The 144179-nt window shown below is 39.4% G+C and overlaps 1 protein-coding gene across 4 annotated transcripts; it reads left to right on the plus strand.

The window, feature by feature from the left end:
- Positions 1-9416: 9416 nt before the first annotated feature.
- On the plus strand, positions 9417-107296 carry DAG1 (dystroglycan 1). 4 transcript variants are annotated; one of them, XM_043971956.1, is made up of 4 exons: positions 9552-9712; positions 10521-10679; positions 69096-69496; positions 102303-107296. In XM_043971956.1, exons 3-4 carry the CDS (start codon positions 69212-69214, stop codon positions 104703-104705), a joined length of 2688 nt encoding a protein of 895 aa, XP_043827891.1. In that variant the 5' UTR covers positions 9552-9712; positions 10521-10679; positions 69096-69211; the 3' UTR covers positions 104706-107296. The 4 variants fall into 4 exon arrangements, with proteins under 4 accessions (XP_043827909.1, XP_043827891.1, XP_043827882.1 ...); XM_043971974.1 differs by lacking the exons at positions 9552-9712; positions 10521-10679 and adding an exon at positions 9417-9536; XM_043971947.1 differs by lacking the exon at positions 10521-10679.
- The last annotated feature ends 36883 nt before the right edge of the window (positions 107297-144179 follow it).

Consider the following 144179-nt stretch of genomic DNA (forward strand, 5'->3'; position numbering starts at 1 on the left):
TTTTGGCAGGCCCTAAGAAGCTGGAAACATAAAATGTAAGCAGAGATGACTTGTTTTCTCTTTGTATCCCCATTAGCCTAGCATAGCACCTTGAACATAGTAGGAACTTAAAAAATGCTTGTTGGCTTGAATTGGAATAAAGGCTTAGATCACCCCTGAATTCCTAACTCTATCATCCTAAAGCTTGAGAGATGGACTGCATGTGTGTTATCTGAAGACTGGGCTGCCTGGTGGGATAAGATTAAGGGTCAGCCTCTCAGAGTCCAGAAACGCTGGGTTCAAGTTCTACCTGGAACACATATTCTTTTTACCACATTATTTGGGCATGAGTGGATGGTTTATCTGGAGCTTGTGGGAGTCACCTCTTGTCCACCATCTTGGCTCTGCCTCCCAGGGACACATATTCTGACCCTGGACAGGTCACTTAAACTCTCAGTGCTCCAGGCCACTCCCTAAAACTGCTTTAGAGTAGTTGTGAAATCTGCATTGGTAGAGGAAGTTTCCTCATTAGTATTCCCTATACCAGCAAAATCTCAGGTCTGAACTATTTCATCAGCAGAAAGTTGTCCATTAGGTCATGTTGTTGTTGTTGTTGTTGTTGAGCAAATCATAAAACAACCCATTAATGTATGATAGGGTTCAAACTGGATGAGGACAGGGAGCATTTTGATGAATTAATAAATTGCTGAAGTATTGACTTATAAATAGAAATATATGTGTATATATATGTGTGTGTATACACACACATATACATATATATGCATGCATACAAATACAAATAAAGGGATAAGGGGACTTGTCAGATGATTGATCTCTAAGAACAGCTCTGATGTCTTATAATTCACAGGATTTTAAAGCTGGGAGGGACCTTAAAGGTTGTCTTGTCTAATCTTTCATTTTGAAGAGGAGGAAATCCAGTCCCACAGAAGAAAAGTGATTTGCCCAGGGTCTCAATGGAAGTAAGTGGCAGTGCTAGGATTCAAATCCACCTTTTCCGAGTCCAGATATAGCTCTTTCACTCTTTTCTTCCCTTCCACCCTCCTCTCTCTCTTTTTCAGTATATTTTTATTTTATTAAATATTTCTCAATTACATGTAAAATTTTTAACATTCATTTAAAAAAAATTTTTGAGTTTCAAATTCTCTTCTTCCCTTCCTTCCCTCCCCCCTCCTTGAGAAGGCAAACAATTTGATATAGATTGTGCATGTTAGGGGCAGCTAGGTGGCATAGTGGATAGAGCACTGGCCCTGGAGTCAGGAGGACCTGAGTTCAAATACAGCCTCAGACACTTAACACTTACCAGCTGTGTGACCCTGGGCAAGTCACTTAACCCCAACTGCCTCACTTAAAAAAAAAAAGATTATGCATGTTAAATTGTGCAAAACATATTTCCATTTTAGCCATGTTGCAAAAGAAGACACAGGCTGAGAAAATACCCCAAGAAAAATAAAGAAAAATTTTAAAGTATGCTTTAATCTGCAGACTCTATCAATTCTTTTTCTGGATATGGATAGCATTTTTCATTATAAGTCTTTTGGAATTGTCTTTGATCATTATATTGATCAGAGTTGATCATCATACACTATTGCTGTTACTATGTACAACGATCTCCTGGTTCTGCTCACTTCACTTTGCATCACTTCATATAAGTCTTCCCAGGTTTTTTTTGAAACCATCCTACTCATAATTTTTTTTTGTAGCACAATAGTATTCTATCACAATCATATACCAATGGCTCGTTTAGCCATTTCCCAACTGATGGGCATTCCCTCAATTTCCAATTCTTTGCCACCACAAAAAGAGCTGCTATAAATATATTTGTACATATAGGTTCTTTTCCTTTTTCTTTGATCTCTTTTGGATACAGACCTAGTAGTGGTAATGCTGGGTCAAAGGGTATGCACAGTTTTATAGCCTTTGGGCACAGTTCCAAATTGCTCTCTAAAGTGGCTGAATCAATTCATAGCTTCACCAATAGTGCATTAGTGTCCCAGTGTTTTCACATCCCCTCCAACATTTGTCACTTTGATTTTCTGTCATATTAGCCAATCTTTTAGGTGTGAGCTAGTACTTCCAAGTTGTTTTAATTTGGATTCTCTAATCAATAGTGATTTACAAAATTTTTTATGAGTATAGATAGCTTTGATTTCTTTTTCTGAAAGCTGCTTGTTCAAATCCTTTGACCATATATCAATTGGGGAATAACTCATATTCTTATACATTTGGCTCAGTTATGTATATATTTGAGAAATGAAGCCTTATCAGAGAAACTTGCTGTAACTCTCCCCCTCCCCCAGTTTTCTGCTTTCCTTCTGATCTTGGCAGGATTGGTTTTGTTTATGCAAAACCTTTTTAATTTAATGTAATCAAAATTATTCATTTCACATTCCTTAATGCTCTCTATCTCTTGTTTGGGCATACATTCTTTCCTTATCCATAGATCTGACAGGCAAAATTTTCCATGCTCCCCAAATCGTCTTATGATATCATCCTTTATGTCTAAATCATGTATACATTTTGATCTTATCTTGGTATATGGTGTGAAACGTTGGTGTATATTTAGTTTTTGCCTAACTGCTTTCCAGTTTTCCCAGCAGTTTTTGTCAAATGGTTATTTCTTGTTCCAAAAGCTTGATCTTTGGGTTTATCAAAGACAGGATTACTATGGTTATTATTTATTACTTTATATTGTATACCTAATCTATTCCACTGATCCACCACTCTATTTCTTAGCTTGTACCAGATTGTTGTTTTTTTAATGTATAAGGTATTTTATTTTTTCTGTTACATGTAAAGATAGTTCTCAACTTTTGTTTATACAAGCTTTACAATTTCAGATTTTTCTCCCTCCCTCCCCTCCCTCCCCCCTCCCCTAGACAGCAGGTAATCTGATATAGGTTATATCTATATATCTCTATACATATAGATATAGATATAAATATATACACACACATATATATATACACATAATAACATTAATCCTATTTACCAGATTGTTTTGATAATTACTGATTTATAATACAGTTCTGGTACTGCTAGGCTTCCCTCTCTCTCATGGAATCAATCAATAATACTTATTAAACTCCTACTATGTGCCAGGAGCTATGCTAAGTGCTGGGGATACAAAAAGAGGCAAAAAGACAGTTCCTTGCCTTTGAGGACCTTATAATCTAATGGAGTCACAGAACATGAGAGCCTATGTGGAAAAGGAAAGAAGGGGGCCAATACAAGTTATTTGGGCAAAACATCTTTTGTGCTATATGACTAGGATTCTAGGCCAAGAACATGTCCAAGAAGGGGACTGTCTTTGGAAGGGAATGAAATCTGATACTCCTTCCTAGTCTGGGGATGCTGAAGTCAGTGGATAGATAGTCAGTCCTGTCATGTTAAACTTTTAAAATGAGTGATGAAAAACTCAGCTCTGTTAATGGCAGATTAATTCAACTGCAGCAGCTGATAAATTGCAGGATCCTGCAAAAACTATAGCCAGAGGAATGGAAATGAATACTTATTTCATCAGGGAAAGTTTCAGAAATAATTTTGGTACTAAAAACACCTTAAGAACAAATATAGCTCCAACTCCTTTTTTTCCTTCTCCCTTTCCTCCCTCCCTGCCTTCCTCCCAGAATTCCAATATCCTTCACCCACAGGCACTGAACTGCTAAAGAGTTTATACTATGACCTGGCACTCAAACAGGGCAGTGCTATTCTGGGGTAGCTTCAAAGAGGCATCAAGTTCCCCTATTCCCGGACAGGCCTGGGAGGGAGTGAAAAAGGGAGAGGACGCGTCAGCCCCCAGAGACTATGCTTAATGTCAGTCCTGCTGACTTTCCCCTTCCCTAAGAGCCCAGATTACTCACCCCATCTAAGGCAGTCTCTTTAGGACAGATTAGAAAAGTAGCTAGCAGGCTGGATAGAACTCTGTGCCTGGAGCAGGTGGAGGGAAGAGAGCACAGTCCAGAGCTTTCAGGAGGAACCTGTTTGGGTCAAGCAGGGTGTGCTAAGAATCTCAGTTCCATAATTTTGGAGCTAGAAGGGATCTCAAAGGTCATCAAGTTTAACTCAGTAGGAGAAAAAAAAATCTCATCTAATCCTAACCTCCGATTGTTTCCATCCCTGTTTGACTCCGACTATTTCAATTCTCATCTGACTCCTTCTGACCCCACTTAGGGTTTTCTTGGCAAAGATACGGGAGTGGTTTGTCATTTTTTTCTCCAGCTCCTTTTACAGAAGAGGAAACTGAGGCAAACAGAATTATGTGACTTGCCCAGGGTCACATAGCAAAATAAGTGTCTGAGGCCAGATTTGAAGTCAGGTCTTCCTGACTCCAGGCCCAGCTCTCTCTCTATTGCACCATCCAGCTAACCTAGTTCTTCAACAAGCTTTTATTGTTAGAAAGGTTTCTTACAATGAACCTCAATCTGCTTTCTATCCCTTCTATCCATTGTTCCTCCTGGTGCCTCAGAGAAGGAATTTAATCCTCTTTCCATGTGATTTTCCACCCTTTAAGATATTTGAAGATGGGGCGGCTAGGTGGTGCAGTGGATAGAGCACCGGCCCTGGAGTCAGGAGTACCTGAGTTCAAATCCAGCCTCAGACACTTAATACTTATTAGCTGTGTGACCTTGGGCAAGTCACTTAACCCCAATTGCCTCTCACACACACACAAAAAAGATATTTGAAGACTGTGATATTTCTCTACTAAGTATTCTTACTAAGTACATCCCCAACATAACATCTGTCTGCAGTTTAATGAGTTGTGTGACTGGCTGTGGTCGTTCTTGCCCCCTCATCCCAGCTGAGGCTGGCAAAGCTTTGAATTCTGAGCATTGGTGACCTATTCCTTTTCTCCCTTTCAGGCATATGACACTTCACACCCCTCTATACCTACTCTACAATTCAGTTACATGGGTCTGTTCCTTATATCTACTTGACAGTCCATTTCTTGGTTTTTTGTTTTGTTTTGTTTTTTTTGTGGGTCAATGAGAGTTAAATGACTTGCCCAGGGTCACACAGCTAGTAAGTGTCAAGTGTCTGAGGCTGCATTTGAACTCAGGTCGTCCTGAATCCAGGGCTGGTGCTTTATCCATTGTGCCACCTAGCTGCCCCAACAATCCATTTCTTGACTGTGAGCCTTTGAACAGGACATCCTCTCATGCCTGGAATGCTCTCCCTCCCCTTTCCTCTGAGAGTACTTCTCACTTACACTGTATCTATCTACACGAACCTAGATATTTGCATGTTGTTTTCTCCCTATTAGAAAATGATGTCCCTTGGGGCAGCTAGGTGGTGAAGTGGATAAAGCACTGGCCCTGGATTCAGGAGTACCTGAGTTCAAATCTGGCCTCAGACACTTAACATTTACTAGCTGTGTGACCCTGGGCAAGTCACTTAACCCCCATTGCCCCGTAAAAACCCCCCAAAATAAAAAGAAAATTATGTCCCTTCAGCAAGGCAGTTACAAAGGACTCATGATGGGAAATGCTCTCCAAATCCAGAAAAAAAAAACGACCCTGTGGAATCTGAATGCAGATTGAACCACACTATTTCTACTTTTTGTTTTTTGAGGTTTTCCCCTTTTCTGATTCTTCTTTCACAACATGACTTATGCAAAAATATGTTTAATGTGATTGTACACATATAGCCTATATCAAATTGCTTTCTGTCTTGGGAAGGGGGCATGGATGGGAGGAAGGGAGAAAAACTTGGAACTTAAAATCTTGTAAAAACAAATGTTAAAAACTATCTTTACATGTAACTGGAAAATAAAAAAATACTTTTATGATTAAAAAAGAAAAAAAAGAAAATAGGGTCCTAAGTTGGTAGGCACATAATAAGTGCTTAATAAATATTTATTGACTAACCAGAAAGCTTCATGGAGTAAATAGGTGGTACCGTGGTTGGACTTTAAAGGAAGGGAGGGATTTCAATAGGTAATATGTCTCTGTGTATTTATGACAGTGCATTCTGGGTATGGGGGGGAATCTTTTCAAGAGATTTTCCAAGAAAAATGTTTCATTGCTGGTATTCCTCTTGAATCACAGAAGCCTGATACATTCCTCTTACTTCACTAAAATAAACGTTTCCGTTCCAGCAAATGTTTTGGATATTTGGATGGAACAAATCGAAGTGGACATTTCCTGATTTCCCATTCTTTGGAGCTTATTTTGTTGGATGGTTGGGAAGCAAAGTGGGGATCATCCCAGACCACCCCAAAGGCTCCCATATACAGAGAAATGTTCTCTTGAGGGCAGATATAAAGTTTGCCACAGACAGGGAGGGTCCCTGCCCCTCTTTTTTTTCCTACACTATTCCTCTCTGTGACCTCATTGACTCCTGTGGGTTCGACTCTCACCTAGATGTAGTTGACTCTATGATCCAACCTTAATCTCTCTCCTGAGCTCCATTTGGCGATCTCCAATTGCCTGCTGAAGATCTTACCTAGATTTCCCATAGGCATATCAAACTAAACATATTCAAAACAACTCACTATCTGTCCTCCTAAACTCACCCTTTCTTCTAAGGTCCCTAGTTCTGCCAAGGCTACCATTATTCTTCTAGTTGCTGGACATCCTTGGCTCTTTGCCCTCACTCACATCCCTCCCAAGCCCAGCCCTTGCCTTCAATTAGTTGTCAAATCTCGTTGATTCTATCTCTATAACATACCTCATCATCCATTCTCTTCTCTCCACTCATGCACCAGCTTGGTTCAGCCCTTATTACCTGTACCCTAGACAACTGAAACAACCTCCTAACTGATCTCCTTGAATTAAGCCTCTTTTCTTTTCTTTCTTTTTTTTTACTTTCATTTATTTATTATTGTTATTATTATTATTTTTTTGCAGGGTAATGAAGGTTAAGTGACTTGCCCACGGTCACACAGCTAGTCGGTGGCAAGTGTCTGAGGCTGGATTTGAACTCAGGTACTCCTGAATCCAGGGCCAGTGCTTTATCCACTGTGCCACCTAGCTGCCCCCAGACGCTTTACTTTTCTTTTTTTTTTTTTAATGGTTAGTGAGGCAATTGGGGTTAAGTGACTTGTCCAGGGTCACACAGCTAGTAAGTGTTAAGTGTCTGAGGCTGGTGCTCTATCCACTGCGCCACCTAGCTGCCCCCTCTTTACTTTTCAATCCATCTTCACAGCTGCCAAACTGAAATCTTGAAAGCACTACTCTGACCCTGTTACTGCCCTGATTAAGAAGTTTTAATGGCTCCCTATTGCCCTAAGGATAAAATGCACATTCCTCTTTTTGGCATTTAAAGCCCTTTACAATCTGGCTCCAGCCAATCTTTCTAGGCTGGTTACACATTACTCCCCCTCACATTCTCTGTGTTCCAGCTAAACCGGCCTGCTTGTTGTTCTTCACAAATTACATTCCATTTCCTGTGTCTCTGTCTTTGCATGGAATATTCTCCCATGCCTGGATTGTTCTCCCTCTTTACCTCCACCAGTTGGAATCCTTAGGTGCTTGAAAGATTCAGTTCAAGGAATGTCTTCTATAAGGGGCTTTTCCTCAAATTATTATCCCCTTCCCCTCTCTAAAACTAGCTGGTATTTATTTTGTATAAATCTCGTAATTACTTATCAACATAAGAATTGTCTGTCTGTTGTCTCTCCCCTCTTCCCCCCTCCTCCCCAGGGCAATGTCTTTGAGGGCAGGGACTGTTTTGTTTTTGCATTCCCAGTAATTAGCAAAGTGATGGTATTTAATACTTTTTGACTTGAATTGAAACAGTATACATGGGCATCTAGGTGGCAAAATGGATAGAGTGCTAGGCCTGGATTCGGGGAAGACCTGAGTTCAAATTTGACCTCAGACACTGATTAGCTGTGTGACCTTGGGCAAGTCACTTAAACCTGTTTGCCTTAGTTTCCTCATCTCTAAAATGAGCTGGAGAAGGAAATGGCAAACCCCTCCGGTATCTTTGTCAAGAAAACCCCAAATGGGATTATAAAGAGTTGAATACATTGAACAAATGTCCACTTTCAAATTCCACCAGTCACCAAGTCTGTAGGCATTCTACTGTGACAACTTCTCTCACAGTCTTCCTTTTCTTCTTTACTTCCATTACAACTATCCTGGTCCGGGGTCTCATTATCACCCACATGGCTACTGTTAACCTCTTTACAGGTTTTCCCTCCCCTACTCCTGCTCTTCTCCAATCTCCCAGCATAAATCTTCTTAGCCATAGATCTATCTACTCCAGTCACTGCTCTGCTCAAACATCTCCAGGGTTTTCCTATTTCCTACTGTGTAAAGTTTAAATTCTTGAATGTTTGCCATTCTGATTCCTCCACAATCTGGCACCACCCAACTTTTTTAGCTTTATTCCTATGTACTCTATGCTTCAGCCAAACCGGACAATTCTTTGTTTTCCTGAACATCTCTCTCTCGTTTTTCTCTTCCTTTGTTGACACTGTTTCTTATGCCTGAAACGTCCCTTCTTTGTCCACTGAATTCTTACCTTTCTCTTATTTTATTTTTTTGTGGGGCAATGAGGGTTAAGTGACTTGCCCAGGGTCACACAGCTAGTTAGTTAAGTGACAAGTGTCTGAGGCCGGATTTGAACTCAGGTACTCCTGAATCCAAGGCCAGTGTTTTATCCACTGCACCACCTAGCTATTCTCTTACCTAACTCTTATAAAGTAAGCCTGGGTTCTAGCTCAGTTCGGACTGACCTCCGGCATGAGGCTTTCCTAATGCCCCCAGCTATCAGTGCCTCCCCTCCTCTCATTTCCTTGTATTTTATTTTGCATCTATATATATATGGGTGAATACTGACTCCTCCAATTTGTTTTCATTTCTCTCTCCTAGCTCAATACCTGGCACATAGTAGGTGATGAATATACTTGTCGATTGATTTTCTATTGCACTGAAGGAGAGTCACAGTCCAATATGGGATGTAATGCAAACAGATAACATAAGTACTTTTGGAAGGTGCAGGACTAGGTTATGTGATATTGGAGAGTTAAGGTCATTGTCGACAGATTTCAGAGAAGGCTTCCTGGAGGAGGTGGCATTTGATTTGGCAGACTCCACGGTGGGGGACAAAAACCAAGATTCAGGTTGACCCGTTTGAGGTTTGAAGCAGGGTGGTCGGTACGGTGAGCACGTGCCCAGGCCAACGCCAGAATGTACCCAGGGGTCCCAGAGGGCACGTGCAGAGCGGGGCGTGTCGGAGGTGTAGCTAAATCGGAGACAGGGCGTGTCCCCGATCCATGTGTAGAAAGGGGCGTGTCTCGGGCGGGTAAGGCAGGGGAGGGGGAGGAGCTCAGATTGACTGGGCGGGACCGCCCGGGGACAGAGGGGGCGTGCCGGACCAATGAGTGCGGCGGCGCGGGGCGGTGGGCGGGACTTGCAGGGAGGGTTCGGGCCGGCTGCGGGCTGAGAGATGCAGGCAGAAGCGTCGGGGTTCCGCGGAGGGATCGTGCGGGCGCCGCCGCGGGTACCGCTCGGCCGCGGGGATTGGCTGCGGTGCTCGCGTGTCACCCGGGGTTGCTAGGCTCCGGGCCGCCCCGCCCCCGCCTTCCCCCGGTACGTGCTCGCGCGGAGGCTGCGGCGCGGCTCTCGCGCTTCTCGGGCTCGGGCTGCGCGCGCGGCGGCGGCGGCGGCATAGCGCCGGGGCCCCGGGGAGCGGCGGCGTCCTGCGGCCCGGCGTCCTGGCTGAGCGGGGAGTGTCGGCACCTGCCGCTGCCCGGCGGCGCTTGGGGGTGAGTCACGCCCTCCCCCTACGGCCGCCTAGCGGCTCCCGGGCCCTGGGCCCGCCCGGCCCGCGCCCCTCCCCCTCCCCTGGCGGCCCCGTCCCCCTCCTCTCTCCTCCCCGCCTAACACCTGCTGCTGCGCCCGCTCGGGGCCCTCGGTCCGGGGTGCGAGCGAGGCCTGCGCCCGCCAGCCCGGGCCCACCCGTGTCCTTGCCCTGCACTGGCGGGCGGGCGGGTCCGGCCCGGCGGCTGCGGGGGGAGGTGGTTCTTGGGCGGCGCTGCCTTTACCTCACGCCGCCGCCTGCATCTCCTCCCGGCTCGGGGGTCGAGGCCTGGGGGGAAGAGGCGGCGGTATCGAGTGTGGGCGTGCAGGGCCGAGGGGGGCCCGGGCCCGGCGGCTGCTTAGAGCTCCTTTTGTTGCCGGGCCCGGGGCTGGCACAGAAGCAGGCCGCGGGCCGAGGTCGGCCCGGGTGCGGGGCCGGGGCCTTCCCCGTCCGGGAGCCGCCGGGGCCTCTGGGCGTGCTGGACGCCGCCGGTCGGCCCCATGGATAGAGGGAGCGCCGGGCCTGCTCGGGGGGCCCCCCAGCCCTGTTCGGAGGGGGGGCGAGTTTGCAGCTGGGTGAGGGAAGGGGAAGCGCGCAAAAACCTGCGTGTGGTTTTTGTGGATGCAGAGTCTGTGAGAAGCTGTTCAAGGAGCAGGCGGGGTTGAGCCTCTCGTTAAGCCCTTCCCTTGGGGAGGAGGTCGGGTCTCCCCACGTCCCACTCCCCGTGCGGGAGGTTTCTTTTGGAGCTCCAGTACCTGTTCATCCTTTCACAGGAGTTTTGAGAGAGCAGCTCCAAAGTTGGGAGGGTTCCTCAGAGGACAGCCTGCTTTTCTGGTCGGGGAAACCTCCCTTAATTCATAACGACTGATCTTCAAATTAATGGCAAAGCTGGTGATTTAAAAAGAATGAGTCTTATACGTACATTTTGACAGGTAGGTAACCTTTAGATTCTTAAAGGTTTAGTATGGATTCTAGGCTGGAATTAAGTTTCTTGCCTTTTGTCAGTTTCAGAATTCAACAGACCATTTATACCTGCCATTTTATTTTCAGAAAGTCACCCCAGTGTAGAGAAGTTTTGGTTGTTTGTGATCACTTAGTTGGGAACATAGTTTTTAAACTTGCAGCTTTTTTTTGGGGGGGGGGGAGAATCTGATTTAGTACTGTATTGAGAGTTCTGTCTCAGAAGCACAGCCTGCTCTTGCTTTCTCTTTTTCTGAATAAGTGAGTAGAAATTACTGGCAGAGGTTCTTCTCTGTTTGCCTTTATTTCTTTTCCTCTCACTCTCCTCCCTTTTCACTCTGCCCCTTTCTCTCAGACTCCTCTTCCTTTTCTCCTTACTCTCCCTTCTTTCTGTTTGAGACAAAAATGGTGCATATAACCAATTAACAACTTTTTTCCAGGTGTATTTTGGGTGTCTGGGGTAGGTATATTATGATTTTATTAGTACCCTAAAGCTCTTTCAGGGTATTATTGTTTTTAAAAGGATCAATATTTTGACATGTTAAAAGTGCATTATTACGTTTTGGAGAACTTGGATGGGACCAAATTAATTTGGTTTAGGAATGAGAAAGTAGACTTTTGATGCAAGATACTTATGATTTTGGCCCCAAACAAATAAGGACAGACTTCTTTTCTGCTAGGAAATCAAAAGGGAGGGAAGTATTTTATTAAATGGAAGTTGGGGGATATTCCAGGCATGCAGATGAATGTAGGTAGGAGTAGAAAACAATATTTACACAATAAACATTTAATAGGAATTGTGAAACACTCACGTTGATAGTCTTTCAGTCAAAAAACTTGAAGAAGCAGGCAGGTCTACACTATGAAAATTCAGCAGCTTGCTGACAGTGGAGTTGAAACTTGACAAAGTGTCTACCACCTCTTCCGATTTAAGAGATAGATGCCAGGTCATCTAAAGTAGTTTCTTCCTTTCTGGGATTATTTCTAAATTACCCCAGATAGCATAGAATACATTCCCAAGAAAAAGAGATTCTATAGTTTCCCTTGGCAACTCAGTTGCACTGAAAGTGAAGAATCATACTTATATCCAACCTAAAACCCTCAGCCCATTGTATTCTATCATGCAGGCTTTGAAAAATTGTGGACAATTTTCTTGGTCATGGCTTCAGGTAGTTTGATAATTCTTAAATTATCTCTCTTCAATCTCTTTTCCAGGTGAGTTATTTCTGCTTTGGTGTACCTTACATTTTCTTCTATTTTTCTTCATTTGGACATTTTTCTTAATCTCAGGATAGATTACTATTTTTATCCTTGTTAAAGCAAAATTAAATACAATGCCTCTGCTTTTTCCTGTTTGATACTAGTGCACTGAAACTTGGTTTCCAACTTTTGCCCTTAACTTTCAGCCAATGATATGGTATCTTATTAATATTGGATTTTCTGAAGGAAGTACTAGGGGTGTAGAGGAGAAAGTGGGAAGATTAAGGACTTTCTACCCATCTCTCCAGGCTCATATTACCCACAAGTAGAAAGTAAGTTCCTTGAGGCCTTGGGACTGTTTGTTTTTGCATTTACAATGCCTTGTAATAGTGATTAGTTTCTTAGGAGGCATATGAGTAGTAGGTGGTTGGATGGTGGGAGGGGGGAGTAGAATTTGGAATCATTTTAAGTTTATAGGGCCACAACCAGTAATAGAGCCGGATCTTATCCATAGATTTTAAAGTTTGATTTTCCCCTTCCCTTCTCAGCAACAGCCCCACCCCTTCTGTGATATCAATGCTTTGGGGAAACATAATGTGGTTTCTCATTCCCCTAAAGATAGGGGACACTACTTTTAACGACCTGCCTTCTGGCATAAGCTTGCATATTTCCCCCAGATTAAAAATCCACAGGTGCTGTAGGATACAAAGTATTATGTGAATTGCTCCTTTCTTCAAGTAGTTGGTATTCTAGTTGGGGAGAGAATGATAACATAAAATGCATAAATTGTTTAGAATTAGGCTTCGTTGTCACCTAGGACCAGCAAAGAAGTAGGGCTTAAATTGAATTTTTATTGGGTAAAATTTACAAAACCAATGGGGAGGGAGGAGGGGATGGCATTCCAGGGGAGAACTTAAACAAAGGTGAAGAGGTGGGATATGCATGGCATGTCTAGGGAACCAGTTTGACTGGAATAGAGGGTTCCTGTAGCAGAGTAGTGGCAGATAAATTTGGAGATGCAGTTTGGAGCTTTGGAAACAACTTTTAGACCCATGCTGTGTTTTTGTTTTCCCTTCGTAATAGAGAATTTTTAATTGTTCACTGTCATTATAATGCCTAGAACTCTGAAGCTAGCCTTAATAGCTAGGATCCAGTATGTGGTTTGGGATACACTAGTGGTCATATTGGCAGATTGAGCCTTTATAAGATACCTATAGTCAGTCAAACTTTTTAAGCTTCTGGGATATTAGAATTGTGGTATGGAAACAAGCTCACAATATATTGAATTTGTGAAGCCAGATTTGTTTCACCAGTTACTTATTGAATGAAATTTATGTGACTTAAATCCTACTAGATGCCTGAATTAAATACAAATTAATTTTCAAAAGATGATGATTTTCCCTGAATATATTAGTCCTGCCTGGAAAGAAGTTAAGTTGATAAGAGTGTATGACTACCTTTCTGAGGGAGTGGCAACAAAGACAGGTGTTCGGGTTTTATTTTGAAGTTTCACCAGTAATTTAAAAAAAAATCTAGTATGTTGAATATGTTTTGAATTACTTTTATATCTCTGAAGTTTTTCACCCTGATTCTTGGTCTTGGTTTGTCTGTTTAGTCTTCAGTATAAAACATATCTTCTCTCTCAGTAGTGACCTTTGATAATTTGGTGGAAGAGTTTGACTCACTTGTGTGGGCAGGGGATTAAATGGCATTCTTTATTTCTTTTTGGAAGGGGCATGGAAGAGTTCTAGCCTGACAATAGGCATTCACCATTATCATTCTTCACCCTTCCCAGTGGGTTCTAGTTTCCATTTTAGCTAAGTGTTTTTGAGGTAGGATTGTATTAGAAAATGCAAGGAATACCTTCCAGTATACTTTTTTATTTTTCTGCTTTGTATAGAGTACAAGTATATTCTGATTTAAGAAGTTTGTAATTATGAAAATTGATTTACACTAAATAATATTGAGGTATATATACATATTTCTTCACAAAAACATTTATTGTGAGATTTCTTTAAATATAAAATTCTCCAGCGTGTCTGCAATTTCAAATGTGATTTGTTTTACACAGTTTTTCAAAGAAAAGTGTAATGGCTGACATTTATCATAAGATGAGGCATACCTCTATCATTTTTTAAACAAGATTCCTTTCATAGGCTTTCCACTTTTTCCCTCTTTTAGGAGTGCTTAGATTCTTAGTTTATAATATTTAAATACATCTTCATGTCCCCTGCCATTCTGCGCATATGAAACCACTGATTCATTTTTGTTACTGCTAGTCATTGCACTATTGCATCCTAAATATAGGGTAGTGTGCCAGTTGGGAAACAGCCCAGTAGTAAGTGGAAGCATTTGGAATGCTGCATATTATTCAGAGAAATAATCAGCCAATGCTTAGCTTGTGTTGGTAATTGTACTTGGTACAATGTATTGGAATTTGCCCTTAGATTCCTGTAGGTGTTGGAATTTCTTCCCATATACAGTATGAAGGACTGTAAGAGAGCAATGATCTGTTTGAAAACTACCTCCTTCTAATAATTGGTGTAAAAATGTTTATTAGAAATCTAAGTAATAGTTCAAAGCTGGAGAAAGCTGTTCTTAAACATTTTATTTCTCCAAGTGGTCTGTTTCATCTAATTTGACTGTACAATATGCAGAATTGATTTTTCTACCAATGTAAGGAAAGTTATATTTAATTCTCTACAGACATCTGCTTGCATTTTTGAAAGTACTTCTCAACTTAGTAGAAAGCATGTCATTTTCTACATTGTTCAGTGTTTAATTGGTTCAATTATTCTTCTTAAAATATATCCAATATTGATAAATTTTGTTTCAGTATATTTTACATATTGTTTACAAGAACCTAATCTCCTGAATATCCCACAGGGTATAATCTCTGAAAACAGTTAAACAAAACATTTTCTCTCTCCCCCCTTTTTTTCTTCTTTGTGCGAGCGAGCGAGCGTGTGTGTGTGTGTGTGTGTGTGTGTGTGTGTGTGTGAGAGAGAGAGAGAGAGAGAGAGAGAGAGAGAGAGAGCGCGCGCGAAGCAATTGGGGTTAAGTGACTTGCCCAGGGTCACACAGCTAGTAAGTGTTAAGTGTCTGAGGCTAGATTTGAACTCAGGTCTTCCTGAATCCAGGGCCAGTGCTCTATCCACTGCGCCACCTAGCTGCCTCAACAAAACATTTTAAGAGTTGTTGTGATGGATAGTGCTTGCAACTCTACACATAGTTTTCAGTTTGTTAAAAGAAAACTAGAAGCAAGGAGGTCCTTTCTTTCTTTTTTTTTCTTTTTTTTTAGTGAGGCAATTGGGGTTAAGTGACTTGCCCAGGGTCACACAGCTAGTAAGTATTAAGTGTCTGAGGCCGGATTTGAACTCAGGTACTCCTGACTCCAGGGCCCGTGCTCTATCCACTGCGCCACCTAGCTGCCCCAAGGAGGTCCTTTCTTAATTCAGTAAAATATTAGAAATGCTAACTACAGTGTTAACGGTAAGATAAAAGTTAGGGGACTATGCATTATCAGAAAGGAGGCAAAATTATCTTTACATCTATGATATACTTGGAAAACCTTAGAGAATCAACAAAAATTAAAATAACTGCTTTGGAAAAGTAGTGACATGCAAAACAAGTCCGAAATCATTAGCATTTCTATGTCACTAACAAAAACCAGGAAGGGGGAGAGAAATTTGTTTTTAAAGTAACTATCTTGGAGTGAATCTACCAAGACCACATAGGTTTTGTATAAATGCAGTTACATAATAATCAGAAATAAAGGAAGACAAATGAAATGATGCATGTTCATTGATAGTCCATGCTGATACAATAAGAAATAACAATACTACTCACATAAAAATCATTTTAATTCTGCATCAATCAAATTACCTAAGGGATACTTTATGGAATTAGAAGAAATAATAAAATTCGTGTGGAAATATCAAGACTATATGGGGAAATAAATGTATGAAGTAGAAATGAAGTGGATTTGATATGACCAGATTTCAAATTATATGATGAAGCAGTAATTTTTCATTACTATTTGGGATTACATAAAATAGTAAAAAAGCAGACCAGTAATGAGTAGAGCAGTTCAGTTTTTGATAAACCTAATAACATGAAATTCTTTGGTTTTTTTTTTTTTTTTGGGTCAAGCAGTTGGGGTTAAGTGACTTGCCCAGGGTCACACAGCTAGTAAGGGCTAAGTGTCTGAGGCCAGATTTGAACTCGGGTCCTCCTGAATCCAGGGCCAGTGCTCTATCCACTGCACCACCTAGCTGCCCCATAACATGAAATTCTAAGGAAATAATTCTTTAAAAAGGAAATAATTTATTGTAATTTTAATAATTAACTTAAATCCAACTAATTACACTTGCCTTGTAAACCATTGCTATTCAGATGAATTGATTTCAACATATAAATGACTTTTCTGTCATATTTTCTAATCCTACATAAGTTTCCTTGATCTATTCTCATTTCTTATGTAATTAGTATGTATCATGTTGCAGTTATGGCATTGTTTCATAAAGGTCTTTCCATATTTTATTCTTCACACTTGTTCTTAATTGCCTTATAGTATTCTGTTATGTTAATGTGCCACAATTTACTTAACCAGTTCATTTTAACCAGCTCTTAACTAGAGCTTACTCCAACTCTGTGCCAGGTGCTATGATAGGTACTAGGCGATACAAAGACAAAATGTGGTTTTTTGCTTTTCCTTCTATCCCTAGCAGTTAGCATTACCTGGCACTTAATAAGTTATTATTGATTGACTGAAATGGTTCAAAATAAATAAAATACCTTACAAAGTAATTTTGGGGATGGGGAAGAGTATTAAGAGGCATGTGTGTTGTGGGGTGAAGAGAATGAGGAAAGACTTCTTGTAGAAGGTGACACTTGAGCTGAGCCTTGAAGGAAAGTGGATGTGAAGAGGGGAGCATTCCAGGGAGAGGGGACAATTTGTACAAAGGTGCAGTGGCGGGAGATGGATGGTCATTTTGAGAGAACAACAGATTTCTAGTTTGATTGAACTCTCGAGTACTCCAAAAGAAGTAGTATGGGGGGCAGGGTGCAGCTAGGTGGCGCAGTGGATAGAGCACTGGCCCTGGATTCAGGAGAACCTGAGTTCAAATCTGGCCTCAGACACTTAACACTTACTAGCTGTGTGACCCTGGGCAAGTCACTTAACCCCAATTGCCTCACACCTCCACTCCAAAAAAAGAAATAATTACTTTGAGCTGTATTGCCCTGCAGCAAATAAATAAATGATGAATATGAAGAATGTAGAGAGACAAGGAAAGACTTATATGAACTGATACAAAGTAAGCATTACTAGGAAATCATTGTACACAGTGACATCAACAATGTAAATGGGAAGAATAAAAACAACAAATTGAAAGTAAATGCTATGTAATTATAATGACCGACTTTAGCTACAAAGAAGAGAGATGAGGAATGAACCTCCTCTTTTTGTAGAAGTAAGGGAATATATATGTATGCAGAATATTGCATAGATTGTTGAACTTGATGGCTGGATTAGCTTTTTATTTTTAACTGCCTATTGTTTTTATATCTTTTTTGGGGGGGGATGGTGGGGCAATGAGGGTTAAGTGAATTGCCTGGGGTCACACAACTAGTGAACTGCCTATTGTTGACAACTTCTTTTTTATTCTTTCTTATAAAGGATGGTTCTCTGGGAGGGTTGAAGGAAGGAAGAATATTTAATATGAGGAAGATGTAAAAAACAAGATATAAATAACAAATTAATAAAATTTTCAAATCACTTTGGCAAACAGATGGAGGATAGATTGGAGAGGGGAAATACTAGAGAAGCAGGGAGGCTAATGCAAGTCTAGGGAGGAAGTGATGAGGACCGAGCTGGGTTAGTGGCCATATTTTCTGAGTGAAAGGAACAGATGTATATGATAGAATATTGGGGGGTGGGGTTGTGAATAAAAGTAAGAGTTGAGAATGTCATAGATTGTAAACCTATGTTTATATAGATAGAATCATTAACATTTGGAATGTGTGTGTGTGTGTGTGTGTGTGTGTGTGTGTGTGTATATATATATATATATAGATAGAATCATTAACATTTGGAATGTGTGTGTATATATATATATAGATAGATAGATAGATAGATAGATAGATAGATGAGTTCCATTTTGAACATGCTGAACTTGGCATGTGTATGGGGCATCTAAATGGAGACATTCAGTAGCCAGTTAGTGATGTAGACCTGGGGTTCAATTATTAGACATTTAATTTGTTTCTAGTTTTTTTGCAGCACTGTGTACCCCTAATACTATGTATCCCTAATTTTTTTTACAAGTTTGTAGTTCCATCAGTAATGAAAAAAATACCTGCTTTTCTTTTTTTAATTAAAATAATTAAAAAATCAAATTAAAATTGTAAAGTATCTTTTCCTCCCTCCCACCTCCCTGCTCCCCTCCCCCTTCAGGGAAAAAATAATATTTTCCTAATAACAAACATAAAGCAAAATAGATTCCTATATTGGCCACATCCAAGAAGTGTGTCTTGTTCTCCATATTATGTGCATCAGTTCTCTGTCAGTAATGAGTAGCATTCTTCATTATCATTATCAGTGCCCTATAATCAGGGGCAGCTAGGTGGTACAGTGGATAGAGTGTTGAGCCTAGAGTCAAGAAGACTCATCTTCCTGAGTTCAAATCTGGCCTCAGACACTTACTAGCTGTGTAATCCTGGGTAGGTTATTTAACCCTGTTGCCTCAGTTTCTTCATCTGTAAAATGAACTGGAGAAGGAAATGTCAAACCACTTAAGTATCTTTGCCAAGAAAACTCCAAATAGAGTCATGAAGAGTCAGACATGACTGAAAATGACTGAACAACAATAAACCCTAGAATCATGGTTGGTTATTTGAGTTGATCAAAGTTATTAAGCCCTTTAAAATTCTTTTTTATAGTGTTCATGTTATATTTCAAATTACTCTCCTGGTTCTGCTCACTTTACTCTGCATCAGTTCAGATAAATCTTCCCAGGCTTTTCTGAAACCATCTCTTTCATCATTTCTTACAACACAGTGGTGTCTTATTACAGTTTTGAGGATTTGTTTTTTTACAGCCCTTTAACAGTCTTGAGTTTTATTGCTCAGGTTTTTTTTTTTGCCAATTTGATAGATGTAATTCCAAGTTATTTCAAATTGCATCTCTTTGAAGATAAGTGAGATTGAACATGTTTCATGTGACTATTAACAATTTGCATTTCTTATGAACATTGGCTCTTCCTATCTTTTGATGGCTTATCTATAATGCACTTGGAATTAACTTTGTAAGTTGTAACAGATGTCAAGTTTTTAATTTGTCTTATTTGCTGTATTTTTTTCAGTCTTATTTTCTTTTAAATTATATTATTTTTGTTTAGAAATTTACTTTAATGTAATCAAACACATCTTCACATTTGAGAGAGAAATACATGATTTTATTTTCTTCCACTTAAAATTATGTGGTTTTATGCCATTATAATGGAACCCTAACCCTAGTTATGGTGTGAGGTATGGCTATAAATCCTTTTCCTGCAAAACCGCCCACCAGTTTTCCCAAGTACAATTGTTAAACAAAGAGTCCTAGGAAAATAACTTTTATTTAACAAGAATTGTTGGAAAAGTAGATAGCAGTTTTGCACAAAATAGGTTAGGACATGTATCTCACAAACATATGACATTACAGATGGATAAGTGAGTTAAATAGACATTATTGCATCATTAAAAAGTTGGAGAGTAGAAGTTGATTCTCTCTCACAACTTTAGATAAGATATGAGTTTGTACCCAGCCATATATATATATATATATATATATACACACACACACACACACACATGTATATATATAAACATACACACACTATATATGTATGTGTGTGCATGTGTATATATAATAGATGACTGTATAATCATGTATTGATATGTAGATTAATTTCATTGTGTAAAAATTAATTTTTTCCCAAGAATGACATTAGAAGATACAGATAATTCCATTACTGCTTATCATTTTTTGTCCAAGAAAAATAATTCAGCAATATATTATACTCTCATATCATATATAATATCACAATCTTTGAGTTGTAATGGACCTTAGAGAGAGCACCTAGTTCAACCTCCTCATTGGTAGCAGAGCTGGTATTTGATATGAGGTCCTCTGACTTGAAATCCAGAAATGTTTTCATGACACTGGTTAGCAGTAAATGAAGTTTAGGTTAAGAAGATGGATGATGTCCAAATGCTGTTTAAGTGAAAGCTGTAAAAGTTAATCTGTAATCAACTATGGTATGTCTACATAAAATCTTCTGAGTGCTAAGCAACCTTCTTTGCATTTGAATCTTTGATCAATTATTGGGCCTTGCGCACCTGTTTTTTACTCTTGAATAGACCCTCCCTTTAGAGGCAGGTAGTATGCTGTGGGTAGTGAATAGAGTGCTGAATTTAGGGGAAGACCTAGGTTCAAACCTCATCTCTGACACTTAATAAACCTCACTTGAGCCTTCTGGCACCTCTCCCAGACTATAAGTTATAGAGGGATTTAGGGGGTTTTCACTTAGATAGCTTAATACTAGATAGGTGATCCTAGGGAAATGACAGCTGTCCACTGGACAGGGGAAATTTGGAAAATGGTCTTTGAAGCAGGCCAGCTCCTAGTACTGGCACAACTGAAGAATGGTCCTTCTGCTTATGCAGACTTGCAGCAGTGCTGAGATAGTTTAATTGCCTGAGGAAAAATTTTCTGGGAGGTGACTAGGAGAAAGTTCCATATTAAAGAGCTAAAAATAGATTCACTAAACTTAGACACTGAAGTTGGGTTGTTGATCTCTGTAACTATTCCAGTGCGTTTGTACAGCAAAATCTGTTACTTTTGTTACTTAAAAAACTTTATTACTGTTTCGTCAAAAGGGTCACAAGCGGGAAGGAATCTGAATTTAACAAGTACCAAAAAATATACATTTTCCTATATAACAAAGTAGAACAGAAAGATTATATATGAAACTACACATTTCTATTATGTACAGCTTGCTTTATATATGTATATAATAAATTCAGCATATTACTTTTAAAGTTGTCCTTAGTGTTTTCTCTGAACTTCTGTTCTTTTTGTGTGTATTTAAAAAAATGCTTTATGGACTGTGTGTGTGTGTGTGTGTGTGTGTGTGTGTGTGTGTGTGTTTTGGATTTTTTTTGTGCGGGGTAATGGGGGTTAAGTGACTTGCCCAGGGTCACACAGCTAGTAAGTGTTAAGTGTCTGAGGCCAGATTTGAATTCGGGTATTCCTGAATCCAGGGCCAGTGTTTTATCCATTATGCCACCTTGCTGCCCCCTCTCACACTCTGGAAGTACTATTGCTAGTTTCCTTTTTCATGAAATGAAAAAAAAAATACAATCTCTGTAACAAATCAGTCAGTCAAAACAAGTACCTAGGCTTACTGTATGCTGGGCACAGGTACTGTGGCTATGAGTACAAAGGATGTAATAATCCCTGTCCAAAAAGAGTTTACATTCTAGTGGGGGAGACAAATACATATATAAATATATACAGCAATAACAGAACATGGATAAATGTGAATATGTGTGTGTGTGTGTGTGTGTGTGTGTGTATACACACATATACACTAGTTAAATACAAAGTAGTTTGGGAGAGGACTAGCATTGGGGTGATTAGGAAAGACTTGATGCAGCAGATGATGCTTGATTTTCCTCTTGATGGAAGAGAGGGCTATTTTATGAGGTCAGGAGGTAAGAAGGAGGGCATCCAGGCATATGGGTAATAGTGCAGAGGCATGGAGACAGGAGATGGAGTGTAGGGTATAGGTCATATTAGAAGCTAAAAAAGAGGAGTTAATATTTATTCCTAGAAGCAGTAGGAAGCCACTTTGGAATTGATGAAGTCACATGGTTGATCAGTATATAAGGAAAATTATTTTGACAGCAGTTTGTAGGATGGATTAGGAGGAAGGAGAGACTTGAGGCATGGAGACCAATTACATAATTGTTTTGATAATGAGGGTCTCTGCCTAGATGTTAGTTATATGGGTGGAGAGAAAGGATACAGTGTGAGAAATATTGTTTGGGTGAAAATGGCACTGCTTGGTCAGAGACAGATGAGTGGTCAAACAGGTAAAAGGAGAATCAGGAGAGAGTTGTGTCTCAAAAGCCGAGAGGAGAGATAGTATTTAGGAATAAAGAATGTGGTCAAGAGTGTCAGATACCATCAATAGATTGAGAAGTCTAAAGACTGAGAAAAGGACTGAGAGAATTATCAAGAAATCACTGGTGTCAGGTGTGTTGGTACACGCCTGTAATCCTGCCTACTAGGGAGGCAGAGAATAGTCAATCATTTGGGAATTCTGAGTTGCAGTAAGGCAAAAATTGAACTGATGACCACAATAAATTTAGCACCAGTATGCTGAGTCCCTGGGAGTTGGACCACCAGGCTGTCTAAGTAGGGTCAAAACAGTCCAGGTCTGAAACAGAGTAGGGCAAAACTTCCATGCTGCTCAGTAGGGGAATTGTTTCAGTTTGGGCAAGTTATGGGAGACCTAGATCCCTCCCCCTCTCTAAAAAATCACTCGTAACTTTGGACACAGAGCAGTTTCAATTGAGGAATGAATTCAGAAGTCCAATTGTAAAGGGTTGAGAAATGAGAGGAGAGGAAATAGAGGTGGGAAAATTTTCAAGGAGATATGGCTTCAGGGGATGGCAGGGTCCTGTAAAGATTTTTTTAAAGATGGGGGTGGCCTGGTCATGTTTGAAGTCAGGGAAGGAACCAGTAGATAGGGAGAAGTTGTTGAGTAGAGAAAGGGAAGATGATTGAGGATGCAACTGCTGAAAGAGATGGCAGGGGATGGGATCAAGTGCCGATGTAGAAGAGTTATGTTGGCAAAGAGTTTGAGGGAAAGGAAGAGAGAATGGGAGATGAGATCAAGGGGTTGACTAGCTAGTCAACTAGAGAAGATGAGAAGAAGGACCTTATGTCGAATGGTCTCAGGTTTCTCAAAATAAAAGGAAAGATCCTCAGCTAAAAGGGAGGGGAAGAATGAAAGGAAGAGAGCTTCTGTGGGGATTGGTAACAGGCTATCAATTAGGGAGGAAGAAAAATACTCCTTTGCTATAGTGAGGGCCCAGTGGATGTTGGATAACGTGTATTTGAGTTGTGAGACTGTTCAGCTACATTCAGGGGCTTTTTAGGAGTGGAGGAGTATGGTAAGAGTAATCTAGGGCAGAGGTGTGGCAAGAGAGCAGTGACAGAACAAGGGGCCATGGGATTTGAGAGCAGGAGACAATGTAGAGTTGAAATAGCTAACTGTTGAGTTGTTTGGAGAGTAGGAGAGTGAAGTCAGATTAGGGGTAATGTCCTAAGAAATAGGGAAGTACTGAGACATGGAAAGATTGGAGGTCTCCATGAGAGGTTTAGGTGGCATGAGGTATGAGGGGAAAAGGGGAATAGGAGGTTATGTTAGATAGAAAAACGTTTTAAAGTTTGGTGGTTGTTTTTTTTTAAAGGAATTGAACACTTGTAGGTAATGGCGAGATCTAGTCATCCTTGTGTATGGCTAATGTAGACTGAGTGGATCTTAGGAACTTTAAAGGGAGTACCTATGTGGATATTCAAACTGTACCTTTCCTCCCCTTCTCTTCCCTTCCCCTGTATGAGGGGAGTCCTGGAGGGCTTGTTGGGGAATTTTGGGGAACAATGTATATAGAGGAATTACGGTAGTACTGATAGTACAATATTAATACTATAAAAACAAGAAACCTTTACACTTGCCAGGGAAATTATCTAAGTATGAAGGTGGCTAATGGGAATTCTAGTGAATTTTAAGCCCATTTTGAGTCAGCTTGGTAATATAGAAGCCAAAGGAATTAATGTGATCTTAGAGTATCTTAATAGAAATGTGGTGTACACAGCAAGAAAAGTGATAGCTTTGCTTGTATAACATACCCTCTCCTGATAAGACTGCATCTAGAGTTCTGTTATCTCATTCTGGTGGCCACATATTAGAAGGGGCACTAACAAGCTGAAGGACATTCAGGAAGTTGAAAGTGACCGTGTTGATATGGGACTTAAAAGACCTGAAGATGTTTAGCTTGGAAAATCGAAAGACTTTGAGAGGGCTAGGAGAAATGGTGACTGGGGACATGTCATGGGGTAGAGGGATTGTAGGTCTCTTTAGAGTGATTGAGACGTTTAGAAGGGTGATGGATAGGGAGAGAGGTGGAAGTTATGGTCAGATAGAAGAATATCTTTTACTATTTATTCATCACGTATTTATTTATTTAAACTTTTTTATTGAGGAAGTGGAACCCTTTTTGGTAATGATGAGATTTAATATGTGATCATGCCTATGTGTGGTTGAGATGGAGTAAAGAAGTAGAACTTGGGATATTAGAGAGTTTGTAGGAGTATCTTCATAGAAATTAGTCTCCCATTATAAAGATAGGAGTTGAGGAGATGAAAATGCTGAGCCAGGTGCTGAACTCCTTGAAAAAGGAGGATTTCCTGGAGGTTTGTAAAGCCAAGCTCTTGTAATCTGGGTTGGGTAGAACATTTTGGTTGAGTGGAATTTAAAGGAGAAGAGATTGCTGAATGATAGAGGTAAAGGGACAGTCCGGAAGGGAAAATGGGGAGCCAGAATTATTTTGATTCCCCTCTTCAGGTCCATTGGACTCCGATGACTCTGGAGGAGGGAGTGAAGTTGGTGTCTATGTGCAGCTCTGCCTCACTTAAATCCAATTCAGTTGCAAATCAAGACATCTTCCTGATGTCATTAGTCCTCTTGGAGAATGAAAGATGAACAACAACAGCAACTATGGACAGTTTAGAGGTATGAGAAAAGGTACGGTCAGTGTTGTTTATGTGTTGGACTTTTGTCTGGAAAGGTTTTCTACTTTTTAAATGATGCCTAAGAAGTGACTGGATTCCTAAGTGCTAGAAAAATACAAGGTTGATCAGGTACATATTTAACATGATATTAACTAGAAGGAGATTTTTCATTGTGTATGGCTCACCAAGGGGGAGAAAAATGTGATCTGAAAAAGAGGTGTGTGGTTTGGTCATGTGAAAAGGGTAAGAAATAACAGATGGAGGCAACATTGTCACAGAATCATGGATTTAGAGCTAGAAGTGGTTATTGAGCCCACCCCCATCATTTAAAGAAACACTTAAATAGCCAGATTTTTTTTAACCCCCCCCTCCATTTTGGTAACCCCATTGCTGATTCCTCCCTTCTACCCCCCCCCAACTGAAAGAAAGAAAAACAAAACCCTTATATTAAGTGTACATAGTCAAGCAAAACAAATCCCCACATTAGCTGTGTTAAATAAATAGCATTCTACACTTTGAGTTCATCACCTCTTTTAAGAGGTAAGTGACATGCTTTTTATCATTGATCTTCTGGAGTCTTGGCAGGTCATTGCATTGATCAGAGTTCTTAAGTCTTTCATAGTTTGTCATTACAGTGTTGTTAGGGTTAGAGTTGTCTAAATCATCATTTCATACAAGTCTTCCCAGGTTTCTTTCTCTAAAACTCAATTTGTCATTTTTTAAGGTTAAATAATTTTTCATTACAGAGAATATAATTTGTTCTCTTAGTTTCTAGCCTTTTGACACTGAAAAGAAAGAGCCACTATAAATGTTTTTGTACATATGTGTCTTTTTCTCTTTGTTGATGTCTTTGGGGAGTATTGTTGGGTAACACATAGGACATGAACATACCATGACTTGGGTGGTTTTAAATTGTTCTCCAGAATGGCTGTACTAATTTACAGCTCCACCAACTATGTCTTAAAATGCCTGTTTTCCATAGTTCCTCCAACAATCGTTGTTTTCATTCTTTCTGAGCAGAATAGTCTTGAGAGATGAACATTGATTTTAGCTTCTTAGATGACAAAGATATCACCATCATTTGGTAGGGTGGAGGGAAGTTACTAGAATATTTGGTTTATGTAATAGTGGCATCTTGAACAGCCATAGTCTTCCTGGTTTCAGAAGTGTTTCATAGAATCTTAGAGCTAGAAGGGACCACAGAGATCAAGTCTAACCCTGTCATTTTGCCGATGAAGAAACTGAGACCCAAATTCAGGAAGCAGTTTTTCTGAGATCACACAAGTAAGTCAAAGAGGTGATATTTGAATCCATATCCTTTGAATTTAAACCCAGTTAGACACTTATATTTATTAAGCATTTACTATGTACTGGGCACTAAGTATACAAAAATAAAAATGAAATAGTCACTCCCTTGAGCTTGTATCCTAATATGTTGGATATATATATAAGTGAATATACAATAAATACAAAGTGAATACAAGATAGTTTCAAGGAAGGGAGGGCAAGTGGTGGTGGTGGTGGGTGGGGATTAGGAAATCACAGAAGGGGAAAAATCATCTCTATTTTGATTTTGATCTGCTACATCTAATTTGCATGAGGAACAGACAGGTCACATAACCAAGAAAAAGGCATCTGGAGGTTGATTTGAATCCTCTTTCCCCTCTGCCATATATTTATTGTACTTCTTTTAGTATGATATGTAGTGTAGCCCAGGTGGCCAGTTAGACTCACTGTGTACACATGTCCTGATTGTTGGTGAATTTTTTCTAAGCAACCAGTTTTGGAAATTATCCAACCTGGAAATGTTTTTGGATTTTTGCCACACATCTCTTGAAAAGCCTCTAAGGGGGGGTAGCTCGGTGGCGCAGTGGATAAAGCACTGGCCTTGGATTCAGGAGTACCTGAGTTCAAATCCAGCCTCAGACACTTGACACTTAACTAGCTGTGTGACCCTGGGCAAGTCACTTAAACCTCAGTGCCCTGCCAAAAAAAAAAAGCCTCTAAGGTACTTTGCAAAAAGGGGAAGCTGGTCAATTTTGGTCCCTTTGACCTAGGAGATGGTAGAGAGCATGTAGAAATACTTGAAAGATTATTTAGCTATACTAACTACTCAATACCTTTGCCATTTTGACTGTATTTCCTAGTGAAAATACCCCACTGCAGGGGAAATATTTATATGGTTCAAATGGACTTAAAGTAGCTGCTTGCTGAAGTAAATGTTTTATTTGGAAAACACTTGTCAGCATATCTATAGTTTAATTCAAGAAAGCAAGCCTCTAAGGAAAGGGAATAGTTACTCAATCACAAGTATTTTATGAGAATTCACTTTGGAAGAAGTTTTTGTGTTTTTAAAAGTGAAGTCTATGTATAATCTTTGCAAAGCAAAGACCATAATTGAAGTTTGGGCTTAACTTCACTGACTTTCTTACAGTAGGATGGGTATTGATTAGGTATTTTAAGTTTATCCCTCAAAACTTGCTTTCTTTGCACATAGTAGTTCAGTAAACATTTATTTAATTTCTTTGACAGAGGTCCTTTTGAAGCGACTACATTAGTAGATGGTGAATTCTCTCCATTGTAACCTGGCAAAGGTGACCATACTCCTCCTTTTACTCTTCCCCTGACTCTAAGCCTATGTTCTTTCTGATCTAGCTTTGGAGTTAGGGGGGTTTAGGTCAGTTTGACTAGATGAGTGAGAAGAGAAAGCAAGAGACAGAAATGAAGAAAGACTACTTAAATGTTTAACTTTTTGGCTTAAAGATTGTTGGAGAATGTCTCATCTGTATAGCCATGTGCAAATTGATTATGATACACTGAACTACCGTTTTTATCAGATTTGGCTTGGATAAAAGTTGAATGCAACTTATCATTGGTGTTACCTTTCAGTATATATCTATATAATTTTCCTTTAAAAGATATTTTATTTTAAAGGGGCAACACTACCAGGATCGATATGGCATTTTATTCACTTGAATTTGCATGTATAGCTCTTCATAGAGTCTACTTGGTTGCTGATAAATGGCTAATTGTAACTTGTGTTATGGTTTGTTTTCCGCCATTGATTAATGGTATTTCTTTGGGGAACAGCTTTCAGAAATCTTGTATTGGATAGTTCAGTCTAAGTGATAGTAATAGTCCCTGGCTGAGGGAGAAAGGTCTGGGAGTGGTCGTTTTTAGGGCATCCTGTAGGTGCAGAGTACACCAAGGCTGGTTAGTATTTTTTCCTTCTTGTTCAGTAAAATGTACTGTCCTGTACATTTTATGGTAATCATGTTGGAAAGTGATTACAACTTAAGTTCCTGTATTATAATGGTCTCTTTCTAATGCCCAAAGCTGACACTGGACAGTTTCATTTTCTTCATTTTCTGTAAGGGGGCCCTGAGCCACAAGGGAACAGATGTTTGCGGTTTGTCTACATCATACAAGTTAGTTTGGTCTGGGGAAGAAAGGAAGGAAAGAAAGAAGGAAACAAGCATTTATTAAGTATCTGCTATGTGCCAGACACTGTGTTAGGTGCTTTACAAATGTTTTCTCATTTGATCCTAACAGGAACAATCTAAGTGCTATTATTATCCCTATTTTACAGGTGAGGAAACTGAGGGTTAAATGACTTGCCCAGGGTCACAGAGCTAGTAAGTATCTAAGCTGGATTTGAACTCAGGACTTCTTGACTCCAGACCAAGTGTTCTATATATACTATGCCATCTAACTGTCGAGGACAGAAGAAAAATCTTAGTAATAGTAGTTGGCATGCATATAGGAGTTTAAGGCTTACAAAATGCTTTACATTATATCTCTTTTGTACTCTAGAAAACCCAGCAGCTCTTTGAGGTGAAGGTGCTATAGATATTTTCTCCATTTTCTGGATGAGGAAACTGAGGCTCATAAATGTTAAGTGACTTGTCCGTGGTCACTCAAGGAGTTAGTGACATTGCCAATAGTAAAGCCTGGGCATTCTGGCTTGGAGTTTAATCCTTAGACCACATACAAGACATTTGTTTAATAGCTTCAAGTCTAGTAGCCCTGCCTGTATAGTACACTGCCTCTCAAACAAAAACAGATTGAAGCCTTGGAGATTCTTCAAGTTTCTAACTCCTAGTTCTCTGGAGCAAAATGTATGTATGATTCTGGTCAAACCAGTCAGTCCTCCAGGAAACCTAAGTTGTAACACGTTTTAACTTTTAACTTCAAGAAAATTGTAGAGGTGGGAAATGGCTGCTTTGATTGGGCCTACATAGAAAAGAAATGAAAATCTTCATTGAAAGTAGTGTTCACAGGTCAGTGTTAAGCAGTTGACCTAACTTTGGTAACATATGGTTTTCCTTGACATCTGTCTTCCATTTCCTCTTACTTTGCAACTTAATCTTTTTTTTATTCTGTTCATTCATTTTGTCTGATTTCCCCCATTATTTTTTTATATCCCTAAAGTGTTTCTTCTACTTTCCCTGTTTTTTTCTATTCCTTATCTTTCTCCATTCCTTTCCTTTATAGTAGGACTTAGAGTCAGAAAGATCATTATTTTTCCTTTTTTTGTTTTTCTAACTTCTCTCCTTTTATTAAGAACACTGTGGGAGAAGTGGACAGATCATTGGAAGATTTGAGTTTGAATGTGGCCTCAGACACTTATCAGTGTGACCTTGGACAAGTCATTTAACCTCTGTTTCAGTTTCCTCATCTGTGAAATGGGGATAATAATAACTTCCATGGGTTGTTGTGAAGATAAAATGAGATATTGTCTATAAAGTGCTGATCACAGTGCCTAGCACATAGTAAGAATTATATAAATAACTAGCTATAATAACCATAATAATAATTTGTAATTTTCACCCTATGTAAAATGAGAATTGTATTTAGATGACCCTTAAGGCTCTTTTTAGCTGTAATAATCCTTGATTTTGATTATTGTTTCTTGCCTCATTTTTCTCCAACAGGTTTGTGAGAAACCTTTCCTATTTTCCTCTCTTGGGCACTGATTGAGCTGTCCAGAAGCAGGAAGAAGTCAAGAGGACTTTTGCAGGACTTGCACCTTCTCTGTCTTTGAAAAGTGTTATTAGCTTCCGTTTAGCTTTGACTGAGTGGAGTGAGGGAACAATAGAATGGGTAGGACTTTTGCAGAAAGGCTTTCTGTTTTATAGCCTTTAATCGAGAGAAATAAAAAGTAAATTGTGGTTTCCTTTTCATAGAGAAATCTTGTATTTTCAGATTGGCTCCTAAAATCATAGAATCTAAGCTTGGAGGGACCAGAGATACCTCACTTAACCGCTTTCACTTTATAGCGGAACAAACTGGCTTAGGTCTAGTGTGTATGTATGTATACTTGCCACCGGCATAGATGCTTACCACCTCTCTAAGCCCGTTGGTGACATTTCAACATTCCATTGTAGTTTATTACATTGGCATGTTGAGGCTGAAGATGTTATAATGATTGTACATGTATAACCTTTATCAGATTGTTTGCTGTCTTGGGGAGGAGAGGGAGGGTGGGAGAAAAAAATTGGAACTCAAAGTCTTATAAAAACGAATGTTAAAAACTATCTTTACATGTAATTGGAAAAAATAAAATACTAATAATAATTGGGGAAAAGATGGCATGTTATCTCTTATGTAGCACATGATAATGCTCAGTTCTCCAAGCCCTTCTTGTGGATGTATGCACATGTGTGCCTCACAGCAGATCATTATTCACAGACAGCATACCACTGTGAGATTGGCACTAGACTTTGATGATGCTCTGTGGTAAACTGGATCAGGTGCAAGAACTTGTTGCTCATGTTTAAGACAGAATTGTAGCATGGCACAGTCTCACAGTTTCACTCTAAATATAAACAAGCTTGTTTAAGCTCACCATTATGATGAGTTATGACTGAAGCCAAATTAGTTCATATTTTTTACTTTTCCATCATTATTGTCCAGATCTGTGGGAATATCAGAGATGCAGTGTTATATAGTAGAGTCAGGAAAACCTAGGTTTAAGTCCTGTCTTTCTCACCTACTGTGATTGCATGGTTTTGGCAAGCCAGTTATCCCATGGCATCTCTTTAAGACTATGTGTTGTAGTGCAGATGCTTGTCTGCATTTGTAGGAGTTCTCATTTTCATTGGGAGCTCTCATACAGATGAAATAATAAATCTGGTTAAAAAAAGAAATAATATGCTTGGGTCCTTCCCCCCCCCCCCCCCAGTTTTTTCTTATTTGAGTGAGCCTAAGCTTCTGCTGAACTTTAGTGAAGGGAATGTAAAAAATTCCCAAGTCAGGGAGACTTGACCTTTTCAGATAAATATGCTGGGGCAAGCACTGCTGGGTACTGCTCAGTAAGCCCATAAAAGTGTGTAAACTTTTATGTTGTATCTAGAGTAAGGAAATGAAATCTTACTAGTAAGAATTTGCTGTATATCTTGTCCCAATGTTTAAATTATATATAGCATATGTATGTTTTATATATTCTCTTTATCTCTCTATATACATATACATTTACACACACATATGTGTGTATATATATGTATATGTTTTCTTGTGGATAAGGAATTTATAGTTATGAGGTATGAAGAGAGTTGAAGAGGTGTTTGATCCTCTTCACTGTAGTAAAATAAGCCTGTATCTAAATCATCTTAGGAGTAGGTAGTTTTTGCTATTGTTAAAAATTTTCAGGGAAGTATTTTCTGCAGGACCTTTATAGCAAGTAATATTTTATTAATCTAATTATTTCTCATAGCAATTTAAGTCCATTTTTGTCAGGGAGCATAAAGGAAACAACTGATCTTTGCTTTGCCTTTGTGTACTGGAAAAAGAAATTTCCTTACTATTCCCTTCTTAAGCTAAACTCATGGAATGTTATGGCTGGAAGGGACCTGAGTTTGACTCTCCTTAGTTTACAGAGGAGAAAACGAAGAACTTGTCCAGAGGATCTTTTAAAAACCTTTCCACACAAACTTTTGTTTTTCTTTGCTTGGCTTTGAGGAGCTTAGCATTTTCACACCTATTCTAAAATGTGAACCCCTTACTTAGCCCCTGGATAAGTTCTGACTAGTGCTACATTTAGTAGCAGGAAAAAAATCCCCAAAAAAGTATGAAGTGCTTATTGAATCTTATTTGATTTACTGGAAGTCGACATGAATCCATGGATAGCATTTTTGAGTGTCCTGCTCAATTATGCTGTCTTCCACTTAATAATGGTTGAAGCTATATTTGGAGAATGAGAACTTTCTTATTAGTTTTACCACTAATTTTAAAGTCCTCCTTTCCCTTGTGTATATTGTAAGTGGCATGTGTTGTCTACACTTCTGAGAAAATTTGAGGGTGAATTGTAATATTTGTTTAGAGTTGGAATCCATTTACTGGGACTCTGGAATCTCACAAGTGTGTACAGAGAGACTTTGATAAGTTTGGAATTAGGATGTAATGATGGCCTTATGTACTATTAACATCTTTACCTCTTCCATGTCAGTCTTCCTCCCTGTCCCCCCCCACCAAACCCCAAACCAGAAAATCCCAGATCAAAACAACGAATGGATCTTTGCTAACTTTGTCAAGTGGCTGGGATGTCAAAAAGAGAAGGCCTAGATAGGTCCCTCACCTTTTTGTTGCCTCTCTGTCCTGCCCATACCATTAGGAGACTTGGACTTCAAACATCAAGTGCTCTATGGTGGCCACTAGATACAAAGTAAGAAAAACATGGTTGCATGCCTTCAAAGAGCTTACAATCTATCTAGTAGAAAGAAATATGTTGTAATAGAAAAATAGGCATCCTGATGTCAGGTCCATCTAAGCTTTCCTTGCCTTGTCCTGCTCAGGATTAGTGGAAGTTCTGATTGATTAGTTCTAGGACTAGAATATGAACCAAGGTTGGCTTTGTTCACAGACTACCCTCTCTAGGAGGATAGCAAATTCATACCATTTGTGAATTGAGATGAGAGAGTACATATTATTTAGCACAGATTTATCCCCATTACTGAAAAGTAACTCAAATATTGAAAAAAGTAATTCATCTCAACTGTTATACCTGCTTACCTGGATCATTATAAGAAAAGGACTTAGTGAATCTCAGTGTGCTATGGAAATATAATCTGCTGTTATCGTTAGCACAAACCTCTTCATGCCTTAAATGTTTTCATGGGCTGCTGTGGCCAAATACCTGGCATCCAACTTTATGGTGCCTGTCTGCATTTACCTAGTGTTGTTCTCAAATCACAGACACACTGTCATCTCCAAGTCTGTCCTTACATACTTTCCATTTTGGTGTAGGTTTTTCCAGAGCTTGCAGTCCATAAGCAGTCTTTGAAATTCCATAGTCTCTTCCACATCTAAGTGAAGTTTAGGAAGAGCATGTTATCAGAGGGCAGCTGAAAAGCTTTCGCAGAAGAGTATTTCCATGAGACTTGTTTGAACAGAGGTGCTAAAATATGAATAGTAACTTGAATTAGGATATATCATTTTGCAAAACGATAATTTTTGTTGATTTATTTCAGTTCTGTCCAACTCTTTATGACCCCTTTGGTGTTTTTTTGGGCAGATATTGATGTGGTTTGCCATTTCCTTCTCTAACTCATTTTACAGATGAAGAAACTGAGGAAAACAAGATTAAATGATTGGCCCAGGGACATTGAACCTGTCTGAAGTTGGATTTGAATCAGGTCTTCACAATGCCAGGCCCAGGGCTCTATCCAAATTAATAACTTTGAAATCATTGGTTTCTTTTTTTTCCTTTCTTTTCTTTTCTTTTTTCTTTTTCTTTTTCTTTTTTTTTGCCGGGTAATGGGGGTTAAGTGACTTGCCCAGGGACACACAGCTAGCAAGTATCAAGTGTCTGAGGCCGGATTTGAACTCAGGTACTCCTGAATCCAGGGCTGGTACTTTATCCACTGTGCCACCTAGCCACCCCCCATCATTGGTTTCTAAATGCAACTTCTAAGGCATAGATCGTAAATTTGACCAGATTTTGGCTATAAAGGGAAATTATGGGAAAGGAAGTAGTAACCATTTTTACTTTAAGCAAAATAAGGTTCAACATTTTAGTTTAGACTACAGCATCTTGTGATTTTCTGATGTCACAACTGCTTTGTGAATACAATACATGTCTACAAAATAAGGTTATGCCAGTTTTGTTTTTAGTTATTTTTGGGGAAAATACTTTCATTGTTTCTCATTGTGACTTTGAGGGAACTTCTAGGGGTATCTTCTAAGTACATGGAAGGTAGAGACTGTATGAGGAACCCTAGTACCTTTTAGTCTTGATTCATTTGCTTGTCACCTCTCCTCATTTATTCTAGGTCTTTAGCTCAATCAATCAACAAGCATTTATTAATTAAAAAAGAAACATTAATAACTGCTTTGCCACTGCTTCCTAAGGACCTTGGAACTTTTCTCTCTGACTTAGAGCTGAAATCTTACATGTGTATTGACTCCTCCATTAGAATGTGAGCTCTTTGAGAGCAAGGACTGTGCTGCTTTTTTTATATGTATCCCTAGCACTTTGTACACCATAAATATTAAATAAATTTTTTTTTCATTCATTCATATGAGCCGGGACCTATGATAGGTACAGGAAATACAATATAAAGTGAGATGATGATCCCTTACCTCAAGGACCTTACTTTTTAAAAAATTTTTTATTTAATTTTTTTTTTTAGTGAGGCAATTGGGGTTTAAGTGACTTGCCCAGGGTCACACAGCTAGTAAGTGTTAAGTGTCTGAGGTCGAATTTGAACTTAGGTACTCCTGAATCCAGGGCTGGTGCTTTATCCACTGCGCCACCTAGCTGCCCCAAGGACCTTACTTTTTTTTTTTTTTTTTGCAGGGCAATGGGGGTTAAGTGACTTGTCCAGGGTCACACAGCTAGTAAGTGTCAAGTGTCTGAGGCTGGATTTGAACTCAGGTCCTCCTCTGAATCCAGGGTCAGTGCTTTATCCACTGTGCTTATCTGCCCCTAGGACCTTACATTTTACTAGGGGTTTACATATTGTGGAGTGAGTGGTCCCAGAAAAGAGTTTTGGTTTTAGTGGTCTCAGAGATTGCTAATAGAGTCATAGGATGGTAGATTGTCTCACAGTTTCCAGTAGCAATGGAAATGTCGATTTGATTATTATTCTCTGAGCAAGAAGTAAAAAGCAGGGATTGAGGGTGTTGGTGTCAGAGCACAGCAAGATGCTTAGATACCTGTACTGGCTAGGCCCTGTTGTGTCTGTTTCTGGTGGGAAGAGGCAGACAGTAGCAGGGTTAATGATTCTTCTGTAATCATTTCTACAGTTGAAAATAAGAGAGCACTGGATTTGGATTCAGAGGACCTGGGTTCAAATACTAACATTCGTGACTTTGGGCAAATTATCTGGTCCTTGGTTTCTTCTTCTGTAAAATGAGGGGTTTGGACTTTATAATCCCAGTCTGGCTCTAAATCTCGGATTCCTTTCCCCTTTCACTGCAATGTAAGATCGAGAGTAGGAAATATCTTTTTGTCATTGTATCCTCAGCACTTAGCATAGTATTTTTCAGTTTTAAACCCCCCCCCCCTTAAATTAGGATGAGTTGAGTTTTGGACCCCTTAACAGCTTTAAACCCTATGAACTGATGATAAATTTAATTTCATTCTTGTTTAGTTTGAAGTAACTAGGAGGCCATTTTGGTTGTCCTAGCCTGAGGTGATAAGGACTCTAGGAAAGGAATAGATCAGATTGCTGTTCCCTGTTTCTAGCTAAGAGGTTATCTCTACTTACTTCTTATCTTTAACCTGCCTTTGCATTTATGTGGGATCCTCGTGGGCTTATTGGATTTAAAGTTGGAAGGGATATTAGAGATCAACTCCAACCTGCCCTTTAATTGGACTGATGAGGAAGCCATTTGCCTATATTAGCTTCTGCTAATCATTATTCTTTTTCCTTAGAAAGGTTCAGATTAAACAGATTTTGGAATCAGACTGAGCGTTGATTTCTGGTTCTGATATTTGCTACCTTATATAGCTTTGGGTAGGGTCACTTCACCTCTCTGGGCCTCAATTTCCTCATCTGGAAAATGAAGGGATAGGATTAGGTGATCCCAAAGATCTCCTCCATCTCTAGATGATATGTTCTCATATCAGAACCTTTGCTTTTCAGAAACCTAAAAAGTAGACGTCTAAATAAAGGGAAGAAGGCTATAGCCCTAGGGCTGTTTTTTGTAACTAGGATAAGCATTACTTTTGCTTCTCCTTTCTTGGTAATAAAGGTAATATGTAACTGTCAGACACCTGTATAAAGGATAACATTTCACTATCAGCAGCCCTTCATTTACAGAGGAATCATGTTTGAGCACAATGGTGGAAACTAGTTGAGAAAATGTTTGACAGGAATTCTCAGTGGATATTTCCAGCATTAGACTTAGAGACTCAAGGAAAAATAATGGTTGACCCAGTAAAGTAATTATTAGAGAAACAAACAGTAGGTGTTCCATACTATTTATCCAGTGCTTTTCATGTAAACACAAAGAATCATTGTTTAATCAGGCCATATGCCTGAATTATCTGTGTTCTGCTGTTGCTTTTGTTGGAACTAGTGTTATTTCACTGAAAGTTTATCTAAAAAGTAGGGTATTGTTAAGGGCTAAAATTCTAGCTAAACTGTCTAAACTATTTAATGAGTGGTCGCCAATAAATTATAAGCTTTAGCAAGAGTTAGGCTTTTAAGCATTTATTAAGGAGAATAAGAATTTGGTAAAGAAAAAGAAAGGCCTAGATTCCTATCTATTAAAGGGAGAGCACATTTCTAGCTCCGCTCTCCGCCAGAGTCCAAAAGGAAGAGAGCCTCCGTCTCCTCCTTCCTCCTCCCACTAGTCCGCGTCACTTCCTGATACCAAAGACTCCTGGTCTTGCCCTCAAAGACCTTCGCTTCATGGGCAGAACTCTTCTACAGTTAGTATCCAGCAGGTGGCGTTATTCCAATCGTTACAGTCCCCCCTGTTGTTCCTCAAGAAACAAAATGTTTCCTTGACGGAACAGTAAAAAGAATATAATAACTATTGCTAACTAATAATATGTGAACAACAATATAGAAAAGGAAGAGAGGAAAGTTTTGTCCAGAGGGGCGATTTTTTTTTTTTTGTCCTCATGAACCGACGCTTTGACATTGGTCTTGCAAAGGGAGGGCCTCTGCAGAGAGTACATATTACAGATGGTGTATATTATAACCGAAAAAGAAAAGAGAAAAAAACAAAACAAAACTGTTCATTTAAAGTCTCTGAAAGTCTTTTCTCAGATGTCCTCTAGGTGTAGTCGTGGAATGGAAGTCTTTTCAGGGGTTGATGTGTGGATACTGGTAATCAGCCAGGAAATTTCCTACAAAATTGAGCTTAACAGAACTTTAAAATAGCTTTGTCAATAATCAAATCAAACAATGAAAGTTCTCAAAAACATGTCTAAGGGAATTCAGAATCTTAGTTGTTACACATGAAACATATAATAAAACAAAAATTGAAACATTCTTTAAAATTATAATATTACTATTATATATTATATAATATTACTATAGTCCCCCCCCTTATGGAGGGTAATTGAGAAGACAATTGCTGTGATATTAATTTTTCAAAATAATTTTTATCTTTGTTTCATCACTTTTTGCATCATCTGCCTAATCATCCTCATGCCATTATGAGAAATTTAAAAAATCTAATATAATTGGTAACAGGTGTCAAGGCCAAATTCAACACTGTATTTATCATGACACCTGAGATAATTATGGGGGTTACCATAAAAGAACAGAGAAATGATGGGATATGAGCATTCCCACACTTGAGCAATATGTACTGCCCATACAGTATGCCAGGCTTAAAATAGGTGGATGGAATATATGTCCATGCCACCGAACATATTGGAGGAAACTGAGTCAGACTTAATCAGATGCATGGGATTGAGATGTCCATGGCATCAGGCATATAGGAGGGAGCATAGAAGCCAGGCGTAGAATAAGATGGGTGGGATGAATACTTCCAGCCATCTGTACAATATTGTGGGGAAAAATAAAATAAAATATTAAACCAAGAGAATCCAACCTCAACATTAGTCAAAAGCCGTTCCCTCGGCCATACCTTGACTTCATGCATGTCTCCCCTCATGTGACAATTCAGTGTCTGCTCTTGCATGTATTCCTCTTGTGATTGGATGGCATCTTGGCCAACTGGCATCTGATAACTCAGAATAAAGGCAATTAATGTCTTAAATGATAAGTTCCCATAATCCAAGTCTCATATGGATTTAAAAATTGAGGATAATAAATGATTGCAAAAAATGTGAATACATCTTGACTCAGAACACAATATATAATTATGCAACAATTTCAAATAATACCCCTTTTTTTTACTTAGTATACAATTACTTTTTTGAAAAATCTGAACATATTTAAATAAAAGTTAAAGCACAACACAATCTCAAAGACAACTTTTACAAATGTTCCCCTCTTTTTTTTTTTTTTGGAATATGCTTATCAAAAATAATACTTCTAGAATCAATTTACACTTGCCATGGCAAACAATTTGCCAGGGAAATGCTTTAAAGAGTTTGATCAAATAATCAGTTGAGAAAAAAAATAACAAAAACAAACAACTCAGAATATGGGAGCACAATACTCCTAGAATTAACATTGTATTATGAAATCTAAACCATGTTTCAAAATTAGATAGATGAATGAATAGAAGAAAATACACATGGAACAATAAAATACAGTGAAATTCAAACTAAGGAAATCTAAATGAATATGAACTTAATATCAATAAGAGTATTATAAAATATAAACTTGATCACATGACTATAAAAAGCTTTTACAAATATTCTCCTTGTTTTAGAAACTAAGTATAAGACACAATCTCAAAAGCATTAAAATCTCTATGAAAATAAACCCATACCATTAATTTCAAAATGTATATGTAATAGTATAGAAATCCTATGTAACCTCTGAACTGATACTATTAATAATCTGAGTGAATTTAGAACACTTTTGATTCCGATATCTAAAATCCCCAATACTCATATCAATACCTTGCTTCTTACTTCTACATTTCTGTAAAATATATATACTTCCATGGCAAAAGAAGCGGAGTCTTGAACTATGGTGATGATTGTCATTCTTATTCAGCTTAAGTTTTTCTTCTTTAACCCCTCTATATTGTCTGTCAGTCTTTTCACCATACAAATGCTTTATAAGATTACTAATTAAAGACAAAAGCAGGTTAGCAAAATTATGAACAAAACGAGCATATCTGGAATTTAAAGGGTTTTCTAAGGTTGTCTCAGAAGCACAGCCAGGCTGGGGAAGGGCTGAGCCTGAAGCTGCAAATGTAGTTAGAGAAAGTTGAGCATGCGCATTAGATCTTTGGACTTCCCGGGCAGGGGAAGCAAAGGGCTTGGCCATGGGGGGAGTAGAGGGTGGGGTCTGGAGAGGAGGGGAGGGACCAGCACAATTTGAATCAGACTTGATTTTGAACTCAGGCCTGGATTCCTCTTCCCCCACTTTGCCTCCAGGTGCTAGGGGATTAAAAACTTCTAGAGGGTGGGTCATTGCCTCCAGGCATGCAAAATTAGAGCAACAATTAGTGTTAGAATTGGGAAAAGCTGCAGGAATCTCTTCAGGTTTCTCTGAAAAAGCATGGTTGGGAGAGGGAGTGATATTTCCTTGTGTGAGTAAGTTGCTGGCTCTTTTAACAAAAATAAAAATAAAAATAGAAAATCCACAAAAACAAAGCATTAACATGATCTTATCCCCCATTTGTCTGGTTAAACAGACTAAAATCAAAAATAGGGTAATTAGGGAGTTTAAAAGGTCCATTCGAAAAAATTTAAAGGAAAACACAGCCAGTACTCCAGTACTTAGCAGTTAAAGGGAGAGGGAGGGGAAATTTCTTACCCAACCAGAAGATCAGAAGACTGAAGTTTAGCTTTCCTCTTCGTGGTCAGCCATCTGTTAAGGGCTAAAATTCTAGCTAAACTGTCTAAACTATTTAATGAGTGGTCGCCAATAAATTATAAGCTTTAGCAAGAGTTAGGCTTTTAAGCATTTATTAAGGAGAATAAGAATTTGGTAAAGAAAAAGAAAGGCCTAGATTCCTATCTATTAAAGGGAGAGCACATTTCTAGCTCCGCTCTCCGCCAGAGTCCAAAAGGAAGAGAGCCTCCGTCTCCTCCTTCCTCCTCCCACTAGTCCGCGTCACTTCCTGATACCAAAGACTCCTGGTCTTGCCCTCAAAGACCTTCGCTTCATGGGCAGAACTCTTCTACAGTTAGTATCCAGCAGGTGGCGTTATTCCAATCGTTACAGTATTGAAAACAGTTCAATTTATAAAATCATTTTAGAAAATGAGTGACACAGAAAAATTATTACTTTATACTTACCAGGGAGCTTTCTTTAGCAATTCAGGAAGCTTTATAAAGGGGTAAAGATGCACTTCCCTGTGTGCATTTGCTTTTACTCTTTGAATTGATCCCTTCTTTCCTTTACCTCTTGCTTTTCTATCACATTAATTTTGAATATGATCCTCCCCAATCCCCTTCCAATGAGCCATCCTTTGTAATAATGATTTTAAAGAAATTTATCAGTTGTATCTAATTACTGTCACACTACTGTACAATTGAATTGATCCCTTATTACAAAATACACATACACACACACACACACACACACACACACACACCCCTATTAAAGGCCACTTTGGCTTGTGAATGGCTACTTGAATGGCCTTTTTTCCCATAGTGGGTCTTAATGAAGAGACTTTTGAGATCTGGATCAGTCACTTCCTTGCATGGCAGTTGAGAGAAGGGGAATGACTTGCTTAGGGTACACAAGTATCAGAGCTAGAATTTGAACTAGGGCTTCTGATTCTTTCTAAACCATGCTGACTCTGTCAAGTAGCATGTAAAGTTGGGTGAAAATTTTCACTTTCTTTCAAAACATTTTGGAAAAACTTCTTAATTTGGATACTTTTGAGAAGCTTAGAAAATGGATAATTTTCGTTAAAGTGTAGATGCTTATAGAAGATCAGTCTCTTCTTTACCCTTAGTAGTAATATACTTGCAATTCTTAGACAAAGTTTCTCAAAGGGAAAATGACCATGGCTGGTGATTGGAAAGCAAAGGTTTTGTGCTCCTACATCTATGGAGGGAGGTGGAGAGATATGGTAAGCCACTAATAAACCTCCTTGTAGTCACTGAGTTTGGTGTCTTTTTATAAAGGGCAGAACCTACAGGAAGCTGCTGCTAGAGGATATGCACAAACCTTGTGGGTTTGAGGGAATGAATGGAAAGAGTTTTTTAAGGTCAACATGTAGAAGACACTAAGTCTTAGTGCAAAGAATTGCTTGAGCTACTTCCTGTTTGCTAGGAACTTCTGAAGTGTAATTTGAGCCTGACTGGCTTTTTGGTGTATTTAGACAGATTGATGACTTTTATTTTTTTTTTTTGGTGAGGCAATTGGGGTTAAGTGACTTGCCCAGGGTCACACAGCTAGTAAATGTTAAGTGTCTGAGGCCGGATTTGAACTCAGGTCCTCCTGACTCCAGGGCCGGTGCTCTATCCACTGTGCCACCTAGCTGCCCTCCAGATTGATGACTTTTTAAATGGTTAATTAATAGGAAAAGATATTACATTACTTTTTTTCCCTTAGGAATTCAGCTAGGGACAGTTGTCTAGTTAGATTCTACTAACTTGTAGCTAATGAACTGAGGGAACCTTTCTCTTGTCCTTTCCTACAGCTTCTCCAAGAAGTTGGTATTAAATAGAATAGAATGTGGTTCTTTAAGGTGTGGAAGAAGGGATGATTTAGCCAATTGCTTTCTTTTGAAGACAGGCTTAAAATTTTAAGTTACAGATGAATTGTATTTAAAGGGTCTATTTTTCAGAATATTGACATGTGTGTTTGTGTTTTATACGCACTGCCTCTCCCCTGTCTCCTTTCCTTAGCTCCCCTGAAGTAGATTGGATACAAGAAAATTGGGCTGCTATATGCATCATGAAGTTGAAATATTACAGAGGCAGCCACAGTAGAGTGGAGCATTGGACTAGGAGAGTGAGAGATGTGGTTCTGTCTCTGATTAGCATGTACCCTTGCCTGTGTCAATCACTGGGCATTCATTAAGTACCTACTATAATATGTGCCAAGCATTGTGCTGTGTTCTGGGGGTCCAAAGATAAAAAAATGATTTCTGTCCTCAAGAAGCTTATTGGAGGGACACACACACACACACACGTATATGTATATGTATATATAAAATAAATGAAAAAAAAATTTTGGAAGAGGAAGCACTAGTAGTATGGGGAAAGATCATATCACTTAACTTCCCCAGTTTACATTTCTTCATCTGTCAAATGAGCATGATAAAATTTGAATGATCTACTTCACAGGATAGTTGGGCAAGAAAGTGCTTCGCAACCCTTAAGGTGATACATGATTGTGAATTACTCTTACAATATGGTGCTATTTCTGACTCTTTCTTCAGCTTTTCCACTGAACTATTCTGCCTTCAGATGCTTTCTTGTTCACAGATGAATTGAAAAGAACCGTCGTTATTTCACTTTTGCAAACTGTTACTAAATACCTATTGGGTGCAGAGCATTATGCTAGGCTCTTGGGGAGATAAAATGTTTAAATGGGATGGGCATGGAGCAGCTAGGTGGCACAGTGGATAGAGCACTGGCCCTGGATTCTGGAGGACCTGAGTTCAAATGTGACCACAGATACTTGACACTCACTAGCTGTGTGATCCTGAGCAAGTCACTTAACCCCAATCGCCTCACCAAAAAACAAACAAAAACAAATAAATGGGGTGGGCACTATTGTCCTATAGCTTAAGCCCTCAAGAAGTGGGATAACTACCAAACAAGCACCATACTATATAATACAATAATATAGTAATATGATTATTACTACTAAAGATTATTAGAGATACATGAGCTCATTGTGGACTTGGGGGTTGAAGGTTAAGGGAATCAGGGGATGATATTCTACTTGGTCACCACTCCTATTCTTCCCCCCTCCCCCCCCGACTATTCTTCTGTGATAATTGGGGTGGAAGTATTTCTAAGTAGTATGTATGGTAAGGAACATAGCCACTGTCTCTTTGGAGCTCTAGGTGGGACTTTACCATCTCTGTATTATAAACATTCAGTCTTAGAACTTAGAGTTCATCTCTTATTAAAACTAAACCAAGGGGCAGCTAGGTGGTGCACTGGCCCTGGATTCAGGAGGACCTGAGTTCAAATCCAGCTTCAGACACTTGATGCTTACTAGCTTTGTGACCTTGGGCAAATCATTTAACCCTCATTGCCCCGTCAAAAAAAAACACCAAACCAAACCGGAAAACATTTTATTCCAGGCAAAAGGGATTTAATGAAGATTCTTACCATCTCCACCTAGCATAATAAATTACCCATAGTATCTAGGCAAGAATGTATTTCTATGACTATAAAGGGTAGCTCGAAAAGGAAATTATTATTGATGGAATTATATCTATTCCCTCTACTATATAAATTTAAAAGGACTATAAAACCAGAACTGTCCATAATTTAATCCTCTGGTCATCTTTATGTCACATGTGTTAAGTACAAAAAGATTTCTGGTTCTTCTTAAGGTTAATTCTCAGAACCCCAAAACTTATGAGATCCATCATGTGTTTAAAGTCTTTCAAGTTCTCAGCAATCTTTCAGTATCAAAGGTGTGAGTGTGACCCCTAGCCATGCAAGTTCCCTAAGTGCATGGCCTAAACATATGTGCTCTCTTCACAAGCCTTCCATGTGTATCCCTCTTATTCATGTCCCTTTTATCTTGTCCACTCTACCCAGTAATATTGTTGGAATTCATAGGAGATTATGTTCAAGGTATATGGGGGAAACATTTTATTGTTACCAGCATTTCATGTTATTTCATCAAATGCCTCTTCTTTGACTTAGTTGTGTCTTGGAACTAATTTTTTTAAAAGGTAAAAAAAAATTTAATTGGGGCGTAAGCACTACTGTTTTGAGTGACTGTGGACCTACAGAGTAGCTTGAACTTCAGGTAGTCTTATTTGGAGGAAACAACACAGAAGGAGGGGAGATGCCACTAGGTGTTATTATTTATTTATTTTTTTTAGTGAGGCAGTTGGGGTTAAGTGACTTGCCCAGGGTCACACAGCTAGTAAGTGTTAAGTGTCTAAGGTCGGATTTGAACCCAGGTACTCCTGACTCCAGGGCCAGTGCTCTATCCACTGCGCCACCTAGCTGCCCCTGTTATATTTCTTATAAGGGAAATGTGGTACTGTTTATCTAGAAATAATGTTTATGTGACATAAAAGACATCAGTAAAACTTGTTTTTTTTAAAGACTCAAAAAAAAATCAAGTAATGACTGGTCTGTGTGCAGAGAAGTTAAGTGAGGCTCAAAGCTCAAGTGTTATCAGCTAGCATGTCCATCAGACTACTTAAGTGGGCTCGCAATGGACTAATTTTGAGAGGGGAAATTTACCTGTCACCAAGGTAACCAAGAAAATTCAGAAAATATAAATATCATGAAATAAAAGGCCAAAGCAGTACAGTGATGTCATCAGTATTAAGTAATACCAAGTCTAATAACTCCCAATGCCCATTTATTTAATCATCACATTTTGTCTTGATTCCCAGATGTCCTGAGTATTCATTTGGTCCTTGGAAATATGTTCTCTTGGACATTATAGAATAGACTTCATTTTCAGGGTAGCTATGAAAGGGATTCTGCTTCTCTGGTTCCAAATCACTTGTAAAGATTACTAGGTAACTGTGCTAAAATCTACCAGTAACAAGACAATATAATTTAGTACAGTTTCTCAAATTTGGTTTTCCAGTAACTACTTCATTTAGTGAAAACAAGTTCAAGTCTTAACGGAGCTTATCCTATTAACAGGACTATAAAAAGAATATCAAATTAGGAATCTATAGTTCACCTGAGACTTTAGAGAATTTCGGTTTTTATATACCACTTGCTGTTTTATATTTACCTAAACTTTTTACCTTATATATGAATCTTTTAAAAAAATTATGAGGGTCTAACTTGTAAAATTAATCTTTCTGTCTTTTAAAATTATCAGACATATTTTTAAATGGAAAAATAATTTCACTTTCTTTAAAATTATCCATATAATTTTATATGTAAAATCCTTAATCCAATTTTGAGAAATTATTAAAACATAATCAAAGCTTGAATTTCCTATTGAAAACAATAGTACTCCATCACAATCATATGCCATACAATTTGTTCAGCCATTCCTCAGTTGTTGATCATGTCCTCAATGTTCAGTTCTTTGCCACCACAAAAAAGTTGCTATGAATATGTTTGTATATATAGGTCCTTTTTCTTTTATCTCGTTGGAGTGCAGATCTAGTAGTGCTGTTGCTGGGTTAAAGGGTATATACAGTTTTGTAGCCCTTTGGGCATAGTTCCAAAGTGTTTTCCAGAGTAGTTGGACCAATTCACAACTCCACCAACAGTTTATAATTATCCTTTCTCCATCACAACTTTCCCCATCACGGTTTTGATATATCATGGGTTGGCATACGAAATGAAATGGGAATTTTTTAGGAGTTTTGTGGAAGCCATAGATGACTCTTGAAGGCCAGCAGATGACACAGAAAAAGTTTAGAAGCTCAGAAATGCATGATATATGTATAATATTGTATAATATCAATATCTTATCTTTTAATAATTCAGACTTCTTTTCTGGTATGAAGGGAGGGCCAAAAAATTTTACATGGATTTTCCAGATCGTGTGTTTGGGGGCCTCATCGCTAACCCCTGTGATGTGCAAGAGATATCTGTATTAATGTACCTATTTTTCATCATCCCCTCTAGCATTTGTTGTTTCTGATAGGTATGAGGTGGTACCTCAGAGTTGGTTGTTTTTTTTTTTTTAATAATAATGATTTTTATTTAAAGTTTTGAGTTCTAAATTCTATCCTCCTTTCCTTCCCTTCCCTCCCCCCTTCCTGAAGCAGTAAGTATAGGTTATATATGTAATATATATAGGTAATGTAGAACATTACCATATTAGTCCTTTTGTATAAGAAAACAAAAGAAATGAAAGAAATAATGTGAAAATAGCATGCTTCAATCTGTGTTCCATCAATATCAGTTCGTTCTTTGGAGGAGGATAGTATATTTCATCAATAGCCCTTTGGGATTGTCTTGGATCACTGTATTGCTGAGAATAGATAAGTTATTCACAATTCCTCATCAAACAGTATTGCTGTTAGTGTGCACAATATTCTCCTGGTTCTGCTCACTTCACTGTACATCAGTTCATATAAGTCTTTCCAGGCCTTTCTGAACTCATCCTGCTTGTTAGGATATTACATCACAATCACATACCACAGCTTGTTTAGCCGTTCCCTAACTGATGGGCATGCCTCTGAAGTCTAATTCTTAAGCCACCATAAAAAGAGCTGTTATAAATATTTTTGTACAAATAGGTCTTTTTCTCTTTTTGGGGATGAATTTGGGATATAAACCTAGCAGTGGTATTGTTGGATCAAAGAGTATGTATGCACAGTTGTATAGTCCTTCAGGCATAGTTCCAAATTGCTTTCCAGAGTGGTTGGATCACTTCAAAATTCCACCAGCAGTGGATTAGTGTCCTAGTTTTCCCACAGCTCCTTCAACATCCAACATTTTCCTTTTTTGTTATGTTTCCCACGCAGGTATGAGGTGGTACCTCAGAGTTGTTGTAATTTGCGTTTCTCTAATCAATAGTGATTTAGAGCATTTTTTTATACAACTATAAATAGCTTTGTTTTTTTTTTATTCTGAAAATTGCCTGTTCATATCCTTAGACTATTTATCTTTTTTTTTTTTTTTTTTAGTGAGGCAATCGGGGTTAAGTGACTTGCCCAGGGTCACACATCTAGTAAGTGTTAAGTGTCTGAGGCTGGATTTGAACCCAGGTACTCTTGACTTCAGGGCCAGTGCTCTATCCACTGTGCCACCTAGCTGCCCCTAGACTATTTATCAATTGGGGAATGGTTCTTATTTTTATAAATTTGACTTAGTTCTCTACATTTTTGAGAAATGAAGCCTTTATCAGAGAAATTTTTTGTAAAAAAAAATTTTTTTGCTATTAATTCTCTATATCTTTTAGCAATATATAGTTTCCCTGATTATCTTTCTTTAATTAGGTCTATTTTTTATTTTGCTTTGTCTGAGATCATGATTGCTACCTCTACCTTTTTTCTCTCAATAGTATTATATTTTCTTTGCTTTTTAATTATTTTATTTTAACTCTGTCTTTCTGTTTCAAGTATGTCTTTTGTAAGCAACATTGTTGAATTCTGGTTTCTGATCCTTTTTACTTTTCATTTTATGGGTTAGCACATCCCATTTACATTCACAGTTATAATTACTGTGTATTTTACTCTATCTTATTTTCTTCTGTTTATCTTTCTCTCTCTTTTTATTCTGTCTCTTCTCAGAAGTCTGTCTTGCTTCTGACTGCAGCCTCCCTTAATATGTCCTTTTATCATTTTACTTCTCTTCCCATGTCTCTTATCCCCTTCTCTTCCTGTTCCCCTACTGGGTAAGATAGATTTCTATACCCAACTGAGTGTGTGTATATATATATTCTTCCCTCTTTGAATCAGTTCCAGTGAAAGTGTGGTTTAATCATTGCCTGCCATTCCACCACTTCCATTTTCCCTCCCTCTATAAAAGCTCTTCCTTGTTCACTTCTGTGATGTGAGAAAATTTTACCCATTCTAACTTTTTTCCCTCTTCCCCCAATGCATCCCTCTGTTTCATCTCTACATTGTTTTTGTTGTTCTTGTTTGGCTTTTTTGGAGATAATCCCTGCATAATTGACTTACACCCATGTCCTCTGTCTATGTAGATTCCTTCTAATTGCCCTAATAATGATAAAGTTCTTAGAAGTTACAAGTATCATCTTCCCATGTAGGAATGTAAATTGATCAATTATTCTTTTTAAGGAGTTTTTCTTCAGTACATTTTTGTGTCTCCTTTACCATTAGACCAATTCTATTTTAAGGTGTTATTTTCTTCAGTATTTTTGTGCCTTTTAAAAATCAAGGGGCAGCTAGCTGGCGCAGTGGATAGAACACTGACCCTGGAGTCAGGAGGACATGAGTTTAAATCCGGCCTCAGACACTTAACACTTACTAGCTGTGTGACCCTAGGCAAGTCACTTAACCCCAATTGTCTCACCCCCCCCCCAAAAAAACAACAACCACCAAACCAAAATTCAAGCTGTTAATCTTCTTTTCACAATTTTCTTGTATCACTCTTATTTATTTTCCCAATTTTTCCTCTTTCACTCTCATCTCTTTAACTTGTCTAGAAATTCTTGTTGGGCTTGGGTCCAATTAGTGTTTTTCTTTGAGGCTTTAAAAAAAAAAAAGGAGCTGTTTTCACATTGTTTTTTTCCTCTGAGTTTATGTCTTGGTCTTCTCTGCCACTGTAGTAGCTTTTTGTTTGTTTGTTTGTTTTGGGTGAGGCAATTGGGGTTAAGTGACTTGCCCAAGGTCACACAGCTAGTAGTGTCTGAGGCCGGATTTGAACTCAGGTACTCCTGACTCCAGGGCCGGTTCTCTATCCACTGCACCACCTAGCTGCCCCTTTAGTAGCTTTTTATGGTCAAATTTTTGTTTTTGTTTGCTAATTTTCACAGCCAATTTCTTGACTTTAGACTTTATGTTAAAATTGGGCTCTGCTTACCTTGGAGTGGAGAGGCACTGTACCAAGTTTCAGGCTTTTTTGTGTTGCTGTTTTCAGCTAATTCCAGGGGGAGGGGTCCAGCAAATTTTTGGTGCTTTCAAGGTGGTGTAATCCTGGGAGAGGTGTGGTTACTGCTCCCCTGGTGTGCTCTGGTCTTTACCAAGGAAGGTGTGCAGCCGTGCCCCCCTCCCCCTACCCCCCTCCCCCTGCATCTACAGGCACTAGTGCTTATCTTTGCTTTGGAACTGTGCCCCAGGACATCTCTGGGCTAAGATCTCTCAAGGCTGCCATGTGACTGCTGTCATTGCTGCCTCCAAGACCCACTACTGGTGCTCTGGATATGCATTCAGGGCTGGCACCCACTAACCTTTCCTGTTGACCTCCTAAGTTGTCTTAGGCTGTAAAAATGTTTTACTCTGACTTAGGTTCTGCTGCTCCAAAATTTGATTTGAGGCATTATTTTTAAAAAATAAACATTTTAAATTAAAGTTTTGATTTCCAATTTTATCCCTCCTTCCTTCCCTCCTCTCCTCCTTTCCTGAGGCAGTAAGTAGTCTGATATAGGTTATATGTGTACAGTTATGTAAAACATTACCATATTAGTCATTTTGTATAAGAAAACTTGAATAAAAGAAAAAAATAAAATTGAAAAATAGCATGCTTCAGTCTGTGTTCAATCAATATCAGCTCTTTCTTTGGAGGTGGATAGTATGCCTCATCAGTAGTCCTTTGGAATTGTCTTGGATCATTGTGTTGTTGAGAATAGTTGTCATTCATAGTTCTTCATTAAATGATATTGCTGTCACTGTGCACAGTGTTCTCCTGGTTCTGCTCACTTCATTGTACATTAGTTCATACAAGTCTTTCCAGGCCTTTCTGAAATAAAAAATCATCCTGCTTGTCGTTTCTTTTTTTTTTTTTTTTTGCGTGGGGCAATGGGGGTTAAGTGACTTGCCCAGGGTCAGACAGCTAATAAATGTCAAGTGTCTGAGGCCGGATTTGAACTCAGGTACTCCTGAATCCAGGGCTGGTGCTTTATTCACTGCGCCACCTAGCTGCCCCGTCATTTCTTATAGTACAGTGATATTCCATCACAATCATATACCACAGCTTATTTAGCCATTCCTTTGATGTCCAGTTATTAGCTACCACAAAAAGAGCTGTTACAAATATTTTTGTACAGATAGGTCTTTTTCTCTTTTTGGGCATAGCAATGACATCGTTGGATCAAAGGGTATATATGCATAGTTTCATAGTTGCAAATTGCTCTCCGGAATGGTTGGATCTTTTCACAACTCCACCAACAGTGGATTAGCATTTTGGGGCATTATTTTTAAATCGTTTGGAGGGGAATGTTGGGAAAATTCATCTGGGTCTTGGCTTGTACTCAACCATCTTGCCTCTGCCCCACACACAACATTTATTAACCTTCTATAATATATGACACTTATGCTAGATAGAGAAGATACAAAGAGCAAAACATTCTGTGTACTTTGGATAAGTTCTTGTAATCTTTGTTTCTCATTTAATTTTCAATCTTCAGAGTACAGAAAAGCCTTGGTTAAAGTTTTTATGCTGGGGCAGCTAGGTGGTGCAGTGGATAGAGCACCGGCCCTGGAGTCAGGAGGACCTGAGTTCAAATCCGGCCTCAGATACATAACACTTAGACCCTGGGCAAGTCACTTAACCCCAGTTGCCTCACTTAAAAAAAAAAAGTTTTTATGCTGCTCATTAATGGTGTGGGCACAACTTTTGATTCTCGAAGGCTGTTAGTGGAGCACAAGTTTTGGCAAGCCCTACTAGGCTGCGAAAGCTTGTCTCTCTTAAGAGATCTAGTCTTAGGTAAGTTCTGAGGAACTTGTCACCAGAAGATTGTCTCTGTCAGATGAGGACTTTTTTCTGTTGTAGCAGCTTACAAAGTCAGTCTGCTAAGATATTGAGAAGGTGGTGGAGGGAGGGAGTGCTAACAAAATTGCAGAATCTTGAAGAATTGAAGTATAAGAGGCAGCCTAAAAAGCAGAAATTAGCTTCCAGATGAATTGTTCCATATAAAGAAATCTGCTTTCCATCTTGAGATATAAAGACCTCATTCTACCATGAATGAGGTTTGAAGTGCACCAGGAAGAGGCAAGGACCAAGATGTTTTCAATTTCTTTGTGTTTTTGGGCAAAGTGAACAACGTTGAGGAACTTTTAAAGGGTTTTTTTAAAAAGTATTTTGTCACTTCTTAGTTCTATTTGAATATAGAATGATTTTATTTTTTAGAAACTGGACATATTTCTTTAAATCTCTATCAGTCCTTGATAAGTAACTTCTCCTAATAGAGAGAATTGCTGCTGAAAAATTCCAGGAATGTGGACAGCAGGTGGAGACTGGCAGATGTGGTTAGTAGTCATGAAAGGATGAATTTATTGTGTGCTTTATTTCTCTGAGTGCCTATTGTTTATAGGTAAGTTTACAAAGACCCAGGGAAACCCCATTTTTTGAGGAAAAATGGCCTCATGTTGAAGGCAGCACAGCTTTCCCTGGTTCTCTGATGCTAGCAACTGGTTTTGGGGATTTTTCCCAGTAAAGTACTTTCCTTATTAGATGTTCATATTTACTTCAGAATGATGTGTGTTTATAGAGACCTTTTTGGATTACCTCTTTCTTCTTTGGCTCAGCCTGTGACTGCAACCTTTTGAGACCTGCTGGAGAAGTGTTTGTGACTATTCATTCGATAGGTCAGAGGAATGTGGGAAGGGCTAACTTTCCCAAGCTCCTGCGTGGGAAGCAAGAAATCTGCTGGGAAGCAGATTACTGCAAAATCACTTAGTCTGTAGTAGTGTCTTGTCTTTTTATAAACAGGGTGTGTTGATCTAGCAATTTCTGCTCCCCTCCTCCCCTCAATCAATTTAAAAATATCAGTCAGTGGTATGTTTTTAAAAATAAATCTTGCATTCAGTGTTTCAAGAAAAATATTAGCAAATATTGACTGCAATAATTGTCCACTAGCAGGTGTTTCTCTTTTGGATTAGATGAGTTACTAGTTGATAGTGTAGTAAAACTTTGAATTGGGGGTGGATGGTTTTGTTGGTTGCTGACTCACTTTTACTCAGAGTTACCATTTTAATAAGGTTTTCCTCTGATCTGTCTTTTGAAATTCTTAATGTCATTCTATACTGACCTCACCTTTGCACTTTTCATTATCACTTGTATTATAGTATTTGTGTATTTGCCTTATTCCAATTCAAATCAACATTTATAAACATACTATTTGCAAGGCATTTGTGCTATTGTGTAGGCTTTGGAAATATAAAGAACAAATGCAACTATCTCTGCTATTAAGAACCTTACATTCTACTTGGAGAGGGGTGTGTGTGTGTGTGTGTGTGTGTAGTTATAGCATATTCACAAGCAGGTAAACACAAAGTAATTTTGGAGAACAGTGCTAATAACAGGTTGAGGGAAAGAATCAATAAGGTACTTGCATAAAAGGAGCTGTTCGTGGAGGAATACATTCCAGATATGGGGAGAAACCACTTCTGCAAAAGCACGTAGAGGGAGGTGAAACATCTTGTATGGCAAATAGTTAGCAATGCAGTTTGATTGGAAGGGAGTGTGAATGCAGGGGAGTAATGAAACAAAACTGGAAAGGTCAGCTTGATTGTTGAGGTCTTTAAATACTCAGGATATATGTTTTATGTTTTATTCTAGGGGTTGGTGTGGATATGGATTGAAAATTTTTGAATGAGAGAGTTGACATGGTCAGATCTTTATTTCAGGAATGTCAATCTGGTGGTGGTGTGGAGGGTGGTTTGGGTGTGGGATAGGAAACAATTAAAATGCTATATTGTAATAGTACAGGTGAGAGATGGTAAAGGTTCTAAATTATGGTAGAGGGTCAGTCAGTGGAGAAGAGAGGACTGATACAGCAAAATTTGGCAACTCTAAAGGAGGTTCTTAACTTGAGGTTACAGACTTAAAAAAATTGAGAACTGTATTTGAATATAATTATCTTTCCCCCCCCCCTAGGGCAATGAGGGTTAAGTGACTTGCCCAGGGCCACACAGCTAGTGTCAAATGTCTGAGGTCGGATTTGAACTCAGATCCTCCTGAATCTAGGGCTGGTGCTTTATCCACTGCACTACCTAGCTGCCTCCATATAATTATCTTTTATCATTTTACGTATTTTATGTACTTGATATTTTAGACTTCACCCATTTACCAAAGGGGTCCATGAAACAAAAATGCTTAAGAACCCTTCATCTAAAGTGTGAGCTTTTTGAAAGTATTGTCTATCTCATTTCCTATTCATATCTAGCAGAACATTATAGGGGGAAAAATGTTAGTTGAATTGAATTTTAGGATTAGTTGTTGCTTGTGCAGGAGAGGTGGTATAGTAAGGCCTAGAATTAAAATGAAGTTCACATCTTGGTTGGCATTTAATAGCTGATCCTAGGCAAGTTTCTTTACCTTTCTGAGTTTGTTTCTTGCTGTTAAATAAGGATATATGTATTCTACCTATTTTAAAGGTTATTATGAGGAAACCAGTTAGTAAACCTTAAAGCATTATATAAAAAGTGAGTTGTGTAGTCGACGAAAAATGTCTGTGTTTAGGAGGTCATGAAGGCTGAAGTTTGAGTGGAATTGAGCCCTCCCTTTCCACCAGTACATGCTAGGAGTGCCAGGGCTGTCTTGAGGAAGGTAGACACTGGCATGAGTTTTGGCTTCTCTAAGGGGTTGCTGCTGCTCTCTGATCGTTACTCCTGCCAGCATTGGATCCATACTTCTGTGGGGTTTGAGAGCTGACTGTGTAGGCATGTCTTGGTGGCTTCATATTGATCCTTTAGCTTGGGAATGGGCCCCAAAGAACATGGTGGCTGAATGATGAAAATCTCTTGGAAGATTACTTTGGCAGCTGAAATGGAAATGGCTTGGATTTAAAAAAAAAATTTTAAGTTCCTGTTTTATGTTATGGTGGAAACAACAAAGGATGGAGAGACTTAGATATTAATTCTGGCCTTGTCACTAACTCATTGTATGACCTTGGGCAAGTCACTACCACTGTCTATCTCAACTTCTTTAACTAGTAAAATGAAAGTATTAGACTGTGATCTTTGAAGTTCCTTCCAGCTCTAAGGCTGGGGTAAAAATAAAGTTAAGAGGGAAGTTAAGAAGTCTTTCTGTAGACTTCTCTCACAAGGAACTCACATCTGTTTTTCTAATTCACACACATCATTGTTAGGATGTTCTTGGTTTTCACGGTTTGTTCACATTGAAGGAATACCAATCAAAGCAACCAGAACTTCACATATTAAAGATTTAAGTATTTGAGCTTGAAAAATACATTGTGGCATAACTAATATATAATTTCTATGCACAAATTATGATAATTCCTAAATATAAACCTGTGAAAATTGTTTGAATGATACATGTTTAAATTTGTTACAGTAGAATATAATCCACTTAGACTACAGGAGACACCCACATAGCATAAAAGTAGTCTTCTGCTATCAGTCAGTAAATGTTTATTAAGCACCTACTATGTGTCAGGCACTGTACTAAGTGTACTAAGAGTACAAAAAGAGGCAAAAACCAGTTCCTGCTCTAAAGGAGCTCACAGTCTTAGCAGGGGAGACAACAAGCAAACAAATATGTACCAACAAGCTATATGCAGGAGAAATAGGAAATAAGAGACAGAAAGCACTAGAATTAAGAAGGGTTGGGAAAGACTTCTTGTAGAAGATGGAATTTTATTTGGGAATTAAAGGAAGGCAGGAAGCAAAGATGAGGAGGGAGAACATTTCAGATGTAGGGGAGAACCAGAGAAAGTATTTGGAGCCAAGAGATGAAGGGTTGTGTTCATGTAATAGCCAGGAGACCAGTGTCACTGGATCAAAGAGTGCAGGGTAGGGGAATAAGATGTAAGAAGACTGGAATGGTAGGAGTGGGCTAGGTTATGAAAGGCTTTGAATGCCAGATAATTTTTATATTTGAACCTGGAGGTGATAGGGAGCCTCTGGAGTTTATTGAGTAAGGGGGGGTAATATGGTTGAACCTGTGCTTTAAGAAAATCACTTTAGTAGTTGAATGAAAGATGGATTAGAATGGGTAGAGACGTGAGGCAGGCAGACCCACCAGCAGACAGACTATTATGGTAATCCACGTGTGAGGTGACAAGGACCTATACTATAGTGGTGGCAGTGTCAGAGGAAATATGAGGGTACATATTTGAGAGAGAGAAAATTGACAGGCCTTGGATATGGGGAGGGGGGCAAGAAATCTTGAGGAATAAAAGAGGATAGGATGGTACATGGTTTGTGAGCCTAGGAGATTGAGAGGTATTGCTCTCTGCACTAATAGGGAAGGTAGAAGGAGAAAAGGTTTTAGGGAGAGAGCTTGCAGATCAGGGTCATTTACCATAGGAACCATGGGAGGGAAGGAGTAGAGATATCCACTAAATCAATCTAAATCCAGTATTTTATTTTATTTTTTAAATTTATTTTTGTGGGGCAATGAGGGTTAAGTGACTTGCCCAGGGTCACACAGCTAGTGACAAGTTTTTGAGGTCGGATTTGAACTCAGGTCCTCCTGAATCCAGGGCTAGTGCCTTATCCATTGCACCACCTAGCTGCCCCCCACTAAATCAATCTAGAAGTAAATCTAGAAGTATCATCTCCAGGTTCAAATATAAAAATTATCTGGCATTCAAAGCCCATCATAACCTAGTCACCTCCTACCATTCCAGTCTTCTTACATCTTATTCCCCTACCCTGCACTCTTTGATCCAGTGACACTGGTCTCCTGGCTATTACATGAACACAACCCTTCATCTCTTGGCTCCAAATACTTTCTCTGGTTCTCCCCTACATCTGAAACGTTCTCCTTCCTCATCTTGGCCTCCTGGCTTCCTTTAATTCCCAAATAAAATCCCATCTTCTACAAGGTCTTTCTCAACCCTTCTTAATTCTAGTGCTTTCTTGTCTATACCTAGGTGGGGAACAAGACTTGATACTCAGGCTTGAGGTCATAGGAAATGGAATGATAGAAATTCCACTTCTGGTTTTGGGTTAAAATAATTTGATTCATAGATTTGAGTTTAGTGGAGTTGTGAAAGGGAGGAGTGGATAGGAAATGTTTTACTCTAATTAACTTTGCCAATTCTCATTCTTAATTCAGTAAAACCAGATGGTTTTGAACTTTTATCATGTACGTGGCATCTGTTACATAATCTCTTGTGCTATAAAGGAAAAATATAAAATTAAGCTTATTCCTTAGGGTGTTTTCCCCCTACCACCTTTTAGTTGGTTTATTAAACTATTTACTCCCCTAACCCTTGCCCTCATTTTCTCCTCTTATCAACCCTCTCTATTCCTGTTCAACTCCCTGCCAGACAAAACTGCTTGGCACATAGTAAATGCTTACTAAATGAGTTATCTTTTATCTAAGTGTTATTTTTTTGGTCCCAGTTTTGACTTTTGTTCATTTGCCTTTTGCCTTCTTTGTTCTGTGACTACTTTCCTGCCCCTCTTAACTCTTGTAACATGCTTTTATAGTTGGATATAAAAGGGTACTGGATTGGGAAACAGTGGATTAAGGTTAAAATTTAGGATCTGCAATTTGCCTGTGTGACCCCTAGACAAGTTGCTTAACATCTTTGGGTTTGGTTCCTCATTTCTTAAATGAGGGGATTGGACTATATGACCTTTAATGTCTGATCCAGCCCTAAATTTATGATACTGTTAAACATTTTCCCTTTGATTCAGAAAAAGTGCTATTCCTTGAGGTTAGGAATTACCAAGAAATCAGACTGTTTTTTGTCTTTGTATCCCCATCCCCTTGCACAGTTCTGCTCAGTAGTAGTTTAATGTTTGTTGAATTCCACCAGGAATAGAGGCCTCTTGGCCACTTGGTCATCTACTGCACCTTTTAATTGGCTTAATCTTTCTTAAGTCAGAACAGGAGGAAGGGAGTGTCCTGGTCATAGGTGGGGCTCCTGGCTATCAATCAGACCTTCCATTCACCCTATGTATATAACTCAGAAAATATTCTTATTGGATGTGCTGAGCTCCTTTTGGGCCATTCACCAGAGTCTTCAAGATTATTCTGTGGACTGAGTGACTAATTGGGGTCTCTTGAGGTTTGAAGTATATTCTACAGTTACATAATTTTTCCCCTTTTGCTTTTCTTTCCTTGAAAACTGAAAAATTTTTCTGGCTCCTAAACTTAAGGGACTGGCTTTTTAGGTCCAAAGGAAATTTGTTGAACCCCTGGGTTTATGTTCTTTTGCTTATAACTTCATGCTTTTGTGTTACTTATCAGTAATTGTAAGGGCTAAAATTCTAGCTATATTGTCTAAAATATCTAATGAGTGGTTGCCAATAAATTATAAGCTTTAGCAAGAGTTAGGCTTTTAAGCATTTATTAAGGAGAATAAGAATTTGGTAAAGAGAGAGAGAGGTCCAGATTCATCTATCTATTAAAGTGAAAGCACATTTCTAGCTTCACTCTCTGCCAGAGTCTACACAAAAGAGAGTGAGCCAGCGCACCGGCCTCCCCCTTCTTCCTCCCATAAGCCAACGTCACTTCCTGGTGCCAAAGAAAACCGCATGGTCCTGCCCTCAGAGGCCCTCTCTTTGTGTTGGAGCTTTCCTACAGTAAGTCTCCAGCAGGTGGCATCATTCCAATCGCTACATAATGCTATGGAGTTTGTTTAGATACTGTCTATGTAGTTTTGAAATGACATTGCTAACATACTCCAAGTTATGCACAGTACTTAGAATAAGGTTTTATTTCTAGTAATTGCTTAATATTTGTTAAGTGAATTGTTGCAATAATTTGAGAATTTCATTAAGGTTTAAGTTTGGTTCTTGTCTATACCTAGAGTGCCTTTATATATAGTGATTTATTTCAGCTGCAATTCCTGATAATGTGAGGGCACATCCAAAAAAAAAGTGAAATGAAAGTTAATGCCCTGCAAGGTGTCTAATTTCTGACTTGTAGCACTTATTAAACACTGAGAGTATATAGGAAAACAAATGCAGAAAAAGGTCTGATCCTTGCCTTGCGAACTTTTAAAATCGTTACCTTTTGTGCTTTATATATCTACTAGTATTAGTTTTTCAACATAATGGGCCTTGGCATCATTTAAATGTAACTTTTAAAGCCTCCAAAATTATATTCGCAAAGCCAATTTGGTATGTATGTAGCTGTGGTCAGATTTCAGGCAAAGTAGCCAAGGGTAATGTTTAAACAGGAGAGTGTTGAATTCAATCAAGTGTTGAAGAGATTGTGCTTTTTTATTTAGCAGGTCCCAAAACACAAGATGTTTAAAACTGACCTCGATTAAGATCCATGCTCTAGTGGACTGAGCACTAGACCGGAAACCAGGATACTTGGGTTCTAGGTAGAGTTTAAATTATAAACTTCAGTAAGCATCGACAAAAAGCAACATAGAAATAATTTGTGTCACCACACATTAAGCGCCTACAATGTGCAAGGCATTTTTTTAAAAAGAAGCATACAAAGTAAGGCGTAAAGTCATTAAAAACCCCTCATTTTATTTACTGTACATTTAACAAAGTAAAACTAAATAAATTAATCAATAAACTTAATCTGTGTCACCTTGGCTTTGCAGGGTTTTTTTTTAACCTTTTGTGTATATATTCTGGTTTATAAGTCTTTACATATTTTCTCTTCATATCCCACTTTTTACAGCACTTTATTATTCCATTCTGTTAATATACTGTAACTCTATTCTTTTCTAATCACTGGGCATATAAATTATTCCCAGTTTTTTGCTGTTACAAATATAGTAACTGTTCTTATACAGATAAATCCTTTTCCCTTTTCCTGTAATCTTTAGAATAAAATCTTAGTGATGGAATCGATAAGTCAAAGGGAATAATGAGTTTTGTGACTTATTTTGTTTGTATGGTGCCCCAAAAGTTGCACCAGTCTACAATCTCAGCAACAATGTAATTGTTTCCCATAATAGACCTACCGTATTCAATTGTATGCTCTGGGGCCTTGCTTTTCTGCTTCACAGCATGCTCACTACTGGGATAATCACTGAGGTGGCTCTAATATTTCCTTGGAAGGACACTGTAAAAATTCCAGAGCAACCCTATTTATTCCTTGCCACTTCTGAAAGTATGATAAAAGCTGCTTTGGAATTGGTGATAATGCATACGTGACAAGTCATTCTTTTTTTTTTTTCTTTTTTATGTTTTTAAACAAAACTCACCTTTAAATCATTGGCATCATTTGAAGCTCATGTGTTTATTATATTATGTAATAGTTTTTTTCCTTACTTTATTTCCACTTGGCATCCATTTTTATCTTTTTTAAAAAAAAACCCTAGCTTATTAATCGATTTCCTTTGTTTTTACATCATCTTTATTTTTGAACATAATCCTTCCCTCTCCCCTTCCCAGCAAGTCATCGCCCCCCCCCCCTTTTTTTTTTGGTGAGGCAATTGGGGTTAAATCACCTGCCCAGGGTCACACAGCTAGTGTCAAGTATCTGAGGCTGGATTTGAACTCCGATCCTCCTGACTCCAGAGCAGGTGCTCTATCCACTGCGCCACCTAGTTGCCCCAAAGTCATCCCTTTTTATCAAAGATTAAAAAAGAAAGAAAAAGTAGTTTAGCAAAACTAACCAGCATTTTCAACTCTCTGACAGTAAGTACAAGGAATAGTCTATACCCATAGTCCTTCACCCCAGTAGTAAAGGGGGAGGGAAATATTTTTTCAACTCTCTTCTCTTACCCAGCTTGGGCATGATTGTACATTGTCAGTTGTATTTATTTTTGTCTTTCCATTTACATTGTTACTATTGTGTCTCTTTACTTCAGTCTATCATTTCATATCTCCCATGAATCTTTGCATTTTTCATATTCATCTGCTTTATTTCTAGTTCTTTGCTATGACAAGTCCTACTACTATTACTCTTGGTTTATAAGGCACCTTCCTTTCTGTCTTCGGTGTTTTGTTGTTTTTTTTTTCAGTATTCTACAGCTCCTTCAACACTGTCTTTTTGTTATTTTTGTTAGTATTCTGGGTGGGAGGTACCAAGAGTTGAAATTTTTATCTCATTTGCACTCCTCTCATAGTTGTAAATCACAGTATTTTGTATGATTGTATCTTAGTTTTTATTATATGTACATGAATTAGTATTTTTCTTTTTTTGGTAAATGCTTCTAATTTGTACTCTTTGCTAACTTTCACTAAGACCGCCATATCCTGCTTGTGCTACTCTGCTTTCCTGAGGTTTTGCCAGACAGTCAGTTATGGAATATTGAGAGGCTAAATGAGGGCTTTTCCAAAGATGTTCAGAGAAAATAGTATTTCAGCTTTGGGATTTATACTATCTATTTAAAATTGTGTTGGTGAAGAAAAAGAATTAGTGGTGACTTTCTTTTCATTTCTTTAGAAACTGGTGATTTGGAGGGACATATAAAACTACTAGCTTAGGGGATTTAGCTGAACCTTTCTATACAGGTACTTAGTCTCCTGGTTAATAAAGAGAGAAAGTCATGGGTCTGTCTAAGTATACACACCTTTACAACATATGGAACTAAACTGGTCTGGGCAGGAATTTTCCAGATGGTGGAGCTGCTTTCCTTGTGTGCATTTGAGATGACATTTGCAGTTGGAGTCCTAGCATTTCTGCTAGGTTTTGATGAAGGAATTGTTAGAGCCCAGATTTAGACCTAAAGAAGACGGAGATGCAGCTTCTTAGAGTTTGGAAGCCAACATACAGATCAAAAGCCATTTACCCATTCTATTAATTACACATTTCAGAATTTTAAAATTTGCCTATTCTTCATTTAGCATGAATCATATTAAGCTTTTAAAAATTAGCATCTTTGACTATTAAGAAGAAGCCAAAGTGGGGCGGCTAGGTGGCGCAGTGGTTAAAGCACCGGCCCTGGATTCAGGAGTACCTGAGTTCAAATCCAGCCTCAGACACCTGACACTTACTAGCTGTGTGACCCTGGGCAAGTCACTTAATCCCCATTGCCCTGCAAAAAAAAAAAAGAAGAAGCCAAAGTGAGTAAAACTGAAAAACCAGTAAGACTCTTAGATAATAGCCATCACTCTCCTCTTTGTTAAGGGGTGGAGAGGGGAACCAGTAGGATAGAATGCTATCTACATTGTCAGAGGAGTTCATTGTATCTGGTGTTTTAGTTTAGCTGGTTTTGTTTTTTGGTTTTGACAAGAGGGAGGGATCAGTTCTTCAGAGCAGGTATTTCCAAAAATGACTGTGAAATCTTTGGCTAGTAAAGAAAGTGCTACCCATGTCAGTATGAGCTGTTCACTAATCAAAATTAGCCATGACTTTTGAGGTTAAATTTTACTTTCACAAAAAATTTAAATTAAAAAATTTATTATTGTATGACTTTAAATAAAATCAGACTTCCCTCTTAAGAGACAGAAGTGGATAGTGAGTCAGTCTCATAGCTAAGAAGATCTGTGTTCAAGTCCCTTCTCTAATACATACTGACTTTGTGAACCTGTACAAATTATGTAATCTCTAAGTACACTAGGCTACTAAGACTTAAATTTTCAGAGAAATTGCCAAACTGCATTGGTACAGGGAACTTCATTACCTCAGAGTTCCCCATACCAGTGAAATCACAGGTCCAGTTCTCTTTTTCCTCTGATATTAGCTAAATGCCAGTATTACTTTTAACTATTAGACTAGAGATGATTTGGACTGTAGATACACCTGGGTCCCATTTTGCATGGTTAAAAATTTATTAAGCCTCTGATTCATAGATGTTTAGAGGCTAGAAGTAGATGTTAGGGATCATTTAACACCCTTTACTATATTTTGTTTAAAAGTAAAGGAAGTGGGGCAGCTAGGTGGCGCAGTGGATAGAGCACTGGCCCTGGATTCAGGAGGACCTGAGTTCAAATCCAGACTCATACCCTTGACTTTTATGAGCTGTATGACCCTGGGCAAGTCTCTTAACCCTCATTACCCCCAGAAAAAAAAGAAGAAGAAAGGAGGTGATTGGTGGGTTTTTCAATTTCTATTTTACCTTCTGGTTCTGGAATATCAGGGCATTTTTCCATGACAGTTTCTTGGAAGATGACGTCTAGGCTCGATTTTTGATCATAGCTTTCAGGTAGTCCAGTAATTTTCAAATTATCTCTCCTGGATCTATTTTCCAAGTCAGGTATTTTTCCATTGATATATTTCACATTGCCTTCTGGTTTTTCAGTCTTTTGGTTTTGCTTTATTGCTCCTTGATTTCTCATAAATTTTTAAGGATTTGTTTTCTTCAGAGAGTTTTTGTACCTCCTTTTCCATTTGGCTAATTTGGCTTTTCAAGGCATTCTTTTCCTCATTGACTTTTTGTACCTCTTTGTAGTCTGGTTATTAAAATGTTATTTTCTTTAGTATTTTTTTTTGTGTCTCCTTTACCAAGTGTTGACTCTTTTTTCATAATTTTCTTGCATCACTGTCATTTCTCTTTCCATTTTTTCCCCTACCTCTATTAATTTCCAAAGTCCTTTTTGAGCACTTCTGTGGCCTGAGACCAATTCACATTTTTCTTGAAGGCTCTGGATGTAGGAGCTTTGACTTTGTTATCTTCTTCTGAGGATGTATTTTGATCTTCCTTGTCACTATAGAAACTTTCTATGGTCAGCAATTTTTTCTGTTTGCTCATTTTCCCAGCCTATTTCTTGACTTTTAGCTCTTTGTTAAAGTGGGGTACTGTTTCCAGGGTGGAGGGCACACTGTCCTAAGCTTCAGGAGATTTGTGCAGCTGTTTTCAGAGATACCTCTAGGAATTTGTAAATTTTTAGTTTTTCCAAGGTGGTATGGTTTTTTTTTTTCTTTTTTGGTGGTATGATTTAAGGAGATATGTTTACTACTCTCCTTGCCTTTGCTCTGATCTGCAAGCAACCATAGGCCTGCTTTTCTGCCCCAGAACTATGAACAGAGTCCCACTACACTGTGGCCACAAACTCCAGGGTGCTTGTGCTCCTCCCCTGCCTGAGACTATCACCCATGACTGTGACCTGGATGGGAGTATGGGCAAAACAACAGGGTCCTGCCTCAGTGCTGGCAAAGAGATTCCTGTAATCTTCTGGTCATTTGTTCAACTCCCTTTCCATCTGTGGGCAGAGTTCCAGAAGTAGTTGCTGCTGTTGCTGATTCAAAGGCTCCCAAGACCTGTTCTTGGTTTGCTGGGGCTAGGGCTGGTTCTTTGCTAGACGGTGCTCTACTCTCATCCTGGTACAACAGATCTTTCCTGCCGAATCTTATTCTTAATCTCTGAGGTGCATGAACTCCCATGAGTCTAAAGCAGGGTGTCATGACCTTTGATGGGAAAAAAGATTGTCTTTATTTTTACTAAACTCTAAATGAAATTTGGCATGTCCTTTAATTATTAATTAGCAAAAAGAATTTCGATAAGGTATCAATAGATTTAATGAAAAGGCTCCATACCACAAAAAAAGGTAAAACCCAGCTTTAGAACATGACTGGTTGGTATTTAATGCTTAGTACTTGCTTTGTTTTTGTTCACATTGCTAGGAGCAGAGAGATGTTTTATTTTTATGCTTATAAACAATTACAATTCTTAAAATTTTTTATGATTTTTGGAAAAATCAACTTATGGGACATTTAAAGTAATGCTATGGGGGGGGGTGGTGGCTAGGTGGTGCAATGGATAAAGCACCGGCCCTGGATTCAGGAGTACTTGAGTTCAAATCCAGCCTCAGATACTTGACACTAGCTGTGTGACCCTGGGCAAGTCACTTAACCCCCATTGCCCTATAAAAATAAAAAAACCCCAAAACTAAAGTAATGCTATGTTTATATTCTGTTTGTGCCTGGTTACAGTAATATTAAATGCTAGAGGAGGATTTGAACCTATGTTCAAGTTCTTCACCCTTTATACAATGCTCTATATCTTTGATTACTTGCAGCTTCCTTCCTATATTTCAGTGTTAAGAGGTCCAAGCTGCAGTAGGATACTTTTGCTTTCCATTGTTCTTCTGGTACTATAATCTTCATGTCATAAACCCCTTCTCTGTGCTAGTTGCAGTTGATTTCTTGCTGGCTTAAGGCCTACTGGCTTAGCTTCCCCTGTATACTTGTTTTCTTTGATTTTTTTTTTTTTTTTGGTGAGGCAATTGGGGTTAAGTGACTTGCCCAGGGTCACACAGCTAGTAAGTGTTAAGTTTCTGAACTCAGGTACTCCTGACTCCAGGGCCGGTGCTCTATCCACTGCGCCACCTAGCTGCCCCTTCTTTGACTTTTGACAGATTGTGGGAGAAGGGAGAGGAGGAATGGTAAGAAACACATTTATTCCTTTGACTTTGTTCCCGTCAATCTCTTCAAAGTCCTTTTGGAACGCTTCTATGGCCAGTTCATATTTTTCTTAGAAGCTTTGGATATAGGATCCCTGATGTTGCTGTCCTCTTCTGAGGATGCACCTTGATCTTCCTTGTTACTAAAGATACTTTCTTTGGTCTGCATCTTTCTCTGCTCATCTTGCCCATCTTTTACTTGACTTTTAACTCCTTCTTAAAGTGGGGCACTGTTTCCAGGATGTACTGTCCCAAGCTTCAGGGGGTCTAAGGTGATATGATTTAAGGAATGGCCAGTTCTTCACTCGCCTGGCCTATTCTCTGGTTCATAGATAACCCCAGGCCAACTTGTAATTTACCAGGCAGCAAAGCCTTGCTTGTTGTGGTTGTTAGCTCCAGTGAGCCTGTGCCCCTCCCCCACCTCAGCCTCCTGCCACTCAAGCCTACTTCCTGGTTTCCAGAAAGGGTGAAACCCAAGTTCCGACTCAGCGCCAGCAGAGACCCCTGCAATCTCCCCCTGGCCAACTGTTCAGTCCTCTCACCAGACTGTGAGCTTCGTTTCAGACTACACTGTTGCTGCAGCTGATTCAGAGGCTCCAGGGGTCTCTTTCTCTGGTTTGGCCTGCCTGGGATTGGATCTGTGTCAGCATGACCATGGGCTTGGGCTCCACTCCTGCCCATACACAGCAGCCCCTTCCTACCGACTTTCTAAGCTGTCTTTGGCTGGAAAATGGTTTCAGTCAATTCTGTTGTGGGTTCTACTGCTTCAGGAATTGTCCTATGGCATCATATGGAGATTTTTTGGAGTGATCATGTTGCAAGTTCCTTTCCTCCGCCAAATTGGCTCTGCCCCCAGGATGGGTAGTTTCAAGAACTGTTCCTGTCAGTCTCAAAAAAACCTTTTGTTGCTACTTTTTAATGTCTCCAATAGTTTGTTTCCCTATACGTCCTTTAAAGTTTACACCTTATCTAAGGATCTTGTTGGCACCTCCTTTTATCTGGAGGCTTGCTTCATTGTATATTTTGCTGAAAATTTCCTCTGTGTTCTGGAAGCCTTTTTTTACCTTCCAGTACTTTAACTGTTTTCCAAAATAGAATGTTTTTAGATTATATTGGAAAAATACTATGTGAATTATGGTGGCTGCACGATGTTCTGTACTATGGTTGAGCTTTGGATTGTATCTTTTTTTTGGTAGCTCTTTATGAGGGAATGAGGAAAAGAATGCCTTGAAAAGTCGAATTAGCCTAAATGATGGGCCAGTCTCCTTTTATTTTCATTTGGCACAGTAATTGAGTCTTTTTTTTTTAAACAGTAATTGAGTCTTTTTTTTTTTTTTTAGTGAGGCAATTGGGGTTAAGTGACTTGCCCAGGGTCATACAGCTAGTAAGTGTTATGTGTCTGAGGCCGGATTTGAACTTAGGTACTCCTGACTCCAGGGCCAGTGCTCTATCCACTGTGCCACCTAGCTGCCCAGTAATTGAGTCTTAAAGGAGCACTAGACATATTTGTAATGCATGGTATCAAAGAGCAAGATTCCCTGGGCAAATGAGTACTCTCTTTGAACTGGGAATATTGTCTACATTTTGTTCAGTACCTTTTTGCATGTATGATACTAGTCTAGGAAATACGCAAAGACAGTGGTTTTGCATTTTGATTTTAGATGCATTTGATTTTGTCTACCTGAAATATGAACTCTTGGGTTAAATGGCCCTAAATTTCTCCCTCTTCTCCTTTTCAGTTGTTCTACATATAAATAGAGGATATTAAAAACATACACAGAACGCTGATGGAAAGATTTCCAGTGGGTGGAGGCTGGGACAGCAGTGATGCCAGTATCTGTCTATTGATGGACTACAGTATGTGCTCACTGTAGGAAGATTCTGTCCTTGCTTACAAGACATTCATAGTTAAGACAAGGCAGATGCAGGAGGACTCATTTTTGCCAAGTGTGCAGAAAGTTTATCTCTTCAGAGGACTGTAGAGTTAGCTAAGTTTTGCCCCTCCTTTCTTTGCTTGCTAAATTTGGAGTACTTAGTCACTTGTAAGAAATAAATACCGAGTTGGTGATTTTCCAGGCAGCAGGCTGAACTGCTATTGCTTGTGGGTCAGGGTGTGTCTTTTAAGTGTTGTTTAGTGAAGGAAAAGCCTTCAGAATAATTGTGTAACTTTTTGGTGGGACAACTGTTTGATCATAGGTACAGACTAGATATTATATTGATTTTGTTTGGGATTGTGAGAGTAGAATAGAAGCTATTTTGGGACCATGTAAACCTTGTGTTGTCTTACCATCATATGATTTGAGGTTTAGACATAAAAAGAACCGTTGAAGTAATCTAGTACAGTGATGATAAACTGAAAAAGAAATGAGGGCCAGCCACTAAACTGTTTTTTTATAGTGTTATTTTGTTAAATATTTCCCAATTACATTTCATTGGTTAGGGCTGCATGCTGCCATGTATTTGATACCTCTGATCTAATCTGATCTCTTTTACAGTCATATCTGCTAGCCCTTTCATTGTCTGAGGATGTAGTTCATCCGGGCCAGGTAATCATTAGGTACATAGCTCTCCTTATCTATCTTTTAGTTGTTTTTTTTTTTGTTTGTTTTGTTTTGTTTGTGAGGCAATTGGGGTTAAGCGATTTGCCCAGGGTCACACAGCTAGTAAGTGTTAAGTGTCTGAGGCTGTATTTGAACTCAGGTCCTCCTGAATCCAGGACCAGTGCTCTATCCACTGCGCCACCTAGCTGCCCCCTTATCTTTCTTTTAAATAAACTAGTAATCATTTTTGTTTGAATAATTCCATTGCGAAGTTCATTTTTCTTAGCATGAAAAACAAGCCAAATAAGAAATGAGCAACCCTGCTCTTCTTTCTTGTTAGTTGTCATTGACTTAACCATTGAAAACAGCAGTCCCAGCCCTTATTTGGTCATCTTCCTTGCCCAAATATAGCTTAAAAAACTCATTTCTTTTTTCTTTAGCTTTCCTTGGCAACCTCTGCTTATTCTGAGATTTAGCAATATTTGACATTTTTTTGTCATTTAAAAAATCCTTTTACTTGTTCTATCTTCTGTCATATCCTTTTAAAATCTAATTTGATTGGTGAGTTCCTTGAACATCTACACTGTACTTTTTGTAACTCTTTTTTCCTCATCAGAATTGTTTCCATTCGTGCCTTTAGAAATTAGTTCTTGATTTTCCTAGTTGTCCTGGGCTAACTTAATGGATTATTCTTTATTCTTCTTCTGAACCCTTTGAAATCTCTTTTTCCTTCATAGGTAGGATTCAGTAATACTGTGTTAAATTTTATCTTTTATCTTTCAAGATTTATCATTACAGTTTTATAATTTTTTTTAAGTGAGGAAATTAGGGTTAAGTGACTTGCCCAGGGTCACACAGCTAGTAAGTGTTAAGTGTCTGAGGCCAGATTTGAACTCAGGTCCTCCTGACTTCAGGGCCAGTGCTCTATCCACTGCACCACCTAGTTGCCCCTTATAATGTTTTTAAATGTCATTTTTTATATTACTATGGTCATTATGTAAATTATTTTCTTATTTTTCTGTATATTAGGTCACTTAAATCTTCCCAAGATTGTTAGAATTCTTCATATTTGTCATCTTCTATGTGAAATAATATTCCATTCATCTCTGTGTGTGTCTATGTATGTATCACAGTTTAGCTGTTTTCCAGTGGGACCATATTTCTAGTTTTTAAAAAAACTACTGCTCATAGTGTTGTTACAAATTACAGTGCCACAGTTTGAATATTCCAGTATAATTCCAAATTACTTTTCAGAACAGTTGACCCAATAATGATTTCTTCAACATTGTATCCATGAATATGTGCCTGTCTTCCTATTTCCCATGCAACTTTTATAATTTTTCATTTCTTGTTATCTTTTCCTATATGGTCTGAGGGGAAATAGCTGTACTAATTTTTGTTTTTCTTAGTTACTTAGAGCAGTCCTTCATTTGTTTATCAATAGTTTCATTCCTTCTTTTGAAAACTGCTTGTTCAAATCCTTTGACCATTCATCATTTGGTGAGTGATCTGCCTCAATTTTCTTTGTGGCACGCTGTATGTGGTGTAAGGTTACCATTGTTTCCCTGCTTTGTCCCAAGGATAAACCTTTGACAGGATTACCTTCTGCCGGTACTTTCAGAGGCTCTAGATCTTACTTAGGTAGACAGTCTTGACCTTTAATAATAGTCCTCACAATATTTCAGCTCGTACCCATCAGATTGACTGAGTTAACCAAAAAGGAAAATGACAAATGCTGGAAGGGACTGTGGGAAAACAGGTATATTAATGCACTCTTGTAGCTTTGAATTGGTCCAGCCATTCTGGAAAGCAGTTTGGAACTATGCCCAAAACACAAGCTGTGCATACCCAGTGATACTGTTGCCGGGTCTCTACCATAAAGAGATCAAAGAAAGATGAAAAGGACCTGTATGTACCAAAATATTTATAGCAGCTTTTTTTTGTGGTGGCAAAGAATTAGAAACTGAGGGAGGTGCCTATCAATTGGGGAATGGCTGAACAAGTTATGGTATAATTATTTGTCCTGTAAGAAATGATGGTAGACAAGGTTTCAGAGAAACCTGGGAAGATTTGTATGAACTGATGCAGAGTGAAGTGAAACAGGGTAACAGTTTATATATATATATATTGGGGGGGGCAGAGGGGAATGGGGGTTAAGTGACTTGCCCAGGGTCACACAACTAGTGTCAAGTGTCTGAGGCCGGATTCGAACTCAGGTCCTCCTGTATCCAGGGCTGGTGCTTTATCCACTGCACCACCTAGCTGCCCCCAAAATTAATATAGCCACAGTGTTATAGCTTAGATATTTCAGTCATATTATTATGGAAAATACAAAGGCAAAGACACGGTCCTCCATTTAATATAGCTTATATGTTTGGGTCACACAACTAAGGAGAATACAAAGACAAGTCAGTCACAGTATTGTTAAGTCATACAGCCTTATAAGACTAGGGAACTCTGATCAGCACAGTGACCAAATACATTTCCAGAAAAATTGTTCTTAATTCTGCTACAAAGTTCTTAATGTAGAAAAGTGAGGCTTATCAGCACCAAGGGAATCATTTTTTGGTTATAAAAACTCAAATAATATTTTATGGCATGGCAGGATTACTATTTACATTAGTTAAGAGTAGTACTCATACTGTTGAAATCAAGGATATTTTGGAAGTTAATCAAAGTAAGTTTGTACATGCAAGCTTAATGAGTGGAGAGATGAGTGCTTATGTTGTCATGAGGTAATGGCAGCCTTCTTGCTTATGTGAGAAGAAATCTGTATTCTGATGTTGATCAAAATTTCTTTTTTTTTCTTTCAGTTTCTGAAGACCTGCTGGGATGGAACAGGTGTGCCGAAGCTGAGATAATAGAACCCACTCCACGTTGTTAGCCGGTGTCCTATAAATTTTTGGCTTTAATATAATTGGAAATTGTAATGAGTATGACTGTTGGATTTGTACTACTGTCCCCTCTTTGGGGGAGGACCTTTTTTATTCTTCTAATGATTGCTTCCGCTCAGTCCCACTGGCCCAGTGAACCCTCTGAAGTAGTAAGGGACTGGGAAAACCAGTTAGAAGCATCAATGCATTCAGTGCTTTCTGATCTTCGAGAGACTATCCCAGCTGTTGTGGGCATTCCAGATGGCATAGCTGTGGTAGGTCGCTCATTTCGAGTTGCCATTCCAACAGATTTAATCGCTTCCAATGGAGAAATAATTAAGGTGAGATTGAATTTATGTGGTAAAAATGAGCAAATGTTTCTAACATTCATTTCATTTTTAGTTTCATTTTTAGATCTTTGATCTTGCAGCTTTTAAGTAACATTCTGATTACTATATAGCTTCTAAATTCTTCTAAGTCAGAGGTTCTCAAAGTATGGTCTGAGGACCCCTGGGCATCCCCACGATCCTTATAGGGGTTCCACAAGGTCAAAACTATTTTCACATTAATAGTAAGATGTTATTCACCTACTAAAATATTCCTTCCTTTTCCAACTACATATCTGTTTAAGGCCAGATTTTTTAAATATTCTTTTATCTGAAACAACCCATCCCAACACTTTGAATGCAGAAGCAGCTATGAGAATTCATCTGCTTTTTATTAAGCCAGGGATTAAAGAGATTTGCAAAAATATGTAAAACAGTGTCACTTTTCTCACTAAATTATTTTTGTTTTGGAATATAACTTTTCATAAAAGTGTAATTCATGTTAATATGTAATGGGTTTATTTTCATTTTTAAATACTTAAATTTTTTCAGTCTTAATTTTTATTATGGCATATATCCATAGATATAAGCCCCATAAACAAAGGCTCTTTAGATTTTTCAATTTTTAAGGGTGTAAGGGAGTCCTGAGACCAAAAAATTGGAGAACTGCTACTTTAAGTTAACAACAACAACAACAAAAAAGATAATGTAACAACATTTTAAGAAGAGGGAGTTCTTGTAAATGTACTGACTCTTTTATTATTGACTTATCAAAATCTGAAAAAATCTGGTTAGTTATACCTATTTAATTGAAGATGCTTATCTCATGGAAAGAATTTTGCATGTTTTGGGCTTTGATTTCAGCATTTGTAGAGAGTGATCAGTTAGGGTGCTTTCACTCTTATTTTGTTCTTTTTCACTTCCATGATAAAGAACCATGAATTTACTTATCTAGATTTAGAGCTGTAAGGGTCCTTAGAGAGCATCTACTCCACAGCTGTCAAACTTGTAACCTGTAACACTCTTGAGTGCTGCCGAACCAGATTAAATGTAATTGGGAAACATTTAATAAAATAAATAAAAAGACAGGAAAGTACAGATAATATTAATATGTGTTTTTCTAAGTCAATATATGGCCTACAGGGATCCTAATGCACAATTTAATGGCCCCCATAAGTATTTGTCTGGCACTACTGATCTCTACCTCTTTCATTTTACCAATTAGGAAACTGATCTCAAGAGGGGAAGTGACCTGCCAAGATCCCACACGAAGCAACATAATCTAGCGCGGGGACCAATTTTTAATTGGGGAATGTTAGCTAAGCGGCTTGCCGCAATATTGGGACAAGGAAGGAGACAGCCTCCCTCAAAACAGAGCAGGATTTATTTAACAAGAACGAACTTAAAAAAAAACAAACCACAACACAAACAGGATCAGTAGGATTAAGGGAAAGGAAATAAAATGCAGAAAGGGAAATTATAGAACCTGAATAACACCACTGCCCAGGAATCAGCAGAACACACAGCAGCATCCTGTCGCCTTCCAGCTTCAAGCTAGAATGGCGGAAATCCTCCCTTCTTCCCAGCAGACCCCAGGCTGACCACATACAGCCCCATGCCAGTTGGCTGGCCACTCTAACAGTCACATGACTGCCCTCACTAGGCTTCTAATCATTATAATTTTGCCAGGCCCATGTAGGTGTCGGTGAGTGGTGATGACATGAGGTGTCAGCACCATGGCAATGGCTACAACCAGTGGGTGGAGCACTGTGCGGCCCGCGGAGCCCCCAAGCCAGTGTGCATGCTGAGGTCTCCTCAAACTCCAGCCAAAAGATGGTGCCATAAAAACCTCAAATAACAATTAATTCTTTACACTAGATTAGAATGACTGTAAAAAAAACTGGCACATTCTGATAAAACGAAGGATTTACATGAGAACAAAATTTAGATTTAACATTTAAACTAAAGCAACAGCTAAAAGTCCCTCTTTAAAGACAAAGCAGAAGGGTTACTTGCAGAGTTAATCAGAAAAGTAAGCTAACAAGTCATAGCATAACTGAACTAAAATTTCGAGAAGAGGACTTTCCATGGAACATTCATTCCTCCTGGGTAGGGATTTTCAGGACCTCAGAATTTCCTCTGTGTGGCTACTCTTTATCTGAAGGGTAGTTTATATACATCTAGAATTATACGTGTTCCATCAAGTACTACCTCTTCATTGCCTGAGTTTCAGGATGTGCTATAAATATATTGAGCATAATACTTCATTATAGTATTTGTCATTTAAGCTCTGAGTTTAGACTTCCTTCGTATTTCAGGAGTAGTATTTATAATACTTGAGATCTTTTTGGGGGTGGGGGAGGAAGCCTAGGTTTGGGATTTCAGAGGGAAAAAGTGACTATAAACTGGTACTGCAACAGCTTTCTGCCCATTCCAGTTTGGGAAGAGCTCTTAGAAGTAAGGAATTAGTCACAAAAGCTACTTTTGAATACTTAGACTTCTGATCTTGAATGTCTTAAAACAAAGAGCTATGGAACTAGAAGGGACCTGAGGTAGTCCAATAGTTATCTGGTAGAGGGGATTCCAAGCTGGCTAACCTAGATGCGTATTTTAAAGCCTCTTTTAGTAGTAAATCATCCAAGGAACCTAATGACCCTCACTCTCAGAAAAGCTTTACTTATCTTGAACCTCAGTATTTCTCTTAGTGGAATTTAAATCCATTTCTTCCTTTTCTGTGAAGCTAGAATCCTAAACTTTTCATAACAAAGGGCTCGGTAGAAGAAACATCTTATATCCTTTGAGTAAAGGAGTACCCATGTACTTTTCCTTTATCTGAATGTTACTTTAGAAGGCTGAAAGTTTTTCTATGCTAAGACTAGATAAAATGGGCTAGTTATGAGAGATTTCAAAGCTTAGAAAGGAGTGGAGAAGGTGGGAATGGGATCATCAAATTTTTTTTCCCTGAGGAATTTTTCTTTGTGAAAAAATTGATTTTGGGATTGTGAGACTTTGGTGCATGAAGAATAAAATATTCAGAGTGTCTAAAGTAGCCATTGCTCCCCTAAAAGTGATTTCTAAAAATTCTGGAATAAAAAGAGTTTTCTTTAAAACTACCTTTTGCCTCATATTGGTAACTTTTCCTGAGAATCCAAGAAAATACTCAAAGGTTTTTCCTCTCAGGATTGAAATGTTGACTTTTAGCCTTTACCCTTTTTTTCCTTTTCTTTTCTTTTTTATAGTGGATATTTGACATGCAAGCTATTACTGGTTAAATTGTAAATTGCTTGAATATAATATAATAACAAGATTTTACATGCAGATCTAGAAGGCAGCTTGGTCTAACCCTGCCCCCCCCCTTCATTTTATATTCAAGGCATCTGAGGTCCAGACAGGGTAAGGGATTTGCCTAAGACGATCCCAGTAGCAGAGCTAGGTTCTAATGTCATTTTTCTGGCTCCCAAATCCAGTGTTTCCTGCCTGAGATGAGAGTAGGAATAGCACCTTTCAATACAAACAACAAAAAAACTTTGATAGTTTAATATACTATTTCTAGTATTGTTTCTATACCCAATTCAAAGCACAGTCTCCTCAGATCCTATGAACTTTGAGGAAGAGTGGCTATTTCAGAATGTATTTATTAGGTTTTGCTCCTGAGTTCAGGGGTAAGGAACCTGGGAAATCTTTCTGACATCTCTATTGGAAAGAAAGATATTTAAGTAAGAAAGAATCATTGGTTGGAGATACAACAAAATATAAGTCTACTTTTACAAAATATAAAAACCTCTGATTGTTCATTTCAATTAGCAATGAGAAGAAATTGGGGCCATTAGATAAAGTGAGATAAGAGTGTGACATGATGAAAAAATCGCATTAAAGTTTATGAATACTGTCTGTCTGTGTCACATTTCTACCAAGAGGCTGCATTGCATGGTTTAATGGGAAGAAGAGTGGACTCAAGGTTAGGAGATCTGCATTCTCATCCCAGCTATTCCATTAACTCATTGTATAACCTGGGGCAAAGCACTTTTTGGACTTAATTTTCCTCATCTATAACATGAAAGCATTAGATGAGATGTTCATTGTCAAGTTTCTTCCAGTTCTGTGATTCTATAATGTTATGCATTGGCATTTGTGAAAAATCCTGAATAATACCATCCAAAGACATTCAGTGGGTCCAGGGGCTGTTACTGACCAACAGCATTCTTTTCCTAGTGTATTCAACTTATTTAAGTTCAACAAACACTGATCAAGCACTTGTTATGTGCAGGGCACTATGCCAGGCTCTGGAAATATAAAGATGAACAGTCCCTGATCTCAAGTAGTTTATTTAAATATTGAGACAGAAAGAGGTTTAGGAAAACTAAGACAGATGGGAAAGATGAAAGGTTAGGAGGTTGTGATCTGTGAAGGGAATTTCATAGTTCTGGATCATAGAGTGAGATCACAGAGTTTGACCCTCCCTTCTTGTGTGTGACATAGGTAGAATGAAGGTACAAATCATAGGAATTAACAGTGCCAGTGTGTTTGAGGGGACATTAATGTAAATATTGGAGTTTCTTAAGTATGAAGACAGGACTTACAATAGATGTGAGCCAGATACTAAACTGCTAAGAAAGGAGAGGAAAGAACTTGGAGCATTCTGGATGACTGTGACCAGGATCAACACTGGGGTGAACCTCAAGTGATTCTGGTAGAGGAAGAGACTGAAAGTGACAATAATGAACAAACAATGAATATATCTACTCCTTGTGGTCTTATTTGTTGGGGGGGGGGAGTCAGAGGATCAGTGGAGTACTGAAGAAGGTGTTTATGGATGCAGTGTCTTCTAGAAGGTCAGACTTCTTTCAGTGCCAGATGGAAGGTACAAAAGGTGAACAGATCCCAGAATAGTCGGTCAATAAATATTTATTAAATGCCTACTATTTTCCAAGTACTGTGATAAAGCACTGGGTATACAAAGAATGTCAAAAGATAGTCCCTGCTAATAACTTACAGTCTAATGGGGAGATAACCTGCAAACAATATGTTAAAACAAGCTATGTATGGGGCAGCTAGGTGGCACAGTGGATAGAGCACTGGCCCTGGAGTCAGGAGGACCTGAGTTCAAATCCGACCTCAGACACTTAACACTTACTAGCTGTGTGACCCTAGGCAAGTCACTTAACCCCAATTGCCTCACACACACACACACACAAAAACAAACCACACACACAAGCTATGTATGCCAGATAAATTGTAGATAGTCAACAGAAGGAAAGCACTAGAATTAAGAGGGATTGGTAAAAGTTTCCTATAGAAGGTGAGATTTTAACCATGATTTGAGGGAAGTCAGGAGGTGGAGATAAAAAAAAAGAGTTTTCCATGTATGGGTGACAGCTGTGAAAGTGGCTCAAGTCTGGAGGTGAAGTGTTTTGTGTGACATATGGCAAGGAGGTCAGTGTCATATACCTGGATGTTGGTGTAAGGTAGAAAAAGATTAGAAAGATGAGGAGGCCCTCATCTTTTGAAGGCTAGATGATTTTATATTTTATCCTGGAAGTAGGGTGACATGATCATACCTGTCTTTTAGGAAGATCATTTCTGCATCTGAGTGGAGGATGGACTGGACTGGGGAGAGAATTGAAGCAGGGAGACCAATCAGAAAACTATTGTGAAAGTACAGACATGAGGTGATGAGGACCAGCACCAAGGTGATGACAGTGTCAGAGGAGAGAAAGGGGTATATGTTAGAGATGTTGTGAAGGTAGAATTGACAGGACTTGGTAACTGATTGGATATGGGTGATGAGAGTGAAGAGTCAAGGATGACACCTATTTTGTGAGTCTGGGTGACTGGGAGGATTGCAGCACCTTTGACAGTCATTGAACAATTAGAAAGAGGGGAATAATGAGTTCAGTTTTGGATATGTGGAGTTTAAGATGTGTTCAAGACATTTCTTTTGAGATATCTAATAGGAGTTTGGAAATGTGAATCTGGAGGTCAGCAAAGAGGTTTCAGGGTGTTAAGGCTAAAATTCTAGCTAGTCTGTCTAAAATATCTAATGAGTGGTTGCCAATAAATTATAAGCTTTAGCAAGAGTTAGGCTTTTAAGCATTTATTAAGGAGAATAAGAATTTGGTAAAGAGAGAGAAAGGCCTACATTCATCTATCTATTAAAGGGAGAGCGCATTTCTAGCTCCGCTCTGCCAGAGTCCACGAGAAAGAGAGTGAGTCAGAGCGCCAGGCTCCCCCTTCCTCCCACAAGCCAACGTCACTTCCTGATGCCAAAGAAAAGATGCATGGTTTTGCCCTCAAAGACCTTCACCTCATGGGCGGAGCTCTTCTATAGTAAGTCTCCAGCAGGTGGTGTCATTCCAATCGTTACAAGGGGCAGATAAGTAGATTTGAAAGTCAGCAGCATAGAGATGATAATGGAATCTAGGGGAGCTGATGAGATCATGAAATGAATAGTATAGAGGGAGAAGAGGATCTACAACAGAGCCTTGTGGAAACACCCACAGTTAGGGCAAAGGAGACCGGGAAGGAGTGGTCAGAGAGGTAGGAGGAAGAACAGGAGAAAGTAGTGTCCGCAAAACCTTGAAAAAAGAGAATTGAGGAGAAGAGGGTGGTTGGCAGTGTCAAAGGCTGCATGTGGAAAAATAAAAAAAGAAGAAGTGAGAAAAGGTCTTTAGATTTGGCAGTTAAGAGAGATTTAGTAACTTTGGAGAGAACAGTTTCAATTTAATGATGAAATTAGGAATCAGACTGTAGTAGAGGGTTAAGAGAATGAGGGGAAAGGAGATGGACGTACCTATCATAGATTGCCTTTTTCAGGGAGTTTAGCCACGAAAGGGAAGAGAGATAAAGGATGATATTGGGAGTGAATAGATCAAGTGAGAGGTTTTATGGTGGAGGAGACAGGTATGTTTGTAGACAGTAGGGAAGCAGCCAGTAAAGAAGGAGAAAGTGAAGATAAGTAAAAGAGTAAGGATGATAAAGAGGGCAAATTGAATCCCAGAAGGTGAGATGGAATGGGATCATTTTGTGTATGTAGAGCAGTTTGCTTTGGAAAAAAGAGACTACCTCATTATGGGGTGAAGGCAGAGGTTGTGGCAAAAGACATCTGGGAGGTGTGAGTTAAGGAGGAGGGAAAGAAAAGGAAACATGGGTGAATGGCCAATTTTGTTTTTGTTTTTTGTGGGGCAATGGGGGTTAAGTGACTTGCCCAGGGTCACACAGCTAGTAAGTGTCAAGTATCTGAGGCCAGATTTGAACTCAGGTACTCCTGAATCCAGGGCTGGTGCTTTATCCACATGCCACCTAGCTGCCCCCTCAATTTCTAATTAATTAATTTTTAGTAAAATATGAGGAAAATTCTCAGGGTAAAGGGTGAGGAAAAGAGAGCTGTGGGAAGTTTGAGGAGAGATAAAAAGGTTTGGGAAAGCTTCTATGGTAAATGTGATAGTGTGTCAGTTACAGAGGTGTAAAAGGAATGACTTGATGCAGTGAGGACCCAGTTAAGATTATGTAACAAATTTAGAGTGTAATCAGCACAGTTTCATGATTTTCTTCAGCTTCATTTTGCCTAGGATCAAAGGCAGTAGATGGTGGGAGAGATCAAATGTTGAGAGCAAGGGGAAGTTTATAATAAAATGGGTTCCTGAGGATGCAGTGGAAGGAGAGTTCAGAGCAGGATGATTTGAGAGAAAAATAGAAAGTTTGTTCTTGGAAGTCTGAGAGTTTGAATCAGGGATTAGAAGAGGAGATGATAGAAATTTGTTTGGCCATAGGATGGGAAATGAAGAATTACTGTTCACTTAGGGGCTCTCACCCTCAAGGGTCTTGTGATGATCTTTCTTTGCCCTTTTATTATAGTGGGGTAAATTATACCTAAATTAATGAATTAATGCAAATAATTGAAAAGTTTAATTGAAACATCCCCTTACTTCCTATTAGACTTTTTCTTTAGCAATTAAAAAAAAATTATCAACTTTTTTGTATTAACACCAAGGTGAGCTCGGAATCAGAATTAATTGATTCTGGCACTCTCTTCCTTCCTCAGTCATCAATTATTTGAGGTCTGATTTTTCAACTTTGTATGATTATCAGAGATCTCATCTTGGGTTTTTAGTTCATCAAATATAAAGCACTGCCTGTGTGTAGAGCACGATAGTAAGGGATTGGAATTTAAGGACAAATGAAACAGTCTCTACCTTCAAGGAGTTTACATTCTTTTGGGGATAAAAACAAAAACACAAATGAATAAATACAAGATAATTTCAAGAAGGAGAGAACCTTGATGATTTGGTTGAAGGAAGATCAGGAAAGACTTCATGTATCTGACAGATGAATTGAGCCTTAAAATAAGCCTGAGGAGGCAGTGCAATCTAGGCATGGGACAGTTTGTACATATGCAAACAGATGGAGAAACATTGAAAGGTTGAGGGTTTTTCCTCTAAAAGTGCCTTTAAAACATTGGGAGAAAGAAGGTTTTTAGTGGGTTTTTTTCCCCTCTGTTTAGAATTTTATTTTCCAAATTACATGTAAAAACAAATTTTGACTTTGTATTCCAAGTTCCCTTCCTACCCCCCCCCCCCCGCCCCCAAGAACTCAAGCAATTCAATATAAGTTATACATAAGTAGTCATGGAAAACATCTCCACATTAGCTAGATTGTGAGAGAAAACAGATGAAAACAAAACTTTAGATTAAGGAACTATTAAAAAAAATGCTTCAAGGGGCAGCTAGATGGCGCAGTGGTTAAAGCACCGGCCCTGGATTCAGGAGTACCTGAGTTCAAATCTGGCCTCAGACACTTAACACACTTACTAGCTGTGTGACCCTGGGCAAGTCCCTTAACTCCCATTGCCTGCAAAAAAAAAAATGCTTCGATGCTTTAGTCTGTTTTTTTTTTCCTTTTTGTTTTTAATTTTTTTTTTTTTGTTGGGGCAATGGGGGTTAAGTGACTTGCCCAGGATCACACGGCCAGTAGGTGTCAAGTGTCTGAGGCTGGATTCGAACTCAGGTACTCCTGACTCCAGGGCTGGTACTCTATCCATTGTGCCATCTAGCCGCCCCCCTTTTGTTTTGTTTTTAATTTTTTTTTTTCCCTTTTTGGCAGGGCAATGAGGGTTAAGTGACTTGCCCAGGGTCACACAGCTAGTAAGTGTGTCAAATGTCTGAGGCTGGATTTGAACCCGGGTCCTCCTGAATCCAAGACTGGTGCTTTATCCACTGAGCCACCTAGCTGCCCCTCAGTCTGTTTTTAGATACCATCAGTTCTTTCTCTGTAGATGGATTGCAATTTTCAAAGGTCCTTCAGAGTTATATTGGATCATTGCATTGCTGAAAATAACCACATCTTTCCCAGCAGATCATCTTATGCGATTGCTGTTCTTTTGTATGTAGTACATTTCCCTCTGCTGCAGTTTGTGTAAGTCTTTCCAGGTTTTTCTGATAGCATCCTTCCTGTTCATCATAACTTTTATATGGTACCTTAAACTTGACAAAGAATTTTCTTCACAATAACCCAGCAAAGTAGGTACCATAGGTTTTGCCATTATGGTCAATCATCATAACTATTTCCCTCCATCCTATTCCCTTCCCATGATATTTACTCTTATTTTCTATCTTCTTTTACCCTATTCCTTCTCAAAAGTGTTTTGCTTCTGACTGTCTCCTCCCCCACTCTGCCCTCCCTTCTTTAACCTGTAAACTTCTAGCTGTCTCGCCAATCTGTAAGGGGGGTTTTAAAAGATCCCCCAGGTTCGTTAAGCCTTCTATGGGCTACCAATCTGTAAGGGCCAAATTTAATATGGGGAGAGCTGCCCCCTCCCCCAACTATTCCTCCCAGACTGATGAGAAATGAGATTAAAAAGCCTCCTTTCAAATAAACAAAAAACAGGGTTTATTGATGAGAACTAATTTAGAAATAAGGACAAAGAATAGTAGGACATACGACCTGTAAACTCACCCACCAGACTCAGCTGCTCCGCTCCAACTCTCTCTATCCCCCTGCATGTCCTCATTTAACTTTCTTGCCTACCGTGAACTTTTCTCCCTCTCTCTCCTCCTCTCCTTGTCTCCTTCTGTCCTCATCTCCTCTAAGTTCCCAGAATAAAAAACCTTTCTCTCACAGGAAACCCCGGGGCCTACCACCCACATGCCCCAAGCTAATTTGTTGGCACCCCTAGGAGCGGCACCCAAGGCCAGCCAGGGCTCGGGTTTTCCGTACATACATACCCCTGCTGGGCAGAGGAAGCCATGCTTTCTAATTTTAGCCAAAGATGGGGTCTTACATACCCTTCCCTACTTATCCTCTTCCCCTCCTACTTACCTGTAGGGTTAAATGGATTACTCCTCCCAATTGGGTGTGTATATTATTCCCTCCTTGAGCCCACTCTTAATGAGATTAAGGTCTTTGAACTAATTCTGTGTTCCAAATTTTTCTTCCTCCATTCCCTCCTCAACCCTCCCTATGAAATCAAGCAATTCTATACAATTCATACATGTGCAGTTATGCAGAACAACTTCACCTTCCTCGAAAGTGTTTTGCTTTTTACTGCTCCCTTCCTCATTCTGTCCTTCCTTCCTTCCCCTCCCCCCCTCCCCATCTCCTTCCCTTCCCACTTTTCCTCAGGGCAAAATATATTACTATACCCACTTGAGTATGTATGTTACTCCCTCTTTGAGCCAATGCTGATGATAGTAAGGTTCACTCACTCCCCCACTCCTTCCCCCTCTTCCCCTCCCCTCCATAAACTATTTTCTTGTTTCCTTCATGTGAGCTACCTCTCTCCAGTCCACATTTCCCCTTCCCCCTCCCCCAGGGCATCACTCCTACCCCATAACCCTATTTTAAAGATATCATCATGGGTTAGCTAGGTGGCATAGTGGACAAAGTACCAGTCCTGGACCCAGGAAGCCCCAAGCCCAAATCAGGCCCCAGACATAAGACACCCCACCCTGCCTGTCCCACAAAGAACAAGGATAAACGAAAAATAAATACTTTACAGATATCATCCCTTAATATTCAGTTCAAACCTATTTCCTCTGTTTAAGTGTATTCCTTTCAGCTACCCTAATACTGAGAAAGTTCTTGTGAGTTCTAAGTATTATCTTCCCATGTAGGAATGTAAACAGTTTAATCTTTTAATATCCCTCATGAAGTCTTTTTCCTGTTTACCTTTTTGCTTCTCTAGGGTCTTGTATTTGAAAGTCAAATTTTCTACTCAGTTCAGGTCTTTTCATGACAAATGCCTGAAAGTCCTCTTTTTCATTGAAGTTCCATTTCCACCCCGAAAGATTATACTCAGTTTTGCTGGGTAGGTGATTTTTGGCTCTAGTCCCAGTTCCTTTGCCCTCTGGAATATCATATTTCATGCCCTCTGGTCCTTTAATGTAGATGCTGCTAGATCTTGTTTTATCCTTACTGTAGTGCTACAGTATTTGAATTCCTTTTTCCTAGCTGCTTGCAGTATTTTCTCCTTGACCTGGGAGCTCTGGAATTTGGCTATAATATTCCTGGAGGTTTTCCTTCTGGGATCTCTTTCAAGAGGTGATCAGTGGATTCTTTCAATTTCTATTTTACCTTCTGATTCTAGAATATCAGGACAATTTTCGCAGACAATATTTTGGAAGATGCTGTCTAAACTCTTATTTTTGGTCATGGTTTTCAGGTAGTCTAATGATTTTCAAATTATCTCTCTTGGATCTATTTTCCAGGTCAGCTGTTTTTCCAAGGAGATATTTCATATTTCCCTCTATTTTTTAATTCATTTGGATTTGCTTTACTGTGTCTTGGTTTCTCACAAAGTCACTAGCTTCCATTTGTTCAATCCTAATTCTTAGGCAGTTATCCCCCCCCCCCCCCCCCCCCCCCCCCCCGGCAATGAGGGTTAAGTGACTTGCCCAGGGTCACACAGCTAGTGTCAAGTGTCTGAGGCTGGATTTGAACTCAGGTCCTTCTGAATCTAGGGCCTGTGCTTTATCCACTGCACCACCTAGCTGCCCCAGGCAATTATTTTCTTCTGAGAGCTTTTGTATCTCCTTTTCCATTTGACTTTTCAAGCTGTTGACTTTTTTCTCATGACTTTCCTGCATCAGTCCCATTTCTCTTTTCATCTACCTCTCTAAATCTTCCTTCTATCTCTCCTACTTTCTCTTCAGAGTCTCTTTTGAGCACTTCCATGGCCTGAGACCAATTCTTATTTTTCTTGGAAGCTTTGGATGTAGGGGCCCTGTGGTTGCTATCCTCTTCTGAGGGTGCATCTCGATCTTCCTTGTCACTAAAGAAATTTTCTATAGTTCTCAACTTTCTTTGCTTGCTCATCTTGCTGTCTTTTACTTGAGTTTTCACTCCCTCTTACAGTGGGGCCTTACTTCCAAGATACACTGTCCCAAGCTTCAGAGGATCCCAGGTGTTTTGGTTTGAGGGAGGGCAGGTTTTTCTCTTGCCTGGCCTGTTCTCTGTCAGAAGATAACTTCAAGCCAACTTGCTAATTAGCCAGCCAGCAGAACTTTGTGTGCTGTGGTGGTTCTTAGCTTCCACAAGCCTGTGCCACTCCCCCACCTGGGCCTCCTGCCACTCAAGATTTCTTCCTGATTTCCTGCTGGGATGGGAGAGCTGAATTCTTCCTTAGGTCCCGCAGACCTGTATCCTCTCCCCCGCTCCTGCCAGCTGTTCAACCTTCTCACCCGACCACAAGCTTAGTTCCAGAAGACGCTGGTGCTGCAGCTGATTCAGAGCCTCGGGGATAAGTTCCTCTGGTGCAGTGTGCCTCAGGTCTGTATTGGCTCATTCGCAGTGTTGGACTCTTCTTGCAGCCCAGCATGGCCCCCTCTAATCTGTCTTTGGCTGGAAAATAATCTCAGCCTGTCTTTTTGTGGGTTTTGCTGCTCCAGGGGTTGTTTTATTGCTGTTTTGGGGGTAATTGTGTCAGGAGCTCTTTGCAGTTAATGTCTTTCCTCCACCATCTTCGATTTTTAGTGTTTGACATTGCTTTTAGGGGAGAGGGGAGGGCAAATATTACATCTTACCCACTGTGTAATGTAAAGCATTGTCAGACATACAGGCATTTCTAAAAGGAGCATGCAGTATCAAGGGAAGTTGCTTTTGAAGCACTGTCTCCTTGTTATTAGAACTTAGACTTCATTGTCAGTTTGCTCAGTAGGTTGCCTGTACAACTTAGTCAAGTATGACTGAACTGACATTTAGAGGGTGGAAATGGTTCTTAGCATCCTGGCCTTTTTAAACACATTACATGACTTAAGGTCATTTACTTCCACAACTGCACCAGACACTTGGGCAGTAGGTCACCTTGACTGCCATGGGGTTCATTCAGTAACCAAGTTATCAAGTAGTTGAATCTAAATGTGTTAGTGATATTTGATGTAAACCTGCCCAAAGAGGAAACATTACTCACTAAAACAACAAGAAGTTTCTTTAGAAAAGTCCTATGTGCATTATATTTGCAATATGTGGTAGAAAGGCTTTTATTTAACAGGCTTATTCATATAGATATTAAGGAGATTTCACTGTACAAACAGGATTTGTAGAGATTTGATCTATAGAAAGCTGGACACTTACTAGGTGGTAAGGTAAATTAGTAAAAGTTGGGAGTTTGTGTGCATTGCAAGGACAGTCTTTTCACTGGCAGGGTAACTGCTAGCTGGGGATATGGAGAGCTTTTTACAGAAATGGATCTGCCAGAGACTACCTTTTGCAAGAACTCTGGGCCCCAAACAGAAGACCTGAAAGACGGTCCAATTAGGCATTGTTTCCTTGTGTTTACAGGCCATTCTATTTTAAAATTCAAGTTAGTTGCAAGATGTACAGACTGTTAATCCTGGGTTAGTTTAATGTGAATTTCTTAAATATAAGTTTTAATAAAACTGCTAGGGGTTAAGCTTTGTTTTGAACTTTGAGTGTTAGTATCCTAAAAATGTAAGGTAGAATGAAAGTTAGGTTTGGAGTCAGAAGACATGGGTTTATAGCATTGGCTGAGCCCCTTCCCTGCCTCTGGGCCTTAATTTCTTTGTCAATAAAAGAAGGGAAAGAGATTGGATTGAATGATCTTTACACTCCCTTCTAGCTCAAAATCCTAAGATCTAGATTTGAAGTTATGCTCAAAGGTTTCCATCAGTTAAATTAAATTCAGCAAACATTTACTAAGTACATTTATTAAGTATTTGTTTTGGAGGTTTTGTTTTTGTTTTTGTGGGGCAACAGGGGTTAAGTGACTTGCTCAGGGTCACACAGCTAGTAAGTGTCAAGTGTCTGAGGTCGAATTTGAACTCAGGTCTTCCTGAATCCAGGGCCGGTTCTTTATCCACTGCACCACCTAGCTGGCCTCCATTTACTAAGTATTTGTGAGCCCGGTACTAGATGCCAAGTTGGTATAAAAAATGACACAGTCCCTATCTTTAAAGAATTTGTATTCTGGAGGAGCTTAGATGGGCATGTGGCACCTTGAAAATAAACATGTTATTAAGCAGGGAATAATGGAGACTAAAAGAGACACCTAAAGGAAGAGAGCACTTTTGGCTGGTTGGATCAGGCGACTACACAGAAGAGATGGCATAAAGGCTAATAATGCTTTCCTTGGAGTCAGGCTTTGATCATATATCACTTTAGACACTTATTAGCTCTTTTTACTGCCAGCAAATAATTTATTCTCTCAGTTTCTAGCATGGTACATTGGAAAGAGCATTGGTTCCAGAGTCAGAGGACCTGGGTTCAAATCCCCCCTCTGATGCTCATTACTTATGTGACCTTCCTGGTCCTTATTGTCCTCACTTGTAAAGTAAGGGGGCGATGTTCTCTGAAGTCTCTTCCAGATCTAAATCTATCTTTATTGGACTAGAACCAGTGTTCATCTATAAAGTGAGGCTGATAATAGTGTCTTTCTCACAAGGTTATTGCGAGGTGTTCTATAACTGTGCGCTCTACTGTAGGAGTAATCTGGAACAGAATTATTAAACAGATATTGGAGGGTTATAAAATTTTTTTTAATTAGTGCTTTTAATTTTTCAAAGTACTTTCATGTGCATTTTTCATTTTATTTTTAGTAGTATTTTATTTTTTCCAATTACATGTAAAGACAATTTTAACATTCATTTTATTATTTTTTTTAATTAATAAAATATTTTTTTCCTGTTATATGTAAAGATAGTTCTCAACTTTTGTTTATACAAGCTTTCCAATTTCAGTTTTTTCTCCCCCCTCCCCTAGACAGCAGGTAATCTGATATAGGTTTTTTATATATATATGTGTGTGTGTGTGTGTGTGTGTGTGTATACACACACACATACATACATATATATATATATATACACACACACATAATAACATTAAACATTTCTGCATTAGTCATGTTATAAGGGAAAAATCAGAGCAATGACGAAAAACCTCAAAATAGAAAAATATCAGCACCAAAAACAAAAGAAATAGTATGGTTCATTCAGCATCGGTACTTCACAGTTTTTTGTTTTTTTCCTGGATTTGGAGAGCCTCTTCTATCTTGAGTTCCCTGGAACTCTTCTGTACCATTACATTGGTGAGAAGAATATAGTCCATCACAGTAAATCAACACTCAATGTTGATGATACTGTGTACAATGTTCTTCTGGTTCTGCTCATCTCACTCATCATCAGCCCACGCAAGACCCTCCAGGTTTCTCTGAACTCCTCCTGCTCATTGTTTCTTACTGCACAATAGTATTCCATTGTATTCATATACCACAACTTGTCCAGCCATTCCCCAATTGATGGGCATCCCCTCATCTTCCAATTCCTTGCCACCACATAAAGAGCAGCTATAAATATTTTTGTACCTGTGGGTCCCTTTCCCCTTTCCATTAACATTCATTTTAAATAAAATTTTGAGTTCCAAATTTTCTCCCTCCCTCCTTATACTATCTCTCCTCCTTAAAATGGTAAGCAATTTGATATAGGTTATATATGTGCAGTTATCTCATTTTATTCTTAACCTGTGAAATAAGTAGGACAGGTCTTAAACCTGCTGTACACAAAATAAATGTCAACTTTAAACTTTCCAGAGTCACACAATTTTCTAAACTGGTGGCGGAGCCAGGACTTAAAACCCAAAGGGAACCCATACATGTTTAAGATTTTAATTAATACCTGTATACTGACTCAAATTGTGTTCTGATATGTTTCTACTGTACATAATTTTGTCATCTATTATTGTGCTGCTTTGTCCTTGTAATTAATGACTTTGTTTCCAAGCCATTTCCTATGTTTATTTTGTCTTCCTTCTTTAAGATTATAATCTCAGGAGGTTAGAAAAGAGGGGAGGACATACTCCTAAGAAGATCTATTGACAGTATGTAGATAAAGACTTGTAGGTCTTAGAGTTGATCTAGTCTAACCTCTTAAAAGGCGGAAACGAGTTCCAAAGAGGTGGAGTTATGTGTTCAAGGTCATACTGGTGGTGAGGAAAGAAAGCAGGATTTCTTTCCATTATACTACTGACACCTTGAGGCCCCTCATATTTGTCTTTCTGAAGAGAGAGCTTTGCTTGAATGGTGTAGACATTCCAAAGGGAGTGTTTGTCACAGAGGAGAATAAATGTTTGCTTCTGGAGACTTGGGTAAGGACTGTCTCACTGAGAAAAGGTTGCTAAGAATACTGAAGGCCTGAAAATTTTGGCAAACTCATTTGTCTGATTTTGGAAACTGTCAGGGCCAATTGGCCTTTGTTTTAATCCCCCCAAATGATTGGCTTTTCAGTTACATGCTCCTGGAGAAAATTTTAGCCATTCTTTTAGCACCAGAACATCAGGTATCTGTCTTGGGTAAAGCTTGATAGTATATGCTTTTCATTTCTCTCTTCCTTGTCAGAGAGAAGGTTCTGTCTGGAAACAGGAGACATTTCCCTTCATAAAAGCTGTTTGTCAGGGCTTTCCCTGCCCATGCAATAAGCGCCCTTGGTGGGGCTGAGAGCAGCCTTCGAGCTGGGATCTCGGCCACTTTCACAGGCACACAGATTGTTCTAGTGAGAACAATGAGGATCCTTTTCAGTCTTGCAGCAGGAGCAAATGAAAGGAGCATTTCTTTTGCTGCCCAGGGAGTTTTTTAGTGCCTTCCCTCTAAGTGAAATGAACTGTAGTTTCCTCCTGCCTTGAGTGGGTATCCCTTTGGATTCTGAATAGATCCCTTGTAAACATAAGCACATCTGGAAACAAGGGTTTGAAATGGAAGGCATCTCCTTGTGGGTGGTGGTTTGTCAGAATGGCATTTGCTTGGGCTCAACTGTTCTAAAACTTAAAGTTTAGCTTGTGAAAAATAGTTTTATGCTGATTGTCCTGTATATTCAATTGTCTTCTAATTTTTGGCACAAAAAGAGAAGTAGATTCTAGTTTGACATTTAATGGATAGGACACTTTATGAATGTAACTTGATGGTGAGAACTAAGTTAAAATTAGTTAAGATTCTTAGTAGTGTGAATGTGAGAATACTAGATTGAATAGATAATGACAGGCTCATTCTAACAGTTGTTTTTATTGATAAATGTTCCAATTACACAGAAATCTGAACTGCTTAATAAATTAAGCTTCTACCACCATAAATAATTATAGTTATCTTGGTCCTGCTTCTTGTTCATAGACACAGTAAAGGGATATAGTTCATCAGCAAATACAATGTTTTCTATATTTATGCATCTAAGCAGCTCTATCATCTTATCCCCTTTCCACCCTTTCCTTGTCTTCTGTGGATTTATACATTTCAGACTAGTTAAGCCAAAGTTGTTTTTTTATTTGTGACTCTTGATACAAGTTTGGTAATAGACCAGAACTTGGAAAATTTATTTTGTTACAATTTTGACTGTAGAAGACTGATGCTGAAATTTACTTCTATGCTCGGTACAGGTGTGGTGAATGATAGGCATATTATGTTAGAACTGGTCAGTGTGTTGATTTGTTTTTTCTTATACTGTTTTATTAAAAAGGAGGGTTTTTTGGATGGGAGAGATGTTATTGGAAAATTATAGCAAAGTTAAAAAAGATAATTAAAACATTTTTTTAAAAGTCAGGTTGGACTAGAGTGGGTCCTAGAGATTGCTTTGATTTATTAGCCACCTTGGTGGGTGCTAAAAGGTGTCCCACATCCACAATTTGCAGGGAAACGCTTCTATATTGAATTGCTGAGACCCTTTCTTCTGGACTAAAGAGTTTATTCTAGGTCTCAGATGCCCCATTTTCCTTTTGTCTACACAGGGTCACATATATTAGGATTAAAGCTCTTCTGAAGTTTCTGGTCTATTGTTAGGCAATTAAAGGAAATTGGCTGAGCCATTGGGAAAGTTGCCCCTTTTATAGCCAGAGACAATCACTAAAGGAAAGTGAATAAACAGTCTGGAATAATTGAGCAGAATATAAGAGATGGAGTAGGTTCATGTAGGGCCTTGGAAACTCAGAGAAACAATGTTAAATACTACATAAATGTACAACTCAGAGCCTTTGGCAGGCAAAATAGTAAAGAAAGATGATAGATAGTTAAAGCATTTATTAAGACTTGTTATTTAAGTGCCAGGCACTATGCTGTTTCTACAGATAGAAATACAAGGAAGCAAGACAGCCCTTAACCTCAGGACCTCATATTTTCTCATCAGAAAGCATATAAAGGGATTGCTGGAAAGGGGGATGAGTTGGGAAACGGGGTGTTTTCAGCAATAGTTAGAAAAGGAAACCTTTTTGTAGGTGAGACTTAGAAACAGATTATATGGTAGATGCTCAGGAATTTCTCTGTAGGGATTTTAAGAGAGGATCCCTTTCTGTGCACCACTGACTGAAGCATTCTGGAGATAGTAAGCAGGAAACATGGAGGAGAAAGAGCACTTACCAATCAGGAGTCAAAGGATGACCATTGCTTAATAGCGCTGTAACCTTAGCCAGTCATTTAACTCCCTAGGCCTCAGTTTTGACCTTTGTAAAATTAAGCAGTTGGACTAGCTGGCCTCTGATCTATGATGCTATGTCAGATGTACTGTGTAGCTAATACCGATGTTAGGAAGAACAAAATTGCCTCAGAATTATCTGAGCAGACTGTATATACTGTTAGTACTATTTGCTTAAATTTCTCAACCTTAACCTTTTTCCCCCTCTTTGTTTTTGGTGGGGCAGTGAGGGTTAAGTGACTTGCCCAGGGTCACACAGCTAGTAAGTGTCAAGTGTCTAAGGCTGAATTTGAACTTAGGTCCTCCTGAATCCAGGGCTGGTGTTTTATCCACTTCGCCACCTAGCTGCCTCTCAATCTTAACTTTCAAATTGTTGTGTATAAATCCTTACTACATAAAACTTCTTGATTATACATTGTGTTTTATAGTTTGCTGACTCTAATGAGCTACAAAGACATACTGACCCATTTTTGGAACTTTTGCTTTGTATTTTGTCACTAAGCCTCCTAGCCATCACCCAAATCCAAATATGAAAACCTGATTTTAAATTCTCAATCTAGTCATTGTTCATCACCACTTCCATTCACCCGCCCACATACAACCACATCCTTACCTTGTAATCCCCTTTGGCAGGAGTGAAGAGAAAACATAACATGCTGTTAGAGAAGAAAGAAGAGCAAAGGCAGTTGGTAGATTTGGGGGGTGGGGATGGTCAAGGTTGGTAATTGATGAAGCAAGGTGTTCCAGAGGTGGGAAAAGGGAATGAGGTTGGATTAAGAGGGCAGATATTGGAGTAATTTTGGAAAGGAGAAAGCCACCTATTTCTATGAATGAGAAAGATCTAGAGGTGATTTTGAGATCTAAAGTAGTGGTTGCCAAACTTCATTGATCATGTGCCTCATCAATAAACATTTTTGAATGTTTGTTTATAAAAGATATACATGTTTTACTATATCATATACACTGTAAAACAATATAAAAATAAAAAGACAAAAAGTGTAATGGTAAAAATAAACTTTTGCTCTGAATAAAATTATTAATATATTTTAGTAAGATCAATACAATGAACATTCTTAATTATTTTTTAAATATATTGGTATAATTCTTTGTGATGCAGCAAAAATTCTGATATTTTTTCTTTATTATTTTTATTTTTCAAGAAACAAGTTTCTCCCCTCCCCTATTAATCTGTCCCTTCTACTACCTCCCTCTCCCATCAAGCAAATTAAGGGGAAACACCCCTCAAAACTAAGGAACAAATCCCTCCATATCTACCTAGTCTAGGAAAACAGATTTCTGTATTAATCACGTCCAAAAATGTATGTCTTTTTCTTTCTGCATTTTAAGTTTATCATCTCTTTGTCAGTACAGAGGAGTGGTGCTTCATCTTAATTGTTTCAGACTCATAGTGTATCATCATATTGATAAGAGTTCTAAAGTCATTCACAAATATGTTCCCCTATAATGTTGCTGTTCTGCTTACCTTGCTCTGTCTGCATCAGTTCATAAGTCTTTTCAGTTTCTGAAATTGTCCATTTCATCATTTCTTATGGTAGCAATAATATCCCATTACATTCATATACCACAGTTTGTTTAGCCATTCCCCAATAGGATGCCTCCTTTCCATTTTTGACCACTATGAAAAGAGCTGTCACATAAATGTACATATATGTCTTCTTTTTGTACATATATATCCTTTTCCTCTTTCTTTGGTTTCTTTGGAGGTAAGAGGTTCAGTAATGACTTATATAGCTGGGCCAGAGGGTAAACCTAGTTTGGTACCTTTCTGGCCATGCTTTCCAGAATGACGGGACTACCTGTTTTCCCATGGCCCCTCCATTGTATTATTTTCATCTTTCAGAAGTCTGTCTTCCCTGATATTAATTAGTTGTTCTTTCAAATAAATCAGAATGTGTTGCATTTTCATGTTTTTAACTAATAAGTTCAAAATCCTTTGTTTAGAAAGTTTTGGAAAAGTTATAAAGTTCTGTTTCCAACCTTTTTATTGTGTAGTTATGACAGATTTTATAGGTGACACATATTTTCTGTAAAAAAAAAAATGCTTCATTTTGCTAATCATGATGGCTTCATTCTGTCATTAACTTTCAGGCCAGGAGTGAGCAGTTCTGATTGGCATGATTATATTAGTAAGGATGAGCTAGACAAACGCCATATGGTTGTGAAAGCATAACCAAAAGAGATAGACAGTAATAACTATATGGCGTAACTCCAGATATTCTGTATCTTTAAGAAATCAACTAACTTAGGGAATATATGTAGTGTGTATACTAGATACAATGAATCAGTAAAATCAGAACTGTGAACTGTTGGAGTCATCCTTTGGCAGCAGTATGTTTAGTGCCTGGCACACAGTAGGTGCTTAATAAACGTTTATTTATTGATTAATTCTCTTTCATCAGCAACTCTCAATAAAAAATTTTTTGAAATACCGTCAGTTTTCCTTCTATTACTGTTATTAGGACTAGCATTTGGTTGATTTTTTTTTTTTTTTAGTGAGGCAATTGGGGTTAAGTGACTTGCCCAGGGTCACACAGCTAGTAAGTGTTAAGTGTCTGAGGCCAGATTTGAACTCAGGTACTCCTGACTCCAGGGCCGGTGCTCTATCCACTGTGCCACCTAGCTGCCCCCTTGGTTGAATTTTAATGCTAGTGTTTAGGTAGGGATTATATTCTGCTATGGTTTTTCACTGAATATTAGGTCATTCTCTAAAGATTTGAAGGTTACAAGGCCTAACAAACATTGAATTCTATAACTAGTCAACAGAATTTAATTCTATAGCTCTTGCTAGAATAGCACTGGTCCTAGTGGGGAAGTTAGATAGAATGGAGAAGTACTAAACTGAAAACTTTAATTCTAGTTCTTATATTATCCTCCAGTGTGATTTCTGGGCTAGACACTTGACTTCCTTTCTTATAGTCTGTAAAAGGTAGATGTCAGTACTAGCTCTCCTGTGAAGGGTAAGTCAAAATGCAAATAAAGGTGAAGTTCCTTTCCCTCTTCCCTTTTTTCCTCAATCTCTCCCTCCTTTCTTTTCAGGAAAAGCTATTTGCAAGCATTTTAATCAGAAATGCCAATTTCATGTTGCTGGTATATTGGTGTGCATTATTTTCTGTCACCTTTTAACTTGACCCCAGGCAGTGTGTATAAGACTGTCTCTAGGACCTTTCCTGGCCTAACAACATTGTTTTGGGAACTTCGTAGCCATTATTTTGCCTGTTATCTACATGACATAATGGTTAAACAAGTCTGTGTGCATAAAACCTCTTATTTTCAAGAAGAATTAAAGCATGCAAAAAGTACTTTGGACCAGCGAACTGGTTTCTGAATATAAGAAGGAATGTAATACAATATCAATTAATGAATAATAAGTAGTGCTAGTCTTTTAATATGGAATATCTTGTGATGACAAAGTGTAAACTTTACAAGGAACAGAGAGTTGACACCATGGAGGAGAATGTGTAGTCAAAGATAACAGATTACTAGTTCTCAACTGTGCATTTGTCTAAATTAAATAATTCCATTGCAGAGCAACTAGGTGGCCCAATGGATAGAGCACCAGCCCTGGAGTCAGGAAGACCTGAGTTCAAATCAGGCCTCAGACACTTAACATTTACTAGCTGTGTGACCCTAGGCAAGTCACTTAACCCCAATTGCCCCCACCCACACACACACACACAAATAATAATAATAAAAATCCCATTGCAGTCTAGCCTCAATTAAGGATCTTCTCACTTCTGAGTATTTACAATACTGTCTCTTTCCTGGTTCTTATTTTATTTTATTTTGTTGTTCAACCCTAACCACAATTAGCTTGGACTTTAGGAGCAGTGTAGAGAACATTATTAGGCCAGTGCCTTAACTTTGTTGATGAGATTACAGATCCAGAAAGGTAGATTGACTTGTTGAAGTCATAGAGTTAGGATTTGAAGATTAGATCTGACTGCAAACCAGACTTTGGGCTGGGGGTAGAGGTGGGGATGGGGAGAACCTTTATCTTAGATAAGGTGGCATTAAAATAGTTTTCTGGTCCTCAGTGCCTTCATCTGTTAAAATGAGAAGGTTGGTCTAGATGATTTCTGAGCAGTGAAATGAGTGTTAGGTTTGGAGTCAGAGGTTCATAGTATGAATTCCAGATATGCCACTTCTGATTGTATGACTGGGCATTATTCTCTCTGCTCCTCAATTTTCTCATCTGTAAAATGGGATGGTTGAGTTAAATGCCTTTTAATGCCCCTTCTAGGTTTACGCCTAACATTCATATGGATTTTTTTCCTCAGAATTAAAAAGTGAATCATTTGGGGCTCAAGTCCTGTTCGGTCTGCATGTGCTCTAGGAGAAAAGAGCCCTCTTAGGGTCTTGAAGTGGTTTTAGGGCTTGGAAGTTTGGGTAGAGGAAGTGTAATCATGCACTTTGAAGGGCTGACAGACAATGCCTTTGATATTGATCCATGAAATGCTCACTCCAGAGTGAACCATTTGTGGGTCTTTATGACTGGCTGATATGGAGGAATGCATTCCTTCAAATGAAGCATACTGACTACCAGGAGCTATTGCTTTTTAGAAACTGCAATTCTTCCAAGGTCTTTTCCAGAGTTTAAAAATGTAGGGATACTGGTGGTGGTGGTGAGGCAGCTAGGTGGCGCAGTGGATAAAGCACCAGCCCTGGATTCAGGAGGACCTGAGTTCAAATTCGGTCTCAGACACTTGACACTAGCTATGTGATCCAGGGCAAGCTACTTAACCCTCATTGCCTTGGGGGGAAAAAAGTAGGGATACTTGTCCTCTATCTTGTGGTTTGGCCTGGTTCCTTTCTCTATGAAATTGGTTTTTATCTCATTTCCTGTAGCCTCTCCCATTAAGACAAACCATTCATTCTACAAAGTGCTGCCCTAGGCTTGAAATTCCAGTTGTTGTGATAGCCTTAGGGCAGATACTTTCTTAAATATTTCAGTTTACAAACTGTTCTTTTATGTTTATATTGAAAGGATCTTCAGCTGAAACAACCCTTGTTTTCTAACCATCCACCACCTCTAAAAGCCTCCCTTCAGATAGGGAACCTCTTCCATTTTGTAGGGGGAAACTGAGTCACAGAGACAAGTCCAAGGGGAGTCAAGGAACTACAATCTTTGTCACCTTCGTATGGTAGTGGACACTGTTTATTGTCACAAGATCATAAACCACAAAATTAAATCTTAGCTCAGTGCTTTTACTCATGGAGAAAAGAGATTTGATTGGGAAAGACAGGACATTATGGATCGAGGATATTGGTGTTCTTTGGACAGGCAGGAAATAACTGGAAGTGAATGAATAATGTTTAAGGATGAAGAACAGAAAAAGATGGTTTGACAGTCATATGTGAATATTTTTTATTTGTTGAAGAGGTCAGTGTAGAGATTGGTAACTAAATGCTAAGGCTCATGGATTGGATTGGAATGACTGGGCCAGATTTGTGCTATCCATGGCCAACCTAAACTATCCTACCCATTACATCCTATCTGTACAGACTCAGCTAGCCTAGCATCATTTGTCACCAAATGTAGGAAGCCTGGTATATCTTTGTGGTGATTGAAGATCAGCTGTATTGTCATTACTTACTTCAGAATCTGTGGATCTTAGAGGTGTGCTGTTGGAAAGATTTTTTTGCTAATGTTTATTGTGCTGCATGTTTTGAGTTAGTAGCATGTGAGCTTTTTAAGGACTGGGGGATGTTTAATTATTTTTTTGGCCCAGAACAATTCATTGCTTTTGGTAGGTACTTTAGAAATTCTTGAATTGAGTTGCTTATTGTGCATTTTGGGGAGGCAAAGGCTTTTGGCCACTACACTTACTATCTCCCCCATTTGATCCTTTTTAAAGGTTCATTCATTGCCCTTCTGAATCATCAAATCACAGACATTGTGATGTAATATTCACAGTGCACCCTATACCTCCATACCCAAAAGCTGAATTTTAGAGGTCATCTATTCAAACCTCTTTCTTATAGAGGAGATTTGTGCTTTAACATTCTTTTTTTTTTTTTTTTTTTGGTGAGGCAATTGGGGTCAAGTGACTTGCCCAGGGTCACACAGCTAGTAAGTGTTAAGTGTCTGAGGCCAGATTTGAACTCAGGTACTCCTGACTCCAGGGCCGGTGCTCTATCCACTGCGCCACCTAGCTGTCCCTTTAACATTCTTTAAAATGAATGATTAAAACTTTGAAGTGATTTCAAACATTGCCATCATAAATAAAGGAATACCAGAGGATGAAGGGCGGGACCAAGTATCTCTGAATACACCTCCAGGAATAAGAATGATATTTTCTTCTATCACTGTGTCTGAGTTGGGCAGCAAGGTGGCACAGTGAACAGAGTGCCAGGCATGGAGTCAGGAAGACTGATCTTTCTGAGTTCAGACTTGGCTTCAGATACTTACTAGCTTTGTGACCTTGGGCAAGTCACTTAACCTTTGCCTCAGTTTCCTTGTCTATAAAATGAGCTGGAGAAAGAAATGGCAAACCACTGCAATATCTCTGCCAAGAACATTCCAGATAGGGTCACAAAACTCCAAATGGGGACTCAGAGTCAGACATGACTGAACAACAATAGTGTCTGAATTGGAGTGAGAAAGACGTGAGAAGTGTAAAAGAAACTTGGGGAACAACTAGGAAACGTTTTAAATGATCAGTTCTTGTGAGTGGGCTTGTCTCTTTATTTTGCTGTTTTCACACAAAACCTGTACAAGACATTTGTGTTCTTGAGGCAACATTTGAAAATTGGGAGTCATGCATAACAGTGACCTGCAGAGGCTTTGAGCCTTCACTTGTGTCACATATAATCTGATTTATTCTGGAACTTATTAAAATAGAAAATTACATGTTCAACTACAAGTGTAAGTTAGAGATTTAAACTCTATTCTATATTCATTCTACAGCTGAACATTCCACTTGGCTTCACCCCTATGTAGAACAGGTCAACCAGACTTTTAGTTAACTTTAATTTTGTCTCCTCTTGAGGGTGCCGTATGACACCATTGTTCTTTTTGTTTTTCTTTGAAAGCTGAAAAAAACAGTTTAGTCCCTAAATTTTCGGTCTGGTACCTCCATCTTTCAAAATTTATTATACTTGCATATACCAGAATTTCCTGGGAACCTCCTTATAGAATTATTGTCTACAGAGAAGAATTCAGGTTAAGAGTACTTCATCTGGTTTAGGGGAATGGGGAGATTCAGGTATAGATATTGAAGTATTAAGTGGAACCTATTAATTCATGGTCCAATACCTTGTACATAGTAAGCACTAAATATTTGTTTAAAGAGATAAAAACTGTAAGGTAGGCATTAAATTACGGTTTTAGAACGTCTCTTTCTAGAAATCTTCACTTCTGCAGGGTAGCCTTTTGTCCAGTACACTCAATTCTTGTACAAAACAGTCAGCACTGATTGGACTGAGGGGAGGACATTGGAGTAGAAAGACCTTAGTGTGATCTAATTTTCAGCCTCGTCATTATAATACTTTGAGCTATGTCTGATTTATCTTTCTCAGAAGCCTGGTAGAATCCCAGGATGTTAAAGCTTGATGTCCATTATCAGAAGTTAGTTTTTATTTATAAGACCATCTTGTAAGATTTTGTATCCCCCACTTAGGAAGTTCGTATGAGCCTTGTAAAACCAAAGAGAAATGAAGCTGTATGTTCTTATTCAGAAAAACTTAATTGCAGATTTGTATTAGATTTTTGAAACCTATTTTTGTCTCAGTCTCTGGAGAAAGTTACTTGAGTTTTAAGGGAGTAGGAAGCCCAAGATTACAAAGTCAAACTGGAGCAGTGTTGTTAAGTTTTCTTAGAATTCAGAAGATTTGTTGCCTTTTCTGTAAGATCCCTGAAGGGGAGAGATATTGCCATTTGCTTTATAATGCATTAAAGGTTGGTCTAGAAAGCAGGTGTAAGAGGGGGATACCCCCCTCCCCCTGCAATGGATAGAGTTCAAATCTTGTCTTAAACTTTTTACTTGGGTCAAATCCCTTAATTTCTTTGTGCCTGTTTCTTATCTGTAAAATGAAGGGATTTGACTAAAGGGCCTCTAAGCCAAAGTCCCTTTCAATTTTAAATCTATGACTGTTTGATTCCCCCACCTCAATTGATGTGATCTTTGAAGGCCCTGAATATAATCACAAAGTGTTAAGGAGATGCTAACCCAGCTAAAACATGTATCTAGCTCCTGGTCAACAAGGAGAAAATGCCATTGACTCAACAAACGAATTAGCTGTATCTCTGAGGGCTTTAAATGGCTAAAGTCTAGAATGAATTTCTGCATTTGTTAGATTTACTTTGCTCTTATAGCTTTGAAGAGAAGCTACTTAACCAACAGGCTGTGACAACTAGAGGGGAGCAGAGACGGAGATAATCACTGGAGGGAAGGAACAGCTTCAAGGACTGTGACTATGGATGCAAAGAGAGTTAAGCAGTGGAGAGGAACAGACCCTGGGACTCAGTTAAGCAACCTGACTAGCACAATGCTGTACCCAGGGGAACTTATTGAGAACTCTGAAGAACAAGCTTCTAGAAGTACCAGAAGTGAGGGGCCTTGACACAGTGTATTCTCCATGTCTGCCTCATTACCATTATATTTGAAGTTTGTGCCCAGCTGGTTGGTACTGAGAAATTGACTAGTGGAAGCTCTTGAACTCTATATAGTAATAGTAGTAATAGAAGGAGGAATAAGAAATAGAGCCTCACAGAATTGCCTCTAGAATTGAAGAGTAGTCATCCTCTCTCTGGTCACTCAATCTGCAAACTGATGGTGGAGTATGTGAGAGGTGGTATTACAGAGATATTTAGCATCCTCACAAGAGTATTTGTATTTCTGCCTCATGATCCTTCCATGTAATGTGAGTGTTGTCGTGTGTGTGTGTGTGTGTGTGTGTGTGTGTGTGTGTGTGTAGGTGTAGAAGAAATGGATCTTTGATTTCCTTGGTTTAAGGATCTCCAGGGCAATGGAATTCAACCATTGTAGATGATGTTCTGTAACCCATGGTCTTAAAGAGGGAGATTAAGTGAGAGGATAAATGCTTATTGGCTAAGTATATCTCAAACCAGGGATTTGAACCCAGATTGTCCTGACTCCCTTGTCACCTCCCCATCCACTATACCACACTACTTTTTCCAGATGGTGTTTTTTAGGTTGCCTTACTTGATTTCTAGTAGAGTATCTCAGGGATCTGTCCTGGCCCTATATTGTTTTGAGTTATGAATTTAAAACTTAAAAATTAAACTGGTGTGCTTGAACCAACAGGATGAAGAGTGGCAAAACAATTCAATTCCACAGACATTTATTAGGTGCATATTATATGCTTGATACTGGAGATACAAAGATAAAAATTAAATAGTATTTGCCTTCAAGGACTTTACATTCTATTGGAAGATAGAACATCTACACAAATAAATACAAAGTGATTTCGGGAGAAGGGAAGCATTAATAACCGGAGGATCAGGAAAGGTCTTAGACCAGAAAGAGTATTGATCTTGATACTTAAAGGAAGCTAGGGTTTCTAAAAGGCAGCCTGGTAGAACGAAAAAACAAAACACAGGACTCAGAGTCAGAAGACCTGGGTTTGAATCCCAGCTCAGCCACTTACTAGCTAGCGATGTGACCAGGAACAAGTAACTTTACTTGTTTGACCTTCCATTTCTGTGTTTATAAAATAGGTGAAATAATAGCACTACTTACCTCTTAGGTGTTTTGAAGAAAATGTTTTGTAAACCTATAGAAATAGAGGTGGTGATGATAGTTCTTGTTAGAGTCTTTCCAAAGCTATTTTTCCTAGAAAATAAGGCAAAGGATGACTCACATTTATAGAGCCTTCTATGATTTGCAAATCATTTTTCTCATTACAGTTTCCAGGACTGAAGTTGCATATTCCACCTATATTTATGATGACTAAAACCATGTATACTTCAGGCTGGTACCTGTCACTAGCTATAGAGTATATGTTAGTTTGAAGGGTGTCTGACACTAGACATTTATAACAAAAATGTTTCAGATATAAAAAAATCGAAGAATATGGAATTTGCAAGTTGTAGGATAGTGAGCTTGATTTTAATTACTGGCAACATTCTGCTATGTATTATTAAACATGTGTGAACATCTAAAAAAGGGAGGTAATCATGTCAAAGCCAATATGACTTCATCTGTAGATAAGGAGTTACGATAAACCTCATTTTCTTTTTTGACAGGATTACGAGACTGATTAAAATTAAAAAAGAAACAGATGAAAGAGACAGTCATAATAGATGGAGACAGCTGATCTTAGAGTCAGGGGGACCTGGGTTCAAGTTCAGTTTCTGACGTGTATTGGTTATGTACATGCACATTGTGGGGAATGGGGTGGTGTCGCATTATTCTAGACAGCTCTAAAACTGTAAGCTACAGAAGAATCATCCTAAGTCATCGACAGAGGGGAACACATTGAAAAGTCCCCCACATCGATGAAATAGATCTGAACAAACAAAACATAAAACTTGACTGGAAGATCTTGGGGAATTGGTTTTGATATCAACCAGCATTTTATTAAGTGTCTATTATATATCAGGCACTGGGCTAAGCACTGGAGATAAACAGAAAAAGAAGCCATCTCTGCCCTTATTACATTCTAATAGGGGAGAAAACATACATAAATTGGTGTCAACAAACAAGATTGAGTAGATGGAAGGTAGCCTGGGTGGATGACACTAGCAGCTGAGGCGGCTGGGAAAAGGCCTCTTGGAAGAGGTGGGCTGAGTCTTGAAGGAAAATTGGCATTCAAAGAGGTCAGGAGAGAGAGCATTCGCATTCCAGACATAAAATTGGGAGATGAGGCTATATGAGGAACAAGAAGTAGCTAAGTATTGCTAGACTACAGAATGGATAGAGGAGAAATATGTGTTAAAAGAAGGAAAAGATAGGAAGGGATCAGGTTCTTTCTGATCCTAGAAGCCATTGAGATGGACTTTACCACAGTACTTGCTATATTTTAGGCATTTAATAAATATTTGTTGACTCAACTTTAAGAAAATTCATTTGGACAGCTGAGTGGAGGAAGAATTGAAGTAGGGAGGAGAATGGAATCAGGGAGACCAATTAGAATACTTTTGCTCTCCCAGTGAGAGGTGATGAAGGCCTTTGAATGAGGATGTAAGTTGACTAAAATCTAATTTACCTAACAAAACATTTGGCAAAACCTCAAATGCTGTTCTTGTGGACAAGGTAGAGAGAAGTAGGTCACAATTTAGTGGATTCAGAATTTATTGAATGGTCAGATCCCAGTAGTAACCATTGATGGGTAGATATAAGCACCAAAGTAGATTTCTGTTAGAGTACCCCAGGAGTATATATTTAGCCCTGGTCTGTTTTCACTTATTTTGGTAAAGACTTAAATAAAATGCTTATCAAATTTGCAAGATGACACAGCTGGAAGGGAGATAGGTAATGTGTTAGGTGACATATATCCCCAAAATACCTTGACAAACTATAACTAGGGCTAAATATAAAATTAAAAAGTTAATAGAAATAAATATACTTAAACAACTTTATAAGTACAGTATTGGCAAAATGGAGGCAATGTGATGTGGCTAAATAACAGTTTTCTTAAAAAGATTTGGAAATTTTGGTCTCATGTATTTGGAGTTTCCTTCAAAGCTCAACTCAAAATGCTACCTCCTTCATCATGTAATTTCCCGATTCTCCACCCCCCCCCCAAGCTGCTAGTACCTCCATCCTCCCAAATTTCCTAGTGTTTTAAAAAATCTAATTATTTTTTACATACCTATATGTATACATGGGCAGTGGGGTGACAGTGGATAGAATGCCAGGCCCGGAGTAAGGAAGACTTAACTTTCTGAGTTCAAATCTGGCTTCGGACACTTACTAGTTGTGTGACCTTGGGCAAGTTGCTTAACCCTTATTTGTCCCAGTTCCTCATCTGTAAAATGAGCTGGAGAAGGACATGACAAACCTCTCCAGTATCTTTGCCAAGAAAACCCCAAATGGGATCACAGAGAGTTGGACACAACTCAGACAACTGAACAACAACAACAACAACATGTGTATACATGTTTCTACTCTGATGGAATGTCAGCCCCATTGATGACAGAGACTGTTTAGTTTTTGTCTTTTTATCACTAGCTCCTAGCACAGTTCCTGATATAAAGCTTAAAAAGTGTTCCCTTATTGATTGAGTGGACTGCAGGCTCAAAAGAATCAATAGCATGATAATGGCATATAAAAAAGTTAGGGCAGGGGCAGCTAGGTGGTGCAGTGGATAGAGCACCAACCCTGGATTCAGGAGGACCTGAGTTCAGATTTGGCCTCGGACACTTAAAACTTACTAGCTGTGTGACCCTGGGCAAGTCACTTAACCCCAATTGCCTCACCCCCCCCCAAAAAAAAAAAAAGGTTAGGGCAATTTGAAGTTGCATTGAAAAACAATATTTATAATGAGAGGAGATGAATGTCTTGCTGTACTCTGTCCTGTTTATGCCTCATCTGTAGTATTGGATTCCCTTCTAGCCATAGCTTAGGAAGAATGTTGCTAAGATAGAGGCTGCCCATTGATGGTTAGTAGCTTTGAGATTCAACCTTATGAAGATCTCTTGAAGGACCTGATGTACTGTAACTTGGTGAAGAGAAGAGTTGGTCTTTAGGTATAGAAAAGGCTGCCCTATGAAATCAGAGCTATGCTTATTGAGGCAGAGGATAGACCTAGGAGCAGTGGGTCAGTAGGGCAGAGTAGTGGATGGAGAGTTGTCTAAAAATGAGCAAATTGCCTTTGAATGGCATCACTAATATTAGTATATATGAGTACAATGTAAGTGACCTTAATCAAAGGTCTTTGAACATGAACTGGTTAACTTCTTATCAGGGATGTAGTAGAGATTCTGGTTCAGCTATGGCTCCAAAGAAACAGAAAACTCTAGGAGGCTCCCATGTTTTAGACTGTTAGTAGGAGAAAGTCTTTGCTTTAGCAAGATTCAGGACAGACCTGAACTTTTGCTTTGTTTTCTGTATCAGGTAACCTATAAGAATGTTCCCAAGTATGTACAGTTGAGAAAAATGACCTGGGGTCTTAGCAGCTAGCCTGGCAGTTAATTCTGTTTAACTATTCATGTGTTTAAGTCACCTGGGGATAGACTTGCTGTTGTCTCAGGATCAGCCTCACTATATTCAGAGAGGTTACTCACAGAGTGGTGAATTTTTCAGCCATAGCAACTCTCAAAGACAGTTTGCTAGGTCTCAGAGAGGTTGTAATCAGTGTACCTATGTTGACAAAACCCACAGATCCTTGAATTATTAAATGCATGCATGCCTGGACATTTTATACATCTGAAGTCTTTTCAGAAAGTTTGCACCAGCAAATCAGTACACCAGTAGGAACAGAAGTAGTTTGACAGAACCACACAGTTACTTTTTTGATTACCTTTTCAAGTGTCCTATGAAAAGAAGACCCAGGGTCCATGCTTTTAGCTTTTCTCCCCTGCCTCTGTAGATGCCTATTCATGTTCTCATGTTTAAGAAATAAGCAAGCAAATGACAGCACTCACCCTCTACTCATACACTTGTGACTTAAACAAGGCAGATTGCTGGTGTTCTGCCTTTCTAGCTCCTGAAATAACCCAGATGGAGGCATCCATTATTCACTCAGAATGGAACATTTTAAAATGAAGGCCCCAAGGAAGCTCCTCTGCCTCATGATGGATGCAGCCACAGTAAAGCTTGGTAAACCCTCTGGTTACATGGGAGACAAATTTCCCTTTCCAGATGGAGTTTGCATCTCCAGTATAAGGCCTGTTATATTTGACTTTAAATGTAGATTTAAATTTTGTCAATTGTTTTTAATCTTTCTCAGTGCACTTGAATGGCAGAATTAACTTGCTGTTTACTTGTGTTTTTTCCTAGATATCAGAAGCTGGGAAAGAAGTTTTGCCCTCATGGCTGCACTGGGACCCAGAAAACCGTATGCTAGAAGGTCTTCCCCTTGATACGGACAAAGGTGTACATTACATTTCTGTCAATGCCATGCACCTGGCAGCCAATGGAAGTTACGTGCCCCAAGCTATGAATGTTTTCTCCATTGAAGTATATCCTGAAGATCACAATGAGCCACAGTCAGTAAGAGTGGCATCCCAGGATGCCAGTGACACTGCTCCATTTGTGTGCGGTGCTGATGAGCCGGTAACTATCCTGACTGTAATTTTGGATGCCGACCTCACCAAAATGACACCAAAGCAGAGGGTGGAACTCTTAAACAGGATGAAAAGTTTCTCAGAAGTAGAACTGCCTAACATGAAACTGGTTCCAGTTGTAAATAACAGACTATTTGACATGTCAGCCTTCATGGCTGGCCCAGGAAATGCAAAAAAAGTAGTAGAGAATGGAGCCTTACTGTCATGGAAGCTAGGTTGTTCTTTAAACCAAAACAGTGTTCCTAATATTAGCAGTGTGGAGACTCCAGCGAAAGAAGGCACCATGTCTGCTCAGCTTGGCTATCCTGTTGTGGGCTGGCACATTGCCAACAAGAAACCTCATTTTCCAAAACGGATAAGGAGGCAGATTAATGCAACACCCACACCAGTCACTGCCATTGGACCCCCTACAACAGCTCTCCAAGAACCCCCATCTAGGATTGTTCCTACACCCACCTCTCCAGCCATTGCACCTCCTACAGAAACCACAGCTCCTCCAGTACGAGATCCTGTCCCTGGAAAACCAGCAGTTACCATTCGAACACGAGGTGCCATTGTCCAGACCCCAACCCTGGGACCAATTCAGCCTACCAGAGTATCAGACACAGGCACTACGGTCCCTGGCCAGATTCGGCCGACGACAGTTCCAGGGTATATAGAACCCACTGCTGTTGTTACCCCTCCTACCACCACCACTAAAAAACCAAGAATAACTACTTTGAAACCAGCCACGCCTTCCACCACAGACTCCTCAACAGCTACAACCCGAAGGCCTACCAAAAAACCACGAACTTCGAGGCCAGTGCCCAGGGTCACAACCAAAGCACCTCTCACCAGATTGGAAACGGCTTCCCCACCAACTAGAATCCGGACCACAACAAGTGGCACAACGCGAGGGGGTGAACCCAACAAGCCCCCCTCACTCAAAAACCACATTGATAGGGTGGACGCATGGGTGGGCACCTATTTTGAAGTGAAAATCCCATTAGATACTTTCTATGATGAGGAGGACACGACTACCGATAAGCTGAAGCTGACTCTGAAGCTCAGGGAGCAGCAGATGGTAGGGGAGAAGTCCTGGGTCCAATTTAATAGCAATAGTCAGCTGATGTATGGGCTGCCTGACAGCAGTCACCTGGGCAAGCATGAGTACTTCATGCATGCAACAGATAAAGGTGGCCTCTCAGCTGTGGATGCCTTTGAAATCCACGTACACAAGCGTCCACAGGGAGATAGGTCTCCAGCCAAATTTAAGGCAAAATTGACAGGTGACCCTGCTTCAGTGGTCAATGACATTCATAAAAAAATCACATTGGTAAAGAAACTGGCTCTTGCCTTTGGGGACCGCAATAGCAGTACCATCACCTTGCAGAACATCACAAAGGGCTCCATTGTGGTGGAATGGACAAATAATACTCTGCCTCTGGATCCCTGTCCCAAGGAACAGATCCGAGGGTTGAGCAGGAGAATCTCAGAGGATGATGGAAAACCTCGTCCTGTCTTTTCTAATACCTTGGAGCCTGATTTCAAGGCTGTGAGCATTTCTGTGACTGGATCAGGCAGTTGTAGACACATCCAGTTTATTCCTGTCACAGCAGACAGAAGGATCCCTTCAGAAGCTCCCCCTACAGTCATCACTGAGAAAGACCCTGAGAAGAGCAGTGAGGATGATGTCTACCTACATACAGTCATTCCTGCTGTGGTGGTGGCTGCTATCCTGCTCATTGCTGGTATCATTGCCATGATCTGTTACCGAAAGAAAAGGAAAGGAAAGCTCACAATTGAAGACCAAGCAACTTTCATCAAAAAAGGCGTGCCAATCATCTTTGCTGATGAACTGGATGACTCTAAGCCACCCCCTTCCTCTAGCATGCCTCTCATCCTACAAGAGGAAAAGGCTCCCCTCCCCCCTCCAGAATATCCAAACCAGAACATGCCAGAGACCACCCCATTGAACCAGGATACCATTGGAGAATATACCCCTTTGAGGGATGAAGACCCTAATGCACCTCCTTATCAGCCCCCCCCACCCTTCACAGCCCCTATGGAGGGAAAAGGCTCACGCCCGAAGAACATGACCCCTTACAGGTCACCGCCTCCATATGTCCCCCCTTAACAGCAAGTCTGGGCTTTGAGGGAAGGGCCTGGAGATCCATACCAGTGTTGTTGATAGGGATTGATGGCCCACAGTTCATTGCCAACCAGAAATCAACACTTGACCCCAAACACACACCCACATACAGGGCCTGAAAAACCCTCCCTCTCTGGTTCTTTTACACTACCCCAAAGTGGCCTGATGAACTTTGGGGGACTTTTAATTTTCTTTTTTTTCTCCCCCCTCTTTTTTTTTTTGCCTAACAGCTTTTGTTTGTTCATAGAGAATTCTCCGCTGAGTATTTCTGATGGCCAGCTTCTGAAAGCACCAATGGGCACAGAGCATGGAATGAATGGATGGACAGACTTGCAGATGACACTGGGCTGGGCATTCCATCCCTGGTGTACTCTGTTTGCCTTTAACACTAACTGTACTGTTTTTTTGTTTTGTTTTGTTTTGTTTTTCTCTATTCACGTGTGTCTAGCTGCAGGATGTAACATGGAAAAAGTAGCCTAAAGATTAAAATCAAAGGACTTTCAGAAGTTAATGTTACATTTTTACATTTAATCTGCTGTTTACCTAAACTTGTATGTATAGTTTTTGGGTGGGGTTGTGGGGTGGGGGGAGGGGGCCCTGCTTTGCTAAAAATAAGCTCCCAGGGTGTTTCAAAACTAGTTAGAGAAGACCAAGGGACAGTATTTTTTATCAAAGGAATCCTATTTTTTCACACAATGTAAACTTTGTTCCTCGGTTAAGCCAGAGACTGATTTGGGGCATCTTTGTGGATTGTAGGAAGAACTCTGGGCACTTGATGTGAGTGAGCTCACAGACCTGCTGACCTGGCCCTCCCCTGACTCTCCCCTGGTACTGGTGCTGGATGGTCAGAGGTTACTTTATGGGGCCAGACAATCCTCCCTGTGTGCTCTAGGCAAGCTTTAAGGGGCATTAGTTGTTGGATGGAAATGTAACTATGAGAGGCAGCAGAGGTGCACTGCTCCTGGTGACCCTGACGCTTCTAGAAGGCCTGGTGGTGAAAATGGGCCACCGGCAAAGAGGGCAACTCCTGGAAATGATTAGGTAGTTTTAGACTGCATTGACTTCTTTTCTTTTTCTTTTTTTTTTCTTTTCCTTTTTTTTTTAAAGAAAAATGTGGTTTTTGAAACACTCAGTGGGGGATGTTTTGGTGAAGATGCAATATTTTTATGTAGTGTGATGCTATTTCCTTACTCTCAAATTCTTGGCAGTTGTGTTCTGACAGCATCTCATTCCTTTGTTCTGGCCCTCCCATCCCCAGGTTTCTGGACTCCAACATGCTGAAAGCTGTCTGGTGATTGGGAAGAAAAGTGCCAGCAATATAGTTCATAGTAAAAATCGGTGGACTCTCAAATCTAATTTTTTTACTAAATTTTTGATACAGTCTCAAATTGTTTTATTATAAAAAAAAGATTAAAAATGGTAATGCTTACAGCAGTTTGTATGAGCTTAGCTTCTTAGGGTTGATTCCATGGGACTGATTGCTTTTCACATTCTGACTTTTTTCTGTCATTGTTTTGACTCTAGAACCATGTCTGGGTTTCTTGCCTTTTTAGGATGAAGTTAACTTGTCTCTGTCCTGTGACTTGAGGCACTCCGGAGGTGCCTGCTCCATTTTTTTTCTCTCTCTCTCCTTTGGACTAAATTGTTTAAGCATGACCTTCTTGGCCATTTGAAAGCTATTTTTGGTACATTTTAGGGAGGAAAATCCTTTGCAATAATGTTTCCCTTCCTTGATGGGGGGGTGCGCAGACTCCAGCTCACTTTGCACACCCAACAGACACTTTTAAGCCATATTGACTGTTTTGCAAAGTATGTTTGTGGGCTGCCCCTGAAGGATGGCTGGGCAGGTCATTGGCCTTCACCTCTTCATTTGCCTTGGGGACATTTTCTACTGTGCTTTTCTGAAACAAAAAGATTTTTCTGACTAAAAGCCAGTGCTGTGACATCTGTGTTTTAGCTGGGCAGTTCCTGATTCTGTGTTTATATGCCTCTCACTAACTTAAACTCAGTGGGAGCTATGAGGTTTGTTCCTTGATTGCCTCATAGGAAAAAGGGACTCTATAGGAACCTGGCCCTTCCTCCAGAAGCATTTGGGAGGCAAGAAAAGGATCTCATGAAGGGAGCCCAGTAGACCAAGGCACATTCTGTCCAGTGTTGGGACATATCTTGAGAGAGCCCTATGGGTTAGGGATGTTCCCAGCACATGAGTCAGGTGCACACATGTAGGGGCCAGATTTGGTCCAGTTACCCTTTGTGGACTCCAGCAGACTTTATGTGGCCCCCTGCAAAAATAAATAACATTTCAAAAGCCCTAGAGCAAGTTGTTTGAGTGAAAGGCCTTCCAAATAGCCCCGTTGCCCCAGCAACCCTACCATTCCATCCCAGCCATGCGCAGATGGGGCAGGCCTGGCTCTACCTGTCACCATAGAAACTGGAGGCGAAGGGGCAGTGAACAGAATAATAATAATAATGCCGTTTCAGCCAACCTCCTTCCCGTTTGCACCAGGGCTGCCTCTGTCAGCCATCAGGCACTGTAACGTGGAGAGCAGATCTTATTAAAAAGTGTTCACCAACAACTGATGTGTGTTTATTTCCTTAGATATGATTTTAAGAAGATGTGTTTTCTGCATTCTGTATAGAAACATATCAGACTAAATAAAAACAGTGTACTTTACTATAATCCTGCTGGCCTGAGCTGTTCCATCTGGGCACCTCGCCTTGTCAGATCTTCTTTCTCCAACAGTAGAAGCAGCCAGTGCCAAGACCAATCAGTCACATCAGTTTGATAGGGTGGGCCAGCACCCATGCAATTTTATAACACCTCCGGAGCTAGGGAAAGGAAGGTGTTCATTGGGCTGTGTTGCTGCTCTCTTCTAGAATTCATTCTATGGCAGGCATGAAGAGAGCAGCTTGTACTTAACTTGAGTATAGAAAGATCTGATTGCGGTTGGGGTCAAGCTCTCTGTGCAACCCAAGTTCTCAACCTTTGAGAAAAGGGCTGTCAGGCAAATATCCCTCTTTCTCTGGAGTCTTAGGGAAGACTTTTCTCCTGATCTTTGGTAAAGAAAATAGAGGAAAAGCAAAGGTGAAGGATTAATCCTGACTGTGATATTTCATTGTCGTTTTAATGAGGGGTCCATTTTAGAGGCCAGCTAGGGGTTGACAGCACTCTTGTAGCTTAACGTTTTCGTAGCCAAAGTAGACAACTTCTCTGGGGAGATAGTTGAGATATGAAGAACTTGCTGAAGGCAAGGCCCGGGTGAATCAATGGCCAGTCAGTTTATAGGTTTAAGAGTTGAAAGTGAGCCCACCCCTCCAGTCCAACCCCCTCCTTTTACAAATGAGGAAACTTCTTTTTAGGAGAAAGGAAAAATGACTTGTTTACGGTCATCCAGGCAGAAAATGGAAGTAGAGTTGTGATTCGGTAGGAAGTCATCCTGTGAGGAAAGCTGCTGAGTCTCCACATTTAGATTGGTTTCTGCTGTAGTTTAACATTTATCTCAAAATTGGAGATACTCTTTTGTAATGGATGAGTTCCTACAGTCAGCTCAACAGAAGCTTTGGAGGTGTCAACGCTGCCAAGGGTCTTCAACTTGTGTTCATTCAGAAGGTTATAATGTATTATACACAGGACTCTGCTAGACTTGAATGACATAATCACTGTTTTCAAGAAATCCAGCACATTTGGGACAATCATATGGACACACAAATTAGAATGAAGAGTGCCAAAGGCATCACCAACAAGCTGTGGCAAGCACTGCTAAGTGCTGGAGGTACAGAGAAAAAGACAGCCACCACCCTGCCCTCAAGAAGCTCACAGACGGGGGAGCTATGTGGTGCAGTGGATAGAGCATCAGCTTTGGATTCAGGAGGACCTGAGTTCAAATCCAGCCTGACACATAACACTTACTAGCTGTGTGACCCTGGGCAAGTCACTTAACCCCAATTGCCTCACCAAACCTCCCCCCCCCAAAAAAAAAAAACAGCTCACAGATGAAAGGGAATGATGGCATGTAAATAACCATGTGCACACAAGATAAATTGGGGATAGTTTCAGAAGAAAGGGACAAAGATTAAGGAAGACTAGGCTTCTTTCAGAATGTAAGACGAAAGGCAGCTAGGTGGTGCAGTGGATAAAGCACCGACCCTGGATTCAGGAGGACCTGAGTTCAAATTCGGCCTCAGCCACTTGTCACACTAGCTGTGTGACCCTGGGCAAGTCACTTAACCCTCATTGCCCTGCAAAAAACCCCCATAAAAACAACAACAAAACAAAAACAGAATGTAAGATGAGCTGGGATTTGATACAGCCAAGGAGGAAGAGTTCAAGGAATGGGGGAGTGAGAATTTTGGGGAGAAGAAGCAGCAAGAAGGCAGTCATTGGATTACAGAGTACATGGAGGTGTGAGCAAGCTATAAGGAGAGGCCAGGTGATGAAGGACTTTTAAGAGACAAAAAGGGTAGTGGTGGGTTTTTTTGTTTGTTTGTTTTTTTGAAATCCTGGAGGTGATAGGATGCCACTGGAACTCATTGAATAGGATGGTCAGATGATATTTAGGAAGATCAAATTGACAACCCAGTGGACGATGGACTAGAGTAGGGAGAGACTAAGAATATTATAGTGCAAATACACCATTGGTTGAGGACCCTTTGTGCCAGGCACGATAGAAGGGAAATAGGGTATCTAGGCTAAGAGACTCCTAGGATGCAATAATGTATTGATATGAGGACTGTGACAATCATCTCATTGCTAGGAAGGCTGACAGTCATCTGATAGTCTTAGGTAACATAATGGAACCATGTGTCTGGGGGAGGGAGGGTAGAAAAAAAAAACACTGTGAGAGATGGAACTAGCCAGAACTTTAGTCCTCTTTCTGCCCGGTTGTGTAACCCTGGGTGTCACTCCTCATCTCAGTTTCCCTTTGTGTAAAATGAGGATTATCTCACAGTCTTCCTCATAGGAGTATAGAAAAACTCAAAACTGATTGGGAAGGCTTCCTTTATAGTTACAAAAGTGTTCATTTCTGTGGTCCTTAGGGTAGTGGTGTCAAACTCAAATAGAAACAGGGACCATACATAAGGATCTCTGCAAAGTGCTTACTGACTTCGAAAACCTCGTACTGACACCCATGTTTTACTGTATTTTTATTTATTTTGCTAAATAGTACTCAATTGCATTTTTTTTTGGTGGGGCTATGGGGGTTAAGTGACTTGCCCAGGGTCACATAGCTAGTAAGTGTCAAGTGTCTGAGGCCAGATTTGAACTCAGGTACTCCTGAATCCAGGGCTGGTGCTTTATCCACTGTGCCACCTAGCTGCCCCCCAATTGCATTTTTATTTCATTTACGTGGCCCTCAGGGGAGTCTCTGGCCTTGCCAGGTGTTCAATACCTCTAAGGAATTGCAAAGGGCTTTCATTTATTTCTTTTCTTTTTTTTGGTAAGGCAATTGGGGTTAAGTGACTTGCCCAGGGTCACACAGCTAGTGTCAAGTGTCTGAGGCTGGATGTGAACTCAGGTCCTCCTGAATCCAGGGCCAGTGCTCTATCCACTGCGCCACCTAGCTGCCCCAGGTTTTTCATTTCAACTACTCTAGGATAAATTCCAGAGCTCTCAGGTCAAGGAGAAAATATTGCAAGCTGCCAAAAAGAAAGAATTCAAGTACTGTGGAGCCCCAGTCAGGATAGCACAAGATCTAGCAGTTTGTACATTAAAGGACTGGAGGGCATAGGAATTGGGATTACAACCAAGAATCACCTACCCAGCAAAACTGATCATAATCTTTCAGAGGAAAAAATGGGATTCTAGTGAAAAAGAGGACTTTCAGGTATTTATGAAGAAAGGACCTGAACTGAATGGCAAATTTGACTTTCAAATACAAGACCCTTGAGAACCATAAAAATTAGAGTTGGGGGACATACCTGGGGTCGTGCAGTGAGTGACTGTCTTGTGTGTGAGTCCGGGTTTTGGCTGGGATCCCCCTGGGTCCAGGATGGATGCTTTGTCCACTGTCACCTAGTTGCCCCATGACATCTTTAGGGTCAACTACTCTAGGATATAGGGAGATTTTACAGGTGGGGCATCTAAGGCTGAGAGATTGTGGATTTCTCAAAGTCACCCTGGTAATGTCTAAAGTAAAATGTAATTAAAAATCCAGTGATTTTGTCAAAATAACACTGAAAGTTTCATAAGTGAAAGGTAGTGTTAATTTTCTTCATGGTTTTTCATCGTGTGTTCCAAAATCAAATTTGCTTTGGAGTTTGCAGGTGTTTTGTGTTAACCAGTTGAATTCCACAAACATTAAACACCCACCCAAGTCCCTTTGCTCAACCACAGGGGTAGAGATGGGTATATATTATCTACCTTTAAGGAGCTTATGATATAACTGAATTTACCTGTCGATAGATACTTTACAAGCTAAATTTGTGATTGGGACAAAGGGGAGGTCCAGGTTAAGTACTCTTAAGTAGTCAAGGATCCTGAAAGCTATGATACCACTCAAAAACGGAAGGTAAAGATGGCCCTAAAGGGGAATTTTAGGGGGTGTTTAGAGGCTATAAGTAATAGTTGATTTTTAAATATAGATAATAGCACCAGAGGCATGTTGGGGGAGAGTGTCTCTTTACATAGAAGGTCCCCAAGGAGCAAAGCCCATATATCCTAAAGGGATTTCCATGAGGATGGAGGCCATACGCACTTTGTCCATCCCCAGTACAGCACAGCTCAGAGCATTGGAATCATGTCTAAAGCTACTCTGTCCCCACCTTAGTTCATCTGGATGTGGGTTTGCTGGGTACTCTGGGAGAATTTTATTATTCTCTGACTTTTGGGGTGGGGGTGGGGCAATGAGGGGTAAGTGACTTGCCCAGGGTCACGCAGCTAGTAAGTGTCAAGTGTCAGAGGCCAGATTTGAACTCAGGTCCTCCTGAATCCAGGGCTGGTGCTTTATCTACTGCACCACCTAGCTGCCCCCCAAAATCTGTTTTCCTATTCTCTGAATGTTCTTCATCTAGTCTGTTAATGGAGATTGATGGCTCCTTAACAAAGTAGATCTAACCTGTGGTGGGAATTCTGGCCATGCATTTGGTAGGGAAAGGAGGAAGGGAGTGGGAGTCTAGGACCAAGCAATCCCAAGGTCTTTTAAATTTTTTTTTTTTTTGCAGGGCAATTGGGGTTAAGTGACTTGCCCAGGGTCACACAGCTAGTAAGTGTCAAGTGTCTGAGGCTGGATTTGAACTCAGGTACTCCTGACTCCAGGGCCGGTGCTCTATCCACTTCGCCACCTAGCTGCCTGCCCCCTCCCCCCCCCCCAGGTTTTTTTTTAAGCCACTTTGGAAGATTTCAATGTTATGCTTTCAGGAGACATGCAGCTGGGATGAGGAAGCTCAGTGGCCTAACATTCCGTACTCTGTCACCTCACTTGCTGGTTGTGAATCAGAGGACCTCTGCTGTTCTCTGGGTGGAGGGCTGAGGCAGATGGAAAGTGTCTACTTACTAATGGAGTTCCCAGGGATTCAGTCCTAAGGACTGTGTTTAGGAAATATGTTAGAGTATTTCTGGGGGAGGGTAACCAGGGTGGTAGAAGGAACTGAAGACAGGTCCTCTTAAGGGTCAGTTAAAGGACTAAACACTGGGCTAACCACTTTCCAGAATTTGAAGGCCTATCATGGAGAATAGGGCTTGGACTTGAATACTTGACTCCAGAGAGCAGAATTGGAAGCTGCAGAAAAGTATCAGTCTGATTTAAAGAAAACCGTAACAATTAGTGTTAAAAAATAAACTGGGTTGAGGCAGCTAGATGGCGCAGTGGATAGAGCACCAGCCCTGGAGTCAGGAGGACCTGAGTTCAAATTTGGCCTCAGACACTTGACACTTACTAGATGTGTGACCCTGGGCAAGTCACTTAACCCCAATTGCCTCACCAAAAATAAAAATAATAAATAAATAAATTGGGTCGTATTAGGAGGTAGTGAGTATACTACTCTAGGTCTTCAAATCAAGGCTGGATGACCACTTGTCAGAGGTATAGAGGGTATTCTATGAATTAGAAGTTGTTAGAACTGGGTAGGGGGATCTGACTTCTGAGTTTGTAGACAGTGACCTCTTAAGATGGACCATACATGAGGTAAGGGCAGAAGAAGAGTCCCCATACCTAAAGAAGGGGATAATTAGGGTATGGGTATGATACTGACTCTATGACTTGGGGCCTTGGATACATTTAATTAAATTATGGGGGGAGGGGAATTTTTTCCACTACCCCCAGGCAGTGAAGTGAGAGGCTGTGTATGTAGAAGGGTCAGGGATGGAGATCTAAGGTTCCAGGAATAGGAAGGTAACATGATTTGAACCTTATTCCAAACGAGAATATCTAGGTCCAGTTCTGTCCTGTCTCCAAAGTTGTTATCTCCAAGATCTTTGAAATAGTTGGGAAATCCTTTGAGTCAAGAGATCATTGGGGGCAGCTAGGTGGCACAGTGGATAAAGCACTAGCCCTGGATTCAGGGGTACCTGAGTTCAAATCCGGCCTCAGACACTTGACACTTACTAGCTGCGTGACCCTGGGCAAGTCACTTAACCCCCATTGCCCTGTGGGGGGAAAAAAAGAATTAAATTGTTAAAAAAAAAGAGAGAGAGATCATTAGTTCTGTTGGAGTAGTAGTGTTACTAGCCTGCTCAGCAGAGATAGATATAAAGGCAATAGGCGCCTCGGACCTGCTGGACCATGTTCCATCAAGGGCTATTCTTGGTTGGCAGTCAGCTATATTTACCTCCTGTACAGGGCTGGGTTGGGTGGCAGGTTAATGACAGGCTGCTATAAGTAACCTTCCTTCAACACCCTCTTTTGCTGCCTTGTTTGGTCTGGTTCAGACCTTGACTACTCAGGGACTCAGGATATTGTTGACCCTTCCCATGGGTGGGCACTTCATCCCCATTCTCCACTTCCATACACAGACATACACAGATGCCTGTAGGTCCTTTCCTGGGAAAGAAGTAGCTGTGGCTCAAACCCCTATTTATGTGGCTCTGGTCTCCTGGGAATGGTTTGGCTTAGGGGAAGGGTCTCCCACTGAATGTCTATAAAAGCACCTCTTCTGGTCAAGGGAGCTTTCGTTATTGGATGCAGGATGTGGATGATGGGAGCTGGAGCATAATTAATGAGGAAGAAGCAATATAGAGGGGGAGGGGAAAGGTTTCTGCCTTTCTGAAACTCAGGCTTGAGGAAGAATTGTTTGACCTTGGGGATCAGGAGAAATGGTATGTTTAGTAGGCAGAACCCCGGCCTGCCCAGGATTGCTGACTCTGCTATTCACCAACCTTGGGCAACTTTTCTTCTGTTTAGTTTCTTAGTCTATAGATGGGGGGTGGGGGAGGGTTGGACTGGATGGTCTTTGACCATTTAGGTCCTTTCCAGCTCTGACAATCTAAGACTTCTCTTGTGAAGTGAGGTGACCAGGCTGTTGCTAGGCCTATGAACTGGATACAGGTTTTTATGGGCAATAGAGATTCCATTGTACCAGTACTTCCCAGTCACTGAAAGGAAGGCTTGGTGGGGGCAGGAATGGAGGTTACAGAATCCCAGAAAGAGCAAATCTGGAGGGTGGTCGAGTGCCACATAGTGTCAACACCCAGGCAACAGGAACTAGCGTTTCTAAGTTCAATTCCTAACCTGCCTTCTGCCCAGCTATTGGCCCAATGGCTTTTTGACTGCCTTCCCTAACTCTCTGGGTTTCTTTCCTGAACCACCCCATGCTCTGAAAGCTCTCAGCCGTACTTTAGGCCTAAGCAGTGCCAAAGGGCCTTGCTGTCTCAGAGTAGATGGACAAGCCCAGTTGGGTACAGCTGAAAGTAGCTCCCATGGCCTGAGCGAATGGAGATAATGAGCTCATTCCTGGGAGCCCAGCCTAGTTACAGGCCAGTGTAAAACTTCATTCACTCCCTGAAGAACCAGGCCATCTCTCTGACAATCATTGTTAATACCCTTTGGGTGAGAAGAAACTGTGGGAGCGCCTCCTTTTTCAAAAGTTTTCAGAACGGGGAGGATGTAACCAATGTGGGCATGTCCAAAGATGTCTCTCATCTCAAAAGCTCCCTTCTTTTGGGGATGATTAGGCCAGACTCTTCCTCTTACCCTCCCCCCATCCCCCATCCTCTTCTAAGGCAGGATGCTAATAGGGTTATCCTTTTTATCCACCCCATTTCTCCCACCTTGCTATTCCCACTCATCATGACCTTGCTCCCTCCTCCCTTCCCAGCTTAGCTCATAGTCTGAGGGAGCTCATGTCTGAGGGAGCTGTCCTCTTTAAGCGAGTTTGTGTCTGTGGGTGGGGTGAGCAGACAAAGATGTCAGAGCAAGACCAAACAGAGATCTCGTCCTCAGGGAACTCAGTGTAGGGACACGGGAGGAGCAAACTCAAGCCTTGGTTTTAGTGAGCTCATTGTTTGGGACATGTCACATGGAACACCGAGGGGAACCATGGGACCTTCTCATCCACTGTGCCTACCTCTAGCTGACTTATTCCTTGGGGACCCTTGTGGCAGGAGGAAACCTCTGAAAAGGGCTGAGAGCTCAGCTGGCCAAGCTGCTGCGGCCAAAGGAGGAACACTTGGGAAGTGGGATTGGGGGTGGGGCGCAGGTATGAGAAGGATGGAATAATTACTGGATTTGGTTTAGGATGTTACCTGGGTTCAGGCAAGTAGAGGCACAATCTACAGGTGAAAGGAAAGGATGTGACCTGCTGTGCTTTACCCTGTAATCCCTTTTTTGGTGTTACAGTGGAGGTGGAACCAGGGAGGATTCCAGCCCAGACTTGGGGGAGAATGGAACCAAGCAAAGAGTCAATACTTAGCCCATGGATATGATTTACAAAAGTTCAGTGACAATCCTCCCAACCCCCATCCTTTCTCCTTAGGTCTTTCCCAAGCCTGCCCCGCAAAAAAGTCAGGAATAAAAGGGCCTTGGGGGAACTTTGAAGAGGAGGCAGGATGAAATCTTCAGAGCAGCCTTTTCTAGGCTCCCAGGAGGAGGGAGTTAATAGGAGGCAGAGGACCGGAAGCCTCTTCTAGGAAAGTCAGAATGGGAACTGGGGGTGGGGGGATTAAGACAATTGATGGAAAGAGGAACCACTCCCGGGGCACTGTTAAACCCTAAGATCTTCTCTGTGGTCTGGTTCTCCTGCCTTTCTAGACCTGTAGTTGAGGTGCCTTTATGAAGACAAGCCCTGGGAGTGGGAGGGAGATTAAGTATTTAATCCTAGGTCATAGATCTGAATGCGACCTTTGAGATCATCTATTCCATTTCCTTCATAAAAAAAAAAAAGTATCAATGTCTTCTGTTTTAACATCAGGACCCATTGAACCCTTTTTTGTAATAAAAATAGCTGAGCAAAAACAACTGGGAGGCAGTTAGTCCAGTGGAAAGGGTTGATTTTGGAATCAAAGGACCCAAGTTCAAATCCTAACTTGTCATTTACTAACCTCTGTGAACTTTCTTCAACTGTAAAAATCATGGGGTTGGAATAGATGACCTTGAACTCCCAATTCTAAATTATGATAGGTCTGACTTGTTCCTGGTGGGCAATGTAGGCAACGATTTTTTCCTTGTAGTCCCTACCTCGATGACTAGAGGAGGGAGATAAATACATTTACTTATCTGTTGTTCTCTAGGACAGGGCTTCTTAAACATTTTCCACTCAGCTAGTAAGTATCAAGTGTCTGAGGTCAGATTTGAACTCAGGTCCTCCTGAATCCAGGGTCAGGGCACCACCTAGCTGCCCTGGTGGTTTTTTTTTTAAAAAGTTTTATTCATGTGTTTTGTTTTTACTTTACAGATATTTAGATTATTCCTACTTCATGAGAGGTCTCTTGTAACAAAATAAAAGTGATCTTATTTAAAGTGCATATGACATTTCACATCTGTAGCAACCCTCCCACCTCTCAATTTTAAAACAATTAACAAATTTATTTTCTTACTCTTCCACCACCAACCCCATTGGGAAAAAAAGAAAACAAAAAATTGCTTATAATAAATATGCATTGTTAAACAAAACAAATGCCTTCAATGGTTGTATACATATATACATACATGGAAAATAGTATGTGTCTGTAATCATGGTCATTGTATTAATACAATAATAATTAATACAATGGCCATTACATTAATCATGGTTTTTATAACTTTAAAAAATTTTTTTACAATGTCATTATTATTGTATAAATTGTTCTGGTTCTGCTTATTTTATTCTCCACCAGTTTATAAAAATCTTCAAAATTATTCATTTTTATAATATTGATGTTATAGTATAAATTGTTCTTCTGGTCCTGTTTATTTAACTTTGCATAAGAATATACTAGTATCCAAAAGCTATTGGGTAAGGACTCACTATTTGACAAAAATACTGGGGAAACTGAACATCATTGTGGAAGAAATTAGAGTTAGACCAACATGCCACGTTACACAAAAATAAGCTCCAAATAGAGCTAAATATAAAAGATTACATCATAAACAGAGAAATACAAAAACCATTACATATCAGATCTGTGGAGAGAAGAAAAGTTCATGACCAAACAAGGCATAGAGAGAAACAGAAGATAAAAGGATTAATTTTAATTACATAAGATTAAAAAGGCTTTTTCACAAATATAATAAAGCTAGAATTAAAAGGGAAACAATTAACTGGGGAAAATATTTGTACCAAGTTTCTTTCATAAAGGTTTCATATCTTTTTTTTTTTTTTTGTGGGGCAATGAGGGTTAAATGACTTGCCCAGGGTCACACAGCTAGTAGGTGTCAAGTGTCTGAGGCTGGATTTGAACTCAGGTCCTCCTGACTCCAGGGCCGGTGTTTTATCCACTGTGCCACCTAGCTGGCCTCCAGGTTTCATATCTAATATGTATAAAGGACTGATTCAAAATTATAAGAAAAAGGCCCATTCTCCAGTCAATAATGGTCTAAATTAAATATATGAATAGGCACTTCTCAAGGGAAAAAACACAGGTTATCTATAGCTATATGAAAAAAAATCCTCCAAATTACTAACAATTAGAGAAATATAAATTAAAGCAATTCCAGTATTCCATCTTATACCCATCAGAGTGGCAACGATGACAAAGGGAAAATGACAAATATTGAAGGGGCTGTGGAAGAAGAGGCACATAGGTAAACTGTTGGTGAACCTGTGAATGGGTACAACCCTTGAAGAAAGTAATTTAGAATTATATGCAAAAAGTTACTAAATAGTACTTGGCCAAACCGTACCAGTGCCAGGTCTATACTTTATGTATAGAAATATTTGTAGCAGCTCCTTTTGTGGTGGTAAAAAACTGGAAACTAAAGAGATGTCCATCAGTAGAGGAATAAGTGATTAAGTTGTGGTATATGCATGTGACTAAATACTATTATGCTATAAAAATGAGGAAATAGATGGTTTCAAAAAGACATGGAAATACTTATTTGAACAGATGGCAGAGTGAAGCAAGCAGAACTATTATTGGTTTCTTTTTTTTTTTTGGTGCAATGAGGGTTAAGTGACTTCCCCAAGGTCACACAGCTAGCACTTGTCAAGTGTCTGAGGCTGGATTTGAACTCAGGTCCTCCTGAATCCAGGGCCAGAGCTTTATCCACTGTACTACCTAGCTGCCCCGCATTATTGGTTTCTTATTTGCTTTAGTGCTCTGCTTCCTTTTAGAGTTTTCTCATTTATATTCTTATAGTTACATATATTGTTCTTGGGCTTGTTAATTTCATTCTTCATCAATTCATTCCAATTTTCCAATATTCCCTATATCCTGACTCCAAACCTAGCCCTTTCCCCACTTCTTAGTGCTTTCATCTGGTCCCTTCCCCTTCAAGGCTACCTTGTATCTATTTTGTATGGATCTCATATGAAATTTATTCATGCTATCTTCCTCATTGGAAAGTCATCTTCCCGAGGGCAGGGAATTGTTTTTGCTTTCTTTCCCCTCCTATGCCCTGGTTTAGCCCAGCACCTGACACACAGTAAGTGCTGGATGAATGCTTGTTGTTGGATGGAAGGTTAGGGTCAGAAAAGTGAAGGGACTTGCCTAGGGTCACACAGCTCTTCCGTGGTAGAGCTGGAATTCAAACCCAGGTCCTCTCTTGACTCCAAGTACGCTGCTGTTTCCTCCGTAACACACACAGTGCATCTCCTTAAAACCAGACAGCAGCTAATTTCATTCTCCCCAGCAGCCCCCGTTCCCACCCCCAACTCCCTAGCATGCCCCACACCGAATTCCTCAGCTCATTTAGGTGTTTCACAAAATTCTCTTCCAGGCAGTGACTTTTAAGATCTAGATCTGAGGGGCTAGGGGAGTAATAGGCCTAGCCCAGTTCAAGGCAGGTGCATTAGGGGCTTGCAAGTCGGCTTGACCCTATTTTCTCTCCAGTGTCCATCCTGCCTCTGGACTCCCGGTTTGATGATGAATATTATAGCGTGCTGGCGCCACCTGGGGGATTTAGGAGATAATGTCTTCTTTGCTTGTATCCCAGGAGATGACAGAAAGACCTTTCCTGGAGAATGGGATGGTGGGGAGAGAGTAGGTGTCCTTTAAGTCCTGAAGGCCTCTCAGTCTAAAGTGGAAGGTAGGCCTAGAGAGCTGATTGAGAAGGTAAAGAAGCAAATGCTTCAGTTCCTGCTGTGTTGGCCCTGGGGCTGAACTCAGTCACATAGACTTTGTTTAGTGGGTTTTGTGGTTAACTATTTAAAAAAAAAATGTAGTGCTTCCTGAGAGAGGAGGCCCCAGCCATGAACTGAGAGAGAAGGAGAGTTGTGGTTTTCCCATGGGGTTGTCACTATCCCCAGCTCTTATATTTATTTGTCCTGGAGTTTGAGGAACTTGCTGGTATTCTTCCTCTTCTTCCAGCCCAGCATCTGTAGTCAGATTCTTAGAGCTTGTTGGCTCATACTGATTGTCACAGACCAGGCCAGTTTTGTTCATTTGCCCCTGTATGGAATGAATTTAAGGGACACCCTGCCAAAAAAATCCTCTTTCCCCACAAAAAAAGAAAGAAATTCCACCATTAGAGCTACATTTCCCTGAGTTGAACATTGCCTTCACTCAGCCTGCCACTGGGATTATAGAATTTAGAAGTGGAAGAAATTTAACGAGTCATCTGATCTAATCCCCTAATTTAACAAATGGGGAAATTGAGATGTGGAGAGGGTAAGGGACTAGTAGATTCAGAATTTGAACCCAGGTCCTTTGACTTCAAATCTGGTGGCTTTTCAACTCCCTACTAACTCAAGGTAAGTGAGTTTATATGAGTCAGGCAGGATGGCACCTGAGGGCTCTGAGAATGTGTAGGAAGAACAGGGAAGAGGAGACAGAATTCTTGGATTTCAGGCTATCCTGATTATAGAGCATCTCTTTCTCCTTCAAATGAAACAATGATGTTGGCAATTCCTGAAGGAGGAAGTTATGGTGGTTTCCCATACCTGTCGAGATCACTGCCATCCCTTGGATGGCACCCAAGTTCAGACCCTTAGAAACCTCTTGGACTCTTTCCTTTCCCTCACCCAAATATCTACTCAGTTGCCAAGTTTGTTTGATACTACCCCTCCGATCTGTTCCCTTCTCTCACATAGCCACCACCTTAGTTCAGATTATTATTACCTCTAGCCTAGACTATTGCCCTGGCCATCTAATTGGTTTCCTGAACTTCAAGTCTCTCCCTTCTTCAAGACATGCTCCACACAGCTGCTACAGTGCAGGTTTGAACATGTCACTCCCTCAGAGAAGAGGTAATGGGACCCTATTGACTCCAAGATCAAATGCAAACTCCTCTGTTTGATATTTTGAAGATTTCTCAGCCTGGCTTCAATCAACATCTCCAGGCTTATCGTATATTAATTCTTCACTTCATCTGGTTTGTGATCCAGCCAAACAGGCCTTCTTGCCATTCCTCATGTACAATATTCCATCTCCTGCCCATGTTACCTTTTGCACAAACTGGTTGATGCTCAGCTACAAGTCTCCTTTATCACCTATTTCTTAGTTTTCAAAGATCAACTTAACAATTCCTCCTATGAAAGGCTTTTCCTGTTCCTCCTAGCTGTTAGTTTCCCTCACCAAAAATATCCTTGTATTTCTTTTTTATATTTTTATATGTACTTTGCATATTATTATATGTGTGCATGTTGTCTCTCCTGAAAAATTATAAGGTCCTTGAAGGGCAAGGGTCATTTCATTTTTGTCTGTATACCTGGCACAGTTTTGGACATTTAATAAATGCTTATTGATTGTTTAGTGAAAATAAAGCAACAATAATAATAATAATAATTTAGGGACAGCTAGGTGGCAAAGTGGATAAAGTACCGGTCCTGGATTCAGAAGGACCTGAGTTCAAATCTAGCCTCAGATACTTGACACTTACTAGCTGTGTGACCCTGGGCAAGTTACTTAACCCTCATTGCCCCGCAAAAAAAAAAAAAAAGAAAGAAAGAAAGAAAAAAAAAAGAAAAAATAAACAAAAATTTTAAAAAGAAAGAAAAGAAAGCCAGGAGCTGCCCTGGAGTCAGGAGAACCTGAGTTTAAATCCAGCCTCTGATACTTAATAGCTGTGTGACCTTGGGAAGGTCACTTAACCCCGATTGCCTCCCTCCAAAACCCTAAACAAATAAACCAAACCAAATCAATTAGCTTTCTGGAAAAGGGAACTTCAGAGCCAATATCAGCCATCAATACTTATCCTCCAAAGAGTTAATGAGAGGAGGCCTGGGCCAGCCTATAGAACTTTTGATGGCAAGGAGAGAATATCAGTATCCCTGGCTAGAGGGGTATACTAGTCCCATGGCAGCTGTTGTCAGCATTGGGAAGATGGGGGATAAACAAAGGAGAAAATGGTTGACCTGGAAAACAGCCTCCTTGAACTTCTGGGTTTTTTTGCATGTGGAGGTTGTTGGGGGAGGCAGATCTTGTTCAGCATAACCTCCTCCCTGTTGCTTTCTGGGCCTCCATCCTACCAACCCCTCCTTCTGTGTGGCCTGTCCTCACACCACCTCATCCCCACCCCCTTTCTAATCATCCACATTCTTTGTCAGGAATTTGCCTGGCCTATTCCCCTTTCCTTGTTGAGGGTGTATCTGGAACCTGGCGATTTTTGGATGGTACTGCCCCTCTAAGCCCTGGGCATAAATGCTTTGTATGACAATGATCCAATCTAGAGTCCAGTGGCTTTTTCCTTAACCTAAGGAAAAACTTCTCAGCAATCAAAGATGGCCCAAAGTGGAATGGGTAGCTTTGGGAGGTCATATGTTCTCACTGCAAAGGCTAAATGACCACTTCTTCTTGTGTGTGTGTGTGGTTTTTTTTTGGTGAGGCAATTGGGGTTAAGTGACTTGCCCAGGGTCACACAGCTAGTAAGTGTCAAGTGCCTGAGGCTGGATTTGAACTCAGGTCCTCCTGAATCCAGGGCTGTGCTCTATCCACTGTGCCACCTAGCTGCCCCTTAAATGACCACTTCTTAGGGATATTGCAGAGGTTTTTGTTTTCCAGATCTGAGATCCTGCAATTCTCTGGGCCCCCATTCTTTTCCAGCCCTGAACTCCAGACTCAGAGAAAGATAAATTGTCAGCCGAGCATTCTGCAGATCCTTAGTTTCTCCCATCGAGGTGACTGACGCCTAGTGAGGGAAAAGGATTTGCTCAATGTCACACTGTTATTTGACTAGACCCCAGCTCATAGGCCAGCACAATTTCCTCGGCTCCACTCTGTCTCCCACCTCCCCCCCAATGAGAATCCAATACATCCCATCAAGTTTACGGGCCCATGACAAAGACAGGGTTTCCTGGGGAATGTGCTTTGCGCAGCAGATCCTGCCCTGGACGCTGAACTTTGGCTTCCAGGGTCCTACTCTCCCTGTTCTCTGTGGAAGTGAAGGTTTTGACATTTGGCATGGCCCGTTTGTAGCGTCTTCTGTTAGGCAATAAGATATCCATTAAAGGAGACGAGCTTGGGTGGTGAAGTCAGAAGCCTGAGTGGAGGTGGGGGGAAGGGGGTGGGGGTGGGGGTTGGGGTTGGCGCGGCGGGGCGGGGGAGTAGGGAGCGGAGAGGAGAAGGAGAGGGAAGGCCCACCAGGGGGTGGCGCCAAAGACCTGGCTATATAGCAAGAATGGAGGGAAGGGTGGGGCCCTACAAAGGGGGCTGGAAGCCTGGAACAGCCGGGAGGACTCAGAAAAAGGCCCGAAAAACAGACCAAGAGTCGCAGGGTTGTAAGATTTGGGGCTGGAAAGGATTTTAGATGCTACCTGGTCCAATCCTTGTCATTTTATAGTCGAGGAAACTGAAGCTCAGAGAGAAGGGACTTGTTCAATCACCGTCAGTCAACTGCAGAGCTGAGAATCCGACCCAGGTATATTTCACTGTAGCCCAGGAGGCCGCTACAGTCTTTCCTCATGGGCCCTCCAAGTTTGGACCGGCAGGTTTTTAGTCTCTGGTCTTTTTCATCGGCACTACCTTCTTTTTTTTTTTTTTTAAGTGAGGCAATTGGGGTTAAGTGACTTGCCCAGGGACACACAGCTAGTAAGTGTTAAGTGTCTGAGGCCGGATTTGAACTCAGGTACTCCTGACTCCAGGGCCGGTGCTCTATCCACTGCCCCACCTAGCTGCTCCCACTACTTTCTTTTTGAGAGAAACGACGACAACAGTAGATAGCCTTTTTACATCTTTTTAAGGTTTGCAAAGTACCTTGTAAATATTATTTCCTTTGATCCTCACAACAACCCTGGGAGGTAGGTGCTATCATTACCCTCATTTTACAGATAAGGAAACTGGGGCAAATAGAGGTTAAGTGACTTGCACAGGGTCACAGAGCTGGTGTCAAGAGGCCAGAGTTAAACTCTGGCTCCAGGTCCAGCACGCTATGTCGAAGCCACCTAGATGCCTAACCAGTTGAGAGTAAGAAGGTGATAGAAATTGGAAAGATAGGCCATAGATATCTAGGCAGGCTACTTCATTTTCCTTAAGGCAAATATCAGGCTGGTTTCTCCATCTCCCACCCAACCCTTGTAGTGATTCTTGACAACTTATCCATTGATTTGGGACTCTGGCTTATAGAACCGCAAATGGGGTAAGGCTGTAAGCTTTGAACCAGAACCTTGGGTAATTTCTTTATCAAAATTGCACAGATGGGGCAGCTAGGTGGCTCAGTGGATAGAGCACCGGCCCTGGAATCAGGAGTACCTGAGTTCAAATCTGGCCTCAGACACTTAACACTTACTAGCTGTGTGACCCTGGGCAAGTCACCTAACCCCAATTGCCTCACTAAAAAAAAAAATTTGCACAGCATATAATTCATAGTAGTGGAAAACTTAATTAAATATCAATGGAGCATATGAATGAACAAATGAATGAGTAAATGAATGGAACCTAGAGTTCTTAGCGAAAGGTAGAGGCCCATTTGTTTGTTTGTAGGCAGAGAATCTTCAACACTGGGATCTGTGAGTCTCTGGGAGATGTAGAAACTGAGTGAACATTTAGAAAACAGCAAGATTTTTTTCCCTCTCATCTGCAGAAGATGCTATTGTGAGAAGTGGTGAGAGGTACTGGTTGATGGGGGTGAGTGGAAGACAGGTTGGAATAGAGAAAGACTTAAGGCAGAGAGACCAAGAAGGCTATTATTGTAATAGTCTAGGCAAGGGGTAATGAAGGCTTGAATTAATGTGGTAGCAGTGTCCGAGGAGAGAACGAGACCTGTTGGAGAGATCTTGTGAAGGTAGAAATGACAAATTTGATCCTTTGACTGTTAGTCTTTGGAGAGCTTTTCCATATGTGGAACAAACTCAGAGGGATTTTCTTCCTCTGCCTGGAAATGGCAAATAGGCTTGCTTCCCAGACTTGGCTTTGCCAAACTTCCTCTTTCCAATACTACATAAACTGTTTGAAAAAATAGGTAAAGAAGGAGTCCTACCAAATTCTTTCTATGACACAAATATGATCCTGATACCTAAAATAGGGAGAGCCAAAACAGAGAAAGAAAATATAGACCAATTTCCCTAATGAATATTGATGCAAAATATTAAATAAAATATTAGCAAGAAAATTACAACAATATATCACAAAGAGGGGGTGGCTAGGTGGCACAGTAGATAGAGCAACGGCCCTGGATTCAGGAGGACCTGAGTTCAAATTTGACCTCAGACACTTGACACTTACTAGCTGTGTGACTCTGGGCAAATCACTTAACCCTCATTGCCCCACCAAAAAACCAACAACAAACAAACAACCCCCCCCCCCAACAACAATATATCACAAAGATCATACACTAGAGCCAGGCTGGATTTATACTATGAATGTAAGGGTGGTTCAGTACCAGGTGTAGCAGGTGAAAGATGAAATCACTGAGGAAACAAAGGTTTGATCTCCCATGTATATCAATTGCCCAACAAAGCAGGACCAGACCTCCTCAACTTCAGCCTGGACCCCAAATACAGGAGGAGACAGACTTCTTTGCATTAAAAAAAGTGAATCAAATAAGGCCAATTAATTAAAAATAAACAATACATTAGGTAGTCTGATTTCTAATTGGATGAAAGATTAGGGACTTTCCAAGTTGGGAGGGGGAGAACACTAGGTGTGATTTCCTGAATTCAGAAAAAGAGGCATCCTACTCTTCCCAAGTATCTATAAACCATCAAAGGAACATGGAAACAACTTATTGATCACTACAAAGCCAGTTTTCAGATAAGATGTATGGGCTGCTCAAGATGTAGAATTGTGAGAAAACTCCTTGTATCAATCTTTCAATCTGACTGAGTTTCTGGTCAGCATAACCTAGGTCCTTGGTTAAGGGTCTTTAAGCAGTAGGGATAAGTGGCTTGGTTTCCCAGCCATTCAGGGCTAGGTTTAAACAATGCAATAAAGTTTTCTCCCAATTCTCACAATTGAATAAAGTTTTCTCACAGGGCAGGCAGACGTTGGACTAGATCTATAATTGAATAGAAATTAAGCTAGCTCCAGAATCAAGTCACAAGATGGAGTCAGTGTGGTTCATCAATTGCCACAATTGAACTTGCTGTCCTAATCCCCATAACTCCTGCATAGGAAAACTAGAATTACCCATTTCAATAACAAAAAATAAAAATTATATGATTATTTTAATAGATGCAGAAAAATTTTTTGATAAAAATATATCACCCATTCCTGTTTGAAAAACACACATTAGGGGCAGCTAGGTGGCGGAGTGGATAGAGCACTGGCCCTCGAGTCAGGAGTACCTGAGTTCAAATTCAGCCTCAGACACTTAACACTTACTAGCTGTGTGACCCTGGGCAAGTCACTTAACCCCAATTGCCTCACTTAAAAAAAGAAAATAGAAAAAGAAAAACACACACATTAGAAAGCACAGGAATAAATGGAGTTTTTCCTTAAAATGATAAGTTTTATATATATAAGCACATGCAATACCTAAAATGGGAATAAACTAGAAAACTTTCTAGTGAGATTAAGGATGAAGCAAAGTTCACCATTATCACTATTACTATTCAATATTGGAGTGGAAAGTCTAGCTTTAAGCATTAAGACAAGAAATTGAAGGGACAAGCATACTCAGAGAAGAAATAGAACTATCATTTTTGCAGATGATATGATGGTTTGTTTAGAGAATCCTAGAGATTCAACTAAAAATCTTGTCTAACGATGCATAACTTCAGCAAAGGTTTAGGATATAAAATAAACCCACACAAATCCTCAACAACTACAGAAAGAGAAATACCATTTAAAATAACTTCAGATGATATAAAAATACTTGGGAATCTACCTGCTAATATACTCAGGAAGTATATGAACACAATTATATACAAAGACAGATCTAAATAATGGGAGAAATATTAATTGCCCATGGGTTGGTTGAGCCAGTATAATAAAAAGGACAATACTATCTAAATTAATTTACTTATTCAGTGCCATACCAGCAGTACCAGATCTCAGACTCTACTACAAAACTATAATCCTTAAAACAATTTGGTACTGAATAAGAAATGTGTGGTAAAAATTATTGGGGTTTAGCTGACTCATTTGGGAGGGGCCACACCTGGCCCACCGTGAAGTTATGTATGCTACTGAGGTCAAAAGGAGAAACCTCTCCATAGGCAGCTTTTGAAGGACCTTCCCTTTTAGGGGAGGAAGATTGAACACTCACTGAGGGGAGACTGAGTCGCTTCTCGAACGCTTCCCCCCCCCCTTGGTTTCCCCCATGGCACGAGAAACTAGCAGATGTCCCAGGTGTGATGAGTGAACACAAAAGCCCTGCATTCCTTTGAATTAGCTTAATTAGAAATGAGCTGGGGATTGTATAGACTTAGGTTAGAGTTAGGAGAATTAATCTGTATTTCTTTTTCCCTATTTCCTTATCTTTGATTTTTATTAATTTCACCTTTGTTGTTTAATTAATTCCCAAGTAATAAAATCTGATCCTTTTGTGGAAAAGAAGCTGTAAGGGTCCTTTCTTATTGGCCTGGGAGAAATATCTAAAAGGGCAGTTTGGAGGGGAGGGAGCTTTGAACCTTGAGGTCCCTAATTATTTCTGGGTCCCCAATATTTTGGTGAGTCACCCAATTAACTCTCCATATATTAAATTTTGCCCCTACAAATGGAATGGTTGATCAATGGAATGAATAGATTAGGTACAAAATATGAAGATGCAAATGAGCACAGTAACAGATTGTCATTCAGTCTTTCAGTCCTGTTTGACTCTTCATGATCTTGTAGACCATAGGATAGCAATACTACCCATGGGGTTTAGATACTGGAGTGATTTGCCATTTTCTTCTCCAGTGGATTAAGGCAAACAAAGCTTGTGACTTGCCCAGGGTCATATAGCTACTAAGTGTCTGAGGCCAAATTTGAATTCAGGTCTTCCTGACTCCAGACCCGGCACTCTATCCACTGAGCACAGCAACCCAGTGTTTGATAAACCCAAAGATCCCAGCAACTGGGGCAAGAGCTTACTATCTGACAAAACTGCTGGGGAACCTGGAAAGTAGTTTGCCAAATTGCCTCTTTAACCTTTGTAAGCATTCCAATGCTTTGACCTTGGGCTTTGGTGTTTTCAGGGCCTATGAGACAGACTGCTGGCCTTCTGAGCTTTCTATTAGTCTCCTCTATTATTCCATATCAATCCTCTGTCACTCCTATGGCACTTGAGTAGCATGCCTCATCCAGCACTTAAATGGCCCTACCCCAGACGGGAATTAATGATTCCTTGAGAAAATGCTCAGTTCCCTCAGTTCCCTCTCTAGGCTTCTTTGAATTGGTGCTGTCAGGCTTACAGTTTGATTATCTTTCTGACTTACAGTCACCTCATTCTATCTTATCTTTAGTTTACTCACTTTACTGTGTAAAGTCTTCATAATCTCCTCATCTTCTAAATCACTAGCTTCTGGATTGCTCCCAACTTTTATAACTTTGGTGGTCTAGATGATGCATATGTCTGCTTTGTCTCCCTCACTTTACACTCCTTAAAAAATCAGAACTTAATAAACACCAAATAAAATAAAATGGGCATTTTATATACATAATAGAATAGGAAAAAAAGGATTAGAAATGAAACTGCAGATTTCTTTCATGTACAACTTGCTTTTCCTTTAAAATATTTAATAAATTCAACATGGAACTTTCAAAGTTTTCCTACTTGTCTAGTTCTTCCTGGACTTCCTTCTATGTGCATTTAGAAAAAAAAAAAGATGCCTCGATTACTTCCTTTCTTTCTTTTACCCTATTCCTATCCTCCTTTTCCCTGACACTCTACTTGACTGGAGAAAAACCAAACCCTAACCCAAACCCAAACCCAAGTCCTTGTGAAAATGATGCATAGACCAACCAAGTTACCTCACTGGTCAAGTCTACAATATAGATCTCATTCTATTTCACCTCTCTGTTAGGAGGTGCATACTGTCAGGGCAGCCTCCTTCATCACTGGTCTTCTGGAATCATGGTTGGTCATTACATTGATCAGAGTTCTTAAGACTTTCAAAGTTGCTGGTCTTTACAATGTTGTTGTTGTTGAAATTGTTTTCCTGGTTCTGCTCCCTTCATTCATTCTGTATCAGATTATACAAATGTTCCCAGGTTTCTCTGAAACCATCCCCTTTTCTTAATTTTTTTTTACAAAGTAATAATAATTCCATTATAAGAAATTACCATCATTTATTCTGCCACTTCCAAATTGATGGCACCCCTTTGGTTTCCAATTCTTTGTCACTTTAAAAATTGTATGTATAGGGGCAGCTAGATGGCGCAGTGGTTAAAGCACCGGCCCTGGATTCAGGAGTACCTGAGTTCAAATCCGGCCTCAGACACTTGACACTTACTGGCTGTGTGACCCTGGGCAAGTCACTTAACCCCAATTGCCTCATAAAAAAAAATTGTATGTATATATGTGTGTATATATATATATATATATATATATATATATATATATATATATATATATATATATACACATACACACATATGTCCTTTTCCCTCTTTCCTTGATCTCTTTAGTGTAAAGCTTAGTGGTAGTTTCACTGGCTTGAAGGGCATACAGTTTAGTGACTTTTTGGGTATGGTTCAAGATTGCTTTCCATAATGGCTGTACCAATTCACAACTCCATTGGTGTAACCTGGTGTGTTTTTTTTCAGGCCCTTCAACATTTGTCATTTTCCTTTTTTTTTCAATTTTGACAATATGGTGGATGAGAAATCTCAGCTTATTTTAATTTTCATTTTTCTGGTCATTAGTGCTTTGGGGTAGTTTTTCATTTAGTTATTGATATGTTGGATTTCTTCCTTTGCAAACTATCTGTTCTTATCCTTTGACTATTTATGAATTAGAGAATGACTCTTGTTCTTATAAATTAAAATCAGTTTTTTTTTTTTAGTGAGGCAATTGGGGTTAAGTGACTTGCCCAGGGTCACACAGCTAGTAAGTGTTAAGTGTCTGAGGCCTGATTTGAACTCAGGTCCTCCTGAATCCAGGGCTGGTGCTTTATCCACTGTGCCATCTAGCTACCCCCAGTTTTTGTTACATAGTGAGTTTTTACCCTAGTAGATGGGGTCTTTGGGTTTATTGAACACTAAGCTTTTGTATTTGTTTGCTTCCATATGTTATGTGCCCAATATTTTTCCACTGACTGATCTATTTTTTAATTAGTACTAAATAGTTTTGATGACTACTACTTTGTAGTATAGTTTGAGATCTGGTATTGGTAGGCCCTCTCTTTGTATACTTTGGAAAGGACCTGGCATCTTCCAAAATTGTCCATACCATTACACAAAGAATTTCAATATCTTCTTCTCTATTGTCAACAAACACTTGTAAAACAAGAATGCTTGCTTGCTTGCTTGCTTCTTTCCTTCATTCCTAAAATTCTTCTATGAGAAATCTAAACGTACTGCTACTCACCTATGTGATAATGACTGGATGGTGATGGGATTATTTTATTCTGATCCATAATCACAATGTACATAGCAATGTACAATGTCAGTACTTAATCATACAATAAAGCAGTAAGGTTACTAACCCACATATCATAAAACATTGTACATCAAACTGACATTTTGCCACTATGGGAGGAATAGTGAAGCATCAGCTGGTCTGTTCAGATAAAGGTATTGGTGGGAAACACAATACAAAATTTTGATTTTCCAATTACAGCCTAGGAAAACCTAGAAAAACAAATTTAACCAAAAGAAAATATCTTCTAGCTGCCCCAATATTCAAGAGGGGAAAAAAGAATTTGAAAGAAAGAAAATCCTTGGACTGAGCCTGTCAAAATCTACTAGGTGTGTCCTGCTTTACAGTCAGGACTTTGTTGTTGTTGTTCAGTTGTGTACACCTCTTCATGACCCCATTTGGGGTTTTCTTGGAAAATATACTGGAATAGTTTGCCATTTCCTTCTCCAGTTCATTTCACAGATGAGGGAACTGAGGCAAGCAGGATTAAGTGACTTGCCCAGGATCACACAGCTAATAATCATCTGAAGTCAAATTTGAACTCATGAAGATGAGTCTTCTTGATGTCAGGCCCAGTACTCTATCTACCGTGCCACCTGCAGTCAAGACTAGAGGCAGGTGGAAGGATGTATGTTCTATACTAGACTGTCAATCATTCAGCAGTGATCCTTCCTATTACTTCACATCCACTGCCAACCCTCTTTGGTACATCCAAGTGGTTAATGTTCACTCAGACCTCAAAGTCATAGTTAGTTTAGTTTGATTGATAGAAGTACAGTAAAATCAAGAAATATATTTGACAAACATATCATGAACTGCAACGTGCCATTCATATCTGAACTCCAGCTACCTCAGCAAAATCCCATTTTAGGTTAGAATCTGTTTACACTTTTTTCAGTTTCCTACACTAAGAGAGTACCAAACCAGAAGTTCAGTACTGTATGATGTCTCCTGACTTAAGGGGAAAGAACTCATTTGTACAAAAAAATATTTATAGCACTACTTTTTGTTGTAGCAAAGAACTGGAAACTAGGAGTGGTGCCCATCTTTTGAGGAATGACAAAACAACTTGTGACATATGGAATATTATTATACCATAAGAAATGAGGAAAGGGATGGTGTATTCAGAGAAACATGGGAAGATCTTCATGAACCAATGCAGAATAATTTGAGCAGAACCTGAACAATTTATTCAATTACTATAATATTATTAAAAAACCTTCAGCGGGGGGGAGGGGGAGTGGCGCAGAAAGGTAGCACAGTGGATAAAGCACCTGCCCTGGATTCAGGAGGACCTGAGTTCAAATCTGGCCTCAGACACTTACTAGCTGTGTGACCTTGGGCAAGTCACCTAACCCCCATTGCCCCGCAAAAACAAACAAACAAACAAAAAAAACCTTCAGGGGCAGCTAGGTGGCACAGTGGATAAAGCACCAGCCCTGGATTCAGGAGGACCTGAGTTCAAATCTGGCCTCAGACACTTGACACCTACTAGCTGTGTGACCCTGGGCAAGTCACTTAACCCTCATTGCCCCACAAAAAACCCCAAAAAACCCCAAACAAACAAAAAAAAACCCTTCCAACAACTTTGAATCAATGAAGTGACTAACTAACATTGAAGAGGACCTGTGATGAAACATTCTACCCACCTCCTGACAGAGGTGATGGACTCAAAATGCCTTATGACACATATTTTCAGACATGGCTAATATGTGGATCTTCTATGCTTATCTATGTTTATTTGTTGCAAGAGAAGATTTTTAAAAATTGAGATTTGGAGGAAAAAGTGAATGAGTGATTAAAAAAAGTAAAGAGGGTCATTAACGCATTTTTAAATGCACAGAAGAAAACAGAAGGAAGTTTAGAAGGAAACACAATTAAGCAGGACAGCTTTGAAATGAAAATATTAAATTTATCGTATGCTTTAAAAAGCAAACTGCACATAATAGTTTCACAGTATAATGTAAAATCCTCTTTTCCTGTTCTTTGTATACAGAAATGTTCACGCTAATAGAAACATCTATTAAGTTCAAAATAACAATTTTTTTTTTGGTGAGGCAGTTATGGTTAAGTGACTTGCCCAGGGTCACACAGCTAGTAAGTGTCAAGTGTCTGAGGCTGCATTTGAACTCAGGTCCTCCTGGATCCAGGGCCGATGCTCTATCCACTGCGCTACCTAGCTACCCCACAAAAAAATTTTTTTAAAGGAAAAAAAAAGCCCATGTGGAAAGTGGGACATAAGCAGACCTAACTCAACAACAGTTTAGTACATAGGAACTAGGAAGTGACGTATAAGTTTTCAATTATTATCTTTGTCACAGCTGCCTGGTGAACAAGACAGCAGAACTGCAGTCTCCAGGGTCCTATAAACTTCATTGCTCATTGGCAGGGATTGTGTACCTATTATTTTTCTGAAATTCCAGCACTAAAAAGGAATGTTGCTTAAGTATCCTAAAGCAAGGACTCCTATTCAGTGAAAAAGCAATTAAAATTTTGAATTTACCATGCACATGCACATAAGGAACAAAATATATTAATTTTTCATAAATAAAATTTTATTTGATACATCACAGTTTTGGTATCACAGAGTTGTTAAATGTTTATCAAAATATAGTCAGATAATGCCAGATGTGTTTATTCCTCTAAATCTATAAAAGCTTTCTCTATTTGGTATTAAAATATCATAGAATTTAGAAAGAATGTATTCAGATAAATTGGTGGGACCTTTAATTCTGTTTCTATTGACCAATAGTTTCATTTTCACTATAATTTCTGTAAGCTATCTGCATATCATATTCAGTATTCAGTTTATTTTTGTTTTGGATTTGATTGGGAATGAGACTTAGGATTCTGATTAACAGAGATAAGTTTTCATAAATGAAATTGTCTTTGTAAATATGTTTAGTAAAAATGGGATGTTTCTCCAAGGGTACACCAAAAGGTTATAACTTCAGTGACTGAAAATCAATTTGGAGTTTTTTATAGTGGAAATCAATTAGCCCATCTTTCACTGGTCCATTATTTATGATTTTTTAGCTCAATATGAAAAAATTTTTGCATTCAAACCTCATTCATTTGGTATTATATAGGCAGAATTATTCCTTCAACTACTTTTGGAATATTTCAATACAATAATGAAGTTGCTTACCAAATATTCTCTGTATTCTCCTGACAAGCTTCTTGTACCCTCTGGGATTGTCAGTTTTATTGGCCTATAGTTGTAAAAAATAGCTCTTAATAATTACTTTAATTTAATCTTCATTCATTGTGAATTCACCTTTTTCATTTTTGATACTGGTAATCTGGTTTTCTTTTCAAAAAAATCAAATTAGCCAATGGCTTATCTCCCTCCTCCCGCCCAAAACAGCACCTAGTTTCTATGCTTTGTTCTTTGACCTGTCTTTTCTTTAGGATGAAGTTATTTAGTTTTCAATTAATTTCAAATCTATATTTCAAAGGGCCTTTATGGAATATAACTTTTATTACAATATGTTCTGAAAATATGCATTTAATATTTCTGTCTTTCTGCATTTGTTTGTGAGTTTTTCTGCCTTAATACATGATGAATTTTTGTGAAGGTGGCATGCACAGCTGAGAAACAGGTATACTCTTTCTATTCTCCAGAGGTCTTTCATATCTAACTTTTTTAGAATTCTATTCATTTCCTTAACTTCTTATTTATTTTATGGTTGGATTTATCTAGGTCTGAGAGGGATAAATTTAGATTTCCTATTATTATGGTTTTATTGTTTACTTCCTCCTGTAATTCATTTAGCTCTTCCTTTAAGAATTTAAATGTTATGCTATTGGGTGCATATGTGTTCAGTAATGACAAATAATTCAATATCTATGCTATTAATTAGGTCTGTTTTTGCTTTTGCTTTGTCTGAGACCATGGTTGCCTCCCTTACCATTTTTACTTCAGCTGAGGCATAATAGATTCTGTTCCACCCCCTTATTTTATCTTTCTGATTCAAGTGTGTTTCTTGGAAACACTTATTGTTGATTTCTTGCTTTTAATTCATCCTGCTATCCTCTTCCATTTTATGAGTGAGTCCGTCCTATTCATTCACAATTCTGATTGCTAACTGTATCCTTAAGAGTATGTTTTGCTTCTACCTACTGCCTCCCTTAATCTACCCTTCCTCTTATACTTACTTCCCTTTCTCTTAGCTCTTTTCCTTCCTACTTCCCTGTTGGGTAATATGAATTTCTATACCCAACTGTATGTGTGTGTATGCATGCATGTATGCATATCTATATGTGTGTATGTATGTATTCTTACCTCCTTGACCTAGGTCAGAAGAGAATAAAGTTTGTGTTGCCCTCTCCTCACCCCCTCCATTCCCTCCATTGTATAAACTCTTCCTTGTGTTCCCCATTTACATAAGTTTTCCCCATTCTTCTTTATTCTCTCCTTTCCCTGTGCATCTCTCTTCTTCACACTGCCATTCTTTGTTTGAGATCATTCAAGCATAATAGAATTACATTTCTGTCTAATTAGACTCCCTCTAAGACCTCTGGTGATGATAAAGTTCTGAGGGTTTACATGTGTCATCCTCTCATGTAAGAATGTATGTATGTGGGGCAGCTAGATGGTGCAGTTGATAGAGCACCGGCCCTGGAGTCAGGAGTACCTGAGTTCAAATCCGGCCTCAGACACTTAACACTTACTGGCTGTGTGACCCTGGGCAAGTCACTTAACCCCAATTGCCTCACCAAAAAAAAAAAAAAAAGAATGTATGTATGTATGTATGTGTATATATATATATATATATATATTTTTTTTTTTAATCTTGTATAGTGTCCATAAACCTCTCTGTTTCCCTAAGTTGCCTTGGGCTGGAAAAATGACTCACTGTGACTTTTTCTTGGCTTTCCCAATCAGAATTCAGTCTCGCTTGTTTGCTAGGTTGTTGTGGAGTTTTGCTGGGTGAGCTGGGCAAAAATACTTTCTCTTATTCTGCCATCTTGACTCTTCCCCATCAACTGTTTCTCAATTTTTTCAGATACTCTCTAACATTCCCTCCCTTTCTTACCCTGCCACTACCTCTTCACTATTCTCTCTCTCTAATCTACACATAGTAGTAACATTACTACTTTTGGAGTATTTCAGTGGAATAATATAGTTACTTACCATATATTCCCTAAATCCTCCTGAAAAGCATCTTCTACCCTCTGGGTATATATACCCCCTCTTAGCAACCCTTGCCCTAAATGTTTACATCACACTGGACTGTCACAAATATAATACCAACAAGCAATGGAGGGACAGATATGACTATCTTGTAGTCTCTTAATGCCATTTATTTCTCATCTATTTTCTTCTACCATTGCATACCACTTATTTTTGTTTCTAAAATGATATTTTATTTTTATTCTGATCTTAATACCAAATGAAATTAATATTTCCATATATAGTGGAACAGAAAAAATAATTGTATGTGAAATTACAAATCTATGATAAATTCACTATGGAACTTTTAAAGCTGTCCTATTTGTTTGTGATTCTTTTTGTCCTTATCCATTATCTCCTGTGCATTTAAACATTTTTTAAAAATAGATACTTCAATGATTCTCTTTTCTTTCTTTTCTTTTTCTTTCATTTGTCTGCCCTACTCCTGTCCCACCTCTGTCTTTCAGTTTACACCCTTCCCACTGAAGAAAACAAACAAAACCTTTGTAACAAATATGTATAATCAAATTCCTATATTGACTATTTCCAAAAGGCATGTCTTATTCTGTATCTTTAGTCCTTCACCTCTTTATCAGGAGATGGGTAGCATGCTTCATCATCAGTTCTATGGAATTGTATATGGTCATTGCATTAATCAGAGTTCTTTTTTTTTTTTTTTTGCAGGGCAATGGGGGTTAAGTGACTTGCACAGGGTCACACAGCTAGTAAGTGTCAAGTGTCTGAGGCTGGGTTTTGAACTCAGGTACTCCTGAATCCAGGACTGGTGCTTTATCCACTGTGCCACCTAACTGCCCCCAATCAGAGTTCTTAAGTCTTATAAAATTAGTTTTCTTTTCAGTGTTGTTATTGTTGTATAAATTATTCTGCTAGTTCTGCTCACTTCACTCTGTGTCAGTTCATTCAAGTCTTTGTCTTACCAATGTTATTTTCTCTGAAAATGCCTCCTTCTTCATTTCTTATGGCACAATATCCATTCCTATGCCTTACTTTGTTCAATTATTCCCTAATCAAAGGTAACTCCCTTAGTTTCCAGTTCATTACTATGACAAAAAGAGCTACTATAGATATTTATGTACGTGTGAATTCTTTTCCTTTTTCTTTGATCTCTTTGAAATGTTGGTCCATCTTCTGGTCAAAGACTATACACAACTTCATGACTTTTGGGGAGTAGTTTGGAATTGCTCTCTAGAATGGCTAGATTAATTCACAGCTTCACCAACAAATAATATGAGAGAAGCTCAGAAACCAGATTAGGGAAGGACTTGAATGCCCGGATAAGGAATTTGAGCTTTATTTAGTAGGAAGTAGGGAAACTACGAATTTTGAAAAGAGGAATGACATGACCAGATCTATATGTAAAAAAAGATGAGCCTGGATGAAGTATAAATAATAGAGTAGTGTTAAGGTTGGGGAGTGAGAAAATGGAGGTAGGAAAACTTCTTAGGCTTCTATTCTAAGAGTCCAGATAGATGGTAATGAAAGCCTATATTAATATAGTGGCATTGGGAATAGAAAAGAGAGAAAGAGTGCAATAGATATTGTGGAATACTGTGGTGGGTGAAATCTGAAATAACTGAGGAAACAAAGGTTTGATTTCTGAGAGTATCGATTTATTAAGTAATGCATGCTAATTACATAACAAATTGAGAACAGGCTTCCTCAGCTTAATAAAGACCCCAAATACAGGGGGAGACAGATTTTTATGCATTAAAAGCAAGCAGTTAACAGAATATAAATCAGAATACAAGATTAGATAATCTGATTTCAAATTGGAGGAAAGATTAGGTAGTGGCTTTCTGAGTTGGGAGGGGTGAGCAAACAGGTGTTAACTCCCTGAAGTAAAAAAAAAAAAAGAAGTGTCCCCCACCAACTGTCTGTATTCAATAAAGGAATAAGGAAACAGTAACTGATGAACCATATATGGAATCAATTTTCAGATAAGACACGTGGGTCACTTAAGATGTATGGTTGTGAGAGAACTCCTTGCATTAATTTTCATATCTGACTGGGTTTCTGGTCAGCATAACCTAGGTCCTTAGTTAAGAATCTCTAAGCAACAGGGTAAAGGTGGTGCAAATTCCCAGATATGTAGGGCTAGGTTCAAACAATACATACTGTTTTCTCATAATTCCCATAATTGAATAGTTTCTCATAAGACAGAAATTGGACTAGAACCATAATTGAATAGAAAGGGAACTGAGTTAGCTCCAGAACTGAATCACAAGATGGATTCAGTGTGGTTTACTTAATTCCCACAATTCCCTCAATTCCCAACCTGGTTTAAAGTGACTAAGGATCTCCTCTTTTATCAAAAAGTAATGCAGAATTAAAACCACTACTTGTTAATGTGTCTCAAAATCCTTAAGCTTTTAGAAGCTACAACTATCAATTGCTTCCAGTTCTTTTGCAGTCAAATGAAAAAGCATGGCTGACTAAAGCTGTTTTCCAAGATTGGTTTTCTACTTACTTTAGCCCAGCTGTTTGAAAATATAGCAAGGACAACAATATCATGTCTTTAAAGAATTTGGATTTTAGATAATGCCCCAAGTGATCCAACTACACTTGGTTCTTTGTGTGAGAAAAGGAGCATGTAGATTTGTTGAGATGTGGATAAATATCTTTGCACCTACCATCCTATGTATGAAGATTCAGAGGATGAGAAGACAGTTCAGTCTATGCTGTTAAAACATTTTAAATGATGATAATGAGGTTTCTGTCATATCATCAGTGTAGGCTTCTCTTTAGGTATGATATTCAGTAACTATTTTGATTTCTAAAATTTGGCTTTTTATAACTATTATTTTGTAATAAACTTGAATCAGAAATACATTTTCCTATCCTTTGCTGTTGTATTACATGAATAAACAGATAAAAATATATCTTTAAAATTTTTCATTGCACATTTCCATTGGTCTGGAACCAATTACCATATTTTACATATATGATTATAATTTCAAATAGTGTGAATTTTAATAACCTGGCCATTTTGTGGGTCTAATTATTTGCACTAATTGGGACCTAGCTGTAGAGTATCCTAACAGGGAAAACAAGTCAGTTAGTCAATAAGCATCTATTAAGCACTAACTCTGTTTGAGATACCATGCCAACACTTGAAGATACAAAAAAAGGCAAAAAGCATTCCCTGATCTCAAGGAACTCAAAGTTGAATAAGGGAGACAACATGTGAACAACTATGTACTAACAACAGATAAATCTGAAATGATTAACAGAGAAAAGCACCAGTATTAGGCAGGATTGGGAAAAGCTTCCTTAAAAAGGTAGCTTTTTCCTGGGACTTGAAGGAAGCCAGGAAAGACCAGAGGTAGAAATGAGGAAGAAGAGCGTTGCAGGCATGGGGCACAGCTGGCAAAAGGGCATAGAATTTCTTTTTTTTGCGGGGCAATGAGGGTTAAGTGACTTGCCTAGGGTCACACAGCTAGTAAGTGTCAAGTGTCTGAGGCCAGATTTGAACTCAGGTCCTCCTGAATCCAGGGCCGGTGCTTTATCCATTGTGCCACCTAGCTGCCCCCAAGGGCACAGAATTTCAAGATGGGGTATTATGTGCAAGCAACAGCAAGTGTCATGGGATCACAGAATATTTGAAGTGGAACAAAGTAAAAGAGGCCTGGGAAGGTAGGAAGGGGACAGGATATGAAGAGTTTTGAATGGCAAACAGATTCTTTATTTGATCCCTGAGGTGATATAGCGATCCACTGGAGTTTATTTAATAGGGCTGTGACTGTCTTTTAGGAAGATCAATCTCACAGTTAAGATGGAGAGACCTGAGACTGGGAGAATAATCAGAGGGTTATTGAAATAATATAGGTGTGAGGTGATGACAGCCTTTATCAGGGTGATGGCAGCATCAGAGGAGAAGAGTCATATATCAAAGATTTTATGAACATAGAATTGAAAGGATTTGGCAGCAGATTTGCTGAGGGGTTGTGGATGGTAATTTGTTGTTGTTGTTGTTGAATTGTTTCAGTCATGCACGACTCTTTTTAAAATTTTTTTTTTTTTAGTGAGGCAATTGGGGTTAAGTGACTTGCCCAGGGTCACACAGCTAGTAAGTGTTAAGTGTCTGAGGCCAGATTTGAACTCAGGTACTCCTGACTCCAGGGCCGGTGCTCTATCCACTGCGCCACCTAGCTGCCCCCCATGCCCGACTCTTCATGAACCTATTTTAGGGTTTTCTTGGCAGAGATACTGGAAAGGTTTGCCATTTCCTTCTCCAGCTCATTTTACAGATGAGGAAACTGAGGCAAGTGTGGTTAAGTGCCTTGCCCAGGGTCACACAGCTAGTAAGTGTCTGAAGCCAGATTTGAACTCAGAAGATGAGTCTTCCTGACTCCAAGTCCAGTGCTCTAGCCGTTGCATCACATAGCTGCCTGGTAATAGTAATTACTTGATAGTAATAGGAATAGTTTTGGGATAGTAATTGAATAATAATAGGAAAATTTAAAAGCAGTAAGGATTGAGGGGAGATGGGGAAGATAATGGATTCCATTTTGGACAATTTATATTTAAGATGTCTATAGGACATCCAGTTCAGGATGTCTTTTAGGTAGTTGGAGATGTGTCCAGAGGTCAGCCGAGGGACTGCATTAATAGATTTGAGAATCATCAGCATAGAGATGATAATTTAATCTATGGAAGCTGATGAGACCATCAAGTGAAATAGTATAGAAGGAGAAGAGAAACAAGTCCAAGACAGAACCCTGTGGGGCACCCACAATTAGAAACATGAACTGGATGACGATCCAGCAAAAGAGACTGAGGGGGCAGCTAGGTGGCGCAGTGGATAGAGCACTGGTCCTGGAGTCAGGAGGACCTGAGTTCAAATCCGGCCTCAGACACTTAACACTTACTAGCTGTGTGACCCTGGGCAAGTCACTTAACACCAATTGCCTCACTAAAAAAAAAAAAAAAAAAAAAAAGAGAGACTGAGAAGGAATGGTCAGATAGGTGGGAAGAAAACTAGAAAAGAAGAGTATCACCAAAACCTGGAGGGAAGAGAGTATCAAGGAGAAGGTGATCAACAGTGTCAAATGCTGCATTGAGGGAGCTCAAGAAGGATGCAAAAAGGCCATTCAAACTTTAAAGAGAGCAGTTTCATTTGAATGATGCGATTTGAAGCCAGACTGCACAGTTAAGAAGAGAGTGATGGGGCAGGTAGGTGGTGCAGTGGATAAAGCACCGGCCCTGGATTCAGGAGTACTTGAGTTCAAATCCAGCCCCAGATACTTGACGCTTACTAGCTGTGTGGCCCTGGGCAAGTCACTTAACCCTAATTGCCCTGTAAAAAAAAGAGAGAGAGTGAGAGGAGAGGAAGTGGAGGAACCTATTACAGATAACTCTCTCAAGGAGTTTAGCCACAACAGGGAGGAGATATACAGACAATAATAACTAGTCTGGTTGGATAGATCAAGTAAAAGGCTTTTTGAGGATGGGGAAGACATCAACATGCTTGTGGGCAGTAGAAAATCAACCTTGAAGATTAGTAGCTCTTGACAGAGAAGATGGAATGGGATGGGATCACTAGTGCAGGTGAGGGGTTTGCCTTGGTCATGAAAAAGGTCACCTCTTCTTGTGAGACACAGGTGAAGGAGGAGATAATTGCAGAAGTCATCTGAGTGATGTGAGAGGAGGAGGAAGGGAGAGGAGGGAGAGCTTGGCAAATAGCCTCAATTGTATCAGTGAAGCATGAAGCAAGGTTCTCAACTGAGAGTGTAGGGGGAAGCAATGGGAAGGTTTGGAAAAGTTCTTATGGTGTGTGGGATAATGGATCCATTAGGGAAAGGATTGACTTGTTGAAATGCTTGAGATTATGTAACATAAATTAGTTGTGGACTCAATCAGCACAACTTTATGCTTTTCTCCAACTCTGTTTAGCAGCTGATGCTGGAAATAATACAAGCCTGAGGCTTGACAAGGCAAGATCAGTAAATAAGGTTCAGGAGCAATGGACTCAAGAGAAGAGGATGGTGTAGAGTTGAATTATTTCATCAAGGAGTCAAGATAGGAAAGGAAAGAGAGTGGAGAGATAATGACCTTGGAAAAAATTAAGGGGGAAGGGATTAGAAGTCATAGCGAAGACAAAGATTGGAGACTGAGATGGTAGAACAGAGGGAGACTTGAAGCCAAGAGACTGATTAGGAGGCTGACAAAATAATATAGGCTAGAGATGTTAAGGACTTGAACCAAGGTAGTTGTTAGGTGAATAGAGGGGAATCATGCAGGAGATATTGGGGAGTCAGAAATGGCAAGATTTAGTAACTCTTTGGATATGGGGGATGAGGACAAGTGGGGAGTAAAGAATAATAGTGGGGTTATGAATGTGGGAGATGAAGAATGGTGGGGCCTTCCATAGAAATAAATAAGAAAGTATAGGAAAAGGGAGAGTTTTGGAGAAAGATGATGAGTTGTTTTGTATATATTAAGTTTAGATATTTCTGAGACAACTAGTTTTTTAAATTAATTAACACTTTTATTTAAAGTTTTGAGTTTCAAGTTCTATTCTTCCCTCTCTCCCTCCCTCTCCTCCTTTGTTCCTGAGGCAGTAAACAATCAGATATAGGTTATACATGTACAATTATGTAAAACATTTCCATATTAGTCATTTTATATATGAAGACTCAAATAAAAGAAAAAAATGAAAGAAAGTGAAAAACAGCGTGCTTCAGTCTGTGTTCAGTCAATATCAGTTCTTTGGAGGCAGATAGTATGTTTCATCATTAGTCTTTTGGGATTGTTTTGGATCACTGTATTGCTGAGAATAGCTAAGTCATTCACAGTTATTCATTGAACAATATTGCTGTTACTGTGTACAACATTCTCCTCATTCTGTTCATTTCACTATACATCAGTTCATGTAAGTCTTTCCAGGTTTTTTTGAAATCATCCTGCTCGTCATTTCTTATAGCACAGTAACATTCCATTACAATGATATACCACAGCCTGTTTACCCATTTCCCAATTGATGGGCATCCCTTTGATTTCCAATTCTTAGCCATCACAAAAGGAGCTGCTATAAAACTTTTTGTACAAATAGGTCCTTTTCTCTTTTTTTGGACATCTTTGGGATATAAACCTATCAGTGGTATTGCCGGATCAAAGGGTATACACACAGTTTTATAGCCTTTTGGGAATAGTTCCAAATTGTTCTCCAGAATGGTTGGATCAGTTCAGAACTCCTCCAACAGTGGACTAGCATCTCAGTTTCCCCACACCCCCTCCAACATCCAACATTTTCCTTTTTTGTCATATTAGCCACTCTGATAGGTGTGAGCTGATACCTCAGAATTGTTTTAATTTGTATTTTTTGATCAATAGTAATTGAGAGCATTTTTTCACATGACTAGAGATAGCTTTGATTTCTTTGTTCTTATAAATTTGACTTAGTTCTCTATATATTTGGAAAATGAGGCCTTTATCAGAGATACCTATAACAAAAAATTTTCTCCAGTTTTCTGCTTTCCTTATCATTTGGATTGCGTTGGTTTTCTTTGTGCAAAAGCTTTTAAATTTTATATAATTACAATGATCTATTTTACATTTTATAATGCTCTCTATATCTTCTTTGGTTCTAAATTCTTTCCCTGTCCACAGATCTGACAGAGAAACTATTCTGTGGTCTCTTAATTTGCTTATGGTATCATCCTTTATGTGTAAATCATGAATTCATTTTGACCTTATTTTGCTATATGGTGTGAGATATTAGTTTATATCTAATTTCTGCCATACTGTTTTTCAGTTTTCCCAGCAGCTTTTGTCAAATAATGAGTTTTTGTTCCAAAAGCTTGGATCTTTGGGTTTATCATATACTAGATTACTACAGTCATGTACTATAATACAATTTGTACCTATTCTATTCCACTAATCCACCACTCTATTTCTTAGCCAATACCAGATTATTTAGATAATTAACACTTTATAATACAGTTTGAGACCTGGTACTGCTAGACCACCTTCTTTTGTTTTTTCCCCCCATTGATTCCCTTGATATCCTTGAGCTTTTGTTTTTCCAGATGAATTTTGTTATTATTTTTCTAGATCTATAAAATAATTTTTGATAATTTGATTGGTATGGTACTAAATAAATAGATTAATTTAGGTAGGCGTGTCATTTTTATTGTATTGACTCAGTCTGTCCATGAGCAATTAATATTTTTCCAATTGTTTAGATCTGATGTTATTTGTGTGAGAAATATTTTTATAGTTGTATTCATATAGTTCCTTGGTTTGTCTTGGCAGATCGACTCCCAAGTATTTTATATCGTCTACAGTTATTTTAAATGGAATTTTTCTTTCTATTTGTTACTGCTGGATTTTGTTGGTAATGTATAAAAATATATAAAAATGCTGATGATTTATGTGATTTATTGTATCCTGCAACTTTGCTAAAGTTGTTAATAATTTCAAGTAGGTTTTTAGTTGATTCTCTAGGATTTTCTAAGTATAACATCATATCATCTGCAAAGAGTGATCATTTTATTTCCTCATTGCCTATTCTAATTCCTTTAATTTCTTTTTCTTCTCTTATTGCTATAGCTAACATTTCTAGTACAATATTAAATAATAGAAGTGATAATGGACATCATTGCTTCACTCCCTGATTTTACTGGGAAGGCTTCTAGCTTATCCCCATTATAAATAATGTTTGCTGATGTTTTTTTTGTTGTTGTTGTTGTTGTTGTTGTTGTTGGGTTTTTTTTGTGGGGCAATGGGGGTTAAGTGACTTGCCCAGGGTCACACAGCTAGTAAGTGTCAAGTGTCTGAGGCCAGATTCGAACTCAGGTCCTCCTGAATCCAGGG

This window comes from Dromiciops gliroides, chromosome 1, assembly GCF_019393635.1.
Source record: "Dromiciops gliroides isolate mDroGli1 chromosome 1, mDroGli1.pri, whole genome shotgun sequence".
Taxonomy (NCBI): Eukaryota; Metazoa; Chordata; class Mammalia; order Microbiotheria; family Microbiotheriidae; genus Dromiciops; species Dromiciops gliroides.

Excerpts from the sequence above, each read along its gene's own strand:
- DAG1 (XM_043971974.1), top strand. The coding sequence starts at position 69,212 with ATGAGTATGACTGTTGGATTTGTACTACTGTCCCCTCTTTGGGGGAGG. Across the intron at positions 69,497-102,302 it reads CCAATGGAGAAATAATTAAG|ATATCAGAAGCTGGGAAAGA; the intron begins GTGAGATTGAAT and ends GTTTTTTCCTAG.